Source organism: Balaenoptera acutorostrata, chromosome 2 (genome assembly GCF_949987535.1).
Source record: "Balaenoptera acutorostrata chromosome 2, mBalAcu1.1, whole genome shotgun sequence".
NCBI classification, from domain to species: Eukaryota; Metazoa; Chordata; class Mammalia; order Artiodactyla; family Balaenopteridae; genus Balaenoptera; species Balaenoptera acutorostrata.
Genome location: NC_080065.1, coordinates 167,771,223 through 167,900,901, shown reverse-complemented (window position 1 = coordinate 167,900,901; position 129,679 = coordinate 167,771,223). Strand labels below are relative to the sequence as shown.

Here is a 129,679-nt window from a genome sequence, read left to right as displayed (position 1 = left end):
CGGCAATTAGTTCCCTACAGGAACCGTGCCGGGCTCTGGGTTGTGATGAGGTGTCCCTAGCCTATTATCCACAGTCCTAGCTGACCTGAAAGTACAAGCGCTCCCCTCCCTCGCGCCGCCTATACTCCTTTTCTCCCTAGAGCCATCCCGTGACAAACTGGGGGCTACGGGACTGCATACTTCCTGCACCCGAAGCCACCCCCGCGGCGCCGGGAGCATGTCCAAGTCCTTCGTGCCGCCACTGCCCCTTACCTGCCGCCGTTGGGCCTGGGGCCCGGACCCCAGTCCCGTACCCCGCTTTTGCCCTAACGAACTCCCACCCTGCGACCCCCGCTGCCTCGCCCCGGGGTCGGCCGGCTGGGTGCTCGCACGAGAAGGGGGCGCCGGATGCGCGTCCCGTCGCGCCTCGTGAGCGCAGGGTGAGCCGCCGGTGCACGACGGACTTCGCTCTCCCGAGCAGGTTCCCCCTTAATTCTCCCAAAGCTAAGTAGATACCGTATGTCCATTCCCCAGGTGGAGGCGTTCAGTTCGGCAAGACTCCAGGGTCACCCCATGTGCGCCTATGGCCCGAGACTAGTGATGTTCGTGATTTCCGGCAGCACTGCGGAAACTGGGACCATTCCCGTAGCCTTCCAGTCCTCCCCTTGTGTGATGCCGGCTGTCCTCCCCACCTCGGCCTGGTGGACACATGCAATAAACACAGGGGTACCACAGCGAAGGCCTCTCTGAGTGCCACCACGGGAAGATGCAAGTAAAGCACTTGTTTTCGCCCCTACAATGGTCTGGAGGTCGTATCCGGTTTAACAGGTTTGAGAAAACTGGAGAGGACATCAATGGAACAGGGAGAAGATGATCCAAGATAAGGTCCCAGAGGTAGGCGAGGCCCAATCCTGAAAGGCCATTTAGGCCTTGGCAAGGGTGATAACTCCAAGCACACGAGAAGGCTTTGGCAGGTCTTCAGCAGGGCGCGATAGGACCTGTTTGAAAAGGAAAACTCTGTTGCTGGGTGTGAAGGGGACTCAGACGGGTCAAGCATGGTAATGATGCTCCTTGCTCTCAATTGCAAAAAGAGCTAGAGGAAATAGAGGGCATTTCGGCTGAAGTCACCAAGATGTGGGATTCCCAAGTCTTCCAGATTGAAGGTCTATCTCTGAGTGATTCAAAAGCAAGAACAGTTTTTGCTCTTGGGTGCTATCTCTCCAGGACATCACTAGGATATCTCTCAAGGTTTCTTAATAGGTTACAGCATTTGAGAGCTCTGGTCTAATTAAATGACTTAAGAAGGAAGTTCCCTGGCGGTCCAGTGGTTGGGACGCCACGCCGAGGGCCTGGGTTCCATCCCTGTTTAGGGAACTAGGATTCCGGAAACCGCAGGGCAAGGGCAAAAAAAAAAAAATGACCTAAGAACACTAGTTTCTGATTAGATGAGGGAAAAGCCCTGATCCCCTTGGTAGTGCATTATAAAATCATGTTTTCGGGAATTCCCTTGTAGTCCAGTGGTTAGGACTTGGCGCTTTCGCTGCCGTGGCCTGGGTTGAATCCCTGGTCCTGGAACTAAGATCCCGCAAGCTGCGCGGCCAAAAAAAACCCTAAAAAGATACACAGTATATCATGTTTTCGCCTTTTAACAACACGGCTACACTTCTAAGATTTGTTTGTTTGTTTTTTGGCAGCCTGGCTTGCGGGATCTTAGTTCCCCGACCAGGGATCGAACCCGTGCCCTCAGCAGTGAAAGCGCAGAGTCCTAACCACTGGACCGCCAGGGAAGTACCTAAGATGTTTATTTTTCCTAAAGTTTTCTAGGATTTTCTTCCATAATAAGTAGATGTAATGTATAATCATCATAGAAATATTAGATCATTTCCTCAGGATAGATTTCTAGGAGTAAAATTATTAAATGAAAGAATCTGAATATTTTTAGGGCTACTTATAGTAAAAGGTTATCGCACTTGACAACACTCTCAGCAGCAGGTGAGGGCTCCGTATCCCTTTGTTTTGCTGGCATTGAAATTTTCCTTTCCTCTAATCTTTGCTAATTTAATACTGAGAAAAACCATATCTCTAACTTGCATGTTTGATTATTAGTAAAATAGAATAAATTATATACAATTAATGCTGATTCCCTCATATAAATTGTCAGTTCAGCTTCTTTCTCCAGTGCTCTTTTGGTCTTTATTAAGACTATTACCTTGGCCATAATTGCCCCAAACATTTTTCTGTTTGATTACCTTTTAATTGTTGTTGTTTTTAATGTTTAGACATGCAGAGGTTTTTCATTTTGGTGAAGTCAAAGCCATGGATACTTTGAGTTTGTCTTTAAGCTTAGCAAGCCCTTTCCTATACAGAGATGAAGCACATTTATTCATTGTCTTTTTCACCAATTATAAAGCACATTTTTTTCAGTTTAACCTCTCAAAATAGGGATGTGCCTTAAGAACCAGTGGCGCGTCCTAGTTTAATTGGCAGAATTTTTTTATAAGTGGTACATAAATCATGGTGTGTCTTAAAATTGATGACCTCGGGACATCCCTGGTGGTGCAGTGGTAAGGAATCCGCCTTCCAATGCAGGGGACGCGGGTTTGATCCCTGGTCAGGGAACTAAGGTCCCACATGCCACGGGGCAGCTAAGCCTGCACACCACAAGTAGGGAACAAAGATCCAACAAGCCACGTGGCTCTGCCACAAAAAAAGTAATGACCACTAAAAAGAGTCATAATAGAGCTGGAAAGAATGCAGGGAAGTGCCATGCCCATTGGACTGTAAATCGGTACCCTAGAGGGCTACTGGCAATGTATATTCAGGGCCTTAAAAATATGCATTACCTTGGACCCATACATTCCACATCTACTTTTGCACAGATTTAAATTTGTAAGAATGTTCATCACAGCGTGAAATAGGTAAATTTTAAAAGCAACTTAGGGCTTCCCTGGTGGCGCAGTGGTTGAGAATCTGCCTGCCAATGCAGGGGACACGGGTTCGAGCCCTGGTCTGGGAAGATCCCACATGCCGCGGAGCAACTGGGCCCGTGAGCCACAATTACTGAGCCTGCGCGTCTGGAGCCTGTGCTCCGCAACAAGAGAGGCCGCGATAGTGAGAGGCCCGCGCACCGCGATGAAGAGTGGCCCCCGCTTGCCGCAACTAGAGAAAGCCCTTGCACAGAAACAAAGACCCAACACAGCCAAAAATAAATAAATAAATAAATAAATAATAAAAATAAAGGAATTCCTTTAAAAAAAAAAAAAAAAAAGCAACTTAAATGTCTACTGGTGTATTGAATAAATTATAGTACAACTTTATCATGCATTGTCACCGGGGTCTTCCCAAAGAGGCAAAATTGGTTCTTGATTGTGGGGAGAAGAGTGAATACATCTAGGCTATTACAATGGTTTTTAGCCACAGTACCTAAAAAGATATACAGTATATCTATGCTATTAACATTTCACATGGGGGAGAATTAGGAAAAAAATTGTCTGAAAAGGTTCCTTTGGGTGACAATCATAGGAAAAAAAAGTTGAGAAAAACTGATCTATATAATGCAATACTTTGCAGTTTTTAAAAATGGTGACTAGAATTATATTTTTGGAAAGATGTTTACAATATTTGTTGAGTAAAAAAAAAACAATGAAACAGTAATTATTATGCGTTATTATGAAGCAATAATACAGTATGGCTCAACTTCCTGGAAATATAATTACACACATGCATAAAGAAAAATACATATATGGAAAAGATATATGTATAATCTTATACATATATAAAAAAATTTTTTTTTCTTCTCTGTATTTTCTTTCTTCTTTTTTTTTTGGCCATACACCACTCGCGGGATCTTAGTTCCCCAGCCAGGGATTGGGCTCCTGTGCCCTGCAGTGGAAGCGCGGGTTCTTAAGCCCTGGACTGCCAGGGAACTCACTCTTCTCTGTATTTTAAATTGTTTTAATGCTGAACACATTACTTGTAGCTATAAAACTTTAAAATTTTCTGAGTAGTAAGGATTGAGAACGTTTGAATGTGAGTTTCCTCCCATCATCCTAGCACCGCTGCATCAGCTGCCTCCGGATCGTGCTGAGGACCGGGGAACCCCACTTTGAAGCTGGAGACTGGAAGCATAGCGACGGTGGCTCAGTGGTTAGAACCTGGGTACAGAGTCCCAAAGCCATCCCAACCCGGTGCAGCATGGCTCGGCCCTTTCAGCTACATAATCATGGTTGTCTTAAATAAGAGCTCCTCCGACGCCTGGTGAGGGCTCCGAAACCATTTAAACCGCTCAGTGTGAATTCTGATATGTACTTTTCCTAAGTGCGATAGAAAAACAAAGGCGTCCCCACAGCCAGCCCAGCGTCGCAGCTGAGGGGAGGGGCTGGCGCTCCTGATGGAGTGAGGTCAGCTGCTGGGGTGGCCTGGAAAGGGGATCCTAACACGCCCTCTTCTGTTCTCTCAGCGCATCTCCTTTAGGCAGAATGTGAGAACCATTGGTTTTGAACCTTCAAGGTTACTGGCCCTGATTTCCCAAAGCTTCAGCTGGGACACTCACTGTGGTTGAATCCTTCGGCCATGTGTTCAAAATGTACTGATGACTAATGTCATTACTTACCTTATAAAATGTTTTATTTATTTATTTTTGGATCTGTTGGGTCTTCGTTGCTGCGCGTGGGCTTTCTCTAGTTGCGTCGAGCGGGGGCTACTCTTTGTTGAGGTGCGTGGGCTTCTCATTGCAGTGGCTTTTCTTGTTGAGGAGCATGGGCTCTAGGCGCGCGGGCTTCAGTAGTTGTGACATGTGGGTTCAGTAGTTGTGGCACGCGGGCTTAGTTGCTCCGCGGCATGTGGGATCTTTCTGGAGGAGGGATCAAACCCGTGTCCCCGGCATTGGCAGGCAGATTCTTAACCACTGCGCCACTAGGGAAGCCCCATTTTGACCATTTTTAAGCATACAGTTCAGTGGTATTAAGTACATTTACAATGTTGTGCAAATATTTCCACTCTCCATCTCTAGAACTTTTTCATCTTCCCCAACTGAAATTCTGTACCATTTAAACACTTAAATCCCCAGTCCTGCTCCCCCAGACCCTGGTAACCTCTATTCTACTATCTGTCTCTAGGAATTTGCCTATTCTAGTACCTGATATAAGTGGACTCATACAATAATTGTCCTTTTGTGTATGGTTTATTTAACATAATGTTTTCAAGGTCTATCCACGTCCTCAGTTTCCTTCCTTTTAAAGCTGAATAACATTCTGTTGTATGTATATAATACATTTTGCTTACCCATTAACTCATTAATGGGTTGGTTCCACCTTTTAGCTATTGTAAATAGTGCTGCTTTGAACTTTGGTGTGCAACTATCTGTTTGATTTCCTGCTTTCCATTCTTTCAGCCTGTATGGAAAACATTTTGGCAGTTCTTCAAAAAGTTAAACATAGAATTACCATATGATTTAGCAATTCCATTCCTAGATATGTACCTTAACTATTTTACATTCCTCCCAGCAATTCACGCGGCTTCCAAGTCTTTCCTCATCATCACCAACACTTGCTATTTTCTGGCTTTGTTTTTGTTTTTTGACAGTAGCTGTCCTAAAAAGTGTGAAGCAGTATCTCACTGTGGTTTTGATTTGCATTTCCCTAATGATTAGAGACATTGAGCATTTTTTTCATGTGCTTATTGGCCATTTGTATATCTCATTTGGAGAATGTCTATTCATGTCCTTTGTCTATATTTGAATTGGGTTGTTTGTTTTTTTGTTGTTGAGTTTTAGGGGTTCTTTATATACTCTGGATATTAATCCCCTATCAGATATATGATTTGCAAATATTTTCTCTCACTCTGTGGGTTGCCTCTTACATTTTTGAGTCTTTGTAATTTCATTCTCCTTTTGGAAGCTTCCTTTACCCACTGCTTACTAGCTTTCACATATGCATTCTATTCATGAATTCACTCACCCAACAAATGTTCCAGTACAATTCCTACGCCATGCTCTGGGATGAGCCCTAGAGGCATGATCACAGGAGAAAATATCCCTGCCCTAGGAACTTCCAATCTAGAGGGGGAGATGAACAAAAAATTAAGAAATATGCAGTTCAGTCCATGACTACAGATTTTGGCAAGTGCTGTGCAGGAGCCCCTAATGTAATTTGGGGGATGAGAAAGTTTCTGGAAAGTGGCACTTAAACTGGGATTTGACAGGTGACAGGGCCTGGTTAGAAGAGAGTGATTTGGCAAAGGGGAGGCTTTGAGGCTGGGAGACTCCAAGGCAGGAGTGGCAGCCCCAAGGCCAGATGGGCAGGGAGGGGTTGCTTCTACCTGCAGAAGGAAACCACTGAAGGGTCAAGGTGCACAGTGGCACGACCCAATTTATATCCTTCAAAGATTATTCTTGCTTCTGTGCTGGGAATAGTTTCATAAGGAATCCTCCTTCCTTTCCCCACCCCATATGACATTCACCACACCCTGCCTTGTACTCATGGGCACCACTCTGGCCCAGGTTCCATCATCCCTCTGTCATCTGATGAATGTAGTTGATCTCCCTGGCTATACTCTTGGCATTTGTCTGGTCACCCTCACCACAGTCAGAATGATTTTTTTTCCTGCCAACAGCTTTTCTGAGATATAATTCACATACCATACAATTTTTTTTTAGTATATTCACAGAGTTGTCCAACCATCACATTCTAAGTTTAGAACATTTTCATCACCCCATAAAGAAACCCCATAACCATTATCCAGAGTCATCTTTCAAAACTGCAAATCATATCATGTAACTCCCTTGCTTTAAATCCTCGGTGGCTCTCACTGCACTTCAAGTTAAGTCCTTTCTTTGCTGTGGTCTTCAGGGTCCTGCATGATGTGATGCTGTGTACCTCTCCAGAACCTCATTACTTTTCCACCCCCTTTTTTACTCCCCAGCCACACTGACCTCCTTTCTGCTCTTTTCCACCTGTAGACCTTTGCAGATGGTGTCTCCTCTGCCTGGAGCTCTCTCCCCAAATGCTCATCCTCACTAGCTCCTTCAGGTCTTTCTCTATCAAATTCCTCTATTCATTTCCTTCACAGTGTTTCTGCACTCTGTGATTATCTTATTTATTTATGTAATTACTTTTTATTGCCTGTTCCCCACACTAGAATGTTGGTTATATTGCTAACACTGGATGGAGTGCCTGGCGTGTAGTAAGCATGAACAAGTAAGTGTTGGATGAGAGATGGATTAGGGAGAGGAGGCAGAAGGACATGTGAAGGTCAGTGCACTGGAGCAGGTGAAGATGGGGAGAGCTGCAGGCAGGCAGAAAGGAAGGGGCATGTCAGTAGATCCATTTTAAACATGTTAAATTTGAAATGCCTCCAAGATATCCAAGTGGAGATGTCATATAAGCAGCTGGCGTTTTTTGAGTTTAAAGCTAAAAAGAGTAATCTAAGCCGGATATAAAATCTGGATGTCACAGGATACAGATGATATTTAAAACCTTAGGAATGAATAAAGGGGCTAACCTTTGAGAAGAGGCTCTTATAGATTCCAACACAAGGTATCACAGACATTACAGATTGGAAGTTTGTGACAATGAAAGAATGAGTGAATGAATGGGAGAAAACAGCAAAGGAGGCTGAAAGGGAGTGGCCAGAAAGATGGGCAAACCTAGGAGTCATTAGGGTAACAAAGGAAAAAAAGGACAGGGTTTCAGGTGAAACAGTGTGGTCAACAGCATCAAATTATGGTGAGAGGACTCAGAAGATAGAGGAACCGAGGCCCCAGAATTTAGGTCTCTGGTGCCTTTAGCAAGAGCAGTTTAGGTTGAGCAGAAAGGGTGGAAGCAAGACTAGAAATGCAGAGAAGATTGAGGGCAAATGCAATACCAGCCTACACTTCTTAGAACCTAATATAATAAACGTGTGTTGATTTAAGCCACTAAATTTGTGGTAATTTTTTATAGCACTATCAGGAAACTAATACAGGGTTTAGTCCAGGAAATAAAAAGGATCGTTCATTTTCTTGCAAATTAAGAAGAAAAATCATATGATTACCAATATCCATAAACACTCACTAGATAGAATTGATGGATAGATCTCTATCCCTAATAAAATCATAAGTTAAATAGGAATAGAAGTGGGCTTCCCTGGTGGCGCAGTGGTTAGGAATCCGCCTGCCAATGCAGGGGACACGGGTTCGTGCCCCGGTCCGGGAAGATCCCACATGCCGCGGAGCGGCTAGGCCCGTGAGCCGCAACTACTGAGCCTGCGCGTCTGGAGCCTGTGCTCCACAACGGGAGAGGCCACGACAGTGAGAGGCCCGTGCACCGCGATGAAGAGTGGCCCCCGCTCGCCGCAACTGGAGAAAGCCCTTGCACAGAAACGAAGACCCAACACAGCCAAAAATAAATAAATAAATTTATTAAAAAAAAAAAAAAATAGGAATAGAAGTAAAATACTTAAATATGAAAATACTATTTATCAAAACCCAAAAGTATAAAGCAAAGTAAATGGAAATATCAAAGTCGTTTCCACTAAAATCCAGATCAAGACAAGGATGCCCACTACTTCTTAAGACTGTGTTGGAGAGTCTAGCTATACCATGCAATTAGAGCTGGTTTAAATGATTTTAAAGTTCAATTGGAAGAACAAATGCCTGAGTAGATCCCAGAATACCGTGAATAGAAGAATGGTAGTGGAGTGGAACTGGCCAAGAAACGGACAAGAAGAATTCAGAAATAGCTGCAGATATATGTTGGAAATTAACATATGGCTAAGACGGCATTACTGTTGAATGGAAAAAGAGGTGATTAATTTGATGACTGGTGCTGACATCATTGGCCATGATTATGGGGAAAAGAAACAAAAGCTGGGCTCCAACCCAGTCTTTCTCAACTAGGGGGGACTTTACCCCCAACAGACATTTGGCAATGTCTGGTGACATTTTGGTTGTCACAACTGGAGGGTGCTATTGCATGTAGTGAGTAGAGGCCAGGGATGCTGTTAAACATCCTACAATGCACAGGATAGTCCCCACACCAAAGAATTATCTGACTCCAAATGTCAGTAGTGCCGTGGTTTAGAAACCTTGCTCTGAAATAACACAAAACACCAAAATACTTTTCTAACGTGTTAAAGATTTCATACTAAATATTTAAATATAAAACCAGATAGCAGAAGAAAAAAACAAGCATATTTATAAAATTTTGGGGTGGAAAATCCTCCCTAAGTCTGGAAACCAAAAAGCCAAAAAAAAAGATACATTTGACTGCACGCAAATTTTTAGTTTTCCTAGTAGAAGATAAAATATATAAACAAATGATAGGCTGAGAAAATATTTCTAAAATATGTGAAAGACAAAAATTCAAAAGCCCTAAGTCAAAAGTACCTACAATTTCTAACAGACCAATAGGAAAACAGGATATGTAAATGGTCTAAAGCTTACGAATAGGGGTTCAACCTAACAAGTGGTCAGAGAAATGCAAAGTAAAGCAGCAGCAGGATTGGCTAAAATTAAAGAGCGATTTGTGTCCACAATCCCTTATCCCCAATCCAAAATTCATAAAGTCCTGGAAACCAGAAAGATGGTAAATTTGAGGCCAGTTCATTTAGCAGCAAGATTTAACCTGAGCTAATATGAGGAGGCTCTTTGCAGCATTGACTCGTCTTGCTTGGTGAGAATATTTCTTATATTCTACTACAAAACCATTAATTAATGAGTTTGATTAGGAGATACTGATTCAGAGCCTGCTGGGAGTGTCATAGAATTTCCTAAAATCCAAAAAATTCTGCATTCTGAAACATATGTGAGGATTTTGAATAAGAGCTTATAGATCTGTAATCTCCAGGGCTGGCAAGGATGCAGAGTAAGAGAAGCATGTACTGACTGATTTTCAAATATTAAAACAAGCTTGCATCCCTGGGATAAATCCTACTTGGTCATAATGTGTTATATTTTTATATAATGTTGGATTTGATTTGCTAATATTTTATAAGGATATTTAAGTCTGTATTCATGAGGGCTATTGGTCTGCAATTTTCTCTTTGTAATGACTTCATAGGTTTCTGTCCTAGGGAATGCTGGCCTCAGAAAAAGAGTTTCTTCAGTGTTCCTCACTACTCTATTTTCTGCAAGTGTTTGTATGAGATTGGTGTTTATTTCTACTTTAATAAAATTGACCAGTGAAATCATCTGAGCCTGGATTTTTCTTTGGGAGAATGTTTGGATAACAAAATCAGTTTCTTAACCTGTGTCTCTTTTTAAAAACAAGCCCCAAGGCAAATACCTCCCCTGTCTCTCTCCATAGTCAGAACTTGGTCACATTCTCAGCCCCAAACAACCAAGGGCGGGAAAATGGCTCTGCCATAATTGGCTTAGACAAGTCAGGATTTATCCCTGAACCAGGATAAGGGGCACCTTCTCCAAGGGTGGAACCCAAACCGTCACAATTCTGTAGGCAAAGAAGCAGGGAATAGAGATAATGCAGGCAACCCAGTGTCTGCTACAGAATGAGAAGGGGGAAAGGAAGAAAAATTGAACGACTGAGGAATTACCCCAAAGACTAAATTAAATCCAGAGAGACTGTCACCATTAAAGAGCAAGTTTGCTCGGTTTCCCTCTAGTAGGAATGGGGCTCAGAAAAAGATGTGCTTGGATTTGAGGATACTTTGACCTGCCATCCATTGTTCAAGAATGAATTCTGTATTCTCAGGACTCACAATCTCAAGGGAAATAATCTGCTGGCTTTCTAGTTTGTACTGTTTTGTCTCAGAATGGATTTAGAATGCCTTAGTCGAGACGTGCTAGGTTATCCTGCAGTAACAACCCAAAATATCAGTGGCTCAACACAGAAAAGTTGATTTCTCATTGCTCATACTACATGTCCATCTTAGATCGGGGGTTCTGCTCCATTTTGCCTCTTTCAAGGACTTAGGCTGAGGGAGCCTCCACCATCCAGAACCACCACTCTGGCCCTTAGAGGCTTCTGCCCAGAAATGACACGTATACTTCTACCAACAGTTCATTAACCAAATAAGTCACATGGACAAACCTTTCCTCAGGAGGCCAATGTAAACATAAAAGAACAAAGAGTCTTGCCCAACATCCAGTTATAAAAAGGGTTAAGTCACAACCCACTGCAGTCGCCCACCAACAGTGTGCACTGAGGAGAATTCAGGATGGAGAAAAATAGGGTGAAGAATTCTGTGTCTTGGATATATGGCTCCTAGACAGTTAAGATGCATATCTAAGGAGGAATTTCAATGACCCCGGATTCTTGCATCTTCCCATACATAGAAAAGCACTAAAATTCTTAACTTGAGAACTTCCCTGGTTGTCCAGTGGTTAAGACTCCCCCACTCCCAAAGCAGGGGGCCCGGGTTCAATCCCTGGTCAAGGAACTAGATCCCACATGCATGCCACAACTAAGAGTTCAAATGCCACAACTAAGAGCCCGCATGATGCAACTAAATATCCCATGTGCCACAACTAAGACCTGGTGCAGCCAAATAAATAAATAAATAAGTTTTTTAAAAAAAGATGTATGCATGACTATATTTCCCAGTCAAAAATCTCATATATATACTAGTTCCTCCCCTACCTCTTCTGAGAAGTTCCTCAGAGCTGTCTGAGAGGCTATCTCCCAGGCTATAGTCCTCAGTAAGGGTCCCTAAATAAAACTGAAACTCACTGTTTTTGTATGGTGGGGTTTTTTTTTTTTTTCCCAGTTGACACCAGGAATGAAATCTTATGAGCCTGGAAAGAGAAGAACCAGAACTATCAGTGAACAATTAGTATGACCACCCTAGGTGGGGTGTCTGTGTTTATAAACACGCATGGAAGAGGAAATGCCTCTTGCAGTAAAAACAGAGCATGTGCTTGGTGGCATTGCTAAGTTTCATTTAGCCTTTGAACCATTCACCTCAGTCAATACCCTGTCCCAATCAATCAATCAGTCAGGAGACAAGGCAGCATCCCCAGAGAGCATGGCCTTGTCAATAACAGCCACATTACACTAAAGCCCTTGTATTTCTCACTTTCCATACCCTCCCCGCTGGGTTTTCCCCATTCAGGGCTAAGTCTCCCAACTGATAAGACTCTAGTATTTTGGCCTAGAATTTGATAAATAATTATTTTAGTGTTGAGTTACTTCTGAGTCACATGAGTCTGAGAAATGTAAGACTCCCCTATGACCCTGGGCTACTATAAAAGAAAAGCGAAGCCCATGGTCAGGCCCAAGGGCTACGCAAAGTCACTTGGAGTGGTATGACAGGGAGTGGGTCAGGCGTTTCCAGTTGAGCAGAGGAACCAATGTTTGAGGGCTAGTCACAAGCTGGGGGGCCACGGTTGGGAAAGACTAGAGGGAGGTTATGAAAGTTCAGGCAGTTGGGTTCAATGACTATCTCAGGGCCAGATCTCATTGCTGGGTACTTCACCATCTCTGTCTCGTTGGGGCCTCTCAACAATCCCAAGTCTCCAAGAAACAGGCTCAGAGATGTGCCTAGTCAGAGATCCAGTGAGTGGGTGGAGTGGAACTAGACTCCAGGACACGTCCAAAGCCTGTGCCCCTTCCTCCACTCCAAGCAGTGGGAGAGCCAAGGGCACCTGGCCAAAAGGAACACTTGAGGAGTTGTGAGCTCCTGTGAAGAAGGTGCGACTACACTCCAGGACTGCTGTGAGGGAGAAGTCTCGGGCCTCTGGTGGACCCCAGGAAGAGGAGTCGCCCAGAATCTCAAAGAAGTTTCAGGAGCAGCAACGTGCAAACCAATCCAGAGCCCTACCCAGAGCCGGAAAGGTGCCGCCCCTCTAGGAGGCCGAAGCCACTCCAGACTCCATGTAACCAGCAGGGGGTGCCCCATCCCCACGCTCCCACCCAAGCCTGAAGCTAGGCTGGGCCTGGGGACTTGATTCAGCCCAGGGAAGTCCTTTCCCTGTTAGTGCATTGAAAATGGTTGGAAACTATTATCCCTGGTTACCATTGTGGAATTGCACTGGGTTAGGATAAGGACCCCTGCTCCTTAAATACTAAACATACTGTTTGACACATTTATAAGCTTGTATCATTTTGATAGAGTGTATGTTCTATATCTGACTTGGCCTGGGTGCCCCTGAAAGCAGAGCCTATGGGGTATTGATTTAGCAGGTGACCATAAGGAATGTGAGCAGTAGAGGAGAAAGCACCAAAATAACCCCTCATTACCAAACTGGTCTCTGCACTCAGTCCTCCAGGACATTCTGGGGCACACCATGAAATGTCTCCATACCATCCTGCTGGGAAGGAGAAAAGGAATTTATCCATTGGCTCCTGACCCCCTCTTCCAGCACAGGTCTAAAGGGAGCTTCTGTCCAGCTGTACCTGTGTAAAGCCTGCCCAGGAAGTTCTCCCAGTGGGGGCTGGAATAAAGGTGAGCGAGGGTAAGAGAGTCTGAAGAGATGCACATGCGCTCAGAACCCCACCTGAGAAAGGGACCTAAAGGAAGCAAGAAGACCCTAAGGGAACCACTCACAATAACTACCAAGCTCTTCATCTCAGGGCCCTTTATACTAGGGGGAAGTTGGTGTGAGTTTGGAATAGATTCCGGGAAGTGGGATTGCCTGGCTAAAGGGTAAAGGCACATGCAATCTTACTACATGTCAAATCTTTTTTTTTTTTTTTTTTTAATATTTTATTTATTTATTTATTTATTTATGGCTGTGTTGGGTCTTGGTTTCTGTGTGAGGGCTTTCTCCAGTTGCGGCAAGTGGGGGCCATTCTTCATCGCAGTGCGCGGGCCTCTCACTATCGCGGCCTCTCTTGTTGCGGAGCACAGGCTCCAGACGCGCAGGCTCAGTAATTGTGGCTCACGGGCCCAGTCGCTCTGCGGCATGTGGGATCTTCCCAGACCAGGGCTCGAACCCGTGTCCCCTGCATTGGCAGGCAGATTCTCAACCACTGCGCCACCAGGGAAGCCCCTACATGTCAAATCTTCATACCCAGCAGGTTGTACCATTTTTGCATTTTCCCCAACAATTCACGTGAGTGCCAGCTTCCCCACAGCCTTGCCAACGAAATATGTTGGAAAAATTTGGGTTTTTGCTGATCTGACAGGTGAGAAATGACATCTTAGTACACTTTCATTTTGTATTTCTGTTATTATGAGCAAGATTGAGCACCCAGCTTATGCATAAGGATTTTCATGGCACTAGGCTCTTCATTGCAATATTAATTATATTAGCTAATTACAGGAAATACAAAACCACAATGAGAGATCACCTCACACCCATTAAGATAATGACTATTAAACAAAGCAAAAACAGAAAATAGCAAGTATTGGTGAGGATGTGGAGAAATTGGAGCCCTTGTACAGTGTTGGTGGGAATGTAAAATCATACAACCACTGTGAAAAACAGTATGGTGGTTCCTTTAAAAATTTAGCATGGGGGCTTCCCTGGTGGTGCAGTGGTTGAGAATCTGCCTGCCAATGCAGGGGATACGGGTTCGAGCCCTGGCCTGGGAAGATCCCACATGCCACGGAGCAACTGGGCCCGTGAGCCACAATTACTGAGCCTGTGTGTCTGGAGCCTGTGCTCCGCAACAAGAGAGGCCGCGATAGTGAGAGGCCCGCGCACAGTGATGAAGAGTGGCCCCCACTTGCCACAACTAGAGAAAGCCCTCGCACAGAAACGAAGACCCAACACAGCCATAAATTATAAATAAATAAATAAATTTTTTTTAAAAAAGGAAAGCATTAAAAAAAAAAAAAATTTAGCATGGGATTACCATATGATCCAGCAATTCCACTGGGTGTGCACCCTAAAGAATTAGAAGCAGAGTTTCAAAGAGATATTTGCACACCCATGTTCACAGCAGCATTATTCACAATAGCCGAAAGGTGGAAGCAACCCACATATCCATTGACAGATGAATGGGTAAACAAAATGTGGTGCAACCATGCAATGGAATATTATTCAACCTTAAAAAGCAAGGAAATTCTTACACATGCTACAACATAGACAAATCTTGAGGATATCGTGCTGCGTGAAATCAGCCAGTCACGAAAGGACAAATACTATATATGAGGTACTTAGTCAAATTCATAGAAACAGAAAGTAGAATTACCAAGGGCTGGGGATCGGTGGGAGGGAGAAATGGAAAGTCGTCTAATGGGTACAGAATTTCAGTTTTGCAAGATGAAAAGGGTTCTGGAAATGGATGGTGGTTACGGTTGCACAAGAAGGTGAATGTACTTCATGCCACTGAATTGTACACTTAAAATTGGTTAAGATGATAAATTTTACATGTATTTCATCACAATTTTAAAAGGGACAAGAAACAATCCAAACATTGAATACATAGTGAAATAGATTGTGCTACACTCACCCAGTGAGATCCATTGCAGCTATAAAAAGGAATAAGGAGTATCTCTATGTCCTGCTGAGGTGCGACCTGCAGGATATGTCTGTCATTCAGTGAAGAAAGTAAGGGTGTTGGACTGTAACCCACAGAACTGCAAGCCTTGTAATTGCCCAGCTGTGAGACTAAAGAAAGAGCCCAGAGACATCAACAATTTATTGGATAGGGAATCTTACAAGTCTGAAGCAGAGTCCAGGAGTGGCACCCCACTGTGGGTGGCAGATGGCAGGCAAGACAGGGCAGCAATCTTCACTCCTGGCCGGGGGAAGGAGGATACCATTTATAAGGGGGAGTTGACGTTAGGTTGGCTCATCAGTTACCAGGGAAACCAGTGGATGGGGCAAGGGGCAAGCGGCAAGCACTAGGCAGTTACTAATGAAGCCCTATGATTAAGCGGATTGGATAGTCACGTGAGTAGGATGTATGCGAAGCAGGGACTGGTCGAGGAGGGAATGTACAGAGAGCAAGAGAACAGCCATCTTGAGTGGCCTGACCATGCAAAAGGGTTTACAGGTTTTACTGTATGCTGCAGTAACCAAGAAAGGGAGGAAATGCAAATATATGTGCTTTATATTTTTCAATAGAAACAATTTAAATTTAAAAATTTAATATAAACGTTTACCTAGGTGGGGAGGAATGATCAGGGTAGAAGGCACAGGGGTGAAGCTAGACACATCTGTACACACCTTGCTTCATGGTTTTTTCTCTGGAAACACGTAAATGTGTGCACAATTTTTTTTTTTTTAGAAGTTTATTTATTTATTTATTTATTTATTTATTTTTATATTTGGCTGTGTTGGGTCTTCGTTTCTGTGTGAGGGCTTTCTCTAGTTGCGGCAAGCGGGGGCCACTCTTCATCGCAGTGCTCAGGCCTCTCACTATCGCGGCCTCTCCTGTTGCGGAGCACAGGCTCCAGACAGGCAGGCTCAATAGCTGTGGCTCACGGGCTTAGTCGCTCCGCGGCATGTGGGATCTTCCCAGACCAGGGCTCGAACCCGTGTCCCCTGCATTGGCAGGCAGATTCTCAACCACTGCACCACCAGGGAAGCCCCCACAATTTTTTTTTTAATTTAATCAATATAGAGTTAGTTGAATTGATTTCTCTGCAGTCTTAGTAAGCATAGCGTGAGAGGGGTATGGATGGTAATTTTTGAGATTTCTTCCACTAGGGTGGGTATAAAAAAAAACACAGAAAATAACAAGTATTGATGAGAATGTGGAGAAATTGGAGCTCATACACTACTGGTGGGAATGTAAAATGACTGCTTTGGAAAATAGCCTGACTTCCTCAAAAATGTAAACACAGAATTAGCATATCCAAGAGAAATGAAAACACACGTCCACACAAAGGCTTGTACACAAATGTTCATAGCAGCTTTATTTATAATAGCCAAAAACTAGGAACAACCCAAATTTCTACCAAAAGGTGAGTAGATAAACAAATTGTGGTGTTTCCATACAATGGAAATGATGTATACAAAAACATAGATGAATCTCAAAATAATAATGCAGAGCAAAAGAAACTAGGGTTTTGTTTTTGTTTTTGTTTTTTAGTACATACTGAATAATTCCATTTGCAGAAATTTCTAAAAAAATGAAAACTAATCTATAATGACAAAAAGTAGATCAGTGTTGTCCTGGGGCAGGGGTCGGAGGGAAGAATTACTAAGGAACACAAGGAACTTTTGGGGGTGATGAATATGTTCATTACTTGATTGTGTTGTTGGTTTCATGGGTATATACGTAAGTCAAAACTCATCCAATTATACATTTTAAATATATGCAATTAATTGTTTACAAAAAATGGATGAGATAATAAACAATACTTAAAAATTTAAAAACAATGGATGTTGTAAGTTTTGGGAGGACATCTATCTAATTAGAAATTTCTTTCCTTTTTTAAAATTTATTTATTTATTTTATTTATTTTTGGCGGCGTTGGGCCTTTGTTGCTGCGCACGGGCTTTCTCTAAGTTGCGGCGAGCGGGGGCTACTCTTCGTTGCGGTGTGCGGGCTTCTCATTGCAGTGGTTTCTCTTGTCTCGGAGCACAGGCTCTTAGGCGCGCGGGCTTCAGTAGTTGTGGCACACAGGCTTAGTTGTCCCGCGGCATGTGGTATCTTCCTGGGCCAGGGCTCGAACCCGTGTCCCCTGCATTGGCAGGCGGATTCTTAACCACTACACCACCAGGAAAGTCCTGTTGTTGTTTTGTCTGTAGTTTGTTTGCTTGAAAATCAGGAGCCAAATAATGTCCATGCATTGTAACTAGCTGATATATCTCTTAAGTCTCTTTATAGGTCTGCTCACGGCTCGAGGGTTAGGATCCACTCTCCCACCTGCCTTTCACTTCTTAGGCTACACACAGGCCGCACCCCAAGCCATTGACTGGCCTTGTGCTTTCTCTCTGGAGAGCTGTGGGACCGCTGGTATGACCCCAGGACATGGATCTCAAGAGTCCAAACCCATCCCCAGCCCCTGTTGAATGCACAGAGGCCCCATGACCCTGCTTCCCTTACTTCATGTCGGCTCTGGCTGATTAGAGCTAGGTTGGACATAGACCAGTTAAAACAGACTGAGTATTTGAAGATATTGATACTACAGTTTTATTAAACTTTTGTAGGTGCAATATATTAGGAGAGGACAGAAAGCAGCAGACACACCACTGGCGTTGGCTCTCAAGGGGGCAGAAGCCAAAGCTCCTGAACTGTGCTCCAGAGGCAGCTGGTGCTGGTCCCAGCCCTAGGCCACTCCTGCTCCCAGGATCCCAGGCAAGGCCCCCTTCCTCCCTGTCAGCACTGTTCCTGGTGACCAAGCAGGCTCTGTGGACCTTTGGTCCTTGCCCATCCTCTCTGGTCGCCACGGACTTCTGTGGTAATCCCATCCCACACGTGTGCAGATTCACATGAACACCATGGGCACAGGCTTCTGAGTGATCTGGCCCCTGTGCTAGACACGTCTGAGAATCGAAGGCGGGCAAGGCCATGCACAGACAGCCTCCCAGACTGACCAGGTGAGGAGGTCGGTCCTGGTAGGAGTGGCCCCAGGAGTACGAGGGAGGAGACACACATGTGTTGGAACTGGCGGGTGAGGCAGGAGCAATGGTAAGTGACAAGAGGAAGCTGTTCAGAGCTAAGCTAGATGGGGACAGGAAAAGTAGAGAAATGGGGCGAGGCTGTGAACACTTTCCTCCTGGCCAGACACAGGGGAAGCAGGTGATTTTCTGGGAGACACCCCACATCAGCTACCACCAGACAGCTGGGTCCCCTACAAAAGGCAGGAGGGCACAGCCCCAACCTAACCAACGCAAGGCCAATGCATTGGCTCTCCTGGACACATGACCATTGTCTACACCCGCTAGGCAGTCACATCCTGTTCCTCTCCCCTTTTATCCTACATGTATTTTCAAAAGCACCTCTGTCCTGGGATTTGCAGGTTGTTTTGTGGACACATACTGTTTTTCAGATACAGTCTGTTTTTCCTCTTAAGAGCTGTGCTGCTTCTTATGCTCCTCTGGCTAATATTCTATTCTAGACCCCAATCTCTACACAGTCACCACTAACCATTTTTTTCTTTTTTCTTTTATTATGGTAGAATACACGACATAAAATTTACTATCTTAATCATTTTTCAGTGTACTGTTTAGTGGTATTAAACACATTCACATTGTTGTACAATCATCACCACCATCCATCCCCATAACTCTCTTCATCTTGCAAAAGCGAAACCACTGACCATTTTCACTGGCCCATGTTACTGTCCCAGCTGCCATTTATCACCTGGACTGGTGGGGTGAGTTAAGTGCAGAGCACTGTGGCCACAGGTAGAGGTCCTGGTCTCATCCCTGCTGCCAGCTGAGCCTGATTCCAGTGCTGGGATTTGCCTCCTGTCATGGACTGAATGTGTCCATAACATATGTCAAAACCCTACCCTGCAATGTGATGGTATTAGAAGGTGGGGCCTTGGGAGATGATTAGGATTAGATGAGATCATGACGTGGAGCCCTCACGATGGGGTTAGTGCCTTTATAAGAGTCACAAGAGAGCTGGCTTCCCACCTCTGCTCTCTGCCATGTGAGGACACGAGAAGTTAGCCATCGGCAGGAGGGCCCTGACTTGACCATGCTGGCACGCTGACCTAAGATTTCCACCCTCTAAAACTGTGAGGAACTAATTCCGGTTGTTTACAAGTCCTCCAGTCTATGATGTTTTGTTACAGCAGCCTGAACTAAGACATCCACAAATGGTCTGAATTTGGTTAGTCACTGTCACATTCATTTCTCTGCATGCCATACATCAGCATCTCACACTGCCTTGTCTCCTTGTTGGTATTTGTGGCTGGTACATATGTTGCTCCACGTTCTTGGGTGTTCAAGAAACATGGTTTTTAACTGCTTTTCAATAACTCAATTTGTATGTCAAACCTGCCACTCTGCTGCAGTGGTGGAAACTTAACTTCAGTCTATTTGGAGCATTCCTCACCTACCTTTCCTAGGATGTATCTAAATACTGACCTAATACTAAGTAAGGCATTTTAATAGCAAGACTGTCTTTGCTGGCATGTCTCTCATCCTTGTTCCCCAACACTTTCTATCACTTATTCTCTGCCTCCATTGGCTGCCCATTTATTTTGCCCCTAAGAACACTGTAGCCTATTATCATCATTACCACAGGTCTCTGAGAAGCAAGGCCCCCCAAGTTGCCATTCCACTCTTGCTGCAAAGTAACGATAAGAATGCCCTCCTGGCTTCTGATCTGTAAATGTCACCATCCAGAATGGTTAAGTGCCATTCCCGAATCCCATCATCCCCGAAGACACTAGGGAGCCCAGGTCCATGGCAGCATCTCCTGCTGTCAACCCTGGCCTACCGGGGACAGCCATCAACACCTTCTCCATGATGCAATGCCCCCCCTCACTGTCATAGTCCCTACTGCTTTAGCCAAAGGAGCGTCCTCTGGGCAGCTCCCAGAGAACAGAGTCCAATGACGAATCTTCTGGTCTCATGTAATAAACCCATTCTAACATTCCCACTTCCCTGTAGCCTTCAGACCCTTCTTTAAACTCAGCCAAGGCAATTCTGGCGTCTCCACCTCATTGACCTTAGGCCACCATCGTGTCCAATTTTCCAGAGTCATCTGGTAGCACATTAGGAGAAGCTCCGGGTGCTCTTGGCAGAACTCTAGTCTTGAGTCATGGGAAATGTTCCATTGCAATCAACTTCCTACCCAGTCTTATATACCCCCCCCCCACCCTCTAGATCCACTCCCACGTCTGTTCCCCCAGAGGTCCTGCGGTTAGACATGTCCTGCAGCCTTTTGGACGATCAAGCTATTTCCTTCTAGAGTAGGGACTGTGCTTCACTGCTTGGGCTATGCTGAGACTCGATCCTAGTTATTGGTCTAGAGGCAATGAGAGGTGGAGCTTCAGAAGGATTAGCATCATTTTATGACGTCTACCTCAGGTGAGATCGTTGCATTGTCTCCAGGAAAAATAAAGCTGTTCTTCTCTATCAAGGGAAGGAGCAGCTGCTGCTGGCCAGAAGGGTTCAGGGGCTCTGGGGGCTCAAGGTTCTTAGGTATATCCACCCAAACATCCCCATGCCAGGCCTTAAGGTCCCATTCCTTCCCCTTAAAACGCTTGACTTTAGTACAGGAAAATTGTTAAGGATGCACGGGTCTTCTCTGCAGCTCTACTGCCCTTGATTAAATGTTGAGCCTTATTTTCAGCACACTCTGCTTCCTGGCCACAGAAGTGAGCAGTTCTTTACATGTTGCCTTGGGAGACTTTCCAGCTTTCACATCATGCCCTGAGTTGAGTGGGCTAAGAAGAGCCTTTCATTCTTTCTTCAAAGCTTCTAAGACAGTTTAGAAAAGTTAACCACCTCCATAATCCTTGTAATTACAGCTGCCTCCGTATCTTTCAAGTGCCAAAGCTACTACATAAGCCAAACTTTCCCTTCAATTTCTATCTCATTCCAATCCACCAAAGGTAAGAGTCTTATGCTTCAGGACACTAGGGGTTACTACCATCCTTCTCACCAACAGTGGTGAGAGGTCTTTGTTGCCTTCTGAATGGGGGGTGATCTAGTTCTAGATTCCTTTCCCTATGGCCTGCCTTCTAGTGCTACTTCCTACTAACTGCCTTAGCTTGAATCCCCATAAAAGCAGAGCCTGAGCTTAGAACTTGGGTGCAGGTTATCTGGTAGATGATTCCACGAACTGAGAGAGGGGGAGTGAGGAAAATGGTAGAAGGAAAATTCAACAAAGTGTGTTTTGGTTTCTGTCCTCTACTGGAGGTTGCCCCAGAAGGCATTAACTCTCCTGCACTCCCAGGCTATGTCTGTGGGTTGAGAGAGCTCCTGAGGCTTAGGAGAAAGCCCTGAAGCAGAAAGGCAGAGAAACCCACAGTAGACACTTGAAATGAGGCACTGACAGTATACGCAGAGCCATCCACCATAGTTGCGGCAAAAATCAGAGGTGGACTTATCAGATGCAACCAAAAGTTCCAAAAGCATCTGGTACACCTTCCCTGCCTCCTAGAGGATTAGATACCTATGACAATACCAAAGGCCAAACACCATCTGCTCCTGGGATTCAGGTGCCTGTCTCTTATAGACCTTTGTTCATTCTAGAAATATCTGGAGAGAGCCTAGTAAGTGTTAAGCACTTTTCTAACTAAGATACAGAAAAAAAAAAAAAAAAACCCTATGGAACTTACACTCTAGTTGGGGCGGAGGGGGTGGAGGGAGACTGACAAAATACATAGCATGTCAAATGGTGACAGATGCTAGAAAACAAAGCAGGAAAGGAGGATAAGTTGTGCTGGTTTGGTTGGGTGTGGAGAGAATGCATGCTCTTTTAAATAAAGTCATTAGGGAAAACTTCACTGAAAAGGTGACATTTAAGTAGACACCTGAAGGAAGTAAAATCAGCAAGACACTGAGAAGGAGCAACTGTGAGGTAGGAGAGAAATCAGAAGAGTGTAGTGTCCTAGAAGACAAGTGAAGATGAGGAGGCGTCAACTGCATGAAATGCTGCTGATGGGCCAAGATGAGGATGGAGAATTAGCCAAAGGACTTAACACTGGAGTCAATTTCATCCTTGACAAGAGCAGGCTGGGGAGACTCGGAGGTGAGAAATCCAAAGCTGAGGGGAACTAAGAGCAAAGAGGGAGGGGAGGAATTGAAGACAGTGAATATAAGCAACTTTTTGGAGCTTAGTTATACAGGGAAGCAGAGAAATGGGGCAGTAGCTGGAAAGTAATGTAGGGTCAAGAAAGGACTTTTTTCCAAGATGGAAGACCTACCAGGATCTCTACTTCCATTTCTCTTCATCTTTCCTCTTGCTGTAGACAAATCTACAGCCTTTTTGACCTCCCTCCTCAAGCCCAAAAAAATATTTTTTCAAAGCTCTGTTCCCCAGAGGGTTCTGAGCTGTAGAAGATGAAAGCCACAAAGAGTTCTTTGTTCCTACTTTCTGCTCTGTCACACACACACACACAGCCCCACCCCCACCCCAGGAGCAATGAGCTTGCTGCCTCAGTCAGGGGGTGAAATTCCAGAGCAGAAAGAACAAAGTCAGATATCTTAAAATATCATTCTGCCCCATTTGATCTGAGTCCTTTATCCATTTGGATACCCATCCCTAAACATGGGGCTCCCCATCTGCTGCTGATCTGGCAGGGCAGATACTTTTCTCTGTTCCAGAAAATAAACTATTTGTTTGCAAGTGCTCTGGCCAAAGCAATATTCCCTGAACTTTAGGCACTCTTGGATCACCTTTATGATTTTTGCTATTTCCCCATACCACATAGTTTTTATCTCATGTTTTAATGTAAAGCACTTTCCTCCTTAAAAAAAAAACTTTTTATTGTGGTAAAATTCACACAAAACTCACTCTTTTAAAGTGTACAATTCAGTGGTTTTTAGAACATTCACAATGTTGTACAACCATTACCACTATAGCTCCAAAACATTTTTCATCAAACCAAAAGGAAACCCTGCTCCTGTTAAGTAGTCACTCCTTCCTCCCCACATCCCCCAGCTGTGGATTTGTCTATTCTGGATATTTTATATAAACAAAATCATACAATATGTGGTCCTTGGCATCTGGCTTCTTTCACTTATTCTCCATCAGTGCCTTATTTTGTGTTTTTTTCTAGGTATTGTTTTGATTCCCTTCTCATTTCCTTTTCTGTATATTTTTTATTTTCTAAGTTATTCTAAAAGGAAATTATATTTTACAACTATTTAAAAATATTTTAATCCATGTTAATATAAATATAGAATTATTAAAATACAAAAGAGCACTGCTCAAAAGAAATGTTTTTAAGCATAGTGTCTAATGACATGTTTTGTGTTGTTTTGCTGATTTAATTAGGCCACATTTTTATACAAAGTAGTGGTTTAGTAATCCCTAGTCTTTCTCCTGAAAGCAAGTTAGGCTGAAGAAGGACACCCAACTTCTCTCAAAGTTTTCACATGGCTCTAGGAAAATGTGTTGGAATCCTACCGGACTTAAGTTTCACTGGGTGCTGAAAGGGCCTGTCTACATTCCAAGGAAAGGTTGCAGATTGCAAGGACCAGTGTCATCACCTTTGTTATGCAGACACATCACTCACAACACCCTCACCAAAAGCACTTTATATGATACCTTGGGCACAGGGCTCCCCATGCCCCAGGAGAGAACATCGATCTAGAACGGATATAGAAGGAGATCCAAAATCAGACACCTATAGGAGGAAAGGAGTGAAGCTGAGCAGGAGCTGACAGCCACAATTCAGGCAACTGCTGCTGGGCAAAACCAAGGTCCAGCATGGCTGAGTCTTCCGGGTTTTCAGGAGAAGACGGGAAATCTGGATTTTTAATGTGAAATCTCCAAATTCTTAAATGTTGGCAACTCATGCAAAATTGTAAAATAAAGTGGGTCGAGCAAATCCTATCTGTGCGCTGGATTAGCTCCGGACAGTGCTTGTTTGTATCCCCGACCCATAATTCTAGAGAGAGGAAAAGGAAACCCGTAACGAAGAAGCGACTCGCCAAAAGCCACACAGCCAGGAGGGGGAGGCAGAGCTCAAAGTTTCGAGAGATTCTTTCGGGAAACAGTTTCCAGGTCGTAAAATACACTTTTATCCTGGACTCAGGCTGAAACCCCTCCCGGGAGCGCCTCAGGGAGGGAAAGGCCAACTGTAAGGTCACCGACCCCGCCCGCCCAACCGCACCCTCCATCCCTGGGCCCAGGTTTCTCTGTCTCTCGGACTTTGCCCTCCGTCCCTTGGACCAAGAAAGCCATTGCTGCCACTACCTCTCATCGCCTGCCATCCCCGCCCCCTGCTGCACTGTTGCAAGCCTGGCTTCTACTCCGCGTTCCCAACGGGCTGCAAACATCTTCCTCCACCGCCCTATCGCACCCTCCCGAGACGGGCTGCTGGCTGAGTCTCCCCTCCACACCAGGCCCGGAGTGATGGTCCCTGAAGGCGCGCAGCGAGCCGCCGCGCACCCGTAGCCCAGTCCTGGCCGGGCCCTCGAGGGGCCACAGGAACGCGCCCGAGCCTAAGGTGAGGAGCGAGGCGCGCATGCGCCGCACGGGTTTTATTGCGTCACCGCGACTCTGGAGCCCGCGGCTCGATCAGGAGCACGCCGCCCGCGCCTTCGCGCTTGCGCATCTTCCTCTGCCAGGCGCGCGCCGCAGCGGCAGTGCTTGCTTCGTGGTCTATCTTCTTTTCCAACAGGTGCACGCGCGCTGTGGTCTCCGTCAGCATGTCCATGAGCAGTTCCTGCTGCAGCTTCAGGTAGTTGTTCTCCTCCAGCAGCACCTGGCTCTTGATCCGCTGCACCTGCGCCTTCCAGCCCGAGGTGGTCGGCGAGGGCAGCTGCGGCTGCGACCGCACCGGCTGGCGCTCCGCGGTCCACCGGCCGCCGCGGAACACGAAGGCCTCGTCGCTGAGGCGCGTGCGCGGCGTGCCGTAGCTGAGGCCTAGCTCTGCCTGGCGCGTCTGGTGGTCCAGCAGGTAGAAGGTGGACATGGAGGAGATGCGGCGCAGCGGAGGGCGCCGCGGCGAGAAGCGCCGCGAGAAATGGTGGGCCCAGAACTGCCGCAGCTGCTCCCACAAGCGGCTCGCGTGGCCCGAGGCCGGGCACCCGAAGGCCTCCAGGGCAAGGGCCGGGCGGGCCTCGTCGGGCGCACGGATACCCGGAGCAGAGCCTCGAGGACGCGGGCGACCCAGGCTGCTCCCTTGCCTCGCAAGCCTCGATGTCCAGAATGATAAAGGCGAGCCAGGGGCACTGCTGGGGAGCAAGAATCTGGGTGAGCAACCTGCTTGGACCAGCTGCCTCCTCAAACCGCGAGGCCTGGTGGGCAGGGCTCAGGCTCGCAGCTGGCGCTCAGGGTTAACCAGCTGCTGGCCACTGGGGAGTCCATCCCTGCACACTCGCACTAGCAGCAGTCTCCCCGAAACCCCCTTCCCCAAAGACTACTCTGTCAGGCTTTGGGGATAGATAGGCAGGTGAAGGACCAGAACCTTGCTCTCTGAGTGCTGGGTGGCTGCTGGAAGGGGTTAATAGGCCCTTAAGGGAGGAAGGAATGATAGCAGAGACAAGTAGGTACTTAAAAGATGCACAGGAATTTGACAGGTAGATTGGAGGTGGATAAGGGAGAGCCTCTAGGCAGAGTGAAGAGCTAGGCAAGGCTCGAATGTTGCACATGTGAGGAAGAGCTTGGGGTAGGATTGGTGTAGGGTATTGAGCTGGAAATAGCAGAAGCTGGAAAGGGGGACCAGGGCACTATATGAGGGTGCTGTACAGGCAGGCTTAAAAGTTTAGACTTCCTTCTGTGGGTTAGAGGGCGCTACTGAAGCATTGCAAAGCCAGCGCTGGATCTACATTCTGAAAAGTATCTGGTGGATGTCTAGCATACCCAACAGCATTACTGCCCTCGTCAGTCAGTTATTTTACAACCTTGAACTGACTGGCACCTGCTTTGTGCCAGGCCCTGGTCTGGGTGGAGGGTCCCAGCACAGCCTATGCCTGCCCTCAAGATGCTCCTGGTCCAGCTGGGAACCAGTTGTGTGCGTGTAGATCACAGTCTGGTGTGGTCAGTCCAGTAGGGGCATGTGCCATGGGCTAGGACCTATGCTTAGGGCTTGAGCCAACAGGGGTTGCGCAGACTGGACGTGACTTTTATCCCAAGCAGACTACATGCTCAAGGAAGCTAAAGTCCAGATAACAGACATGTCTCGTACTCCCTCTCCCCTGATTCCTGTACGTGCTGATTCTGTTGTGTGAGAAAGAAGACTGTATGCTTTCTTTTGAATTTCTCTTCTTTCTATGGAGAGTGAAAAGAGAAGGAACCCTGGGGCAGGGTTCCCTCTGTCATGCCTTCATTAATTCAACACACACATACTCCTCACACATAGCTGGGCAGTACTATCCCCTAGATCTGGCTCAGGGACATGTCTCTTGGAAGCCCAAGGCTAGAACCCGGCCCACCCTTGAGGTTGCATCTTTCCAGAGGATCCTTCCCCGATAATCCTCACATGTTGTACCTCACCTGGAGGATGTGTTGGAGGTGCCAAGCTGCTGTCCCAGGCCTGGCCCCATCTTTGAACCACTCAGTTGCTGTCTACTGGCTATGACTCACAATGCCTCTAGGCCAGATCAGCTGAGCTATAAAACAGACCCCTGGGCTCTCCCCTGTATTCATTCAGCACATTTATTGAGTGCCTTCTGTGTTCCAGACACTGTTCTTCCAACGTGACGAAGATCTTCTGTCATCAAGCTATCATTCTTAGGGGAGAGAAGGTCATAAGCAGAGCCTAAGATAGGAATTTGTTCTAGGGGATTGAAGAAAATAGTCCCTCATGAAGCTTACCAAGGGTGTCATGGGTCAGGTTTCCTAGAAGCAGAGCCTCAGATGAGAATTTTTGAGGGATTTACTGGGAAAGTGTTCTCGGGAGAAGGGAGTAAGGGAAGCAGGACAGGGCAGGGAAAAGAGCTAAAGCTAAGCAGGAATGTGGCCTCAAGTGGAGACTAGCTCTAGCCAGAGCCCACGGGGAACTGTAGAAATTGTGCCACAGAGTTAGGTCTCCTTACTGCAAGGGAGCCAATCTTTTGTGCCCTCCTTCTCCCCAACCCAGCCTTCATTTCAGTCAGTCACTGTCAGGGGCAACTGTGAGTTGTCAGCCAACACTTAAGGCACCTATGGGGTGGGTGCAACCCCAGTAAAGGGATTTGTAGGATGTCAACAGCATAAAAGAGGGAGGAAGAGAATAGATAATAAAAATGAAAGGAAATGCGGCTTCCCTGGTGGCACAGTGGTTGAGAATCCGCCTGCCAATGCAGGGGGCACGGGTTCAATCCCTGGTCCAGGAACATCCCACATCCTGCAGAGCAACTAAGCCCGTGCGCCACAACTACTGAGCCTGTGCTCCTGAGCCCGCGAGCCACAACTGCTGAGCCCGCGCGCCTAGAGCCCATGCTCTGCAACAAACGAAGCCACCGCAACGAGAAGGCTGCGCACACCGCAACGAAGAGTAGCCCCCACTTCCTGCAATTAGAGAAAGCCCGCGCACAGCAACGAAGACCCAATGCAGCCAATAAAAAAATAAGTTTATTAAAAAAAATTTTAGTTATTCTAGTGGGTGTGTCTAAATTGTGATTTTGATTTCATTTCTCTGTTGGCTAATAATGTTGAGTGTCTTTTCATGTGCTTATTTGTTACCCTTGTTGCTGAAGTTCTTGTCTTTTGACCTTTTTTTTTTAAAACTGGATTGTTTGTCTTGTTGAGTGTAAGTTCTTTAATGCTAGATAAAAGTCCTTTGTCAGATATGTTTTGCAAATATTTTTTTCCCAGTCTATGGCTTGCCTATTAAAGCAGAAGTTTTTAATAAAGTCCAATTTATCAATTTTTACTTTGACCCTCAAAAGGTCATGCTTTTCATGCCATATTAAAGAACGCTTTGCCAAACTAAAAGTTTCACCATTTTAGCTTTACATTTTGTGTTCTATTTTGAGTCAATTTTTGTTGATAGTGTTCTTTTCATATGGATGTCAAGTTGACCCAGCACCATTTATAAAGACTAGCCTTTCCTCACTATTTGCGGTTGTGTCTTTATTGTTCATCATGTGACTGTGTATGTATGACTGTTTCTGGGCTCTCTATTCTCTTTATTGTTCTTTTTATTCTTGTACCAATACCATATTTTCTTAATTATTGTAGCTTACAGTAAGTCTTTATCTGGTAATGTAAATCTTCAAACAATTTTTTTAAGAGTGCTTTGGTTTTCTAGGTCCTTGGAATTTTCATATAATTTCAATTCCATGTAATTGAATTTCTATCCTAATTTTAGAATTAGAATGTCAGTTTCCGCAAATAAACCTTTATGCTCACTGTTCAAAGCTCTCTCTTATCATCAGGATAAGCTTGAATCAGCCCTCAGAAGGTTGTCTAATGGACATGGAATCAGAGCCCAGGAATATTTTAACCCAGCCAATCACACATTCGCCTTCTCTCCCTCACTCCCTCTTCCACCACCCCCCCCCCCAATTGTGTCTGTGTTATTAAAGCTACTTTTCATTAACACTCATGACATTTCAGGAAGGTCCTGAGTGATCATCAGGAATGGTATTCAGCAACTTTCAATTTCCCTATTTCCATGGTCTACAAAAGAGGAAAAACTACAAAAACCAAGGAAGTCTTTTTTGATGATTTGAAAAGGAAAAGTTTAGAGGAGGAATAATTCCCACTTAACATGTTAACTCCTTTCACAAACAGACCTTGATTTTGAGGAAATTTAATGAAAACTGTAGTTTGTTTTTTTTTTTTTGCTGCACGGTGCAGCATGTGGGATCCCAGTTCCCCTAACAGTGATCAAACCCACGACCCCTGAAGTGGAAGCGCGGAGTCCCAACCACTGGACTGCCAGGGAAGTCCCGAAAACTGTAGAATTTAAAAATGCACAGTCAATAACAATGGTTCCTGGCTCCTTTGAGGGTCTCCGTTTAAATGTCACTGAAAAGACCAGATTTGGAGCCTGTGAGGAAAGGAGTACCCGGTCCCAACAGGTCTGAGTTTAAGGACATAAAGCTCATTCTGATGGCACAGAGGAAAGGAGAGAGGACTTAAAAAAGAATTTTCATTTCTTCACAGCCATAGTGGCTGTAAATGTCAGTGGATCTCTTCTCTTGGCAACCAAGAGGAATAGTTCCGAAACCAAGGAAGCAAAATCTTGTTTACCCTCATGACCATTTCAATCCCGCTTCTAAAATGATAATCTGTTAGTGATATTTACCCTTCCCTGAAACAGTGAGGGGTTCTCTGTGCTAATATAGTTTTTTAAAAAAGCCAAATATTTGCATTTGTATAAGACCTGATAAAAACAGTAATTCAAGTAGTACGGAACACAAGAAGAACATAGTTACACAAAATGCACACGCTTCACCCGGTACTTCCATTTTCTGCACGGTGCCTTTTTAGGATGCGTGAAAGGATGCCCATCCCCTATGTGGTTCATCCTTCCCTTGGGCTTTTTCTTCTTTAGCTTCTCCTTCAGCCTTCCTCTTGGGCTTGGTGGTTTCAGCAGGGGTGGGATGCAGCATGAGGGGTGACCACAGTGGTGGTCTAAGGGTTGCTGTTGCTTCCACTCATACCCATGCTGCTCCCAAGCCATTTTGCCTTAAAATTAGTTATATGCATGTTCTTTGGAATCTGCAATACTCTATAGAAAATGTTTAAGTTTTGTTTTAAAAAATAACTGAAAAAAAGTGTTGATGATGTTCTGTCTGCTCTAGATAACCACCAGGAAGCGCCCTGGAACCTAAGAGTCTGCACCTGGGTTTGAGTGGTGGTGGCTAACCAGAGGGGAAGGTACGCAGACAGGCATGAGAGCACTGAGTTCCCCTGAGAATGGAAGATTTCAAAGTCTTCTGAAGAGTGAAAAGTGGACTTAGAATGTGCATCATGGTACAGTACACAGTTTGTGCCAGCTGAATTTGGAAACATCTGCCTCAGGGCACTGGGAGCAGGTCACAGGTCAAATAGCACTTATTTTCAGCAGAAAAACATTTTTTGTTGTCCTACTGAAATGTTAATTTAAATGCTGTATAGGTAATTTATAAATTTATTGTGGTTTTATATTTGTATAACAGCTGTAAATAAATGAATGTATGGTAGGCTTATGTTTATAGACATTTAAACAAGAATGTGTGGTGGGTTAATATTTTGATTAGCCCATATATAGTTGTCCTGAATCTTCCTTTTTATACAGGTACCTTTTATCATTTAAATGAAAATCTGAGGCTTTCTGCAGAAAACAGAATTATTTGGGGGCTTCTGACTTCCAAAATAGGCTCTGTAGGATCTGAACAACTCTGAACAATTGTCTTGAATTGTGAGAGCCTGACCTTTTTTTTTTTTTTTTTTTGCCACGCTCGCTGCGTGGCTTGCAGGATCTCAGTTCAGTTCCCCGACCAGGGATTGAACCCTGGCCACAGCAGTGAAAGCACCGAATCCTAACTACTAGACCACCAGGGAACTCCCCTGGCTTTTTTTTTTTTTTTAAGTTGTAAATTTAAAAATTGTGCAAGGAAAAATAATTTGTTTTTTAATAAAAATTGTTCAAGGAACACCAGTATACCCTTTAGCTAGATTCCCCTACACTCAACATTTTACCCTATTTCCTTGATCATTTCTGAACCTTTTACATACATCATAGTCCTTTGCCCTAAATACTTCAATGTGTATTCTCTTACGTAACCACAGTACAGTTATCAACCTTATGAATTTACGTTGATATAATACAACCATCCATATTTCAGTTTTGTCAGTTTACTAAGAATGTCCTTTATAGCATTTTTTCCCTCTAGTACAGGATCCCATCTAGGGATAGGTATTGCATGTAAGTGTTGCAAAGGAACCTTCCCTACTGTGGGCAGACACTTTAAAGACCATTTAAATGTCCTGTTCCTCAAAATTCCCCCTAAAGTTAGCATCCACTGGTGACTCTTGCCTGATCCAATCTTTATGATTGCCAAATTATGCTTTTCCAACACTAGCACTCACTTTATACTTATCAGTCGGCCCTCAGCATTCTACTCTAAGCAAGAGATCTTCTTTCTCCTCTGCTGGTATGGTGAGATAATAGAGAAAAAAAAATTATATATATATATATATATATATATATATATATATATATATATATATATATATATCCGCCCCCAGTTCCTGGCACAGAGTTCCTAAAACCCTTGTAATTTCCTAGGTGTTAAGAGCACTAGGCACATCTTTTGTTCTAATATTTGGTCTTTGACCCCTGTTCCTGACAGTTTCTAAATCCCTCAGAATTTCCTGAGTTATAGCAGTGTCTTTTGGTCTAATGAAGTGACTCATGGTGGGCTCCTGGATAGGAGCTGTTCACCAGAAAGACAGAGCCATGATTGGACACTTGGGACTTTCAGCCCCTCCTCCCCTCCCCCATTCTCCAAAGGCGAGAGGGGTTGGAAATGGAGTTAATGATTGATCCTGCTTCCATAAAAATCCCCTAAGTACTGGGTTCAGAAAGTTTCCAGATCGATGAACACAGCCATGTACTGGGAGAGTGACACATCCAGCTCCACGGGGACAGAAGTTTGTGCTTGGGACCCTCCCGGACCTCGCCTTGTGTATCTCTTCATCTCGATGCTCATCAGTATCCTTTAGTAAACTGATACATGTAAGTGTTTCTCTGAATTCCGTGAGCTGTTCTAGCAAATAATCGAAGCCAAGGGGGAGGAAGTCATGGAAACCTCTGATTTATAGCCAAGTCGGACAGAAATTGCGGGTAAGCTGAGGATCCAATTCTTGCGATTAGCATCTGAAGTGGGGTCAGTCTTACAGAACTAAGCCCTTAACCTGTGGGATCTGACACTAGCTATCTCCAGGTAGCTAGTGTCAGAATCAAGTTGTAGGACACCCAGCTGGTGTCACAGAATTGCTTGGCATGGGGAAAACTCCCACACATCTGGTGTAGGAAGTGATGTGAATGTGGTAGTAGTGTGACAGTAAAGAAGGAACACAGGAGGGGGACTTCCCTGGTGGTGCAGTGGTTAAGAATCCGCCTGTCAATACAAGGCACACAGGTTCGAGCCCTGGTCCGGGAAGAGCCCACATGCCGCAGAGCAACGAAGCCCGTGCACCACAACTACTGAGCCTGCGCTCTAGAGCCTGCGAGCCACAACTACTGAAGCCCACGTGCCTAGAGCCCGTGCTCTGCAACAAGAGAAGCCACCGCAATGAGAAGCCTGCGCACCGCAACCAAGAGTAGCCCCCACTCGCTGCAACTAAAGAAAAGCCCACGCGCAACAACAAAGACCCAATGCAGCCAAAAATAAATAAATAAAAAATAAATAAATTTATTAAAAAAAAGAAACACAGGAGGAGTGTAAGTTTTTTCTTTACAGGTATAGACTTATTAATTCTATTTTTCTTTTCCTTTTTAAAATTTGTTTACAGTTCTCTTTTTTAGTGGTTTATAGTTCATTTAATTATTTTGATTCTCAGATGGCTGGGCCCTCCCCCAGAGATTCTGATGTAATGTTCTGGGGGTACAGCTTGGGCACTAGGATTTTAAAAGCTTTCCAGGTAATTCCAATGTACAGACAAGGCAAAAAACAAAAACAAAACAAAACAAAAAAACCCTTGCAATGTAAAACATAGAGACCAAGGCAAGCAAACAGAAAACAGCAGACGGGAAATAGAGAAAACATACAGAGAAAAAAATCTTCAACCAAAGGTAGTCAGCAAATTTTCTCCCCAGAAAACAATTATGAAACTGGAAAAAAAGATTTTTTTAAAGAGTTAAGGCTCTGGAAATTGACCAAAAGTAAATGAGAAATTGAGAAGCATTTATCCATGAAAAACTTCTGAACTCTGGTTAGAACAGTGAGAGTCTGTGGCATTCTCGTCTGAGGCTGCTAACATTCCCCCAGCTTGGTCAGCAAGCTAGCTGTCCCAGAAATGGGGAGGCTGCACAAACCAACAGCTTCACTGCCAGAGGGGGCTCACTGAATCTGAAGCAAACCACAGTGAGATACTACTCTATATCTACTAAAATGGCTATTGGCGAAGATGTGGAGAAACTGAAATCCTCCTACATGGGAAATGTAAAATCAGCAGCCAATTTGTAAAACAATTTAGTAGTGTCAAACAGTTAAACATAAACTTAGCATACAAGTCAGCAATTCTATTCCTATGTACTACTCAAATGGAAACATGTCCATATGAAGACTTGTATACAGGGAGTTCCCTGATGGTCCAGTAGTTAGGATTCGGCTCTTTCACTGCCCTGGCCTGGGTTCAGTCCCTGGAAGCTGCACGGCGTGGCCATGGATAAACAAAATGTATATCTATGCAATGTAATATTATTCAATAATGGAAAAAGAATCAATTCTTGATACATGCTACAACATGAATGAAGTGCAAAAACATTACGCTAAGTGAAAGAAGTCAGATAATGATTCCATTTATGTGAAATAGCTAGAAAAGGGAGATCAATAGCGGGAGAAAGCAGTTCTATGGTTGCCTTGGGTTGGTTGGGAGTTGACTACAAATAGGCACAAAGGAACTGTTTGGTGGTGGAGTTATTCTTTTTTAAAAAATAATTAATTAATTAATTAATTTGGCTGCATAGGGTATTCATTGCTGCGCGCAGGCTTTCTCTAGTTACGGCAAGCGGGGGCTACTTTTCATTGCCGTGCACGGGCTTCTCATTGTAGTGGCTTCTCTTGTTGCGGAGCACGGGCTCTAGGCGCGTGGGCTTCAGTAGTTGTGGCTCACGGGCTCTAGAGCACAGGCTCAGTAGTTGTGGCCCATGGGCTTAGTTGCTCCGTGGCATGTGGGATCTTCCCAGACCAGGGCTCCAACCCATGTCCCCTGCATTGGCAGGCGGATTCTTAACCACTGCGCCACCAGGGAAGTCCGGTGGTGGAGTTATTCTAAAACTGGATTGTGGTAATGGTTGCACAATTCTATAAATTTACTAAAAATCAACGAATCATTCACTTACAGTGGGAAAACTTTATAGTATGTAAATTATATTTCAATAAAGTTAAAAAAACTATGTGAGGGTAGAATAAAGACACTTTTAGATGTGCAAGATTTCAAAAAAAATTACTACACAGTCTTTCTTGGGATAGATGTAACTATTAATTGAGGTAGTAAACCAAGAAAAAGTGAAAATGTTGGGTTTTAAGGGAAAAATAAAATATATGTCTAGACAAAGAGTGGTATACCATGTCCATAGCAGTTTTATATCATATAGCCAAAAATGGGGAACAGCCCAGTTGTCTTATTACCTGGTTAATGGATAAACAAACTGTGGCATACTTGTACAATAGACTACTACTCAGCAATTAAAAGCAACAAATTACTGATACATTTTACAACACAGATGAGGATCTCAAAACAATATGAGTTAAATAAGCCAGATACAAAACACTATATACTATATAATTACATTTATATTAAGCTCTAGAAATGACGAGTCTTTTCTATAGTAACAGAAAGCAGATCAATTTTTTGCCTGTTGCTGGTGGTGGGGACGGAATGGGAATGGATATGAGGAAACTGTAGTATAATAAAAAATACATTTGGTCTTTATTCTGGGTTCCTGGCACAGAGCTTCTAAAACCCTTGGCATTTCCTGAGTGATGAGTGCCTTTTGTTATTCATATCATTATGAATATCCTATCATCATTCATATCATTATGATGATGTCCCCTTCCAACAACACCTGAGTTTATGCTAATCAGGTGATTATTGCTGGGCTCCTTGATCAATTCAGGATAAGGGTGCTAGAGAAACCAAACCAAGTGATTTAGAGGAGTAGGATTTTCAGCTCCACTTCCGACCTTTAGGAAGGGGAGAGGGACTGGAGATTGAGTACAATCACCAATGGTCGGGGCTTCCCTGGTGGCGCAGTGGTTAAGAATCCACCTGCCAATGCAGGGGACGTGGGTTCGAGCCCTGGTCCGGGAAGATCCCACATGCCGCGGAGCAGCTAAGCCCGTGCGCCACAACTACTGAAGCTGTGCTCTAAACCCCGTGAGCCACAACTACTGGAGCCCGCGCGCCTAGAGCCCGTGCTCCACAACAAGAGAAGCCACTGCAACGAGAAGCCTGCGCACCGCAACGAAGAGTAGCCCCTGCTCTCTGCAACTAGAGAAAGCCGTGTGCAGCAATGAAGACCCAACGCAGCCAAAAATAAATAAATAAATAAATAAATAAATAAATAAATCACCAATGGTCAACGATTTATCAGTCATGCCTACTAATGGAACCTCCATAAAACCCCCTAAATAATGGTGTTCAGAGAGCTTGCAGCTTGGTCAACACATGCAGGTGCTGGGAGGTTGCATGCCCAGAGAGGGTACAGAAGCTCTGCACATTCACACACATATACACCCATACCTTGCCCTATGCATTTTTCCATTTGTTCCTGAGTTGTAGCTTTTTTAGTAAACCTGTGATAGCAAGTAAAGCACTTTCCTGAGTTCTGTGAGTTATTCTCTTGAATTACTGAACCTGAAGTGGGGGGTCTTGGGAACCCCCAAATTTGTAGCTGGTCAAGCAGACATGTGGGTAACCTGTGCACGTCATTTGCAGCTGGGCATCCGATGTGGGGGCAGTCTTAGCCTCTAAACCTGTGGTGTCTGAGACTAACCGGGTAGTTAGTGTCAAAATTGAATTGAACTGACAGAAGTGGTGTCAGAAGAGAACACATATTTGGTGTAGGGGGAAAAGAAAGAACTTCAGAGGAAACTTATGGGGTAATGGAAATGTTCTATATCTTCATTATGTAGTGGTTACATGGTATGTGCTGTACCTTACCAAAATCAGTGAACTGTACAATAAGGTTGAATTTTTAGAATGTGGGGTCTAGGAGTTGAGGAAACAGGAGATCTGAACCCAGGAGGAGGTACAAGGAGGTCCAGCGACAGTGGCTGAAGAGCAGTCTGTTGACTGAAAAAAAAAAATTGCACAACCTAAAAGTTGAGAATTATGTTTTATTTGGTGGACTTGCTGAGGACTTAAGCCCAGGGGATAGCCTCTCAGATAGCTCGGAGGGACTGCTCCAAAGAGGTAAGGTAGGAGTCAAGATATACAGGGGGTTTTGCAACAAAAACCAGGTAGTCGGAACATCAAAAGATTACTATTTTTTAAAAAATTTATTTAATTTATTTATTTTTGGCTGTGTCGGGTCTTCATTGCTGCGCACGGGCTTTCTCTAGTCGCAGTGAGTGGGGGCTACTCTTCGTTGCGGTGCTCGGGCTTCTCACTGCGGTGGCCTCTCTTGTTGCGGAGAATGGGTTCTAGGCTCGTGGGCTCAGTAGTTGTGGCACGTGGGCTCAGTAGTTGTGGCTCGCAGGCTCTAGAGCACAGGCTCAGTAGTCGTGGTGCACGGGCTTAGTTGCTCTGTGGCATGTGGGATCTTCCTAGACCAGGGCTCGAACCCGTGTCCCCTGCATTGGCAGGTGGATTCTTAACCACTGCGCCACCAGGGAAGCCCTATGGTGGGTTTTTAATATATATTCTATCTTTTTTGAAAATCTAAGCACAAAAGCAGAAATTTGATTACTTATTGAAAAAATAACATACACATTATAAAAATATCTCCTTTCCATTTCCAAAGTCTTAGCCACCTCTTGGGCATCAACCACTCTTAGCAGTTTCTCATGCATCTTTCCAGAAAGCTTGTTTGTCCAAGCTTATATCCATGAGAATATAGCTCCCTTTGCAACATGAAAGGAAACATACTTTTCTCAGTGCTTTTTCACATAACACTAAATCTTGGCAATCATATCTATACACATAGATGTTCACTGAATGCTTTCCAATGCAGAACCATTATATGGATGAGCTATATTTTACTTAACCAGTTCTCTATGATGGTGGTTAGGTTGTTTCTAGGATTTGGATACTACAAACAATGCTGCAATGCACATCGTTGTGTATATTTTTAAACACAAGTACATCATGTGAATATTCTATCAAACCTAGATATAGATACAGATATATTCCCAGGAGTAGAATTGCTGGGCCAAAGCATATGTGCATTTTTATTTTATTTTATTTTTTTTAAAGTTTTTAAAAAAATTTATTCATTTTGGTTGCTCTGGGTCTTAGTTGCAGCATGCAGGATCTTTAGTTGTGGCATGCGGGCTTCTCAGTTGCAGCATTTGAACTCTTAGTTGCAGCACACAAACTCTTAGTTGTGGCATGCATGCATGCGGGATCTAGTTCCCTGGTCAGGGATCAAACCCAGGCCCCCTGCATTGGGAGCGCAGAGTCTTACTCACTGGACCACCAGGGAAGTCCCCATATGTGCATTTTTTAAAAAAATAAATTTATTTATTTATTTAATTTTGGGGTGTGTTGGGTCTTCGTTTCTGTGCGAGGGCTTTCTCTAGTTGCGGCAAGCGGGGGCCACTCTTCATCGCGGTGCGCGGGCCTCTCACTATCGCGGCCTCTCTTGCTGCGGAGCACAGGCTCCAGACGCGCAGGCTCAGTAGTTGTGGCTCACGGGCCCATTTGCTCCGCGGCATGTGGGATCTTCCCAGACCAGGGCTCGAACCCGTGTCCCCTGCATTGGCAGGCAGACTCTCAACCACTGTGCCACCAGGGAAGCCCCCATATGTGCATTTTTAAATGAATATAAATAATTTATTTTGAAAATCATCTTGCAGATTATAAGGTCAAAATACATTCAACCCAATCTCCCACACATTCAACATCTAAGAATTATAAAATGATTATTTCTTTTAAAGAAATACTCCAATACCTCAAAGTACCTTTTGCATTATCAAGAAAAGATCTTATGCCTTTTTCCAGCTGGAACCATGGTGGGTGTAGAAGAGAAGGAAAAGCCTTAAGAAACAAGTGGAGGGATTTTATAGAGCCTGAGATCGAGTACCTGAGAAAGAAGTTTGCCCAAAAGATGCTTCAAAAGGCAAGGAAGAAGCTTATCTATGAAAAAGCTAATCACTGTCACAAGGAATATAGGCAGATAGAACTGAGATTCAGATGGCAAGGCTGACAAGAAAAGCGGCAAGTTTGGTGTACCTGCTGGACCCAAATGGGCATTCCTCATCAGGATCACAGGTATCAACGTTGTGAGCCCAGAGATCTGAAAGATGTTACAGCTTCTTCGTTTTCGCTGGATCATCAACGGCACCTTTGTTAAGCTCAGCAAGGCTTCAGTTAACACTTGAGGATTGTGGAACCACATATTTCATGGGAGTACCTGAACCTGAAGTCAGAAAATGAATGCATCTACAATTATTGTTATGGCAAAATCAACAAGAAGAGAATTGCCCTGACAGATAACACTTTGCTCCATCCCTTGGTAAATATGGCATCATCTACATGGAGGATCTTATTCATGAGATCCATACTGTTGGAAAATACAGCTTCCTGTGGCCCTTCAAATTATCTTCTCCAGGAGGGCCCAGATCAGCAGATCTAACAGGCTTATTAGATGGATGAACTGAGGTGTGTCTACCATGATTATTTTTGTAATCTGGTCAGTTAATAAACAGTGACTGATTTCAGACTATAAAAAAACAAAAACTCATTCTGCAGGGATTTGTCCTCAACTTCTTCTTAAGAACATTATGCTTTAGCAGAAAAACCCCTAGCAAGATTCTTGGCAGGACAAGTCTACAGTCCTGCTCTGTCTTGGGCCCAGACCCAGGATTCCCAGGATCAGCTAAACCTGAATTCCCTTTTTTTTTAGGGGCTCTATACTTTACCACCAGTCACTCAGGCTCATACTCTCATCGTTGCCTTTGGTTCTTCTCTTTCCCTAGCCTCCTGAATTCAGTGGAGCATTCTTCAGCATCAACATTTAATGCTTTTGTTTCTATACACCCTGTCATTCCCTAATTCTGCCCTTTAATCAACTTCAAGAAGTGGCTTCCTAACCAGCCTCATAGTGGTGGTGTGCAGGCTTCTCCACGCGGTGGCTTCTCTTGTTGCAGAGCACGGGCTGTAGGCACGCGGGCTTCAGTAGTTGTGGTGCGCAGGCTTAGTTGCTCCTCGGCATATGGGATCTTCCCGGACCAGGGATCAAACCTGTGTCCCCTGCATTGGCAGGCGGATTCTTATCCACTGCGCCCTGGAATAATATTAAAATGATGCTTCCCTAGGGAATTCCCTGGTGGTCCAGTGGTTAGGACTCGGCTTTTTCACTGCCAGGCCGGGTTTGATCCCTGATTGGGGAACTAGGATCCTGCATACCACGTGGTGCGGCCAAAAAAAAAAAAAAAGCTTCTCTAAATATCTAAATCATAACCCAAACCTAGAATTTAAACTATCTCCCTACAGACTCCTTGGCTTGGTCCTAACCCAACTCTGGAGCTGACCGATCTCCTGTTACTTTCTTGAACACCTTTCTCCAGCCAAAATACTCTCGTACATGGTGTCCCCAAACACAATACCCATTTTCCTGCCTTTGCGTATGCCATTCCCTCATCCAAAGAAACCTTTCTCCAAGTCTCCACCTATAGAAATCCTGCATATCCTACCAGGCCCAGCTCAAGTCTTACCTATTTCCCAGTCCATTCTAGATGAAAGCAGTTCTTCCCAACTCAAAATCCCATTAAATTCTCTTTAGTACCACCATCTTTTAGCAGTTACCTTTGCTGCAGTAGCTCTTTTGCTCACATACAGTTCCTGTAACTACATTTTAAGCTCATTGTTTGGAACCTGTGACATCCAGAACATCATTTTGCCTCGAATATCCACTTCCCCACGTAAAAAGGAAGCAAATGCTCTTAACACAAATTTGGGGGATGAGAGTTGGAGAATACGAAACTCATGCAAACACCAAACTCTTGACTTTTCATTTTCCCTTCCAGATGGCAGGAGGGAATAAAGCTGGCTCCTGGGGTAGTTGATACACCTACTGATTCTAGTTTTTCCCAGCCTAGCATTCAGCCTTTGGGTATCCAAACAAATGGAAGACAGAGACCAGGACCTTTTATAAAGGTCTAGAAAAACCATAAACCACTTCCATTTTCTGATGTTCTCAGTATACTGAAAACTGAAGATGTGCTAAAAGTGAGTTACAAAAATTGTGGTGTGTTTGAAATTTTTCCATTGCACCATCCTTTTCTTTCAATCCTGTTGTCAGTGTATTTTTGTGCCCTCTATGTCTAATGTTACTTAAGGAAACATGACAAATTGAAAGTTGAAATAACCTTGGAGGGTAGTGTTCTGGACTGTATTTGATGTTGGGTAACAGGGTGGCCTCAGGCTGCTGGGCCCAGAGCAGTGACTCTGCAGGAACGGTGGCGCCTGGTTACACAGCGTGGTGCAGTCGACCTCAGGCCAGACTTACGGAGCCGTGACGGGTTCCGTCAGCGCCGCGCACTCGCTGCATTGGGGACCAGGCCCTTCCCGATATCTCACCGGACTTCCCACTCCTTCTTGCCAGCTATCATTTGCCCCTCCAGAGAAGGAAACGGGATACCAGACCCCGAGACCCGGGTCCAGGCCCAGGAGGGGTCGAAACCACAGCGACCAGGATGCAACGCAGGGCAGCGGGCCCAGTAAGGAACGAGGGCAACAGGGCGCGGGAACGCCGGCCCGGCCGGCCCCGCCTCAGGGCGCGCGCCCCGGGCGGTACTCCAGTCTGCCGCAGCCCGACCCCTTCCCTCCCGCCCAACCAACGGCCACTTCCTGCCTCACTCCCAGCCAATCCCCACACTCCACGAAGAATAGCCCTAGGGGGCGTATGGGAAAGTGCAGAGAGCGATGGTCTCATCAACCAACCGAATCCCGGAGCTTGCGCGGGGGGGCGGGATTTAGCGCTGGCCGCAGCTACTCAGGAGCGAGGGGCGGACGCAGGGCCGGGCTTCGTGCAGTGAGGCTCGCTCGCGCGGCGGTCGCGGCAGTCAAGGCCTCTTGGTTTTGCAGCACGTGACGGTTGTGCTGCCTCAGCCGCTGTCTTTACTGCAGCGCGGGGCCAGGTGTGCGGGCGGGAGGAGGCGCGGGTGCCGCCGGCGGTCCCCCTGAGGCTCGAGGTGAGACGGGAGGCCTGATCATGTTCTCGGGCCTGTGAGGACCCCTGGGGGCCTGGGTACGCGGCGCCGCGGCCGAGGGCCCGAGGAGCCGGGCGTGGCCGGGGCCGAGGGGTCCGGCTGGGTTTCGAGAGCTCAGGCCCAGGCGGACGCTCGGGCCGTGAGGGGCGAGCCCCGAACCTGGGCCGCCTGAGTTGGGGAGCCAGGCCCAAGCCGCGCCGGCGGGGTCGGGAGGCGTGGCAGGTGCCCTAGAGCCTCTCTTGATCTCTGGGAAAGCTAACTGCCCCTTCTGGCTTTGCTTCTGGGGCTTTCTTAAACCTGTTGTTGGCTGCTTGTGAACCTGCGAGGTGTTCTGGTGTAACCGGGTAAAGGTCTGGAATAGGACCGGGCCTAGTCGGTATCCCTAGTAGTGGGGAAGGATGATAGTGGGCCGAGAGGGAATGTTTAGGATTAGCATTACAGCTTCAGTATTTGAAAATTAAAACCACAAAGTGAAGACTGGACTCTGGTAGCCTGACGAGTATGGAGAATGTGCTAGAACACGCAGTGGTTGAAAAATTTCAGTCCTAACGTTTACATCTATTCGGGGATGGGGTGTAAGTAAGCTAGTAAATTCACAGTATTTTTAAAGTAGGAAAGCTCCCAAAAGCTCTCTGTGGGCAGGTTGTTTTACAGTGGAGGAAACTGAGGCCCAGAGCTCTGAATGATTGGCTCAAGGTCATGCGATTAATTTTATGATCACGTTGGAATTACTGTTGAGGCAGATTTGGTGTAGTTGTTAAGGCTAAGCCCTGATTCAAGTCCTTCATCAGCCATTTGTTGCTACGTGAACTTGGACAATTTACTTCCCCTTTGTGCCCCAGTTCTCTCAAATAATGGATATAATACCTGGTGGAGTTGTTAGAATTAAATTGTGTATAAAAAAGGACTTTAACTGCTTGATAAACGATTGAAATAAATTGTTATCGTCTGAATGATGTTGGTCCACTACACCAGCATCCTACTTTTTGAGTTGGTTAAGTCCTGGGACCTAAAGTCACATTTATGGAGATAGGAGGAAGAAACTGATTTAGTGGATTAACTGCTGGGCATGACACAAGTGAATGCTGGCTGAAGGAAGTTAAACTGAGCTGAATATTAAAAGGTTGGGAGGACAAAGGTGAGCCACAGTTAGGCTCTTTACGTCTAATTTAGGAAATGGAACATTTTGCTTAATGTATTAATAAGTAGAGTTGGTGGGTTGGGGGGAGGATTTTATTTTTTTTGGTTTAGTTTTTTTTAAGGGAGGAACTGTATTGATCTTAAAATCATTCTGTATCTCAGTCTTTTGACAGTGCTGTTCAAGGGCCATGAATAAAATCACTGCTGAATTGTACATTTGCTATAGTTAGAGCAGAGGTAAAAGATGGTGTGGGGAGTTCTGTGCACCACCCAGGGTACACAAGCAAATAAGCGGGGGAACTGATTGTGAGATGGCCAGAATGAACTTTGTATTGGAGTAAATGTGTCGCACAACAAATTTTCTGACCTATCTGATAATGGGTGTTAGCATCCCTTCCTACCTTACTATCTTAACTCAGCAGTTTCAACTAGCACATTATCTTTCAAGGACCTCGAGGGGTAAACGTTTTGACGGAAGTTGTTGCTGCAGTTTTGGCAATCATGCTCTTGCATCCTTTCAGTTACAGAGTTCACTTTGCCCTGAGAGATAGCTTAAGGGGATGAAGTGACAGTTGGTAAGCATAAATGCAGGCTCAAGAGACTTGAATTGCAGGCCCAGCATGGTAACTAGCTTAATGAACTACGTCGGTTTTCACCTCTTTAAAATGGGAATGAAGAGAGCCCTGGATACCTTACCAGGAGGGACAAATAAGATGGTGAACATGAAATTACTTTGAATGGCATAATGAACTGTGCAAATAGAATTGGCAGCTCATAACAACTCCTAGGAAATAATAAAAGTGCGTGAACATAGTTATAACCTATATAGCTTACCGTAGGACTTTGTCAGTAAAGTGTAGGTTGAATGCTTTGTTAACTAACACAGATGTGCCTTTAAATTAAGCTTAACTGTGAGCTGTGAAAATTATTTGGAGAATTTTGTTTTTTAAATAACTTAGAATCTTCAGCAATGTTTTGCGTATCCACATCTTAAACCTACTTAGTTTATAGGAGAAAAGAAAGTGCTATGGAAAAATAGATTTTAATGTTCCTGTCAGTGAAAAGCAAAATTCAGAACTGTAAACTAGGCAGTAGTATATATCTGTTTTTAAGTGGATGATCATTTACAATAAAGACCACTTTGAATTTTATGTACTTTTTTTCCCCCTTTAAGTGCTTCTATATTTTGACTAGATGCACATGTAGTAATATCAGAGGGACAGAAAGTAGTAGTATTAAAATGGTTATCTGTGACTGGAATCAAATTCCTTTTAAGTGGTTCCTTTTCAATGTTAAGACTTCAAATTTCTTATTGCCTTAAAACTCAGGGTTTTAGAACCATCAAAACTTAAATGGTGTCACTGGGCAATACCTAGTAATAGTAGGTATCACTGCTAATGTTGCATTTACTGTAAGCCAAGTACTGACATAAACACTTAACATGCATTTTGTTTATATAGCAATCCTAAGAAGTACATAGTGTTGTTATTCTCATTTTAGAGATGAAGAAACTGAGACCCTGAAGTTATTAAGTAGCCGATTAGGGATTGTGACTTCTGAGTTCCTGCTCATAACACTATTCTATGTCTAACTGTGACCTTGGACAGCTTATGTAACTTCTCTTAGCCTTAGTTTTGTCGTGTGTCACATGGTGATGATAGAACTTCCCGGGGTTCTTCTGAGGGTTAAATTAGACAATCTAAGGTAAGACTTAACATTTTTTAAAGGGTATATTGGGACTTCCGTGGTGGTCCAGTGGTTAAGACTCTGTGCTCCCAATGCAGGGAGCCCGGGTTTGATCCCTGGTCAGGGAACTAGATCCCACATGCATGCCGCAACTAAAAGATCCCGCATGCCGCAGTGAAGATTCTGCGTGCTGCAACTAAGACCTGGCGCAGCCAAAATAAATAAATAAATAAATAAATATTTTAAAAATAAAAGGGTATATTAACAGATGAATGGATAGCCTACATGAAAGAAAGACTGCCTAATTTTTTATTACACACTGCCTTTTTAAAAAAATCAATTTTGGGAATTCCCTGGCAGTCCAGTGGTTAAGACTCAGCACTTCCACTGCAGGGGGCCGGGGTTCGATCCCTGGTTGGGGAACTAAGATCCCACAAGCTGTGCGGCGTGGCCAAAAAAAAAAAATTCCCCCCAGAAACCTAGAACACCAGCTAGGTCACTTCTCCTGTTCTTCTTTCTAATTTCTCATGATCAAAGGAATTAGAGGTGAAATTTCCTAACTTCTTTTAAGAGGTAAAATTCCACAAAGGAAAGCCCCGAACCAAATGGTTTTAACACCAATCCTTCACAAACTCTTCTAAAAAATAGAAGAGGGAACACTTCCCAACTCATTCTATGAAGCCAATCTTACCATGATACCAAAACCAGACAGACTTCACAGGAAAAGAAAAACATAGAACAGTATCCCTTAAGAAAATAGATGCAGAAATCCTCAAAATGCTAGCAAATGGGATCCAGCAACATATAGAATTATAGGGCTTCCCTGGTGGCGCAGTGGTTAAGAATCTGCCTGCCAATGCAGGGGACACGGGTTTGAGCCCTGGTCTGGGAGGATCCCACATGCCGCGGAGCAACTAAGCCCGTGCGCCACAACTACTGAGCCTGAGTGCCACAACTGCTGAAGCCCGAGCACCTAGAGCCTGTGCTCTGCAACGAGAAGCCACTGCAATGAGAAGCCTGCGCACTGCAACAAAGAGTAGCCTCCACTTGCTGCAACTAGAGAAAGCCCGCGTGCAGCAACGAAGACCCAATGCAGCCAAAAGTAAATAAAATTTAAAAAATAAAAAAAAAGAATTATACACCACCACCAAGTGGGATTTATCCCAGAAATGTAAGGTTGGTTCACCAAACTATAATAAAGAATGTAATATACTGCATTAATAAAGGACAAAAACCGCATGATCATTGCAGTTGATAAAGTGCAACGCCCTTTCATGATAGAAGCACTCAATAAACTAGGAATAGAAAGGAACTTCCTCAGCCCTCTTAAGAGACAAATAATCCCTTCTGTGGGATTCCTTCTGTTCCTCTTTCTAATTTCTCATGGATTAAAGGAATTAGAGGTGAAATTTCCTAACTACTTTTAAGGAACAAAGTCTCACAAAGAAAAGCCCAGAACCAAATGGCTTCACTGGTGAATTCTACCAAATACTTAGGGAAGAATTAACACTAGTCCTTCACAAACTCTTCCAAAAATACAAGAGAGAACACTTTCCAACTCATTCTATGAGGCCAATATTACCCTGATACCAAACCAGACAAAGACTTCATAAAACCGTAGACCGGTATCTTTTAAGAAAATAGATGCAAAACTAGACAAACTTGAAAATATTAAAGTTTAAATTTAATTTAAAAATAATTTGAGCCTCCCTTTGTTTTAAAGATTTTTCTTTCTGAATGGACCCTTACTGAGCATAAAGATTCTGCCAATGAGAGGTGACAAATGTAATATTTCTTTAGCATTTGCCCATTCCTAAAGTTGATCAATTTTGGATTTGTTAAAATTCAATGCAGAATGTGTCTGTTTCCGTTAAAGAGAATATTTTGTGTTCAGTTGAAGTCTCGTACATTATTGAATGTGTATAGTAAAATAATATGGAGTGTTTTTAGAATGTGTGCTGAGAACAGAATTATTAACCAAAAATAAGTTAAATTTGGGAGAATTCATAAAGAAAATTGGTGGCAGAGCAGGAAAAAATAAAATCACAGATAAACAGGGATATTTCCCTGTCCAAATGCTGTAATTGTATATACACCCGTTGCAAGGAAGAGTTAAAGATGAAATCATAGAATATAATCAGAGGAAAGCTAGTTTTTCTTGTTACATAAAAGCATTCAGCTTTGTTGAAATACAGGAGGTGTACAGGCACAGTTACACCTTTTGGCCCATTCTGGGAATTGAAAATGTATTCACTGTGGTTGTACTAATTTTGTGTCAAAGAACAAACCATTTGGGAACTCCTATGAGGTACTGGACTCTGATAGACTTTGTATTATCTTTTTATATTTTCACAGCAAGCCTTTGAGCCACTAATACTACTAGCTACATTATAAAATAGGGAAAAAAGACTCATGGAAATTCAATAAGCTGACCAAGGCCACAAAGAGGATCAGGAAAGTCTAGAACCCAGCTTTCTCTGACTTGACAGTTCACACCATCACATACACCATACTGCCTTTTGTATAAGGAGTTCATTTTCTGAATCATCAGTTTTTAAAATAGAAAACTTCCATCTCTAGAATTCAAGATAAATTCACTCTTTGAAAAGTTAACAGAGTGAACTGAAACATTAAAGGTGAGTACATTAGTTTCTCTTGAAGAATCCTGACTCAGATTTTGAGAACTGGGCTTTTTGCTCTGTCCTTGGCAAACTGAGAAGCAAGTCAGAAGTCATTTGTATTATTTATAAATGTATATTACAAATGTGCATATGTTTAGCTTCTGTTTTCTTGGCTTTGTGTACATTTGTCTATGTGATCCCAGGGGGTAGAGCTTCTCTGACTTGGATATAGGTTGATAATTATATTTTATTATTAAAAACAAAACACTTATTAACTGGAAGGAAGGGAGTAAGAGGTTCACATTTCTAATCCAACTCATTTCTGAGTCTTCCTTTGTACTTCTATGCTTTAGAATTTAAAGTTGGTTTCTAGACAACTTTGATCAAGTCTAAAGAACCATCTATACTGATCCAGTAATAAATTTTTTAAAAGAAGCTTTTAATTTTGAGATAATTATAGGCCCGCAGAAAGTTGCAAAATAGTACAGAGAGGTCTCTTGTGCCCATCACCCAGCTTCCCCCAATAGTAGTATAGATAGATAACTATTGTAAAATATCAGAACTAGGAAAAAATTGCACTGGTACAGTCTACAGACCTTATTCAGATGTCTCCAGGTTTTATATGCCCTTGTGTGTACATAGTTATGTGCAATTTTATCATGACACTAATTCATTTTTGAAATTTTTACTTTTTTGACACTTTTTTAATAGAAGGAAAATACTCAAGCTAGAGCGTTAAGTGGTACTAACATACCTATGCACATTTTTTTCTTAGTTAGATAAAAGGTTATGAGTTTATTTTGATATTATCCTCCCAAAACCCCCAACATTTGATTAATAGAACTAATACTACAGAATATTCATAAACTCTGAAAACATGGGCAAATACTTTTTATGTTTCCAGACTTTTTTTTAATAGATTTTTTTTTAAAGTATTTATTTATGTCTGTGTTGGGTCTTCGTTTCTGTGCGAGGGCTTTCTGTAGTTGTGGCAAGCGGGGGCCACTCTTCATCACGGTGCGCGGGCTTCTCACTATTGCGGCCTCTCTTGTTGCGGAGCACAGGCTCCAGACACGCAGGCTCAGTAATTGTGGCTCACGGGCCCAGCTGCTCCGCGGCACGTGGGATCTTCCCAGACCAGGGCTCGAACCTGTGTCCCCTGCATTGGCAGGCAGATTCTCAACCACTGCACCACCAGGGAAGCCCAATGTTTCCAGACTTTAAGGACACCCTATATAGATCGATCCTGAAGGTTAGAGACTTTTTTTTTTTTCTTTTAAATCCTTGGTAACTAGTTGACACTCATGGAATTGACCACTATCAGCAAACATTCATTTAGTTTCTGACATGTGCTGGGTTTTCTGATGGGCATCAGATATATTCTGCTTTAACCCTTTGTAACGTAGAATTCCGACAGTTTAGTCGTGACTGCCAGAAAACAATCTTGAACTCTGCCACCCAGCATTTATTAAAAGTCCAGTTGCGAGAATTCACTGGTGGTCCAGTGGTTAGGACTCGGCACTTTCACTGCTGGGGCCTGGGTTCGATCCCTGGTGGGGGAACAAAGGTCCTGCAAGCTGTGCAGTGGGGCCAAAAAAAATAAGTCCAGTTGAGAGATTTATTGATGAGTATTTGAAGGAAGTGCAGTCTGTTCACTTCTCTAGAACGTAGAAATTGTAAGTTGTATTTGTAGATCAAGTTCTGGATCAACAGAAATCAGAACTTGGACTGTATAGTGTTGGCCCTCATAGTATTGGTTTTATTGACTTAGCCTTTGCTCTAGTTAAGGGATATCGTAAGATAAAGCCACACAAAACTCACATTTACATATAACTTAAGGGTATTTTTAAGGAAAGTTCACTTCAGTAGACTCATAAATATTAAAAGATTTTCTTGTTCATGGTTTTGATTTTTAATTGCTGGCTCTCCTGGAGGTCTGTGCCTGTAAGTAATTTGTAATTTGGCCAAGACAGGAATTTAAATGGGCCTACTGTGAGACGGTTTGTGGCACTAAGTAGCTTAGTCATGAGTTAGACATCCACCCAGCATTTGCACCCTAGCTCAAAGGGGCACTGCTGTAGAGTAACAGTCTTGCAGTGATAAAAAAAATTAGAGCGAGAAAATGGCTCTTGGAAGAAAACCAGGAAATGAAGTGCACCAAGAAAATGATGGCTTTCAAGTAGAAAGTAAAAGTATGGGAGAAACTGCTATAATGGCATTCAGGAATATGAGAAATCTTGTACTAGAAGAGCTAATGTAGCTTAGTGAGCATGAACTGTGAAGTAGAAGGGACTTAGAAAATGTGGTAAATGTTTATTTACTGCTGGAAAGTTACTTGGTTTAAAGGTACCTAATTTCTTTATTCACTTTTATTCCTGAGCATTCTAGATCTAGGAATCACTTGCTCTGTGGCCTTGGGCAAGTTGGGGGTGGGGGAGATGTGCTCTTTGTTTTTTAAAAGCATTATTGGTTTGTTGTTGAGCTACTTGTTACGTATTTCCTATTGATAATCTTAGAAATAGTGGGTGACAACAGAGAAATACGCTCCCTGCTTAGGAGTCTGTAAATGTTAAGACAAATGAAGAGGTTTGTTTGGTTTTTTTTTAATATTAATTTATTTTTATTTGGTTGTGCCGGGTCTTATGTGCAGCAGGTGGGCTCCTTAGTTGTGGCATGTGAACTCTTAGTTGTGGCATACATGTGGGATCTAGTTCCCTGACCAGGGATCGAACCTGGGCCCCCTGCATTGGGAGCATGGAGTCTTAACCAATGTGCCACCAAGGAAGTCCTCAAATGAAGGGTTTTAAAGGGAGAAAAAAGCTTCTGAAATCTTTTTAGACACTAAAATGTGAAAAATCATTTTGTGTTTCTAAGACAAAAGCAGTATAGAATTACCAAGTAAGGTATTGGGAGACAGGAAACTTGGCCTCTGATCCTGATTCTGCCAGTAACTGGTTTTTGGCAAATCAATCACATTTGGTGCATAATAATGGAACATCTTTTAAAACAAAATAAACTAATTTTTACAGAATAGTTTTGGATCTACAAGAAGATTGTAAAGATAGTACAGGGCTTCCCTGGTGGCGCAGTGGTTGAGAGTCTGCCTGCCAGTGCAGGGGACACGGGTTCGGGCCCTGGTCTGGGAGGATCCCACATGCCGCGGAGCAACTGGGCCCGTGAGCCACAACTACTGAGCCTGAGCATCTGGAGCCTCTGCTCCGCAACAAGAGAGGCCGCGATAGTGACAGGCCCGCGAACCGCGAGGAAGAGTGGCCCCCACTCGCCGCAACTGGAGAAAGCCCTCACACAAAAACGAAGACCCAACACAGCCAAAAATAAACATAATAAATAAATAATAAATAAAAATTAAAAAAAAAAAAAGATAGTACAGAGTATTCCCATATAACCCATAACCAGTTTCTGCCATTATTAACAACTTAACATTAGTATAGTACATTTATTATAATTAATGAACCAATATTGATAAATAATTACCAACTAAAGCCCATATTTAATTCAGATTTCCTTTGTTTTTACTTGCTGCCCTTTTTCTGTTCCATGATACCACATTACATTTAGTCATCATGTCTCCTTAAGCTCCTCTTGGCTGTGACAGTTTTTTAGATTTTCTTTGTTTTTTGATGACCTTGACATATTTTGAGGACTACTGGTCAGATTATTTTGTAGCATGTCCCTCTATTGGGATTTCTTTGATATTTTTCTCATGATGAGAGGGAATATGGATTTTTGGGAAGAAGACCACAGAGGTTAAAGTACTGTTTTCATCACATTGTATCAAGGGTACATACTATCAACATGACCTATTACTTTGGATGTTGACCTTGATCACCTGGCTGAGGTAGTGTTTGCTAGGTTTCTCCACTGTAAAGTTCTTGTTTTTCCCCCTTTCCATACTGTGCTCTTTGGAAGGATATCAGTATCACTATGTGTAGCCCACACGTAAGGAGTGGGGGGTTATGTTCCACCTCCTTGACAATGGAGTATCTACATCCATTACTTGGAATATTTCTTCATGGGAAATTTGTCTCTTCCTCATTTATTTATTTACTCAGTAATATATTTGTATTGTATAGATTCATGGGCATTTATTTTATACTTTGAGGTATAATCCAGTACCACTTACTTTGTTGCTTGTATTGTTCCAGCTTTGGCCATTGCTTTTTCTTGTGTTCCTTTGACATAGCCCCCATCAGTGTGGGTGTTTTGTTTTTGTTTTGAACACTTCCCTTTCTGGCACTACAAGATGCTCCAGGCTCGTCTTGTATATTTCCTGCCTAATCCTAGAATCAGCCAAGGAACACTGTTTCCTTTTATTGGAGATGATATTGGAAACCAAGATCCTTGCTACTAGGTGTATTTATTGCTACTGGGGTGTAGCAGTTTCTTGTATGCCCTCTTAGCTGGCAGAGCAAGGAAATATATATGTGTATACTAACTGGTATATATGCACATATCTATAAATACTTCTCTGTGTAACCCTCTGTATATTAAGATAAACATGAATTCATACTATAGTCTCTCTCACCCATTACAATGAGGATTATTTTAGTCTCTTTCCCTTGCTTATCTGTAAAATTCACACACCCAACACTGAAAGTGGCTCCCACAATCCATTCATTTAGTTGTTCACTTCTGATATACATATATAGCAGTGTCCGAATTGTTAACCTGTGTATTCATGTGAAACAACTTACTCAACTTGAACAGTGCTTTTGTACAGTCTGGTTTTACAGACTCCACTCACTTTCCTGCGTTACTTAGGTTAACATCTTTTCCCTTCACCCCGTTCAGTGAGGTTGTTTTGTATATTTGTAATACAGTTAGATTGTTTTGTCACATCCTGTGTGCTATCCTTGGATCACTCAACCTCTTCAATGATTTTTTAAAATTTTCATACATGGGGCTTCCCCGGTGGCGCAGTGGTTAAGGATCCACCTGCCAATGCAGGGGACACAGGTTCGAGCCCTGGTCTGGGAAGATCCCACATGCCACGGAGCAACTAAGCCCGTGTGCCACAACTGCTGAGCCTGTGCTCTAGAGCCCGCAAGCCACAACTACTGAGCCTGCATGCCACAATTACTGAAGCCCGCACACCTAGGGCCCATGCTCCACACAAGAGAAGCCACCACAGTGAGAAGCCTGCACACTGCAACAAAGAGTAACCTCCTTCACTGCAACTAGAGAAAGCCTGCACGCAGCAACGAAGACCCAATGTAGCCAAAAATAAATAAATAAGTTTAAAAAAACATTAAAAAAAATTTTTTTTCATACATGAAGATTCATTCTTTGTGCTATAAAGTTTTTTATGGGATTTGAAAGATGGATAGTGTCATGTATCCATAATTATAGCATCATATAGAATGGTTTCACTGCCTAAGAAAGTCCCCTGTGCTTATCTATTCAACCTGACCCCCTCCCCTGAACCTCTGACAACCACTGACTTTTTTTTTGTTTGTTTTTAGTATCTAGAGTTTTGCCTTTTTCAGAATATGATCTAATTGGAATTCTATAGCATGTCGCCTTTTCAGACTGGCTTCTTTCAGTTAGCAGTAGGCATTAAAGATTCATCCAAGTCTTTTTTTGGCTTGATAGCTCTTTTTTTTTTTAATTGAAGTATAGTTTATAGTTTATTTACAATGTTGTGTTAATTTCTGCTGTATGGCAAAGTGATTCATTTTAGATAGCTCATCTTTTAATTTCTGAACAATGTTCCATCGTATGGGTGTACTACAGTTTGTTTATTCATTCCCCTACTGAAGAACATTTTGGTTTCTTCAAGTTTTGGGTGCTTATGGATAAAGCTGCTAATTGCGAGTGCGAGTTTTTGTGCATTCGTAAGCTTTCAGATCAGTTGGGCGAGTACCTGTGAGCATGATTGCTGAATCCTGTGGTAAGTCTATAGTTAGCTTTGTAAGAAATTGCCAAACTATGTTCCAGAGTGGCTGTACTATTTTGGATTTTCACCAGCAGTGAAATGAGAGTTGCCGTTACTTCACATCCTTGCCAGTTTTCTTAATCATAGCCATGCTAATAGGTGTATATTAGTATCTCATTGTTTTGTTTTATTTTATTTATTTTTTAAAATTTATTTATCTTTGGTTGTGTTGGGTCTTCGTTGCTGCATGCAGGCTTTCTGTAGTTGCGGCGAGTGGGGGTTATTCTTCGTTGCGGTGTCCGGGCTTCTCATTGCGGTGGCTTCTCTTGTTGCAGAGCATGGGCTCTAGGCTCGCGGGCTTCAGTAGTTGTGGCTCAGGGGCTCTAGAGCACAGGCTCAGTAGTTGTGGTGCATGGGCTTAGTTGCTCTGCAGGATGTGGGATCTTCCTGGACCAGGGATTGAACCCCTGTCCCCTGCATGGGCAGGCAAACTCTTAACCACTGCGCCACCAGGGAAGGCCCTCGTTGTTTTAATTTGCAGTTACTTAATGGCAAATGATGTTTGATCTTTTCATATGCCATCTGAATATCTTCTTTGGTGAGGTATCTGTTCAGATCTTTTGCCCATTTTATAATTGAGGGGTTTGTTTTCTGATTTTTAAAAAATATTTATTTTTAAATTTATTTGGCTGTGCTGGGTCTTAGTTGTGACATGCGGGATCTTTAGTTGCGGCATGTGGACTCCTAGTTGTGGTGTGTGGGATCTAGTCCCCTGACCAGGGATCGAACCCGGGCCCCCTGTGTTGGGAGCACGGGGTCTTTTTTTTTTTTTTTTTTTGGCTGAGTTGGATCTTTGTTACTGCACGTGGGCTTTCTCTAGTTGCAGTGAGTGGGGGCTACTCTTTGTTGTGGCGCACAGCCTTCTCTTTGCGGTAGCTTCTCTTGTTGAGGAGCACGGGCTCTAAGTGTGTGGGCTTCAGTATTTGTGGCTTGCGGGCTCTAGAGTGCAGGCTCAGTAGTTGTGGCGCACTGGCTTAGTTGCTCTGCGGCATGTGGGATCTTCCCGGACCAGGACTCAAACCTGTGTCCCCTGCATTGGCAGGCGGATCCTTAACCACTGCGCCACCAGGGAAGTCCGGGAGCGCGGAGTCTTAACCGCTGGACCACCAGGGAAGTCCCTGTTTTCTTATTGTTGAGTTGTGTTCTTTGTACATTTTGGAAACCAGTTCATTATTAGATATGTATTTTGCAAATATTTTTTCCTACCTTGTTTTGTTTTTTAATTCTCTTAAGTTTCTTTCATAGAGTTGAAGTTTTAAATTTTAATGAAGTTCAATTTAACTAATTTTTTCTTTCACGTATCTTGCTTTTTTTTAATTTTTAAAAATTTATTAAAAAAACAAAACAATGGTAAAAAAAGGTTGAAAGTAAAAGAGTTGGAAAAGATATACTGTGCAAATAATGTACCTTGCTTTTGATGTTGTATTGAAAACTCATTGTCAAGCCCAAGATCACTTAAAATTTCTCCTATGTTTTCATCTAGAAAGCGTAATAGCGCAACATCCTTTTTGGACTCCATTTGATATAAGGAGTGTGGGTAAGAGGATTGAAATGAGGGCGGATTTTGTTTCTTGGTAATATTGGATTTTCATTAATGAAGCAGAGAATTAAGATCACCTTAAAATATATTGTCTTGAATTATTTTAAGTATGACCAGGTATTTAACAAAACTTGAAATGTTTGGGCTGGCTTCATAGTGGCTCTTGGAACTAGGCCTGTTTGCTGTAGCGGTTTCTCGGGAGTATTGGCGAATTACAAATGTTGGAATAGCATATGTAAAACTAGCAGTGGCTTAGGATCATCAGTGCACAGCTATGAGAATCGGTTTACCATGGTTTGGCAGTAATGGTTCCTCCACAGCTTTAACAATCCTCTGGATAATGCGAAAGTTAACAGATATGTGCCTTAGACTTCTGAAAAACTGGGTCCTGCAACTCAGGGTGTAGGGGAAATGGTGGTGGAGAGAAGTGCATTTCCTGAAGTTTGCTGGAGACTCCCTATCCCTTTGTTGTTCCTGACAGGGATGGTAGCCTTCTGCTACCTGAAAACTGTTTTCCTTTCATTGGGTCATTCTGCCTCCCCCACACAGATGCCTCCTTTCCCAGGATCTTTGGTCCACCAACCAGGGCTAGCTGTTCTGCAGTTGCACTTTCCCTCACTAAACCCTACCTGAATCCCCTATTCCAGACCACTCCCTTTAGTACCCTTACTGACTAGTCTTCCTGTCCTGTCTCTGTCACACCTCTTCAGTATTCAACTACATTTTGTCTAGCGTAATAGAAATATGGGATATGAATTCTTTGACTCTTTTTGGTTGTGATAATGAGTAAATGATTGGGTTATTTTCATTTTACTAAGTCTTAGTTATTAATATGTAAAGTAAAATGAGAGTAATACCTCAAGGGAGGTTTATACGAAACAGTGTGCCTATGTGAAAGTGCTTTTATTAACTGGAAAACAAAGCACAAATTGATTATTCATAAACCTTAATCATTGGTTCTCAAAGTGTGATTCCTGAGCTTAGCAGCCTTTGCATCCCCTGGAACTTGTTAGAAATGTGAAGTCCCAGCCCACATCTACTGAATCAGCAATTTTTAAAATTTATTTTTAATTTTAAAAATAAATTTATTTATTGCATTTATTTTTGGTGGTGTTGGGTCTTTGTCGCTGCGTGCAGGCTTTCTCTAATTGTAGCGAGCAGGGGCTACTCTTCGTTGCGGTGCACAGGCTTCTCATTGCGGTGGCTTCTCTTGTTGCGGAGCAAGGGCTCTAGGCGCGCAAGCTTCAGTAGTTGTGGTATACTGGCTCAGTAGTTGTGACTCGCGGGCTCTAGGGCACAGGCTCAGTAGTTGTGGCGCACGGGCTTAGTTGCTCCGCGGCATGTGGGATCTTCCTGGACCAAGGCTCAAACCCGTGTCCCCTGCATTGGCAGGCGGATTTTTTTTTTTGAATTTTATTTATTTTTTTATACAGCAGGTTCTTATTAGTTATCCATTTTATACATATTAGTGTATATATGTCAATCCCAATCTCCCAATTCATCCCACCACCCCCCCCCCACTACCCCACCCCCAGCAGGCAGATTCTTAACCACTACGCCACCAGGGAAGCCCGTGATTTGTTTTAAAAAGCCCCCTGATGCATGCTCAAGTTTGAGAAGCACTGCCTTATATAAAATTATGCTTAACCTAAGGACAGTTGTATTAGTCTGCTTGGACTGCCGTAACAGTACCACAGGCTGGGTGGCTTAAACAACAGAAATTTATTTTCTCAGAGTCTGGAGTCTGGAAGTCCATGATCAGGGCATTGGCAGAGTTGGTTTCTGGTGTGGACTTTCTCCTCGGCTTGCAGAGGGCCACCATCTTGTTGTGTCCTCTCACATGGACTTATTACCTCTGTGCACACGGACTCCTGGTTCTCTTCATCTTATATAGATTCCAGGCCTATCAGATTAGGGCCCCAGCCTTATGACCTCTTCTAACCTTTATTACTTCCCTAAAGGTCCTATCTCCAAATATTACATTGGGAGTTATGGCTTCAACATGTGAATTGGGGGAGGGGGGCACAGTTAAGCCCACAACAGCAATATATCAACAAATTAAAAATTATTGAGGGGCTTCCCTGGTGGCGCGGTGGTTGGGAGTCTGCCTGCTAGTGCAGGGGACACGGGTTCGAGCCCTGGTCTGGGAGGATCCCACATGCCGCGGAGCGGCTGGGCCCGTGAGCCACAGCTGCTGAGCCTGTGCGTCTGGAGCCTGTGCTCCACAACGGGAGAGGCCGCAGCGGTGGGAGGCCCGCGCACTGCGATGAGGAGTGGCCCCCACTTGCCGCGGCTGGAAAGGGCCCTCGCACAGAGGCGAAGACCCAACACAGCCATAAATAAATAAATAAATAAATAAATAAACCCAATTAAAAAAAAAAGTTTATAAAGCTGCTTTAAAAAAAAAAATTATTGAGAAAAAAAAATCAGTCTTACCTTTTTAAAAGGTAAGTAGTTAGCTCATCTCCCTGGTTAGCTTTTCCTTGAGCAGCGGTGTTCCAGCATCAGTACTTAGTCCGGATTAATCCACTGGTTTTGTGCTTCATTTAATTACTACTAGGCTTACCACATTTTGTCTTTTTAAAAGTTTTAACAATTGTATGCATATATTGTTTTAGCTATGTTTTGGGCTAATTTGGTTTTGTAGCTTATCCCTGGGAACCCAGCTACCATTTATAGCATTGTTTCTGTGAGGACTTGGGAGTTGTATAGAGTTGATTTAGATGAAAGTGTTGAATCAACCTGTTTAGTTTTAGAGAATCCCTTGTTGTTGTAAATCAAAGCAATGTTGCTGTGCCATTGTATATTATTTTGATAGTAGAGAATAGAGGCCTTTCCAGTGAATAAATGAAATTACTGATATTCCTAATATATTAGAAACTAGAGCAGAATGTTGACATTGAGAGTTTCTCCTAAAAACTAATACCAGTCCTAGGAAATGTTATCAGTGATTTTATTTAGCACTTTTTTTTTTAGCACTTTTACTTTCTGCACTGCCTAAATGCTAAGCATTTAGGAATCCAGTGAACTTTACCTTCTTTCATTTTGTGAAAACAGTACCCAAGATATGTAAATAAAAGAAATACCACCAAATGATATGTGAAAATCTAGTTCTACATATTGTTACTCACTTTAAAGGATTATAGAGTTTATAAGGAATTAGGCATCAAATTCAGCATTGGAATAAGTTGATTTACAAGACACCAAAAAAAAAAAATTAAGCTATTTTCTTTTTAAAATTTTTTTTAAAATTTATTTATTTTATTTATTTATTTTTGGCTGTGTTGGGTCTTCGTTGCTGCGCGCGGGCTTTCTCTAGTTGCGGCAAGCAGGGGCTACTCTTCGTTGTGGTGCGTGGGCTTCTCATTGCAGTGGCTTCTCTTGTTGCAGAACACGGGCTCTAGGCGCGTGGGCTTCAGTAGTTGTGGCACACAGGCTCAGTAGTTGTGGCTCACGGGCTCTAGAGTGCAGGCTCAGTAGTTGTGGCGCACAGGCTTAGTTACTCCGCGGCATGTGGGATCTTCCTAGACCAGGGCTCAAACCCATGTCCCCTGCATTGGCAGGCGGATTCTTAACCACTGAGCCACCAGGGAAGCCCCTAAAATCTTTTTTATTGTAGTAAAAATGCTTATCATAAGACTTACCATCGGGGCTTCCCTGGTGGTGCAGTGGTTAAGAATCCACCTGCCAATGCAGGGGACACGGGTTCGAGCCCTGATCTTGGAAGATCTCACATGCCGCGGAGCAACTAAGCCTGTGAGCCACAACTACTGAGCCTGCGCGTCTGGAGCCTGTGCTCCGCAATGGGACAGGCCACGACAGTGAGAGGCCCGCGCACTGTGATGAAGAGTGGCCCCCGCTCGCCGCAACTGGAGAAAGCCCTCGCACAGAAACGAAGACCCAACACAGCCAAAAATAAATAAATAAAATTTAAAAAAGAAGACTTACCATCTTAACCATTATTAGGTTCAGTGGCATTAAGTACATTCTCATTGTTGTGCAGCTTTCACCTCCATCCATCTCCAGAGAGAACTCTTTTCGTCTTGGAGAATTGAAACTCTATACTACCTACTACCAAATATTTTTGTGCATCCACGTGGCTCAGTTTTTATATCTTTAGATCTGCGGTTTTGGGAAAAGGACCGACTACCATTCATGACAGTCTAATACAATACATAAGGCACTTACAGGCTTAGAAAATAAGAGGTAAAGATAGCTGGTCCGTGGTTTAATATATTTTTTTGTTGAGCCTTAAAACACTAATTTAAAACCATATCTACACTTGATGGTCTTTGGACAAGAGCAGCAGCATCTAAATTAAGTGTTTAATGTGAGACTAGTTAGCTCCTCTGTTACTTCATTGTAATGTTTTAACTCATTTAAACTAACCTGTAAAAGGGGCTTTGTCCATTATAGAGCTCTTTACAAATGCAGGAAGTTAGTTTGAAATTGTATCTGAACACCCTAAATTTGTGTAGCCAACATGATATTCTATATGGGGACACCTGTTTATGTTTGAGTTTTATTTTGAAATTTTTATTGAAATTGAATCTTTTAACTAACTGATTTTAGGAAAACTGCTTTATCATTCTGGGTTCACTTTCTTTATCTGTAAAATGAAATACAATAAAGTTCTGATTTGAAAGCCTTAATTTTAAATAAGAGAGGGGTTAGTGGTCTTACAAAATTTTTAAAAGGAGGTGATACATTTAACTGTACCCTTTTTTATATTTAGATCATGGAAGGGAAGTGGTTGCTGTGTGTGTTACTGGTCCTTGGAACTGCTCTTGTTCAGGCTCATGATGGACATGACGATGATGTGATTGACATTGAGGATGACCTTGATGATGTCATTGAAGAGGTAGAAGACTCAAAACCGAAAGCAGATACCAGCACTCCTCCATCTCCAAAGGTTTGAAGTGGTCTTTGAATCTATTCATTTTGCCTCTTGAGATAATCAGAGAATGAAGGTAAATTTTGGATCCTTATCACAGGGAAAGCAAAATTTGCTAAAATTTTTATTGATCTCTCTGTCAGCCTTTGTTATATTGTCCCAAAGATAAGTTATATGGATTGAATTCAAAGGCCAGCTATGAAAGTTTGAAAGCAAACCAAGAGAATAGATCCTACTGAGAAAGGAGTGTTGCTGAATATTTCAATTCTTAATTCATTTTTATATTTAACACAGGTCACCTACAAAGCTCCAGTTCCAACAGGGGAAGTGTATTTTGCTGATTGCTTTGACAGAGGAACTCTGTCAGGGTAAGTGTTTCTTAGGGGAAAAAAATCTTAGAGGCAGACATCATATAAATATGATGGAATAGTGTATTCCTTTTTGGATATTATTATTATTATTTTTATTTTTAATAACATTATTTATTTATTTATTTATTTATTTTTGACTGTGTTGGGTCTTCGTTTCTGTGTGAGGGCTTTCTCTAGTTGTGGCAAGCGGCGGCAACTCTTCATCGCGGTGCGCGGGCCTCTCAATGTCTCGGCCTCTCTTGTTGCGGAGCACAGGCTCCAGACGCGCAGGCTCAGTAATTGTGGCTCACGGGCCTAGTTGCTCTGCGGCATGTGGGATCTTCCCAGACCAGGGCTCGAACCCGTGTCCCCTGCATTGGCAGGCAGACTCTCAACCACTGCGCCACCAGGGAAGCCCTGGATATTATTTTATATAGTGAAATGTCTAACTATTTTATATGTTTGTCCCATTTAGGAAAATAGTGTTTTAGAACATGTGGTTCTTGCTTCCATTTCTTTTCCCTTCACCCTGTGTTTTGTTCTTTGAGAAAATTGTTTTCTCTTGAGTCTTAAAAGGTGAAATTATTTCATGGGTTTGGTACTTTTTCTTACAGGTTTTTGAGTTGAGTACAATATATTATCACTACTTGAATGACACATTTAAAAGTTGAAAGTAGAGTGGTTAGGTAGGCTAAGAAGAGCTGATAGTTCCTGTTTTTATTATTGTTTACATTGTTTCTTTTTACAGGCCAACTATAATTTGAATCTTAATTTACGGGTATGTCTTAATTACAGGTGGATTTTATCCAAAGCCAAGAAAGATGACACTGATGACGAAATTGCCAAATACGATGGTGAGAGTTGCATTTGATTTAGATATAATAGCAGATTGAGGTTTGATGTATTTCCATAGTATCTCCCAAGACTAGTTTAAAAGGAGTATGTATACATTTTAAGATTTTTCATTGGAAGTTTGCTCTCTTTGTGTGTTCCATTATATTTTATAGGGTTAGACCTGTTTAATGTTTATTTTTACACCATAAAATGGAAAGAAAATTTATTACCCATGGTGCTGTATTTTGGAAATGGAAGGTCTTTTCTAGGCATTGGTAGAATGAATGTGGTATAGGTTTTTAAAAACCATATCCTAATATTTGTCAATTATGTGTGTTTAATATTAATAGACCAGCTCTCAGAGGTAAATGGAACATGTTAAACATTTGTCAGTATGATGGATTTGCACAACTTGGAGTTTTGTTTGTTACGATTTCAGGATCTTCAGAGGTGTAATTAGGGAGTGGGACCTTTTTTGTTGTCTTGCAGGAAAATGGGAGGTAGATGAAATGAAGGAAACAAAACTACCAGGCGATAAAGGACTTGTATTGATGTCTCGAGCCAAGCATCATGCTATCTCTGCTAAACTGAACAAGCCCTTCATCTTTGATACCAAGCCTCTCATTGTTCAGTGAGTGAAACACTTTCTTGATAGACCCTTTCTAGGAAGAGTGAAGACATTATAAAACTATTACTCTATGTAAAAAAAAATTATGAGAATAATTACATGCTACAGTAGGAATTTTAGGATGTATTTAAGCATCCTGTAATATAACATTTTTTTCATGCCCAGTAAATTATTTTGAAATAAATCAGCTATTTTTCCTACTGATAGCAAATGAACTTCTGGATTTTGCAAACAGTATTTACTGGGAATCTGCATTAAGATTTAATTTTCTTTTACTTATTTAATTTTGGGGGATTGGTTAAGTATAACAGTAGAAGATGGAATCTTCACATATGACCTGTGATAAAACATGTGACCAAAGTGGGGGAAAGGGAAATAAATTAAGAAATTTGATCTTTCAAATGCCATATGGTCTCTGCCTTTCTCTCTGAAATTAGGTATGAGGTTAATTTCCAAAATGGAATAGAATGTGGCGGTGCCTATGTGAAACTACTTTCCAAAACCCCAGAGCTCAACCTGGTAGGTACTTCCTATTTCTTTATGTGGCCACCCACAGTTACCTTTTACGAATCTCAGAGAAAAGGAAAGAAAATTTTCTAAGACCTGTGAAAATAAGGCCGTTTCTCCTGCTGTTGAAATATTTTGGAGGTTGGAAATACTGACTTTGACATTTCTGTGCTTTTTATTTGAAATGTAAATTTCAAAGCTGTTTTGTTTTATCCTTGGTTTCTGTCCTGTGTAATTTTTAGTTTTAGCAAACTTATTTCTTTGTTTTATGAAAGAAGCAGTAACTATCTAGGTATATGCATTATTTTGTGTTTTTAAGCACTTTCATACATTCTCATGTAAAATTTTCCAGTAATTTCTGGTTATTCCTTTTCACTGGTATCTATACAAACCTCATAAATGAATAAACTTTTCCTTTAATAGGACATTATTTGGGATTTTATAAGAGGACATATCACACTTTTGAAAGGTTGCTTTTCAACACTTTGAGTTACTTAATCCATTTTTGTTTCTGAAGGATCAGTTCCACGACAAGACCCCTTACACGATTATGTTTGGTCCAGATAAATGTGGAGAGGACTATAAATTGCACTTCATCTTTCGCCACAAAAACCCCAAAACGGGTGTATATGAAGAAAAGCATGCTAAGAGGCCAGATGCAGATCTGAAGACCTATTTTACTGATAAGAAAACACATCTTTATACATTAAGTAAGAAAAACTACTAATAAATTTTGGGTTTTATGGCACTACACATTTATCATCCATTTAATTTAAAGATTGTAAGGCTGCAAGTAAGAATCTCTGTTGACTTAGTATCTTAGTAGTGAGAAGAACTTAATTTCTCAGCACTAAAACATCTCTTCCTTAGGTTGAATTGAGAGCTAGGGTTTGAAACAATTTTAAGAATAAGCTTGTATGTCCCATAAAGAGCTTCTTTGCTTGATCCTCACCCTTCATTTCCTCCCTTTGTTTATTGTTGATGGGATGTTAAGTTATAGGACATACAGTAGAAATATGTGTACAGTTTTTTTCAAAGTATCTTCTAGTTGAACTTGTTTGGATGCTCCAACACCTAGACAGTTGAGTTTCATCATTTGGACATTGGAATGGGTCTTTTTATTTAATGAAGTTTTTCCTGCTGCTTTGAGATCACATATAGACATGCCTCTGTTCCTAAAGAATGCAATAACCTTTCTTCTTTATAACAAAAGTAATATATATTCAGCATAGGAATTTAAAAGGAAAAAATAAGCAAAAAGAAGACATTTAAAATTATCTGAAATATCAACACTGTGATATGTATTTGACTATATGTGAATAAACATGTATATATGTATAGACACACATGTAATTTTTATTAAAAGTTAAGTGTGCTATATTTCACTTTTTCTCTTCACAAAAGCATGAGAATCTTTCTGTGAGAGTACATACCATTGATAACCTTCATTGTCATTGAGGATAGCAGCATAGTACTCTGTCATCTTCGATAGTATTCTGGATGTGCTGTGACCTAGTCAGTTGCCTATTAGGCATTTAGATGTAGGATCCAGGCTTTAGCATAATTCACACTTAAGATACCTTTATGGATTTAAAATTATGTTTGCATTTTTCACTGGATTCCAGAAGTACAACCTGAGTAGACACGTGGTTTAATAAACCACATGTAATTGAAATTTTGTGTAATTTGAAATTTTGGCAACATAGTGGTAATACCAACTCAAAAAATGAGGAAATGGGCCTTTTCTGTTGGGGGACAGTTATAATAAATAAACTTATTTGCCTGTTGACTGGTGTGTAACCATTTGTGTCAAACCAATATTGCATTAGTTTATGTACTTTTGGGTTTTTTTGATGTTTTTCATGTTCATACATGGAATCTTTTGGTGTGTAAAAATTTTACCTGTCATTTGTTTTAATTCCTAAAAACCTGAAGAACTAACATTTACGACTTACAGATAAGGAAAAAGCTTGCTAACTTGGTTAAGGCTCTATGACCATGTTCTAATGCCCAAGGTCTTTACTCCATGCTCTGCTATCTGTTAGAAATATGATTGTTTGTGTTGTGGTAAAGAGAGCTTGGGAATGAGTGGCTAATTAACTTTTTTAAATTGCATTTAATTTTTTCAGTCTTGAATCCAGATAATAGTTTTGAAATATTAGTGGACCAGTCTGTTGTAAACAGTGGGAATCTGTTAAATGACATGACTCCTCCTGTAAATCCTTCACGTGAAATTGAGGACCCAGAAGACCAGAAGCCTGAAGATTGGGATGAAAGACCAAAAATACCAGATCCTGATGCTGTCAAACCAGATGACTGGTGAGTCTTTGGGACCTGTCTTTGAATGCAGTGGAGCATTTCATACATTCCATTTGGCTTGAACAATTGAATGGTGGTTGAAATCTGATAATTTGGATAATCTGTGATGCAGTCTAAATGTTAGGAAAAATGTAGACTACTATAGCTGTAAATAGTAGTGACCACCTAGTGATCACTAGGGCCATCGTGATCATCTGGGCTGCCTCATACCATTTTACAAGCCACCAAATGCTGAAACTGATGATAAGAGTTTGCCTGTGGTGACACGGTTGGTTTGTGGCAGAACCTCGGGTCTTTTGGCCTGGCCTTTCCAATGCTTCTGTGAATTCACATTTAAAGCTGGAGTCCTAAAATTTTAAATTTTAATTTGAAAAATAACCCTTTTCCTATTTAAACAATACTCATGAGATCTCTGCTCTGTGTTGGGCACTGGAATACAAAACCACAAGCACACCAGCTGCCTACACAACTCCCAGTCTAGTTGTGAGACAGGCACTTGAAGTTGGCATGCATGGGGTGAATGGTCTAATATGTGTTACTTGTGACCAGAGCACCAGGTATACCTAACTTCAGTAGTTTCTTGGAGTTGGGCAAATCAAATTGAGAACTGAAAGTGGGCAAGAGTTAACTAACTGGTGAAGATGGGAAATGGTATTCCCTGGTTGAAGGAGAATATCATGTGCAAAAGTAGAGGAATAGGAGTGAGCTTAACACGTGTGAGGGAAATTGAGTAGCCTTTTACATAGGGTGCAAATTGGAGAGTGGTAAGAAAAGAAAACAGGTGGGTTGTACTCTTGTATGTGACCATCTTTGAACTCTGGTATGGTGACTTTTGGAAATGTCAGGAAGTGAACAAAGAGAAGTGATAAAACTGATCTTCCACTTGTAAGTATCCTCTTAGGTTTCACAGTTAAATTCTAGTTGATACTTTTATGCTGCACTGGTGTAATGGGTGAGTTTATTTGTATATTTGGTGAACATTAGATTTGGACTCAGCCTTGTTCAGTATTGTATTCCTTAACTAGCTGTTTTATTTTGGGGGTGGAGAAGTGAATGTTCAGCTTGAAAGATCAGCTGAATGATACACAAGTTTAAGTTCTCACACAATTTTAAACTAGCAAAGTTCAAAAACAAGCATAATCCTGACCAAGAATAGAAGATGTCTCTGCTTACCAGCTAAAGTGGCTCTAGCAGTAACTGCATAAAGGTTTGAAATTAGGTACTTCTTGATGAACTTTTAAGAGTAACTGTTTGAGTCATAATTCACATGCTAAAATCCACCCTTTAAAGTGTACAGTTCAGTGGTTTTACAGTATGTTCGCAGTGTTCTGCAACCATCACCACTGTCTAATTCCAGAACATTTTTATCACCCAAAAAGAAGCCCATACCCATGAAGCAGTTACTCCCTATTTCTCCCTTCCACCAGCCCCTGGCAACCACTAATCTGCCTTCTGTCTCTGGATTTGCCCATTCTGGATATAGAATAATATAATATGTGGTCTTTTGTGTCTAGCTTCTTTTGCTCAGCATAATGTTTTTAAGACTCATCCATGTTGAAGCATGGATCAGTACTTCATTCCTTTTTATGACTGAAGACTGTTCCATTGTGTGGATAATACCACATTTTATTTATCCATTCCTTATTTGATTGATATTTAGGGTGTTTCCCTTTTTTGGCTATGGTTATGAATAATGCTGCTATGAACATTCATGTATAGGTTTTTGGGTGAATATACATTTTCATTTCTCTTGGGTATATTCCTAGGAGTGGAATTGCTGGGTCATATGGTAATGATGTTTAACTTTTTGAGGGACTGCCAAACTGTTTTCCAAAGTGGCTGTACCATTTTGCTTTCTCACAATCAGTGTATGAGGGTTTCATTTTCTCCACATCCTTGCCAATACTTAGTTTTTTTATTATAGCCATCCTACTGGGTATGAAGTGGTATCTTATTGTGGTTTTGATTTGCATTTCCCTGATGGCTAATGATGTTGAACATATTTTCATGTGCTTATTGGGCATTTCTATGTCTGAAGAAATGTCTATTCAAATCCTTTGCTGGTTTTTAAATTGAGTTGTCTTTTTATTATTAGGTTGTAAGAGTTCTTTATATATTCTGCATACTAGGCCCTTGTATATGATTTTAGATATTTCTAGGAGGAACTATTTTAAGTATTTTGATTAAGTAAGGCCTGCATATTTTTAGATTGCCCTGTTTAAGATTCACAAAGTGGGACCACATTGTGATTCTCTGGCCAATGTTGTCAGTAATTGGCTTTTTCTTTTGTGTTTAAGGGATGAAGATGCCCCTGCTAAGATTCCAGATGAAGAAGCCACAAAGCCTGAAGGCTGGTTAGATGATGAGCCTGAATATGTACCTGATCCAGATGCAGAGAAGCCAGAGGATTGGTATGAACTTTAGTTAACTTTTGAAATTGCCTGCTTTTTTATTGAAGTAAAAGTTAATACTTAAATACAGCTAACTGCTCAAACTTAAGTGTAGAGCTCAACAAACTAAATTGATTACATTTTCATCTCTTTTTTTAAACGCATCTGTCATGAAAAACCCTTACTATTGGAAATGTGGAAATAAGATGATGCTCCGTAGTACGACATTGTGAAAGTATTTCTGCAGGATTTCAGGGAAGCCCTGGGGCAGCTTTTCACAGTCCTGCATCACAGAACCCATTTGTAGTTTGTTTGTATCTCCACAGGGATGAAGATATGGATGGAGAATGGGAGGCTCCTCAGATTGCCAACCCTAAGTGTGAGTCGGCTCCTGGGTGTGGTGTCTGGCAGCGACCTATGATTGACAACCCTAATTATAAGGGCAAATGGAAGCCGCCCATGATTGACAATCCTAACTACCAGGTTTGTACCTCTCTGTGGTTTCATAGATCTCTTTGTGTTCAGATAGAAGTTTTGTCTGTAGTGAGGCTGCCAGGTTGATCCTCTGTATTCAACCTATTGAATTGAAAACAAAGTAAACTTCAAAATTGAGAGAGAACTTATATGTTAAGTGTTGAAAAGGTAAACCTAGAAACTAGAAAGAACTTTCATAATTGCTTTGTAACTTGTGTTTAAAAGCAAACAAAAAATGGAAAACTTGTGGTTTGGGCACCCTGCTGCCATGTGGATCCAACTTGGCAATCTCTGTGGTAGGGTGGATAGAGGATTATGATGGGAGTTGGTTCCCTGACCACAAGTCAGGGAACACAAGTCAGCTCATTGCTTGACCTCAGTATCTTCAACTATAAAAAGACTGTGAGGCTCAAATGAGATGGTAATACAGGTGGTGATATTTTAAAGCTTCAAGTTTACTATGGACATGTAACAACTCAGACCCTGGTCTCACTTCTGTTTCTGTTCTAGTCAAATTATTTAAAATCATCAATTTCTACTTTGTCACACTTCAAAATGTAAGGTGTAGGTCTGTATCTCTACGTATCCACTATGTATATACTTTTCTGTTTTTAAATGTACTTGTGCAGTCAATAAGGTAAGTTAAAAATTGCCCTTTAGCTGTTTTGTTGATGGCCATTTAGGTGAATTGCCATTTTTGCTTTTAGAGTCCTTGCTGCAGTAATTTTCCTTGTAAGTGTCTGAGTATATGTGTTAACTGTTTCTCTAGGTAGTTATCTGAGGTGAAATACCTGTTTGAAGATTGTGTACATTTTAAATCACCACTGAAGGAGTCTGTACTGATTTATGCTCCCAGTCAGTTAGTTGATAAGAGTGGAGGCTGTTCGTTGATAAGAGTGGAGGCTGTTGGAATGTGCCAGGTAGAGCAAGGTGTTTGGATCAAGGTCATGGATGAAATTGAAAGTAGATGGAGTCCAGATGTCTTAGAGACATCAGTAGCATTTATTGTTTTCTTCCTGTTACTTAAGTTTTACAAAGTCAGCACTTAACTCGCAGGTAATGCAGAATTCATCTTAATTCTTACTTAGGTTCACCATAAATTTGTGGTGATCATTATCTGAAATGATTTTTTAAAATATTTTTCTCTAGGGAATCTGGAAACCCCGGAAAATACCAAATCCAGATTTCTTTGAAGATCTGGAGCCTTTCAAGATGACTCCTTTTAGTGCTGTTGGTTTAGAACTGTGGTCTATGACCTCAGACATTTTTTTTGACAACTTTATTATTTCTGGTGATCGAAGAGTAGTTGACGATTGGGCCAGTGATGGATGGGGTCTGAAGAAAGCTGCGGACGGGGCTGCTGAGGTTTGTGCTTGCTTGTTTCTTGTGCATTTATGTCTTTTATTACAGGTAACTAATTGCTTCTGTTGTGAAAAGCTGTCTTCCAAGATTTGTCTTTTCCCTTATTTGGGGATGTTGGGATAGAAAGTGTGACCTTTGTCTGCTAAAGACAAAATACTGGGGCTTTGGACATGATTTCATTAGGCTAATATAATGGCTTTAGATAGAGTCTGTATTTGTGGTACGTGTAGGGTTTTTTCTTTTTTAAACTGTGTTAAGATACATTTAACAGGGATTGACATATACACACCACTATGTATAAAATAGATATCTAATAAGAACCTACTGTATTGCACAGGGAACTCTATTCAATTCTATTCTGTAATGACCTATATGGGAATAGACTCTAAAAAGAGTGGATATATGTATAATTAACTCACTTTGTTGTACAGCAGACACTAACACAACATTGTAAATCAACTATACTCCAATTTAAAAAAATTTTTTTTAAAGATATTTAACAAAATTTGCCATTTAGGATATATGTTAATGCACTCTTAAATACTGAATCTTGGTTTACCCAATAAATGGAATTTTCAAATAATTGGTCGTAAGGCCAAGATGGAAATTGGAGAGACATTGAGATCAAGAAATTCTCCATTCACTGGTCCCTGAGGTTAAGGAAACCTTTGTAGGTGATTAAGAAGCCAGCTTTCACACCTAGGAAGGGGAAATCCCCTTGATGATAAAGAGAGCAGGAAAATTGAAGTTTTTCTCTTACTTCCTTTTTACATTGTGTGAACATCTAGGCTTGAATCCTCTGAAAAAGGTGCCTGAGTAGTGAGTGCCATGCGGTAATTGAACAGTGGGACAGTACAGCCTATATTTAGTGTCAAAAGCCAAAACTTGAAATGAGTCCTGTCTTGTTTTTCAGCCAGGTGTAGTGGGGCAGATGATTGAGGCAGCCGAGGAGCGCCCATGGCTCTGGGTGGTCTACGTTTTGACTGTAGCTCTGCCCGTATTTCTTGTCATTCTCTTCTGCTGTTCTGGAAAGGTATGAGTTGTTGTTGGTTTGTTTTTGTTTTGTTTTTTTATTTTGATTCACTCTTATATTGTTAAAAATATCTAAGATACGTTGCCTGAGGTTCTTCTTTGTAGCAGCTCAGTAGTGACTGGGCCACATTTGGTGTTGACTTCTGAAACCCTGTTCACTACTTTCAGTGGCCATTTATTGTGCCCAGATGGAAGTAGGATTGTTAGCCTCTCGGTTTCTAATAGTATTAGCCTACTGTATTACTCTCCTTCACATTTGGCAGAGGCTTTCTGAAAGAAAAGAAAAAAACAACTTAGAGATATAAAACCGAGCCATCTGGGCACGAACTAGCTTTTCCTTCTGGCATAGCTGTTTCTATTCATATACTTTATAATTCAGTCTTTGATTTCTCATTATCCATTTCTCCCTCAGCATCCCTACCCTCCCTTCCCCCGCAAAACACATGTAGGGCTGATACAGCCTTATTCTTTAGCCTTTGTTACATGCAATCAAAAGAAAGATCATTTTGTTTAGGCCCTCTACTGCTACTAAATGAGGATTATGCTTCACGTTGCGTTCAAGATGTTTTGTAACCTGATCCCCAATCTTCCTTTCCAGCCTTATCCCCCACCACTATTCTGCATATCTGTACCTCAGTCACCTTTGACTAGTTAGACTTGCACATTCCTGCCTGACCCCTTTGCTTCTACTGTTCCTTCTACCTTGAACCATACACTGAAGAGGAAGCTCTCAAGCAGGAATTCCACCTTACTCATTTCTTTGTATCTACCCCAGCATATATAGCCTTTGTACAGAACTTTGCTCATGGGCCTTCGGTAATTATATGGTAACGTAATACATAAAATGTGAACAAAACTGTCATGCTTTGGGGGAATATTTCAGAAACAGGCCAGTCCTGTGGAGTACAAGAAGACTGATGCTCCTCAACCAGATATGAAGGAGGATGAAGAAGAAAAGGAAGAGGAAAAGGAAAAGGGAGAGGAGGAGGAGGAAGGTGAAGAGAAACTTGGTAAGAAGTAGACCCCAAAATATCTGCTTTAAACCAACATCCTAAGACGACGTTTCAAACCCTTATAAGCAAGTTACTGTCAAGATTGTTTCAGACTCTAGAGGTGTGTTCTAATGCTGATTTTCTAGTTACCAAAAACAAGTATAAGATTTTGCTCAGTTGTTTTACTTTGTCTTCTGTCTTAGAAGAGAAGCAAAAAAGTGATGTTGAAGAAGATGGTGGCACTGTCAGTCAAGAAGAGGAAGATAGGAAACCTAAAGCAGAGGTAATAGAAAGGGGGAGAGTATATCTTAATGTTTCAAGCAACTCAGTGAAGGTACATTTAAGTAGAGAGTATTTTCATAGGGTAATTTTCAATGGCTGTGGCAGTAAAAATTCCATTACAGCCAATTTTGTAAAAGTGGAATTCTTAGCACTAGAAAATTAAATTTTTAAATTTCAAATTACATCTGAATCTCAAAAGTATTTTCTGTGCTGAAAATGGTTTTCTGTAATAAACAGAAGATAAGGAAAGACTAACAAAATGCTTTCTAAGATGGCAACTTCAGGTTATTATTTTACAGTTCTGTCTCATCATCTACCTCTCCTCACTGTGCCCTTAAAAATATTTATTGGACAAATCACTGCATTCTAAAATTTTTGTCCCTCTTGCTGATGGAGTCATTCTTTCGTTCATTCAATAAACATTTGTGGAGTACCCATTGTGTGCCAGGCATTGTTAATGAACAAGACAGACAAAGATACGCTACCTCTGGGGAACTTAAATTCTAGTGGAAGGAAACAGACAGTAAGCAGTAGACGTTACAACGAAGTAAATGAACAGTATGTTAAAAAGCAATGGGCTATGAAAAATAAAAGTTGTACAGGAAAAGGTATTGGAAATGCTGGAGGCGGGGTGGGTTGTATGTAATGTTAAAGATGGTAGGTAGGCCTCAGTGGAGAGGTGACATTTGAGCAAAGACTTGAAAGAGATGAAGGACTTTGCCATGGAGATGTCCATGGGAAGAGCATTCCTGGCAGAGAGAACAGCAGGTACAAGGGCCTGAAGTGGTAGCCTAGATGGCCAGTACGGTCAGTAGATTAAGAGGGTGGAGAAAAGGAACATGGGAAGGCTCCAGATTAGGTGAGGCCTCCTAGGCTGTTGTAGGGGCTTGGCTTTTCCTCCTAGTGAAATGGGCAGCCATTGCAGGCTTTGGGGCAAAGGAGTGATCAGATCTGATTACTCTGGCTGCTGTGTTTTTCACAGACCAGGGAGAATCAAGGAGCCTAGTTAGGAGATTACTGTAATAATCCAGGCAAGATATGGTGGCTCAGAGCAAGGTGATAGGAGAGAAGGATGTGAGCTTCTGATCTGGATTTTCTGGTGGATTGGATATGAGGTATGAGGGAAAGAGAATAGTTCACACCTTTCTTACCAAGGTCCCTTTTCTAAGCACTGCTGTTTCATTCTGATCCTTTCTGGAAACTACCCAGTTTCCATTTACAGCTACCACAACTCTGCCCTTCTATTGATAAAGGTCAATGCTGTTTATATTTTCAGTGGATGTATTCTGTCCCAACTAGAATGCAGAGTTCTTTCAGGTAGGGACCAATCTATTTTTATATTCCCCAAACTTCCTCACACAATAAGTGTGTGTAGAGTAGAAAGAGCACTGGGCTTGTAGTCTTGAGTTTTATATGGGACTTAGCTTTGATAGCCTTTAGTCCTCATGAATCTTTGCTTTCTCAGCCTCAAAGTGGGACTAATGTGTCCACAGGCCAGTAGATTATTCAGGATTAAGCAGGATAACATGTGAAAGCCTGGTGTCTGATCCTTTTTAAAGAAAATGCTTATAGGTTAGATTTAGAAAACAAAGACTGAATTAGAGCATATACAATCCCACCACCTTTGAGCCAACATTGTTTTTGATGCATTTCCTTCTAATCATTTTTCTTTTTCTGTTTTTCCTCAGATGGGTTATACTCAGCCTGGCTCATTTGAAAACTTGGTGAACTTTTACTTTTTTAAAAAATATGCTAATTATAGAGAATTTCTTGTTTTTTCAACCAACAGGAGGATGAAATTTTGAACAGATCACCAAGAAACAGAAAGCCGCGACGAGAGTGAAACAATCTTAAGAACTTGATCTGTGATTTCCTCTCCCTGCCCTTCCCCTGCCGAGTGTGGGTCCTAGGAGAGGAGCTGGCACATCTTAGGCTGAAACTCAGAAAACCTTCAGAGTCACCATCAGCAGGTTCCAGTTGAACACTAGCCCGTGTAATTTTAAACATCTAGCAGTAAATAATTGCAGTTGTGACATAAAGGACCCTGTTTCTGTAGAAAGAAAGCATTTAACATAATGGTTGTGAAATGTAACATGAAGCAACTAACTTGTATTTTTTTGTTTTTAAACATCTTTGTCTTTTAAAATAGAGTGGTAGAACTTTGTCAGTCTTGAAAAATCTTGGCTTAATTTAATATATTAATCTGTCCATGCAGAAATAACACCAACCTTTAAAAATGCTAGGGGGCTGAATTTGAAGTAACTGATTTTGTTTCTTAAGTTTGGTATTACAAAACATTCACGTGTCTTTGTCCCTTAAAATTGATAATCATGTTTAAAGTGCAGTCATTTGTGGTTATAATCTTGTTTTGCTTGCTTCCATTATTCAATTCCTCCTAAGGAAATTGAGGAGATTGGATGGAAGCCCAAATTTATATAAAGGTTCTGTTAAAATTGTATTAAAAATAGACATACAAAAAGAAAAAAATTTTTCACTTGATGTTGGTTAGGCCATTAAGTATATGTGTTCTTTTGCCTTTGGAACAGTTCAGTTCCCAGACAGCTTTGCAGTTAGTGGAGGAGGTGGCATAATGTGGCGCTCGGGCATTCATTCGTCACACCCTGGGAGTGTCTGGGCTCCAGCCTTCTCAAGCAGGTGGCTTCTTAAGGAACGCTACCAGAGTAGATGCAGATGTTTTCATCACATCTTCCACTGTGTTGACACTGTTTTTACCTTCTCAATTTCCCCAAATTCCCAGCTTTCTCCTCTGCTATGCATTGTCTTCACAGCGCAGCTTGCAGTCCGTTGCTGAAAATGCTTATGAGCTCTGCATAGTGTTAAGCTTTACTGTGATTATGTGTATGTTTCTTTTTCCTTTATTAAGCAGACCCACACCTTTCCAGGGTCAAAGTACACGATAGAATAGTGTCCTTCATCTTTACCATTTCTTTTACTCCGTGTAAAGACTTTAGAAGTCTAATCCAGAGGCGAGCCAATTCAGAATTGACTGTAATTGAACACAGGCTAAACGTATTTATGGAGGAGTGACTTTTAGCATGAGTTTTCTGATTTTTGTAGCTGCTAAATCTTTTAAGTCTTTATTTGCAGTTCATGTAACTGTTCTGTCTTAGATTACATGATAAAGCAGTCCTGTTCACATTTTTTTTTTAAGTATGTGGCTTGTAGAATTTTTAAGAAATGATATTAGGTTTGTTTTTTCATGTGGAATGCAGATGGGTGCTATCAGAGCCTCTCCCCCATCACTATAGTGTAATAACATCATTATTACACCACACTGAAATGTATTCAGAATTAGATTTCTTTTTTTAGCTTTATTGTTTCTTCAGAGGTGTTTCAAATGTACCGATGATACTGTTCCTTGCACTGAATATATAAACACTCCAGAGTGTTTATATTGGGGAGATATTGGGGAGGAAGTATATTCATAAAAGATGAAGGCTGTATCTGTTTATTTTGTTTATCTTCAGTTTTTTACTGGTTCACTTAAATTCTTATGAGGGTGGGATGCATTTTTCTTACTGTTCAGTGCTTTATCCTTTTCATCTGTTGTTCTGTGGTCACAGTGACCTTAGCTATGTAGCAGACTTTCCCAAATGTATTGAGTGCAAATAAACAGTTACTTAGCAAGACCTGAAAATATGTCTGCAGGTTTCTCCTTGAAGCAAGTGTGTGGGATCATTGCATTTCCAGAAATCTGCCTTCTTCACCCTCCATTGACATTACGGTTTCTTCCAGCTGAGCTGTGGAATAACAAGTATAAATCAGTAGACTGTTCATTTGCCTTTCCAAGGGTAATTTAGCAACGTTTGTCCAAAAAAAGACAGACAAAACAAAAAGTCATTTCTTGGTTTTCTTTTCACTCTTTGTTGAAGGTGCAGCCTTCTGATTAGAAGTCTGACACATTAATGAATGACCAGCAGCAGTATTCAGCTCTTTAAAAGGCACTTACATTATGATTTTACATGCTGGTTATTTGTCCCACTGTTGTAAAATGCCCACTCCATCAGATGTGTTCCTCAGTTTCTCTCATCCATAAAATACTCTTCACTTTTCTCAAATTGTTGCGTTACTAAATGGTATTACATTAAAGCCCTGTGTGAAGCATCTGCTTTTGACTGACCTTCTTTCATAATAACCTTCAATTTGTGTTTTACTGGTTCAATAGTGGGTTGCTCTTCCTTTAATTGACTACTACATGAAATTTGCTAATATGCAGAAACTATTATGGACGGTGAAATAATTACTACGTCTCACCACGTGGATTTGAATATAATTCAAAGTAGGCTTTGCATCCTTTTCCTTCTGGATTGGGGTTCAGTATGTTTCAGTTCTATAATAGGTATAGCAGCTCAGAAAGGGAAGGGTAATTTGTAGATTATTTGCGATTTATGGGAACCATTTGACTTTTAAACATTTATTAGAAAATAAATCTTTGTTCAGAATCAGACTCCATCTTTTATATATTCCTACATATTTCAGGGATATTTTTGAACATTAGGCCATAACTATTTTTTATGCAGTATTATTAGGCTTTTGAATTGCTTACTGAAGAGTACACAAAATGTACTGCTCCTAGTTACGATTATTTCCCATTAGAAAAGAAATTAATTCTGGTGTAAAATTTATGTTTGAAGAATGGTAAAAGCAAGACTATGTTATGGCGTTCATGAGCCCTAAGCACTTTTGCCTTGGTGGGCCACTTGTATTTTTTTTACTGCATTTGTATAAAAAGTACTATTTGAATAAGGACTCAATTTTTTCTTCTGATTTTAAAATAAAACATTTTCATTGGCCTAGTAATAAGTTACTGTACCAAAGTTTGAGCTGTTTATGGTGTCTCATTGTGCAGCCTTTTGGCACCTCCTGTTTAACTTTCTAGCAGTTAGGGTGCCAATACCTGTCTCTAGTTTCTCTTGGCCCAACAGAGACGGTCTGTAGTTTCATTGCTCCTGTTTTTTTCCCCTACAGTCTCCCACTCCCTTTGCGTACTAGGTATAATACTAGAGTGTAATTGTCTTTAGTTGTATTTTGTTGAGGCTCAGTTTTACCTAACAGACCATCTTTTAAATGTAAAGCTTGCAGGCCAGGCTCCCTGTTTTTTTTACTGAGGCATCATCCTTTGCAGTTCTACCCCCCGCCCCGCCCGAAAAGGAGCTAGGCTCCTTCCCATCCTCTTCTTCATGTCTGCTAGGGCTTTTGTTGTTGTAGTAATTGAACTTCTGAAATTTGTTCAAACTTTTATATAAGGGAAGATTATACAGTCTCGATGATTCAGAACAGCGCAAGAGGAAACCTTCCTTCACCTCACCCGTGTACAATTCTTACCAATTGTGAGGCTGAATGTGAGCCGTGAGGTCGAATGAAAACAGCTGACACTGAAAACCCGTGGATACTTTTTAGCTTATCAAAGCCACATTTAAGAGGCTACAGGAGGAATCAAATGATGAAGCGCGATGGTGCCAGGCGAGCGTCTGGATCTGGCGGGTTACGCCGCGCCGACTGCCCGTCTTTCCGCGGCGGACCCGGAAGGGCCTGTCCGCGTGAGGCGGCGTTTAGAGCCGGCTCTTGTCGGTCACTTAACATGGGTGAGGAGGACTGAAGCCCGCCCACCTGCTTCCCTCCGCCTCACTTGAGAATTCCTTTTAAACTGCGCACGGGAGCAGCCCCAGCGCGCCTCTTGCGTGCTAGGCCCCGCCCCTCGGGCGGCCCGCTCTTCCTTCTCTGATTGGCTGCAGTCCCTGTTCATCAGCTGTGACGCCGCTTTCGCCTGCCGGAGCCCCGCCCTTTTCCGAGAGCCCTGAAAACAATTTTAAGATGGCGGCGGCGGCGGCGGCGCGGAAAACAATGGGGCCGGGGCGGCGGGGACAGGCCGAGGCCTGAGGTGGGCAGCGAGCGACTGCCTGGGTTGGGCCGAGCGGGGCCAGAGGAAGACCCCCGCCGCGCGCGAGCCCGCTCCGCAGCTCGCGGGGCCATGGCGTGGCCGTGAGGCAGCCGGGCAGCCGGCGGGGAGCGGAGCCTGCCGTGCCAGCCGACCCCGAGAGGCCCGCCTCGGGCCCGACCCGTGCAGCCCGCGGCTCATGGTGCTGCCCACCTGCCCCATGGCGGAGTTCGCGCTGCCGCGACACAGCGCGGTCATGGAGCGCCTCCGCCGGCGCATCGAGCTGTGCCGGCGCCACCACAGCACCTGCGAGGCCCGCTATGAGGCCGTATCGCCCGAGCGCCTGGAGCTCGAGCGCCAGCACACCTTCGCCCTCCACCAGCGCTGCATCCAGGCCAAGGCCAAGCGCGCCGGCAAGCACCGGCAGCCGCCCGCCCCGGCCCCAGCTCAGGCCCCGGCCCCGGCGCCCGCCCCGGCCCCCCGCCTCGACGCCGCCGATGGCCCAGAGCACGGCCTCCCGGTCGCGGTGAGTAGGGCTCGGGGAGCAGCCTCTTCCCGAGAGATGCTGCCCCTGACGCCGCCCAGGGCCCTTTGAGACTTCCCCAGTGCCCGCAACTTCTCTGGTCTGGCTTGGGGGAGGCTAACATGGCAGGGACTGAGCGGTTGTCATCTGCGGGAAATGGCACTGTGGCGTTACTTTGGGAAAACATGACCCTAAGGACCTTACATTAAGGTCCCGGGTGGGAAGGCTGGCCAACTGTCGGTGAAAGGTTTTTCTTCCAGACTGCATTCCGAAATTTTGAGATCTTTATTTTGGAACAGACTGGCATTAAAGTCGCCTGTGATAGTGGCTTCATTTATTCTGCAAATGTTCATTGGGTCCTTGCTCTTTGCAGGGTCAGGGCTTAAATATGGAAATAAAACGGCCTTTAGTTGACCAAACTGTTCTTCATGGAAAATCAAGAATCTTTGGAAATCTTAGTAAAGACATAGTACTGCTCATTGAGGTGTACAAAGGTATTCTTTATTTAGGCAACCCTGAAATTTGTGAATTTGTGATTCCAGCAATACTGTTGACAAAGCCAGTTTTCATTATAAGCCTGTTTAAAACCTCTGATGATATTAGAGTTTGTTGGTAAATTATTATGCCCTTTGGGTTTTCAGTAGATATTCGGGAAATTTGTTGGTTAGAGGTTTTCCGTCCTGAGACTGATTATAAGGTTCCTTGCTGTTGTTTTCTTGGTAATTTAAAGTTTAGAACAAATGTTACCAATTTAATTTCTGTGTGTTTTTAAATTCATGCCTTTGTTACGTTCTCACCTGGGCTGTTGCAGTACTCTTCCCTAATTAGTCTCCAGGTGTTCAGTCTCTTTCACCCTTGAAGTGCTAGGTCTGTCACAGCCCCTATGCTCTGGTTGAATTATTTTCCTTATTCTCTCCCACACTAGCTTGGGCTGCTGGACCTCTCATTGCTTATTGTTATCAAGTCTAATATAGTCAAGTCTTCTCATCCTCACTTTTCTTGTCTGTAAACCGAGGATGTGTTTGGTTTCCTCTAGGATTTTTATAAGACTCAAAAGAAATGAGTGTTGATGTGAAAAATATTTCATAAATGGAAAGGCTGCCTGCAGGACCCTCCCCCATCACCTTTCAGAATCCTGACATCCTTCAGGTCTATCTCATCTTCCACTTTAAAACCAGTTTCCAGCCTACCCCACAGCAGTTAGAATCTCCTTTGTCAAAACATTTAGGAAATGTATTGTCTATGCTATTTATTTTAAGCACATTGTCACATACTAGTTTAGGACATGTCTTGCAAACAAACTGTAAGCCCTGGGAGACAGGGAGGAGTGCAGCTCACAGTCAAAGGAAAGACTTTTAAGAGTTATGGGGGTGGGCTTCCCTGGTGGCGCAGTGGTTAAGAATCCGCCTGCTAATGCAGGGGACACGGGTTGGAGCACTGGTCCGGGAAGATCCCACATGCCGCGGAGCAACTAAGCCCGTGTGCCACAACTACTGAGCCTGAGCTCTAGAGCCTGCGAGCCACAACTACTGAGCCCACGTGCCACAACTACTGAAGCCTGTGCGCCTAGAGCCCGTGCTCCGCAACAAGAGAAGCCACCACAATGAGAAGCCCGCACACTGCAACTAGAGAAAGCCCATGCGCAGCAACAAGACCCAACACAGCCAGAAATTAATTAATTAATTAATTAATTAATTTTAAAAAAGAGTTGTCGGTGGTAATTCCGTGTAAGTAAATAGTGAAAGCTCATAAAAATCTCAATTTTACACACACATAGTTACCTTGAACACCCCCTAGAATGTATATTAGTAGTGATTCAATTTGTTTAAAGAGACTACGAATTTAGATCCCCTATGATATTTTTAGACCTAAACTACTAGAGAGAAATTGGACATGCTGTTTGAAGAGAAATTAATTCTGAGTGTGTTAGAACTTGAGTCTGGCCTGTCAGCCATTCTTTTGGGTGATTAGGTGTGCCCTGTTATGTTGATGTCTTATCACATTAAACCTTGACCCATGGATTTCATGAGTTAAACTTTAGAATGGAATTGCTCTTCAGCCTCCTTACTAGGAAGAGGGACCCTTTTCACTTCAGTCTCCAAGTGACTCTAGGTGAGCTCTTTGGCCTTGGAGTGGGGTTTTAGGCATGGAAGATCAGTGTCACTAAGAACACAGTGGCTTGTTCCGTTTTAGTGGCTCCTTCAGTTCAGAGAGGGGGAGAGTCCTTGCCTTGGTAGGATTTTGGCTTGGAGAGAGAGCACAGCTTTGCCAGAGAAATGGAGGGGAGAACGTGCCTCTTAGTCATTGTTATTTTTGACAATTCTGTGTATGTATATGATCTAATTAATATTCCTTACATAAGGAATATTATTCCTATTTTTTTCCAAATGTCCTGTAGTACTCTTAGGCAGTCGTTTCATAGCAAAGTTACCATCGGTAAACCATTTGTACAAGTGAAAAGGAATCAAGTCAGATTATAGTAGAGTACACCTTCTGCTTATGTTTTTCCCCTTCTTAGGATATTCCACCACAACAAAACCTTGACCACTATCTTCCTACTGTAGATACTGTGAGAGATGGATCAGAAACAGTGCTTCAGACTTTTTCCTACTCTAATTGTCAAGGAATTACCTCATTAGGTTTTCTTCATACTGTGTGTGCTCATTAAAAACCAAATACTAGTTTTCTAATGACAGGATTGACTTTTTTTTTAATTTATTTATTTAATTTATTTATTTTTGGCTGCGTTGGGTCTTCATTGCTGCATGGGGGCTTTCTCTAGTTGCGGCGAGTGGGAGCTACTCTTCATTGTGGTGCGTGGGCTTCTCGTTGCAGTGGCTTCTCTTGTTGCGGAGCACGGGTTCTAGGCATGCGGGCTTCAGTAGTTGTGACACGTGGGCTCAGTAGTTGTGGCACACAGGCTTAGTTGCTCCGCGGCATGTGGGATCTTCCTGGACCAGGGATCGAACCCATGTCCCCTGCATTGGCAGGCGGATTCTTAACCACTGTGCCACCAGGGAAGTCCAGATTGGCTTCTTTGTATTAAGGATGCCAGATAATAGAGAATTATCCACTCACTTTATACATTCATTCTGTCATGAAAATAGTGTTCTACAATAGCTTGAACATTTTCTTTTAGTAAAATTTTTTTTTTTAATATTTATTTATTTTGGCTGCGCCGGGTCTTAGTTGCAGCACACGGGATCCTCGCCATGACACGTGGACTTCTTAGTTGCAGCATGCATGTGGGGTCTAGTTCCCTGACCAGGGCTCGAACCCGGGCCCCCCTGAATTGGGAGCGCAGAGCCTCAGCCACTGGACCACCAGGGAAGTCCCTCTTTTAGTAAAATGTTGTAAAGGTTTATGCCACATCCCCTTATCCACCATTGTCACACTTTTGCTGCTTACTCCTTAAGTCATTGCGATAGTCTACCAAGAAATTTGACGGTTGCATGCCAACCATTCATGGAAGTTGCCTTTCCTGCTTAGTTTAGGCATGCAGTATTTCTCTCTCTCTGTCTCTCTCTTTTTTTTTTTTCTTTTTCTTTTTATCCTTTTAATAAGATCTTTCACAGGACAGAAAAATTTAATTTTGATAAAATCCAGTTTATAATCATTTATTTTATGAATTGTGTTTTGGTGTTATGTTTAAGAACTCTTTTTATACATCTGTAGATTCAAAATGTTCATATTTTATCGAGAATTTTTTGCATTTAAGTTAATGAAAAATGTTAATCTGTAATTTCCTTCCTTTCTCTCTTCTTTCCTCTCTTTCTTTCTTCTCTCTGTTTTTAACTTTTATCTGTACATAACTACACAAATAGTACAAAGAACATCTGCATACCCTCCTCTTAGATTCTACCCATTGTCATCATCATGCCCCATTTGCTTTATCATTTGCATACATACCTCTTTCTCTCCTCTCTTTCTCCCTAAAACTTTGGTTCTCTGAACCACCTGTGAGAGCACTGCACACATGGCTGTCTACTCCAGACACCCCAGTGTGTACCTTCTAAGAGTTAAGAAAGATGTGCGAAATTTTAATGATTTTGTAGACCGAACTTGTGTAGGAATTATGTAAATAACAAATTATTTTCAGGGAGTAGATGTTCTGAACATAAAACAGACATTGTTCTATAATCACGTGGGATAATTTTAGAGAAAAGATGACTAATGTGGCTTTAGGATCCCATTTCTTCCTGTAACATTTGCTACCTTGTCATAGTACCATATTTCCTTTTTTATCTTCAGTATCCCCTTTCCCACTGGGTCCTTCCCTGTAGCTTGAAACAGGAGCACATATTCTCCTTTCTTTTGTCTTTTCTCACCCTCAAAATAGTATTCTATCTCCTTCCTTCCCTTTGCACTTTCCACTGCACTTCCCATTTACTCATTGCCCCATTGTAATCTGCCTTCTACCTCTTCTACTTTTCCGAAGCTGCCCCCTTAAAGGACACCAAAGATGGAATTACCAAATTCAGTGGCTTCTTAGTCATCATTCTTTTTGACTTCCTCCTTCCTAAGACTCTTCTCTTAGCTTCTACTCTCTTCTGATTTTCTTTCCAGCTTTCTGACTTTTTTTCTGTCTCCTTCCTGCTTTCCCTTATTAATTCATGCAACAGATATTTGAGTGCCTACTATGGGCCAGAGCATATTTTAGTTGCTAGGGATACAGCAGTGAACAAGACAGATTGAAACTCTGCTCTCATGGAGAGAGATCAATAATTTTTTAAATTAATTTTAAGTTATAATAAATGCTAAGAAAAAATTTAGAGTTATATGATACTGAGTGATTTGTAGCAGCAGCTTTAAATATGGTAGTAGCAGCTCTGTCTTAATTTGGCCTGAATGACAGGAGGTTATGAATCAGCTGAAAGTTTCAGAAAAGAACATTCCAGTTAGAGAGAACCACCAGCACAAAGTCTCTGAGGCAGGAACCTTCTGAGCTTGTATGAAGAACAGAAAGGAAGTCAGTGTGGCCAGAGCAGCAGGTATGCAGCTGGTATGAGTAAGCAAGGATCAGATCAGGTGCAGTGAGAAGCAATAGCAGAATTTTAAGCAAAAACATTACATGATCTAACATTTTTTAAAGGCCATTCTGGTGCTAGATGGAGGATGTCTGGGATTGGTCTGGGCAAGAGTGGATGCAGTTAAAGCTTTTGCAATGTCTAAGCTGGGGCTAGTGGTAGTAGTGCAGATGGACAGGAGGAGATGGATTCTGGACAGCTTCTGAAGGCAGAGGTGACAGGTTGCTGATGGACTAAATGGATTGGATGGGGGCAAACGGGAGGAGTTGAAGGGAATTCCAATTTTTTTGGCTTGAGAAACTTTCTTTGCACACTTTTTAAACATTCATGGTCCCCAACCAACTATATTCTCTACTTTTTTCACTCAGTTTTCTTTTCCTGGGTTAATGTCATTGATTTTTTTTTTAATATTTATTTATTTGGCTGCGTCAGGTCTTAGTTGTGGCACGTGGGATATTCGTTGCGGCATGCGGGATCTTTCATTGTGGCGCTCGGGTTCTTCGTTGCAGTGCGCAGGCTTCTCTCTAGTTGTGGTGTGCGGACTCCAGGGCGCCCAAGCTCAGTAGTTGTGGCACGTGGGCTCTCTAGCTGTGGCTTGCGGGCTTAGTTGCCCCGCAGCATATGGGATCTTAGTTTCCCGATCAGTGATCGAACCCGCATCCCCTGCATTGGAAGGCGGATTCTTAACCGCTGGACCACCAGGGAAGTCCCTGTCATTGATTCTTTCATGGCTTCGTCTATCACCTATAATAATGAGATTCTCCAGATAGCTCTACCAAGGTTCAGATCCAGCTGTCTACCGGACATTTCCACTTTGATTTCCCACATGTCCAAAAGGGACTCTCCCTTTTTCTTGCCAGTCTTGTTTCTTCAGAGTATTTTCCCTAGTCCAGTCATTCAAAGTAGAAACTTGGGAATTATCCACTCCTTTTCTTCATTTCCTGTTTTTTTGGTTTTTGTGGGGTTTTTTTTTTTTTTTTTTTTTCGGCCACGCTCTGCAACGGAATCTTAGTTCCCCGACCAGGGATTGAACCAGTGCCCTCTGCATTGGGAGAGCAGAGTCTTAAACACTTGGACTGCCAGGGAAGTCTCTATTTCTGTCTTTAAGTTGGTTATTTGTTCAACCAACATTGAGCTCCTGCTGGGAGCCACAAATTGTGGTGGTGCCAGACCTGTGTGTCATGCAGTCTGTTGGGGAGTCGATGGTAAACAGTTCGTTGCAAAGCCCTGTCGAGGGCTGAAAAGCCTGTGGGAATACTAGGAAAGGGATGCCCCTTGGGTGAAGTTTGGAAAGCTGTAAAGACTTGACTTTTTTTTTTTTTTTAAGGTTTTTATTTATTTATTTATTTATTTATTTATTTAATTTATGGCTGTGTTGGGTCTTCGTTTCTGTGCGAGGGCTTTCTCTAGTTGCGGCAAGTGGGGGCCAATCTTCATCGCGGTGCGCGGGCCTCTCATTATCGCGGCCTCTCTTGTTGCGGAGCACAGACTCCAGATGCGCAGGCTCAGTAATTGTGGCTCACGGGCCTAGTTGCTCCGCGGCATGTGGGATCTTCCCAGACCAGGGCTCGAACCCGTGTCCCCTGCATTGGCAGGCAGATTCTCAACCACTGCGCCACCAGGGAAGCCCAAAGACTTGACTTTTAAAATGGGTCTTAATATTTTGCCAGATGTTTTCCCAAAGGGTGTTACATGAAACGCTAATTTCATGGGCTGTTATAAGAGTTCTAGAGTTGAGCAAATTTGGGTGACACTGGGATAAACAGATTTAAAGTTTCCTTTATTTAGGACATTTCCAAACATTTAATAGGCTAATATGCATGTGGACTTGAGCTCTTATCTGGGGGCATCTAATAGGATTTTGATTCCTTTGGAAAACTAAGCAAAAGCACAAAATTATGACAGTGAGTAGATCTTTGAATTTAAGGCTTAAAGTGCCAGAGAGGCTGGAAGATAAAACTGGAAAGGTAGGAGTCATATCACGAAAAGCTTTGTGTTTGATACTGGGTGTTTGGACTAAATAATTTTGAAACATTGTGAACCCCGCCTCACATATTTTTATGTTGACATTTTGAACTTTTCATCCTAAGTTTTTAAGCTTATGAAAAATTATAATGCATTTGTTGTTAATCAATTGTATATTAAATTACTGTAACTCAGTTTATTAAGTGAAATATATGAAATAAGAAACTTATGTAACACATAAGTGCTACATATGTTTAATGTGAATCAACTATTTTAAAAAGAGAAAAGAAAAAGGGCAAAATGCTCTTTATAGTTGCAGAGGATATAACTTCCAGAGAATTATAAATATTAACATTTAAAAATAAAATGGTTATCATTTTTTAAAATGTCGCCAGTGGAATCTGAATACCTTAGTGATATGCTTTCATCAACCATTTAAAGAATGCTTTTCCTTAACAGAAATTTTATTTATTTATTTTAAGAAGGTTTATTTATTTATTTATTTATTAATTAATTAATTTATTTTACTGCTCATGGGCTTTTCTCTAGTTGTGGCAAGCGGGGACTACTCTTCGTTGCGGTGCGTGGGCTTCTCATTGTGGTGGCTTCTCTTGTTGCGGAGCACTGGCTCTGGGCGCGTGGGCTCAGTAGTTGTGGCACGCAGGCTCAGTAGTTGTGGCTCGCGGGCTCAGTAGTTGTGGCTCGCGGGCTCTAGAGTGCAGGCTCAGTAGTTGTGGCACACGGGCTTAGTTGCTCCGTGGCATGTGGGACCTTCCCAGACCAGGGCTCGAACCTGTGTCCCCTGCGTTGGCAGGCGGTTTCTTAACCACTGCACCACCAGGGAAGTCCCTATTTTTTAAATTTATTATTTTTGGCTGCGTTGGGTCTTCGTTGCTGCGCGTGAGGGCTTTCTCTAGTTGCAGCGAGCGGGGGCTACTCTTCGTTGTGGTGCACAGGCTTCTCATTGCAGTGGCTTCTCTTGTTGCGGAGCATGGGCTCTAGGCTTGCAGGCTTCACTAGTTGTGGCACGCGGGCTCAGTAGTTGTGGCGCACAGGCTTAGTTGCTCTGTGGCATGTGGGATCTTCCCGGACCAGGGCTCGAACTCATGTCCCCTGCATTGGCAGGCAGATTCTTAACCACTGTGCCGCCAGGGAAGTCCTAACAGAAATGTTAAATCATTCCTTTTTCTTGGAATTTGCATTTCTTTTTTTTTTTAATTATTTATTTATTTTTGGCTGTGTTGGGTCTTCGTTGCTACGCGTGGGCTTTCTCTAGTTGCAGTGAGCGGGGGCTACTCTTCATTGTGGTGCGCGGGCTTCTCGTTGCAGTGGCTTCTCTTGTTGCGGAGCACGGGGTCTAGGCACGTGGGCTTCAGTAGTTGTGGCACACGGGTTCAGTAGTTGTGGCTTGCAGGCTCTAGATCGCAGGCTCAGTAGTTGTGGCACACGGGCTTAGTTGCTCCGCGGCATGTGGGATCTTCCCGGAGCAGGGCTCGAACCCGTGTCCCCTGCATTGGCAGGCAGATTCTTAACCACTCTGCCACCAGGGAAGTCCCGGAACTTGCATTTCTTTTTCCTTTTTTTTTTTTTTTTTTAAATTGGAGTATAGTTGATTTACAATGCTATGCTAGTTTCAGGCACACAGCAAAGTGATTCAGCCATACACACATATATATCCTTTTTCAGATTCTTTTCTCTTATAGGTTATTACTATACAGTAAATTCCCTTTTTGCCCTTTTTTTTTTTTTTTAAAGAAGGCAGCACTTCATATATATATATATTTTTTTTTTTAGAAGGAGGGAGCTAGTATTTTTTTTTAATAAAGTCTCTTTATTCTTTTTTTTTTTTAATTAATTTATGGTTGTGTTGGGTCTTCGTTTCTGTGCGAGGGCTTCCTCCAGTTGTGGCAAGTGGGGTCCACTCTTCATCGCGGTGCGCAGGCCTCTCACTATCGCGGCCTCTCTTGTTGGGGAGCACAGGCTCCAGACGCGCAGGCTCAGCAATTGTGGCTCACGGGCCTAGTCGCTCCACGGCATGTGGGATCTTCCCAGACCAGGGCTCGAACCCATGTCCCCTGCATTGGCAGGCAGATTCTCAACCACTGCGCCACCAGGGAAGCCCCCCTTTTTGCTCTTTTTAAAGTTGATTTATAGGGAATTCCCTGGCAGTCCAGTGGTTGGGACTCCACGCTTTCACTGCTGAGGGCCCGGGTTTGATCCCTGGTCATGGAACTAGGATCCCACAAGCCACATAGCGTGGCCAAAAAAAAAGTCGATTTATACAAAAGAATGTATGTAGCATTTATAGGGTTCTGTGTGTTATATATATTTCTTATTTCAGTAAGTGGAATTACAGTAAATTAGTATATAACAAACACATTATAAATTTTTATAAATAATTAAGCAAAAAAAGTACAGGTTTATTATACATGCCTCCCTTAATGAGATGGATGAGGCTTTTCCCACCTCAATTTGTTCACATAACTGTGGATGAATATTACTTGTTGACAAAATGACAGTTCTTAATTCTTTTCCTGTTTTTTGTTTGTTTTTATACATTTAAGTTCCAGTAATCCTTGTTCACATAAGTATAAAAGAAAGGAAGAAATTTAATTATACAATGTTAATCAAGTTTTTGAAATTTGAGTTGGTATGCCAAAAATCACACAGTGATATGTATCATCAAAATTCATTTACCAATTAGATGACAGCTTGGTTAGGTACAGTTTCAACTTTAATGAAAGCAGAGAATTAGAAACCATTTGACTTATAAAAGGATAATCTAGTCATCAGTCATTCACTTTCTCAGTTACAGAGAAGTGAAACACAAAGGCTTTACCAAATCTTTATCAATTGATTGTTGATTATACCTGTTATTCTTTCACTTAGAAGGGCCTTGTTTAACCGAATATACTCAAAATTGGTTGGGAAAATCAAAATACTGTTCATTTCAATACACCTTTGCCAATACAGTATTTTTTGATAAAATATTTTTATCTGCTTTAGATATATTTTCATCGAAACCTTAGAGCTGTGACTGTAGCTTGTTTAATGTATGAAAAATGTCTACCTAATTGGCAAAATCAGTCTTCATTTTCAAGTTAATCAGCTTTCTGTCAGAAAAAGTTTGACTTCATTTTTCAAATACAAATAATACTGTGCAACCCCGTGAGTACCATCTCACTTCTGAATTCTAAGGGAGAGTTCAAGAGCATGGAGCCTTGTCATGAGTTTTGTTGCCTGCATCAAATACTGTGCATTGCCTGCATGTATTTTGTTCATATTAAGCATTCTTTTGAAGAGCTATACGTTATTTGGTTAGTTGAGGATGGAAGAATGATGTCTTTAAATGAAAAATATCACCACTCCTGCTGCCCACTCTATGGTAGTCTTAATTCACAGCATCCCAACTCGCAGACCAAACTTTGGCAATTTAAGTGCTCAAGGCCCTTAAGTCAGTGAAGAACTATTGTGCCTAGCAGAGCAACAGAAGAGACTGTGGTATACGGTGAACATTTGGAGCAGCATGTCATTGGGGTGGCATCTGGCACCATGGGAATGAAACCCACGTGCAGCACTCCAGGGTCCCTAAAATACTTTGAATGCAGTTCTTTGAAAATGGCCTTATTTCTCTAGGTGTCTTTACACGTATGCCCTTCCCTAGTCTCACAATGCCTGACACCTGCTCACCATTCAGAACTCTGCTCATGTGCCATCTCCTCTAGGACCTCTTTCCTAAGTCCCTCCTCTAGCCAGGCTAGGTACTTAAACCTCTGCCAGAACAACCACAGTGAGCTTTAATTAGCATGTTTGCCGCTCTCCATTAGACTGTGAGCAATCTGAGAGCAAGACCAGTAGTTTAGCACCATACCTCCCACATATTTGGCAGTCAGCAAGCATCTGTTAATGATATTAATGTTAATGATATTGTGGAAGGAGCTCTGAATTGGGAGTCAGAAGCTGTATGTTTTTAGGCTGGGATCATTTCAGAGGTGGAGTTGACAGCGGTAAGACAGTAGGCCCTGATTTGTACTGCCATGTTCATTGCAGCCTTGTTCATAATAGCCAAGTGGTGGAAGCAATCTGAGTTTCCATCAACAGATATGAATGGATGAAGAAAATGTGGTGTATACATACAGTGGACTATTATTAAGCCTTAAAAAGGAAGGAAATCTTGTCATATGTTGAAACATGGATGAACCTTGTGGACATTATGCTAAATGAAATAAGTCAATTGCAGAAAGAGAAATACTGCATGATTCCACTTATCTGAGATATCTAAAATAGTGAAACTCTTAGAAACACAAAGTAGAATGGTAGTTGCCAGGGGCTGGAGGGAAGGGGAGAGTGGGAGTTGTTCAGTGGACGTAGAGTTTCAGTTTTGCCAGATGAAAAGTTCTAGAGATTTGTTGCACAACAGTGTGCATATAGTTAACACTACTGTACTGTACACATAAAAAAGATGGTAACTTTTATGATATGGTTTTTGACCACAAATTATTTCTGAAGTGTAGTTGAATTAGTGTGTTACTTATTGCTGTACTGCACAGTGACTCAGTTGTACATAGATATATACATTCTTTTTCATATTCTTTTCCATTATGGTTTATCACAGGATACTGAATATAGTTCCCAGTGCTGTACAGTAGGACCTTGTTGTTTATCCATTCTAGATATATCAGTTTGCATCTGCTAATCCCAAACTCCCCATCCAACCCTCTCCCCCCAACCCCTTGGCAACCACCAGTCTATTCCCTATGTTTCTGATTCTACTTCTGTTTCATAGATAGGTTCATTTGTGACCACAATTTTTTAAAAATTAATTACAAGACAAAAACTATGATTTTCCAAACCATATGCCTGGAAAATTTTTAGCAATTATAAGGGCTTTAGTTATTTATTTATTTGCCACACCTTGCTGGCATGCGGGATCTTAGTTCCATGACCAGGGATCGAACCAGTGCCCCCTGCATTGGAAGCACAGAGTCTTAACCACTCGATCACCAGGGAAGTCCCTAATAAGGGCTTCTTAATAAAGGCATATCGGGACATCCCTGGAGGCTCAGTGGTTAAGAATCCGCCTGCCAGTGAAGGGGACACGGGTTTGAGCCCTGGTCCAGGAAGATCCCACATGCTGTGGAGCAACTAAGCCCATGTGCCACAACTACTGAGCCTGAGCTCAAGAGCCCGTGAGCCACAACTACTGAGCACGTGTGCCACAACTACTGAAACCTGCGCGCCTGGAGCCCGTGCTCCACAACAAGAGAAGCCACCACAATGAGAAGCCTATGCACCACAACGAAGAGTAGCCCCCACTCGCCACAACTAGAGAAAGCCTGTGCGCAGCAATGAAGACCCAACACAGCCAAAAATAAATAAACAAACAAATAAATAAATAAATTTATTTATTTAAAAAAAGATACTCTGTGGCAGAGTGTCATGTATATCAGAATTAGAGCAGTCCCCACTTATCTGCAGTTTTGCTTTCCACTGTTCCAGTTACCTGAGGTCAACCATTGTCCGAAAATATTAAATGGAAAATTTTAGAAATAATTCGTAAGTTTTAAATTAGGTGCCATTCTGAGTAGTGTGATGAAATCTTGTGCTCTGTCCCCCTGGGGACATGAATCATCCCTTTGTCTAGCACATCTACGCTGTATACCCTACACACCCTTTAGTCACTTAGTAGCCATCTGGGTTATCAGATTGATAGTCACGGTATTTAAGTGCATCTAATTCTCATTTTACTTAATAATGGCCCCAAAACACAGGAGTGGTGATGCCAGAAATTCAGAGATGCCAAAGAGAAAGTGTAAAGTGCTTCCATTAAGTGAAATGTATAGATTTCAGTACTATGCCCGGTTTCAGGCGTCCACTGGGGGTGCAACCCCATGGATAAGGGGGAACTACTGTACTTGGGGCACTTTTTTTTTTAATTTATTTATTTATTTTTGCTGTGTTGGGTCTTCGTTTCTGTGCAAGGGCTTTCTCTAGTTGCAGCGAGCGGGGGCCACTCTTCTTCGCGGTGCGTGGGCCCCTCACTATCGCTCCCTCTGTTGTTGCGGAGCACAGGCTCTAGACGCGCAGGCTCAGTAGTTGTGGCTCACGGGCCCAGTCGCTCCGTGGCATGTGGGATCTTCCCAGACCAGGGCTCGAACCCGTGTCCCCTGCATTGGCAGGCAGACTCTCAACAACTGCGCCACCAGGGAAGCCCCTTGGGGCACTTTTTAACTATATATCTTCTTGCCTACTGATGCCCTCCCTTTTCCACCTCTCCCCTGACTTTCATCCCTTATCACTGCTAAAATGAGTCACTGTTATTCATGGGAATATGTCATATGCCTTAGTTGTGTGGAGGTAGGTTAAATGTTTGGTCTCAATTCTTCACTCTTTGGGTCATATTATATATACACCTACACCCTTGCCATAGTTTCAGAGCAGTCAGAGTATATACGTCCCCATTCCTTGCTTTGGAGCTTGGACATATGACTTGCTTTGGCCAATGAGATTTTAATGAGAGGGATAAGAGGATATATTGTATTTATGAAACAATCATTTTTTAATTCAGAAAACAAAATCTTGGAAATATTATAAAAATACGAAATATATGTGTGAACTATACATATGAAATATGAGTAATTTTCCCAAAAAGTAAAGAAAAAGAAGACAAAACCAAACATAGAGAAGAAAATTAGAGGACCAGTGTAGGAGGTTGAACATCTGAAAAATAGAAGTTACTAGAAGAAAGAAATGATTTAAAAAATAATTTGAGGGACTTCCCTGGTTGTCCAGTGGTAAAGAATCCACCTTCCAATGCAGGGGACGTGGATTCCATCCCTGGTCAGGGAACTAAGGTCCCACATGCTGTGGGGCAACTAAGCCCGCACACCACAATATTGAGCTCGCGTGCCTCAACGAGAGAGCCTGAATGCTGCAAACTACAGAGCCCACGTGCTCTGGAGCCCGTGTACCACAACTACAGAGTCCATGTGCCCAGGAGCCTGCACGTCACAACTAGAGAGAGAAAACCTGCACACCACAGCTAGAAAGTAACCTGAGCGCCACAACTAGAGAGAAGCCCGAGCCCTGCAATGAAGAGCCTGCGCACCGTAACAAAAGATCCCACATGCCTCAACGAAGATCTCGTGTGCCGCAACTAAGACCTGACGCAGCCAAAAAAAATAAGGAAAATAAATAAATAAATATTTTAAAAATAATAATAATTTGAGAATTTAAAGGCATGAGTTGCCATATTAAAAGGGCACACTGTGCCCAGCACTGGGGAAGAAAATAGACGCACGCCAGTTATAAATTCTGAACATTCAGTTTAAAGAAGAGATACAAACTTCCAGCATGGGGAGAGTAGGGTACTAGGTCATATATCAAGAATCAGAGTATCTTTGGACTTCTTGGCAGCACCATAGGAATCAAGAAGACAACAGTACAATGCTGAAATTCTGAAGTAAAATGATTACCAACCTAGAATTCTATACCTAGGCAAAGTATACAACAAGAACGAGTATAGAATAAAGTCATTTTCAGAAATTAAGGATTTAAAAAATTTTAACTGTCACCCTTTTTAAGAAGCTACTGCAAGAAATACTCCATCAATATTGAAAGAATAAATCAAGAAAGAGTAAGACATTAGATACAGAAAACAGGAGACCCAACAACAACAAAAAAATGACAAGGATTCACTTGGAGGAGGATGATAAGTGATACCAGGATGGCTTGTCTTGATCATGTCTCTCCTTTCATGCTTTGCCAAGGACACTCATGCAAGTTTTCAGCTTTTCCCTGAGAGTGGGAGGTAGGCCATGTTGGGCTCAGAAGCAGAAGTACAGAGCAGCCCACTCTCACTGACCAGACTTCTGCTGCATGTCCAGTGCCTGGTCTACATGCTGCATGTCTTGCCATGTGCCCAACTGTGGAGAAACCTGTGTTTCCCAAGACTCACTCATGACCTCGCTTGCAACTTCCTCAGAGAGGACCTTGTCAGCTTTCATAGAAGTGGAAGTCAGACCATGACCCAAGAATGCTCTGCTCACCTCATTCTGGAACCTCTGTCCGGTGAGATCAGTGCTGCCTGCTCCTTGCATGGCTGGTGTTTGCTTGCCCTCCCTTTTCAAGACTAGGTGGTTATGTTGTTTGGGGATAGATTAAATGAGGGTGGTAGAACTATTATTAAACTCAATTAACACAAAATCAAGATATTAGATATCTGTGTCAGGGGTTGAAGAGAAGGGATACAGGGGCTTCTAAGGAGAGCTTCTCAGACTTAATGTGCATGTGAATCACTTGGAGACCCTGTTAAATGCAGATTCTAAGCCAGAGCAGGGGGAGGCTGAGATTCAGCATTTTTTAAACCTTCTAGGTGATGCTAGTTCTGTCCTGGGACCATACTTTGAGTGCCAACGTTCTAAAGTGCTGGTACTGTTGTTTCTTAATTTGAGCAGTTGATGCACAGTGTTCATTTTATTGTTACTCTTGATGTATGCATGTATGTGTGATACCTTTCACAACAAAAAGGTTTTAATTACAAAGGAAAAATATGAGAAGGATGTATTGAGCAAAAATCCTGGGGATGTAAATATGTCAAATCATAAAAGCCTTGCATGCTTTATTATATTAGTCAGTGTTCTCCAGAGAAACAGAACCATTAGGAGACATATACATATGGAGGGGAGGGGAGTATTGATTGGTTTTATTGTAATGAATTGGCTCACACAGTGACAGAGGCTGACAAGTCCCAAGATCTGCAGTCGGCAAGCTGGAGACCCAGGAGAACCAATGCTATAGTTCCATAGTCAGAATGTTGGCATGCTCCAGACCCCATGAAGAGCCAGTGTTCCAGTTTGAGTTCACAGGCAGGAAAAAAAAAAAATGATGTCTCAGCTCAAGGCAATCAGGCAGGAGGAGTTCCTTCTTGCTTAGCCTTTTTATTCTGTTCAGGATCCCACTTGATTGGATCCATCCAAATCAGGAGGGCAATCTGCTTTATTCAGTCTACTGATGCAAGTATTAATTTCATCCAGAAGCACCTTCATAGCCACACCCACAATAATGTTTGACCAAATATCTGGGCACCCCATGGCCCAGTCAGGTTGATGAACAAATGTTAAGAAATTGAATGACTTAGAATTTCTCAACAGCAACACAGGGAGCTAAAAGACAATGGTGCAGTTCCTTCCAAATTCTGAAGAATGATCTCCATACTGGACTTATCTATCCAGACAAAATACGAGTCAAGGGCATGTGTAGAAGGAAGACATCTTCAGACGTATGAAAAATTAATCTACATGCTTTTTCTTAGGAAACTATGGGAGAGTGTGTTTCATAAAACAAAGGAATGAACCAAGAAGGAAGAAGAAATGAGATAAGAGGGACCATAGGAAGACAGTAGCCAGTCCACACAAGAGCTTGTCAGAGGACTCCTGGACAGACTCCGCCAGAAGATGAAGAGACAATGTCTTATGTGAATGCACATCTCGAGAGACATCTAGAACACTGGCATAGAATCAGGGGTTGACAAATGTATGGAAAACCAAAGATATAAGCAAAAAGAATATAACCTTTTTACACTTTTGTCCTAAACATTTTTATTAGAAAGTCTACAATCTGTGTCATTAATTGGATTCTGTTGTACAGCTTGAGCACACATGTGCCGTCTGTATAAGTTGTTGTGTGGAGAGTTAAGAATTTGTGTGTTCTGTGTACTGTATGGTACCAGCCTCTAGTATGGCAGTCAGTGAGCCATGTCTGGGAGTTATGAAGCTGCAGGTGGATGTTTGCAGCTCATGTTCCCCAGTGTTCTCTATTGTGCCTTCAAGGATTATTAAGATGTGAGCAGGGGACTTCCCTGGTGGTGCAGTGGTTAAGAATCCGCCTGCCAATGCAGGGGACACGGGTTTGAGCCCTGGTCCGGGAAGATCCCACATGCCGTGGAGCAACTAAGCCCGTGCGCTACAGCTACTGAGCCTGCGCTCTACAGCCAGCGAGCCACAACTACTGAGCCCGCCTGCCACAACTACTGAAGATCGCGCACCTAGAGCCCATGCTCTGCAACAAGAGAAGCCACCACAAGGAGAAGCCTGCGCTCCACAACGAAGAGTAAATAGCCCCCGCTTGCCGCAACTAGAGAAAGCCCGCGCACAGCAACGAAGACCCAACGCAGCCAAAATCAAACTAATTAATTAATTAATTTTAAAAAAAAGATGTGAGCAGCTGTCACTCCCATGTTCACTCCACACACGCTCTGATACTGCTTCTGAGCTACAATTACTGCTGATCTTCTTCCTCTTTGCTCTCTTTACCCTCTCCGAACCTTAGTTCCCTTCCCTGTGAAATGGTGGTAACACCTGCTTTGCAGAGTTGCTCTGCCTAGCACAGAATAGATGCTTAATAAATGGTAGCTCTTACTGGTTTAGGAGATTTCTTTTTAAATGTTTTTTTTTTTTTAATAAACTTATTTATTTATTTATTTATGGCTGTGTTGGGTCTTCGTTTCTGTGCGAGGGCTTTCTCTAGTTGGCGGCAAGCGGGGGCCACTCTTCATGGCGGTGCGCGGGCCTCTCACTATCGCGGCCTCTCTTGTTGCAGAGCACAGGCTCAGTAGTTGTGGCTCACGGGCTTAGTTGCTCCGCGGCATGTGGGATCTTCCCAGACCAGGGCTCGAACCCGTGTCCCCTGCATTGGCAGGCAGATTCTCAACCACAGCGCCACCAGGGAAGCCCTAAATGTTTGTTTTTATTTCGTTGTTTTTGATGTCCTGCCTACCTCTTTTCATCAAATCAGGTATGAGCTGGTTTGGCAAACTAGCCAATCCCAACTTACAGACAAAATTTAGGGGTCTGTTTACTGAGCGGTGTTAATGAGTCAGGTCCCGTTCTGGTGCTGAAAAGACAGAGGTGGATGAGGGAGTGACCCTGCCTTTGGAGCTGACAGAGACAGATGCGGGATTGGACTGGACATCACTGTGCTGTGTTACGTGTGCCACATTAGAGGGTAGCACGAAAAGCCAGTGGCAAACTCTGCAGTCGCCTCTGGGAATTGAGGAAGACTTTAAGGTGGGCACTAGGTGCCCTTTACTGTTGAGTGCAGGGGGATGCCCACACAGCTCCCTGTGCTCCTGGCACATCCACTTTTCTGCCTGCTCACCTCCATCCTTATCGCCACACACCCATGACCTCTCCCCACTGCCAGCCTGAGAGTCCATCAGAATAGCACCAGTGAACCTGACCTCTCTGCTGCCACCTGTCATCACTCACTGTGCTCTAGCCACACACGAGCCTGCCAGGGACACTCTTTTCCCAGAGACCCTTGGGCAAAACCCTATCAGCAAACCTCAACAGCTCCGCCTTCAGCATACATTCAGAATTGGCCACATCTCACCACCTCTGCTACTACCACCCCAGTCTAAGCCATTGTTTCTTTTACCTGGATTATTGCCTCCTAATCAGTCTTCCTGTTTGCCCTAATCTTCCTATGATCTGGTCTCTGCCCAGCAGCCAGAATGATCTTGTTCCCCTGCTGGACCCTGCCACAGGTTCTCCATCTCACCTGAGGATAAAACCAACCCTTAACCAGGGCCCACAGACCCTGTGCAGTCTGGTACCCCCCTCCTTCCTGCCTTCTCTCGCTCACTCTCCTCCCCCTGGATCCCCTCTGGCACCATCACTTCAGGCCCCCCATCACCGCCACCACTAGGCACGCTCCCACTCGGCCCCTGCATCACTGTTCCCTAGGCCTGGACCCTCTTGCAGAGGTGGCACCTCTCACTCATCTCTCACAGATTTTGGCTCAGACTTCTCACCCTCAGTGAGGCCTTTACTGAGCACATTTTAAAAATCATAAGCCCCCACAAACTCCCTTTCTGTGCTTTATTTCCTTGGGAGCACAAGTTGGTAGGAATGTAGGCTCCAGGAGAGCAAGGGATTTGTCTGTTTCCTTCCCTGCTATATCCCCAAGGCCCAGACAGTTGCTGGCTTGATGAGCTCTAAGTAGATTTTGGTTGAATACCCCGAATGAGATAATGAGAAGCAGTTTGGGAGAAAGTGAGAAGGGGCAAGGTTGAGGCTTCCCAGCCAGGAAGTCACGCATGCAGAGGCACAAAGGGTCCTGGTATGTTGAAGTTCAGCTTTCCTGACACAGGAGGGCAGGCTGTGACGAGCAGCCTGGTGTGCAGTAAGGAGCCTGCTGCCAGAAGCAGGCAGCAGGTTTAGGGGCGCTCCCTTTCGTCTTAGTGCTGTCCTGAAAACTTAGGTTCACAGCTAATTTCTAGAGCTGCGTTGTCCAGTACTGTAGTCACCAGCCACGAAGGGCTGTTAAGTGCTTGAAGTGTGTCTAGTCCAAATTGAATTGTGCCGAAAGTGTAAAATACGTACTGGATTTTGAAACTGAGTACCAAAAAAGAATGCAAAATCTTTTTTTAATATTACATTTGAAATGGAATATATTGGGTTAAATAAATTATTAAAATTAGCTTCACCTGTTTATTTTTGAGGTGACTACGCCTGGAGGGCTTGTTAAAACTGTTTCCTTGGCCGAACCCCAAGTTTCTCACTCAGTGGGTCTCATTAACCCAAGTTGATGCCTGAGAATTTGCATTTCTAATAGGTTCCCAGGTGATGCTGATGCCACTGGTCTGGGACTACACTTTGAGAACCACTGCGCTAGAACCAAACAGGTTGAAGTTATTTTTTGAGGTGGGGAGGGGAGGAATTTGAAGGGGAAAAGTCTCAGATGAGGCAGGTCCGGAGGGAATAAGAAGGTGCAGCTGAAGGGAGTTAATCTTTGCAAGGAGAGATGTTTCCCTCTCAGAGAAGAGGGAAAGAAGAGAGTTGAGAAGTAAAGACATTAAGTTTTGAGGTGAAAAAGAGGTACATTTGAAGGAATCACAGAAGTTGAACTTTGGGAATTGACTCTGAATCAAATATATCTGTGTTCAAATCCTGGTTCAGCACTTACTTTCCATTCACTGTAAGCCCACCCCATAGGTAGTTGTGGAGATTAGGTGAACCAGTACTGCCTCCACTATTGGGCAGAGATCCCACAAAACTGAAGGACAAATACCCACGGGGCTAAAGAACAGTAGAGTGACTGTGAAAGGGAGTGATGGGAAAGGTGGGAGGGTTAATTCTAGAAATGTTCATTGGGTGCTTGTAACTTGCTGAGCATTGGACTTGGTACTGGGGGTGAAAAGGGCAGGGCTCTTGCCCTCCACGGATGGAGGGAGATGCAGAGAAATAGATCAGTGAGTATTTACAGTATGACTTTGGTCATGGAATACAAGTACAAAGGTTTGTTAGAGCACTAAGGGATGGAATAAGGAACTTGACCAGGTTTGGGGTAAGTGGCCAGGGAAAAAATGCTATAGAGGAGTTGATGTTTGAGCTAAATCTTAAAAGATTAGTAGGAGGTCGCCAGGCCAGAGGTATATTCTCAGTCCTGAAAGGAGTTCATTTAAGTCTAGGCTTCAAGGGAACAGCAGAGGATTGAGCAGAGTTTATTGAGGTCAGATCAAACAGGCCTGTACATGCCAGGTTAAGGAATTGGAACTTCATGTGTAAGTGATGGGGAAGTAAGTAATTTTAAATGGTTCAAATATGTGTGTGTTTTAGAGATCATGTTGAAAGCATTATAAAGAGTGGGTTAGAACAGAGTGAGAATAGATCAGCATGAAGTTACTTCAGTAATCTAGGTTAAAAAAATAATAATAATGAAGAGTTGAACTAAGATGGAGGTGGTGTGGAGGGATCTTAATGGAGAGTGATTAAAAAGGTAGAATCAGCAGAAATCAATGCCTGATCATCCAAGAGGTCAAGGATTGAGCCATGCACCGAGTCAGGGAGAAAGGGGAAGGAACGGATTTGGGGAGGAAGGCAAAGAGCTGAGTTTGGAGGATATCCTGTCTGATATCCACTTAGAGATTACCAGTTTACAGTTGTCTAGAGCACAGGACAGAGGACTGGGCCCAAAGGTGGTGATTTGGGAAATGTTCACTTAGTAAATATTTGAGTGCGTGCCTGTGCCAGGTTGTCAGGCCGTGGATGGGGTTGCCTGGTGAGGTGACAGCAGTGAAGAGGGACGAATGCCCTGCAGGTGTCATCACTGAAGGAGCAGGCATGAGAAGGAGCAGCCTGCAAAGAGTGGCCTTGGAAGCAGGAGCAGGTCCAGTGTGGTTGCATGGGCCTTAAGGGAGGAAGACGTTTGGAGACGGTCAGAGCTCAGTGCCTGAAAAAGGTCAAGTAGATACAGTTTGAAACGAGTTCCTTGGATTTAAGAACCAGGAGATCGCCTTGGTGAGTATGACAAAGTAGAGACTGCTCTTTGAAGAAGCTCTGAAGCGAAGGAAGAGGATTAGCTGAACGGTAAGAACGTTAGCTGCTCAGTAAGTGGTAGTGATGCGCCTCACAGCCCCTCCTCCCCACCCCCTGGAAGTGGTTCTTCTTACCACCGCCACGCCTTATTTTTGAGATGAGGAGCCAGAGCTTCTGTAGATGTTTAGCAATTTCTCTGCGAGCACACAGCAGTTAAGCAACTGAACCAGGATTCAAACCCAGCCTAGCTGTGCTCTTAACACTGTGCTAAATGGTATGGAGAGTAGGATGGAGGTTAAAAGATGGGAGGTACTGAGCATGTGTCAGTGCTCAGGGGAGGAAGGAACTGGTAAAGAGGGAGATGAATGGGAAATAGAGAAAAAGGTGGTAATTGAATGAGCAAGAACCTTGAGGAGGCCAAATGGGGTAGAGAACCCAGGTGGAGGAGGGCTTGGCTTCGGAAGGGCATAGCATTGCTTTTATATACACAGTCCCTAATTAAGTCAGAATTTCCCCATAAACAGGAAGATCATGGTGTTTATGCTTTAGGTAGTTGTTATGATACATTTTTCATATTCATATTGCTATGCCTGATTGCATTCATAGAAGAAGAGAATTCCAGAGGATTTCAGAGAGATCTAATCTAATCAATAAGTAATTATCTGCTGTTCTTTAAGTGAGCTCATGTATCATTCCAAAATAACCCTCCTTTAACCCTCTCTGGCTACCAACTGGTCCCCTCCACTTTTTAAAAACAAATTTATGAGATACAATTTACATACCATAAATTTCACCCATTTAAAGTGTACAATTCAGTCATTTTTAGTATATTCAGAGTTGTGTGGCCATCAGCACAATTAATTTTAGAATATTTTATCACCCCAGAAAGAAACCTGTACATCCCTTATCCTATCAATCCCCCCACTCCCTTCCTTTCCAGCCCTAGGCAGCCACTAATCTACTTTGTCTCTATATCTCCCTTTTTTTTAAAATAAATTTATTTGTTTTATTTATTTATTTTTGTCTGTGTTGGGTCTCTGTTGCTGCCCACGGGCTTTGTCTAATTGCGGCAGTTGGGGGCTACTCTTTGTTGTGGTGCGCAGGCTTCTCACTGTGGTGGCTTCTCTTGTTGCAGAGCACAGGCTCTAGGCGCGCTGGCTTCAGTAGTTGCAGCACGCGGGCTCAGTAGTTGTGGCTCGCGGGCTTAGTTGCTCCACGGCATATGGGATCTTCCCGGACCAGGGCTCGAACCCGTGTCCCCTGCATTGGCAGGCAGATTCTCAACCACTGCGCCACCAGGGAAGTCCTCTATATCTCCCTTTTTAAACTAAACTTGGAAGAGAACAATCCGTATTCTCTCTACTTACTCACGTCTCAAGTCAAGGGTTTTTACTCCAGTCATTCTTCTGGAACTGTTCTGGGCAACAAAATCGGTGATCGTTTAGTGACCAGACCCAATGTACTTTTCGGATACATTTAACCCATCACTCTCCCTTGTCTTCAGTATGGGCTCTTCATCTGCCCCTTGGCTGGCTTCTCACTCTTTCTGAGTGAATGGATCTGCTCTTGGTTTTAGCTGCATGTGTTGCTGATGACCGTCTTTCCATGGAACTCATAGTCAATATTATTCACTGCCTCATGGACATTACCTGGATGGTCCAGTCATTTCTTCGTGGCTGAAACTGAACAAACCCCCCCTCCCCCAAAAAACCCTGCTTTTCCTTTGTTCTCTATCTTACCCATGTATGCAGACTAGATAGAAACTCCTTTCTCCCTCACCTTCAATATGAAATAAGTTTCCAGTATCTGCTGACTTTTCTTCCATCCTAAATTTGAAATCATTTCTTTTTTCCCATACTCATGGTCAGATCCTCATCTCTTTCATGAACTATTTCTGCAATTACCTACTTGTTTACTCTGGCTTGTAGCCTCCCTCCCTGAAATCCGTTCACCACACAGTCATTATAGAGAGCTTATAAAAAGACAAATCTGACCTCATCTGCTAAGGTCCTATTAAAATGACATGCAACACATCACCTATAAGTATTTATGCCCCACCCACCCCCCAATCTGAATCTGATCGAGCTTCTAACTGCCAGTTTATAGAAAATACAGAGGATAGAACTTGTAAAGGGCACCGTGGGGCCACAGTCAGCCAACTATGGAAGTGGAAAATTTTACAGGACAAGTGACTAAGCATCTTGGACAAATAAACGACAAAGGGAAGAAAGGGAGAGAGAACTGTTACATTTTGAAAGTCTTAAGAGCATGTCAACCAAGTGCAACGTGTTGGATACTGATTTGAATAAACCAACTGTAGCAACAATTTTTTTTTTTTAACATTCAGTAATGGTGTTATGGTTATCTTTTTTTTTTGTCTCTAACTTTTCATTGGAGAATTTAATTCATTTACATTTATATAATCACTGACATTTAAAATTATTTCTGTTCTTTCAGTACTTGTTGGTTTATTGTCTCCTTTCTTTGATTCTTCCTTTTTTCTTTCCTACTTTTGGATAGATTGATAGTGTTTTCTGTGATCCCTTTTGTTCTATTGCTGGTTCTAAAGCTAAAAACCATATTTCTATTTTTTTGGTAGTTAGCCATAAATTTTAAGGTAAGTACTTAACCATAATTTTTTTCTAACATACTTTATTTTTCACAAGTCTGTGGAATGGGTATTATTAGTCCCTGCATATAAATGAAAGAAGTGAGTTTCAAAAGGTAAAGCATATTGCCCAAGATCGTATAGCTTGTTAGTGACCGAGGTGGATTTTAAATGAGGTCTATATTATTTGAAAGCCTGTATTTTTAAAAAATCTAACACCATGCTGCTTACAAGTGATTAAGGTTCAGTTAACTAGAATCATCCTTGTGTGGACCATATTTTTTTGAAACATCAGGCAGTCCAGATCTTCCATTAATTTTGCTGTGCAACCTTCAGCAACATACATTCTCTCTCCAAGTCTTAATATCCCCAGCTGTAAAGTGGCTTGATTATCCCTAATAACGTTTTTATTTTTATTATTTTTTTAAGATTTTTATTATTTATTTTACTTACTTACTTTTGGCTGCGTTGCGTCTTAGTTGTGGCACACGGGATCTTTCGTTGTGGTGTGTGGGCCTCTCTCTAGTTGTGGTGTGTGGGGTTTTTTTCCCTCTTCTCTAGTTGTGACGCACAGGCTCCAGGGTGCGTGGGCTCTGTAGTTGTGGCACGCGGGTTCCAGAGTGTGTGGGCTCTGTAGTTGGCAGCACGGGGGCTCTAGTTGAGGCGTGGGAGCTCAGTAGTTGCGGCGTGTGGGCTTAGTTTCCCCAAGACATGTGGGATCTTAGTTCTCTGACCAGGGATCAAACCCACGTCCCCTGCACTGGAAGGCGGATTCTTTACCACTGCACCACCAGGGAAGTCCCAACATTTTTTAGATCATATTTTTAAAGTGCTTGGAGAGTTCTTTGGTGATTGTCTTTTAAAAAGCTTTTATATTTTAGCAATACATGCTGAAGTATTTAAGGAGAAATGGTGTGATTCCTAGGTTATCCCAGGGAGCATGGGTAGGGTGTGAATAAGACAAGACGGGCTATGTGTTGTTTCAGCTGGACAATGGATACATGGGGGTCATTGTACTTTCTTTCTACTGTAGTGTATGTTTGAAATTTTCCATAATTTATTATGCTTAATTTTGTTTTATGTGTTTTATTTGCAAAAGATATTGATGAGACAGGGAAATGAGAGCACTGATGGGATATAGGATAATAATAAAGAATTAAAATTTTTAAATTGTGGTAAAATACATGTAACATAAAAATTTACCATCTTAACCATTTTTAAGTGTACAGTTCAGTGGCATGAGGTATGTTCACATTGTCTACAACCACACAGCCATCCATCCTCTTCAGAACTCTTTTATCTTGCAAAACTGAAAACACTATACCCATTAAACAATAAGTCCCCGTTTTCTCCTCTCTCCAACCTCTGGTAACCACCATTCTACTTTCTGTCTTTAATGAATTTGCTTCAGATATCTCATATGAGTAGAATCATATAGTATTTGTCCTTTTGTGGCTTACTTATTTCACTTAACAGTGTCCTCAGGCTTCATCCATGTTATAGCATGTATCCAAGTTTCCTTCCTTTTTAAGGCTTCTGTGGGTATACCACATTTTGTTTATCCATTCATCCATTTATGGACCCTTGGGCTGCTTCTACCTTTTGGCTATTGTGGATAACGCTACTATGAACATGGATGTACAAATCCTTGGTTTCAGTTCTTTTGGAAATGGAATTCTTTTAGAAATTAAATTGCTGGCTAATACAGTAAGTCTTTTTTTTTTTTTTTGAGGAACCGCCATACTGTTTTCATAGTGGCTGCACCATTTTACATTCCCACCAGTAGTGCACAAGGGTTCCAGTTTCTCTGTATCCTTGCCAACACTTTTTACTTTCTGACTTTTTGATGGTAGCCATCCTAATGGGTTTGAGGTGGTGATGATAAAGAATTATTAATGTTGTAGGTGTGATAATGACATCGTGTTGTTATACACATGCATATATGTTTAAGAGTTCTTACTTTTTAGAGATATATAGTGAAGTATTTGTGGATTAAATGATGTTATGCCTAGGATTTGTTTTTTAAAGTATCCAGTTTTTGGGGGGGGTGGGTGGGGAAGATAAGGAGATAGAAATGAAACAAAATGCCCAAATACTAATAATGGTTGTTTAAGTTGAGTGATGGGCATTTTGGGATTCATTATACTGTTCTCTCTAGTTTTGCGTATTTTTTAACATTTTCCATTAAATCACATTTGGGACAGTCATAGTCCATTCCAGCCTTTCCCTTTCAGCACTCCCTGTTGTGCCCTTTACGCTTCATCAACATTAAACAACTCATTTTATCTGCTTGCCTCCCTCCATCTACTGCCATTCAGTGCTCATTTGTATATCCTTGCCTTTGCCTCTCAGCCGAAGTGCCTTCCCCCTCTTCTGGATGACTTCTCTGCATCCCCTTCTCCAGAAAGTCTAGCATGCCATCCCCACACTGTTCTGTTCTCTTTCTTCCCATAACACTCGGGCTTGCCTTCATTGATTCTCCATCAGATTCTGGGGGTGGAGCCGGAACTATGTCTTGTCCTTTTTTTTTTTTAAGTGAAAATATTTTTATTTTTTAATTTTTTGGCTGCACCTTGCTGCATGTGGAACCTTAGTTCCCCAATCAGGGGTGGAACCTGTGCCCCCTGCAGTGGAAGCACGGAGTCTTAACCACTGGACAGCCAGGGAAGTCCCATGTCTTGTTTATCTTTTTATCCCCAGTGCCTAGTGCTCTGCCTAGCATATAGTGAAAACCTAGTGAATATCTGAATTCACCGTTACTTTCTGCACAGCCTGTATAAGGCATTATCTGTCACATAGTAGGATCTCGGTGATCGAGCACTGCATGAACCCGTGAGGGTATCTCCCTCTACAGGGCATTGCTCGATATTAACAGGACAGCAGTGTGGACCTTTAAAGCTGAGTGGAACTATAGGTCATTTTACCCAGGATCTTAATTTTATAGGGCATGAAAGCAGATCCTAGAAGAATTGCATCTTAACTAAGATCACACAGCCAGTTAGCAGTAGCCTGCTTTGTTTTCATGTACACCATGCAACCTTCTGAGCCTCACGTGGCTTCCCAAATAGGTTTTTCTGTAGCAAAGAGAATGTGCGGACTGCTTGCCAAGCATGAGAACCAATCTGTTTATCAATTTTGATTCTCAGTATACAGTGTGAATTTTAACTTTCTGCTTTATAACCATTGCAGGAAGAGATTACATTGTGTTAAATACATAGTCTTGCTTTCTTAAATAGCTTTTTATAAAAAAGCTTTTTAAAAGTTTTCTTATCAAAAAAGGTGATAGTCTAAACGGGAAAAGAATTTTAAAAAGAATAGATACATGTATATGTATAACGGAATCACTTTGCTGTACACCTGAAACTAACACAACGTTGTTAATCAACTATGCTCCAATGTAAAATAAAAATTTTTTAAAAAGGTGATAGTCATTTGCTAAAATGACATAGAACTGTATACCCACATTCTACCCATATCTTCTTCCTGGTTGATATTTTGCTATAATTATGTAAAATACAACTGTTGAGGGAAACTGGGTGAAGGGTACACAGGACCCTCTGTACTCTTTGCAACTTCCTATGAATCTATAATTGTTTCAAAATTTAAAAAAAAATTTTTTTAAGGTGATGATAAAAATGTCTAGGCACGAAACTATAAAGTTTTCTGGAAAATACATTTCTCAGAACTTGCCATTTTCAGTATATCCTTGTAGGCAGATTTAGTGGCAAGGAGTGGTGCTTACAGATCTCCTTAGTACTCAGTGTGCTTCTAATCAGTGATGATACCAAACTATTAAGACATAATGTCTTAAGAGTGGGAATCTTTAGTAGCAAATTATAGAAGGTTCTGTAACATTTTTTTCTTTAAATATTTTACAAAGAATCTTTTGTAGCCTTGGTGTGTGAGATTTTTTTCAGCACAGCCCATTTTTCTGGTAAGGTCTTAACAGGGCTCTTTGTGCTTGGTCTCAGGGAGGTTCTCCTTACAGTTTGAAACTCTGACTCACTCCCTGCTGCTTGTTTTTTACCAAACTCTTTTAGCTTCACAGGCGGAGGTGGGATTAATTTGGGACCGATCTCAGATTGATCAGGGAAGGGGCAGGGCTGTGGGGATCTGCTGCAGATCCTTCCCAAGACCTCTGAATGCTCAAACTTTAGGAAACCTCATGTAATCTGACTTTCATCTGCTATAAAACAGAAACAGTGATACTCATCTTCAGGGTACCTTTGAAGATTGAGTGAGATTCTGAATCAGTGGGGAATAGTAAGTGCAGATGCTGAGTGGTCTTCGAGGCACACTAAGGAAGTAATGACTTGTCCTTGCAGCATTTGGCTCAAATTAGTGCCTTATCAAAGTTGCTACTTTGGACCTCACTGATTTTTCCTCAAATCATTGAAACCTTTAATGTTGCATGAAAATAGATCCACTTTACCTTTAGAGGATCTTTTCCAACAACAGTCGGGGTTCCTGAGGGTCCTCACTGTATATACAGGGTACTAGAAGAGCTCATGGGAAAAAGAAAGGTGAGCGTGGTATTAGGTTGAAATTACCAATATTTAACTACTATTACCTTAAAGAGTTAAATGATTTTATATGTTTCAACCTATACTCTTTTTTTTTGAAGTATAGTTGATTTACAATGTTGTGTTAATTTCTGCTGTACAGCCGTGATTCAGTTATACATATATATTACGTTTTTTTATAAAATCCTTTTTGGACTTCCCTGGTGGTCCAGTGGTTAAGACTCCACACTTCCAATGCAGGGGGCACAGGTTCGATCCCTGGTCGGAGAAGTTCTGCATGCTGTGTGCTGTGGCAAAAAAAAAAAAAAAATTCTTTTCCATTATTGTTTATCATAGGATATTGAATGTAGTTCCCTGTGCTATACAGTAGGGCCTTGTTGTTTATCCATTCTATATATAATAGTTTGCACCTGCTAACCCCAAACTTCCAATCCATCCCTCCCCGACCCCCCACCCACCTTGGCAACCATGAGTCTGTTCTCTATGTCTGTGAATCTGTTTCTGTTTTGTAGATAGGTACATTTGTGTCATATTTTAGATTCCACATATAAGTGATATCATATGGTATTTGTCTTTCTCTTTCTGAATTACTTTACTTAGTATGATAATCTCTAGTTGCATCCACGTTGCTGCAAATGGCATTATTTCCTTCTTTTTTACGGCTGAGTAGTATTCCATTGTATAAACGTACCACATCTTCATTATCCATTCATCTGTTGATGGACATTTAGATTGTGAATAGTGCTGCTGTGAACATAGGGGTGCATGTATCTTTTTTAATTTTGTTTTGTTTTATTTTTTAGAAATTTATTTTTTATTTAATTTTGGCTGCGTTGGGTCTTCGTTGCTGTGCGCAGGCTTTCTTTAGTTGCAGCAAGTGGGGGCTACTGTTTGTTGCGGTACGTGGGCTTCTCATTGCGGTGGCTTCTCTTGTTACAGAGCATGGGCTCTAGGGCACATGGGCTTCAGTAGTTGTGGCTTGCGGGCTCTAGAGCGCCGGCTCAGTAATTGTGGCTCACGGGCTTAGTTGCTCTGCGGCATGTGGGATCTTCCTGGACCAGGGCTCGAACCCATGTCCCCTGCGTTGGCAGGTGGATTCTTAACCACTGCACCACCAGGGAAGTCCCTGTCTTTTTGAATTATAGTATTGTCTGGATATATGCCCAGGAGTGGGATTGCTGGAACATATGACAACTCTATTTTTAGTTTTCTGAGGAACCTCTATATTGTCAACCTATACTATTTTTTTTTTCCTTCTTCTTTTGGCCGCGCCACACAGCATGCGGATCTTAGTTCCCTGACCAGGGATTGAACCTGTGCCCCCTGCAGTGGAAGTGCAGAGTCCCAACCACTGGACCGCCAGGGAAATCCCTGTCAACCTGTACTTTCATCTACATGTCAGTGCATAAGGAACATTGATGAGAGAGCCACCCCTGTCTTGAACAGCCACATCTGTTTGTTAACTCAGAGTGGGAGAACTCTCATTTGGGGGAGTTTTACCACAAAGCACACTGGAATTTCATTGGTGGGTGGTGGAAGAGGGTGGAAGTAGAGACTAGGTGAGGGACTGTTCTCACTAAGTGAGGACTAGTGGGTGGGTGGGGACAGGATACTGATTTGGTGTCCATAAGGTGTGGCAACTCCAGCTTGACTCACCGTTGATATCCTGGGGCCCCTCTCCCAGAGTAGAAGATGATGGGTGGCACAGGCTAGGGTAGGAGTCAAGACTGACTGGGTGAGCATGCAGGGCCTCCAGTTTACCATCAAGCATGAAGTATTCTTCAACAAAACCCCCTTGTGGAGGAAATGAGCACCAGATCACATTATCCCAGAACTGAATCCTCCTGAAACCCTGTGCATCGGGAGACCATTAGGTAGTTACAACAGAAACCTCTGAGCTGAGTACCCAGAAGTACCAGATACACTGAGGGCAAGCACAAGGGCAGCCAGTCTTGTATGCTTTATAGCTCTTACTGTGTTTGTTCTTAAATAATTTATAATCAGTTCAGACCATTTTTCCCATCTCTGTTTTAAATTCCTAGAGATCAGGCTCCATGGTTTACTCATCTTTGTCTTCCTCTACAGTGCCCTGCACATATCAGGCACTCCTGCAAATGCTCAAGACTCAGAAATCTGCCAGAGCCACCATATTCCACACTTCCCAAACCCACCTACATCATTCCAGTTAAATTTTGTGCACAGTTGAGAAAATGACCTGGCGTTTCCTTTGGCTAAAAGCAGTTGGTATTGCAAAATTAAGTTGTTGCTTTGGAACTTGTCTGTAGCTGTTTACATGTGGATATTGAAAGAGGACATGGTAGCTTTTATAACTGTTATAGCAAAGAAGGATTCTGTTTCTAATCTGGGACAATCAGCTGACTCACCAGGTGCATTGACCTCTTAGGTGTCCATCTTCCCCCTTAGGAAAATAGAAAACTGAGCTCCCAGGTTTACAGAGAGCCCAAACCTGACACTGAGGAACAAATGATTTTCCAAAAAAAAGAAATAATAGAAAGAATAACCCCCCCGAAAATTAGCAACTCATTTTTATTTCCTTCTGACCGATTAAATGGGTATGAATTTACCTTCCCAGAAGGAAACTTTTAAAACAAAGGATCTTATAAAGGGTCCATTTTAGGATTATGGTTCCTTTCCCCCTCTCACCCCTAGGTGGCAGCAGGAAGCAGAAAAACCTACATGAAAGTAAAGCACACATGTCCTTGTGTTGTAGGGGCTGTGTTCTTAGTTTTGTTTTGTTTTAATATTTATTTATTTATTTATTTGGCTGTGCCAGGTCTTAGTTGAAGCACGTGGGATCTTTGTTGCGGCAAGCGGGATCTTTAGTTGTGGCACACGAACTCTTAGTTGTGGCATGTGGGATCTAGTTCCCTGACCAGGGATCCAACCTGGGCCCCCTGCATTGGGAGCATGGTGTCTTAGCCATTGGACCACCGGGGAAGTCCCAGTATTTTTTTTTTAATTGAAGTGTAGTTGATTTACAATGTTGTGTTAATTACTGCTGTACAGCAAAGTGATTCAGTTATACATATATATATACATTCTTTTTTTTATATTCTTTTCCATTATGGTTTATCATAAGATAGTAAATATAGTTCTCTGCGCTATACAGTAACACCTTGCTTATCCATTCTGTATATAAAAACTTACATCTGCTAACCCCAACCTCCCACTCCAACCCCTCCCCACTGGCAACCACCAGTCTGTTCTCTATGTCCGTGATTCTATTTATTTCATAGATAAGTTCATTTGTGTCGTATTTTAGATTCCACATATAAGTGATATATCATGGTATTTGTCTTTCTCTTTCTGGCTTACATTACTTAGTATGATAATCTCTAGTTTCATCCATGTTGCTGCTAATGGCATTATTTCCTTCTTTTCTATGGCTGAGTAGTATTCCATTGTATATATGTACCACATCTTCTTTATCCATTCATCTGTCGATGGACATTTAGGTCGTTTTCAGGTCTTGGCTGTTGTGAATAGTGCTGCTGTGAACATAGCAATGCATGTATCTTTCTGAATTATAGTTTTGTCTGGATATATACCCAGGAGTGGGATTGCTGGATCATATGGTAATTCTATTTTTAGTTTCTTGAGGAACCTCCATACTGTTTTCCACAGTGGCTGCACTAACTGACATCCCCACCAACAGCATGGGAGGGTTCCCTTTTCTCCACACCCTCTCCAACATTTATTTTATTTTATTTTTTAAAGGGTTTTTTTTAATATAAATTTATTTATTTTATTTTTGGCTGCGTTGGGTCTAAGTTGCTGCACACGGGCTTTCTCTAGTTGCAGCGAGTGGGGGCTGCTGTTCATTGCGGTGCGTGAGTCTCTCATTGCAGTGGCCTCTCTTTGTTTTGGAGCATGGGCTCTAGGCACAGGGACTTAAGTAGTTGTGGCGTGTGGGCCCAGTACTTGTGGCTTGCAGGCTCTGGAGTGCAGGCTCAGTAGTTGTGCACAGGCTTAGTTGCTCCACAGCATGTGGGATCTTCCCGGACCAGAGCTCGAACCCATGTCCCCTGCATTGGCAGGTGGATTCCCAGCCATTGCACCACCAGGGAAGCCCTCCAGCATTCATTGTTTGTAGATTTTTTGATGATGGCCATTCTGACTGGTGTAAGGTGATAGATAGACCTCATTGTAGTTTTGATTTGCATTTGTCTGATAATTAGCCATGTTGAGCATCTTTTCATATGCCTATTGGCCATCTGTATGTCTTCTTTGGAGAAATGTCTATTTAGAGGTCTTCTGCCCATTTTTTTTTTTTTTTAAACATCTTTATTGAAGTATAATTGCCTTACAATAGTGTGTTAGCTTCTGCTTTATAACAAAGTGAATCAGTTATACATATACAATATGTTCCCATTTCTCTTCCCTCTTGCATCTCCCTCCCTCCCACCCTCCCCATCCCACCCCTCTAGGTGGTCACAAAGCACCGAGCTGATCTCCCTGTGCTGTGCGGCTGCTTCCCACTAGTTATCTATTTTACATTTGGTAGTGTATATATGTCCATGACACTCTCTTACCCTGTCACATCTCACCCCACCCCCTCCCCATATCCTCAAGTCCATTCTCTAGTAGGTCTGTGTCTTTATTCCCGTCTTGCCACTAGGTTCTTCATGGCCTTTTTTTTTTTTTTTTTTCCCTTAGATTCCGTATATATGTGTTAGCATACTGTATTTGTTTTTCTCTTTCTGACTTACTTCACTCTGTATGACAGACTCTAACTCCATCCACCTCATTACAAATACCTCCATTTCATTTCTTTTTATGGCTGAGTAATATTCCATTGTATATATGTGCCACATCTTCTTCATCCATTCATCTGTCGATGGACATTTAGGTTGCTTCCATGTCCTGGCTATTGTAAATAGAGCTGCAATGAACATTTTGGTACATGACTCTTTTTGACCTATGGTTTTCTCAGGGTATATGCCCAGTAGTGGGATTGCTGGGTCGTATGGTAGTTCTATTTGTAGTTTTTTAAGGAACCTCCATACTGTTCTCCATAGTGGCTGTATCAATTTACATTCCCACCAACAGTGCAAGAGTGTTCCCTTTCCTCCACACCCTCTCCAGCATTTATTGTTTCTAGATTTTTTGATGATGGCCATTCTGACCGGTGTGAGATGATATCTCATTGTAGTTTTGATTTGCATTTCTCTAATGATTAATGATGTTGAGCATTCTTTCATGTGTCTGTAGGCCATCTGTATATCTTCTTTGGAGAAATGTCTATTTAGGTCTTCTGCCCATTTTTTGATTGGGTTGTTTGATTTTTTGTTGTCGAGTTATATGAGCTGTCTGTATATTTTGGAAATTAAGCCCTTGTCAGTCTCATCATTTGCAAATATTTTCTCGCATTCCATAGGTTGTCTTTACATTTTGTCTATGGTTTCCTTTGCTGTGCAAGAGCTTTTAAGTTTCATTAGGTCCTATTTGGTTTTTTTGTTTGGTTTGGTTTATATTTCTATTACCTTGGGAGACTGACCTAAGAAAACATTGGTACAATTCATGTCAGAGAATGTTTTGCCTATGATCTCTTCTAGGATTTTTATGGTGTCATGTCTTACATTTAAGTCTTTAAGCCATTTTGAGTTTATTTTTGTGTATGGTGAGAGGGTGTGTTCTAACTTCATTGATTTACATGCAGCTGTCCAACTTTCCCAACACCAGTTGCTGAAGAGACTGTCTTTTTCCCATTGTATATTCTTACCTCCTTTGTTGAAGATTAATTGATTGTAGGTGTGTAGGTTTATTTCTGGACCCTCTGTTCCATTGATCCATATGTCTGTTTTTGTGCCAATACCACACTGTTTTGATTACTATAGCTAGCTTTGTAGTATTGTCTGAAGTCTGGAAGGGTTATGCCTCCAGCTTTGTTCTTTTTCCTCAGGGTTGCTTTCACAATTCTGGGTCTTTTATGGTTCCATATGAATTTTAAGATTATTTGTTCTAGGGACTTCGCTGGTGGTCCAGTGGTAAAGCATCTGCATTACAATGCAGGGGACACGGGTTTGATCCCTGGTCAGGGAACTGAGATGCCACATGCTGCGGGGCAACTAAGCCCATGTGCCACAACTACTGAGCTCACACGCCTCAACTAGAGAGCCTGCATGCTGCAAACTACAGAGCCCACACGCCCTGGAACCCACGTGCCACAACTAGAGAAGAGAAAACCCACGTGCCACAACTAGATAGAAGCTCACTTGCTGCAACGAAGAGTCCATGTGCTGCCATGAAGATCCCACGTGCCGCAACCAAGACCCAACACAAGCCAAAAATAAATTAAATAAATAAATAAATCTTTTAAAACATGTTTTAAAAAAAGATTATTCTAGTTCTGTGGAAAATGTCATGGGTAATTTGAGAGGGATTGCATTAAATCTGTCAATTGCTTTGGGTAGTATGGCCATTTTAACGTATTAATAAGTATTCCAATCCAAGAGCATGGGATATCTTTCCATTTCTTTGAATCATCTTCAGTTTCCTTTATTAATGTTTGATAGTTCTCAGTGTCTAAGCCTTTCACCTCCTTGGTCAGGTTTATTCCTAAGTATTTTATTTTGGGGGGTGCGATTTTAAAAGGTATTCTTTTTTTTTTTTTACATTCCTTTTCTGATATTTCATTGTTGGTGTATAGAAATGCAACTGATTTCTGTATGTTAATCTTGTATCCTGCTACCTTGCTGAATTCGTTTATCAGTTCTAGTAGTTTTTGTGTGGAGTATTTAGGGTTTTCTGTGTATGGTATCATATCATCTGCATATAATGACAATTTTACCTTTTCTCTTGCAATTTGAATACCTTTTATTTCTTTTCTTGTCTGATTTCTGTGGCTAGGACTTCCAGTACTGTGTTGAATAGAAGAGGTGAGAGTGAGCATCCTTGTCTTGTTCCAGAATTTAGCAGGAAGGCTTTCAGCTTTTCACCACAGAATATTATATTGGCTGTGGGTTTGTCATAAATTTATTATCTTGAGATATGTTCCCTCTATACGTAGGGGCTGTGTTCTTGAGTCCTAGGATCATGTTTTGCTTATACCTCTGCCCTACAGTTCCATTTATTGAGCATTCCTAACCTTTTCTGAGCTAACTTAAGTACCCAGATATGCATTTAAAGAAATACTTAGCCAGGATTTATAGAACACTGTGCAGTCAGCTTTAACAGTTAAGAAATAGGGGCTTCCCTGGTGGCGCAGTGGTTAAGAATCTGCCTGCCAATGCAGGGGACACGGGTTCAAGCCCTGGTCTGGGAAGATCCCACATGCTGCGGAGCGACTAAGCCCGTGAGCCACAACTACTGGAGCCTGTGCTCCGCAACGGGAGAGGCCGCGACGGTGAGAGGCCCACGCACCGCGATGAAGAGTGGCCCCCGCTCGCTGCAACTGGAGAAAGCCCTTGCACAGAAACGAAGACCCAACACAGCCAAAAATAAAAAATATATATATAAATTTAAAAAAAAAGAAATAAAATCTTGAAGGAGAGGGAATGGAACATTAAAATTGGAACTCAGAGACTGATAAATTGCCCTCCTTGTTTTCTTGCTCATTGCACATTTGTGTCTACAGGTAGTTTGCTGCTGAGAGCTGGTGCCCTTGGCCCCCTCCTTCCCTCCACCCCCCACCCAGGGGGTCAGGTACTTCTGTGCTCAGCCTCCTGGGGTGGATGTGGTGGGTCACTGTGGCCCTTCTCTGCAGCAGAAGAAAGCAGCACAGAGTGTCCTGTGCTACTCTCTGACTCCTCTGAAATCTGCTTGAAGAAAATAATGAAAGCTATTAATTGGAATGTTGTAAATAGCACAGTATAAATGCTTAGGGCCAGTGGTTGGGGAGGAGGTTGGAATTGAGAGTGGGGGATAAAGGACAAAAATGTAACAGAAGTAAACATGGGAAAGGAGCAGACATGTATAGAGGCTAAGTGCAGGTGCCTCTTTAGTGGAAGAGTTGTGTCCTGGTAGCTGAAAACGAGGCTGGGAAATAATGGAAAGATACCACCTCTTCTCTTCCCTGTCATATTCTCTCCATGAAGCTCCTGCCCTTGAACTCTCAGGGTGCTTATTGCTCTATGGCTTGCATATGGTGTTTGTCTTATTCTGTAGCCATGTCCATGTATGTCCCATGTCCTAGAAGATTGGAAGCCCATGAAGAGCAGGGACCACCTCATTTGTCTTGATATCCCCACAGCACTTGTCCCTGACACACGGTAGACTCTTAATAAGGTTAGTTGAACAAATCCAATTGAGGAGAACATGGGGAAGTAAGTAACTGCCAGACAGACCTGACTGTGTTCAAATTAATGGTCTTGTTAAGAAGTGGTAGGGTTTGGGAGGGCTGGTGACTGGGTGCAGGGGATTAGAAGATGCTCACGGTTGGTGGGGAGCAGAGTGGGACAAAAGCCAAAAGGCAGAGGCCTGTAAGGCATATGAGGAAGCAGCCTAGCCTGGAGAGAAGGGGTGGAGCTGGGCAAGGGCAACTAGAAAGATGAGGAAGGGCATGAAAATGCCTGTGCACCAAGATGGAGGCCTGGAGCTTGTGATCAGTCCCCAACAAGGCCTGAAAAAGAGCCTGTACTAGCCAAGTCGCCTTTAGCTAAAAGCAACAGAAATCCAGGTTAAACCAGCTTAAACACAAGGAGGAATTTATTGGTTCCCATAAGTGAAAAGTCCAGGGGGATGGCTGGTCTCGTGTATAACCTAGATCTGGGATGCAAATGATGTCCTCAAGAATATATATGTATCCTTTGGCTCTTTCTCATTAGCTCCATTCTCAGTCACACCCTCAGATTAGATGACTGTGGGCTGCGTCAGGCTTGTGTCCTACAAAAAGAGCTGCAAGAGTCCAGGGACTGACGCATTGACTGCAGCCGGATTACTTTCCCACAGCTGAGCTAGTCTTCACTCAGGCAAGGCCACAGGAGAGGAAGAGGCAGAGACAACCCTGGAGGGGGAATGGGGGGGTGTTCCCAGAAGTGAGGGTTGTAAACTGGGCAAGCTAAATCGGCAGGAGAGCACTGCAGGGATACAGGCCCCTGGTTTAAGTCACCATTAGAAGCAGACGGGCCTCATACGTGGTGTATATATAAGTCACTCTTTTTCTTGTTTTTCAGCATCTCCATGATACAGTGAAGAGGAATCTCGATAGTGCCACATCCCCTCAGAATGGTGATCAACAGAATGGCTATGGAGACTTCTTTCCTGGGCATAAGAAGACCCGCCGGGAGGCCCCTCTGGGAGTTGCCGTCTCTTCCAATGGCCTGCCTCCAGCCTCCCCCCTTGGTCAGCCTGACAAGCCTGGCACAGAGGCCCTACAGGCCAGCGGGAAGCACTCCCTGGGGCTGGACTCCATCAACAAGAAGTGTCTGGCAGACTCGAGCCTCCACTTGAATGGAGGCAGCAACCCCAGTGAGTCGTTTCCCCTGAGCCTGAATAAAGAACTGAAGCAGGAGCCCGTGGATGACCTGCCTTGCATGATCGCAGGGGCCGGAGGCTCCATATCTCAAAGCAACCTCATGCCTGACCTCAACCTGAATGAGCAGGAGTGGAAGGAGCTCATCGAGGAGCTGAACAGGTCAGTGCCTGATGAAGACATGAAGGATCTATTTAATGAGGACTTTGAAGAGAAGAAGGATCCAGAGTCTTCTGGTTCTGCCACACAGACCCCCTTGGCACAGGACATTAATATTAAAACAGAATTCTCTCCAGCAGCCTTTGAACAAGAACAGTTAGGCTCTCCTCAAGTGAGGGCTGGGTCTGCAGGACAGACCTTTATGGGGCCTTCATCTGGCCCTGTGAGCACAGATTCACCCAGCCTAGGGGGCTCTCAGCCCCTGTTCCACACCTCTGGTCAGCCTGGGGTGGACAATCCCAGTCCCAACCTGATGTCGGCATCAGCCCAGGCCCAGAATGCACAAAGAGCCCTCTCCAGTGTGGTGTTGCCTAGCCAGGGCCCAGGCGGGAGCTCAGAGCTGTCCTCTGCCCACCAACTCCAGCAGATCGCTGCCAAGCAGAAGCGTGAGCAGATGCTCCAGAACCCACAGCAGGCTGCCCCAGCACCAGCTCCAGGCCAGATATCCACGTGGCAGCAGACAGGCCCCTCCCACAGTCCCTTAAATGTCCCTTATTCCATGGAAAAACCTGCCAGCCCTCCCGGTTACAAGCAAGACTTCACTAGCTCCAAACTGCTCATGATGCCCAGTGTGAACAAGAGCTCCCCTCGGCCCGGAGGCCCCTACCTCCAGCCCAGCCATGTGAACCTGCTGAGTCACCAGCCACCAAGTAACTTGAATCAGAATCCCGTGGCTAACCAAGGATCAGTGCTGGACTACGGCAACACCAAACCCCTTTCTCACTACAAAGCAGACTGTGGGCAAGGCGGCCCTGGGGCTGGCCAGAGCAAGCCGACCCTGATGGCTTATCTTCCCCAGCAGCTGTCTCATCTGAACAACGAGCAGAACTCCTTATTTCTAATGAAACCAAAGCCAGGAAGTTTGCCCTTCCGATCACTGGTTCCACCTAGCCAGGTGAGCACAGGGCTTTACTCTGTTACTCTGCATCCACATCCATCCTGGTGTGGTTACCAGATCCCAGGTAGTTGCGGAACAAAGGGAGGGAGGGAGCTGGTACTTTCGTCCTTTGACTCCCTTGGGAGTGAAAATTGACCAAGCAAATGAGGATTGATTCTTAATAAACAAAAATAGGGTAAAATTCCCTAGTGTAACTTGGTTTTAACTGTATACCCGTTTGAGGAATCCCCTGCACTTGGTCTGGTGTCTCTTTCACGCCATACAACTTAAGTCATTTGTGGCAAGATCACATTTAATGTCCTTAGAGGCTCTGCTTTTTTTTTTTATATACCACTTTTCAGACATGTGTGTTCAAAATACCATAAGTTTTAGTAAGCTTATAACATTTAGGTGAGTGCTGATTCCTAACAGGTTATTTGGTCAAGACATTCAAGCCTGGCAGAATCACATGGCTTTGTAGGGTGGAGAATGGTCAAGTACCATTCTATGATGATCATTATTTGCACTTCTACTCACATTCAAATATGTTCTAAAATGTCTTCCCACTGTAAGCCTTCTCATGGCTAGGGCTTGTATAGTAAACAAACACAGAGTGTTCCCGGACTTCCTCAAAGTTAGCACTTGTTTTTCTTACTCCACAGTGTGTCCTGGATTGTCTTCTATATCTATAGAAGACATATATATATAGATCCATTGATACTTTTTAACACTTGTGTGACAATAGTTGTGTCACATGCAGTTGGGTGTATTGCATTGCCTCCTTTCTTTCACTGCTGTAAGCCTGCAGTCTATTTGTAGCACACTCTAAAATTTTAAAAATTAAAAATTAAAAAACTCAATGCTAGTAATACTATGAGGAAATTGACATGTTCAGATAGTAGTGAGGGTGTGTAAATGGGCACAATGCTTTTGGAAAGTAATTTGACATTTCGGATCTTTCATAAGCCATAAAAATGTTCGTAAGCATTGACACATTATATACCCCTGCAAGAAATAATCCAAAAAAAAGAAGAAAGTTACATACAAGATATTCATTGCATGATTATTTCTCATAGCCAAAAACTGGAGGCAGTCTAAGCATCTGTCAGCAGAAGAATGCATGTGTAAACGTTTATACTTCTAATTATTTCAGCCACTAAACTGCTACACAGCCACTGAGAGCATCCTAAAAAAAGAGCTGCACAGTGATGTCTGCCATTTCAGTAGTACTTTGCACCTCACAAGACACTCTTGTAGTCCATAAGCTTCTGGTGATTGGGGTGAGGCGATTACTTCAGAATCTGTCTGCTCAAAGATTAGAATCTTGTAAAAAGATTAAATATACAAATGAGGGACTTCCCTGGTAGTCCAGTGGTTAAGACTCCACGCTCCCAATGCAGGGGGCCCAGGTTCAATCCCTGGTCAGGGAACTAGATCCCACATGCCGCAACTAAGACCCGGTGCAGCCAAATATATACATACATACATACATACAAATAAATAAGGACTGGGGAGAAGCTCAAAAAGTTGAATTTGTTTAAATGATAATTGCTTTTTGCCTTTTTCCTGTATGAGTTAAAATTTCTCCTTTTCTTTTAAAGGTAAGTAATGATGTTGGGGTAATATTGTGGTAACCTTTGACATGACTCTCACTTTAGGTCCAGGTATTAATAGAGAATATCCATTAAAGTTCTCATTGGTACTCAGTATTTTTTGATCATGAGTATCTGACAAAAGTCAAGCAGTCTCTTCCCAGGAAAATGCTGTACACAGGTGGACAAACCATATAATTTCAGGAGGTTCAGGGACAGCCCTGCCACCAGGGGCCCAAGGTTTGCACACTCAGAATGTAGCATCTCCATCGACCAGAGCCCCTCAGAAGTTCCTCCTCTGGGGACCTGTCCACACCCATGCATTCCAGTAAGGGAGCATTTATAAGCTACAGTAGCCACTGGAACTATGTATACAAATATACGAGTTTAAATGTAAAATCACACCTTTGCCACTGGTGAATCATAGGAAACAAACCTAACATGCAGCTAGTGACTGTTCATTGCCATGCCTGGATACTCAGGTGTTAGTGCTATTGGTCTGCAGCCCCACCCTAGAGGGTGGTTTCACTGGAGTCACCTGCAGGGAAGAAGAGGCTTCAAGAGAGAGCCTTGAGCCAGGCTTTCACTGGATGCAGCTCATCTTCTCTGATCAGGGCTTACAGTCTTCAGTGTGTCCCACCTGACTTGAGACCCCCTTTCTGTGTTGACAGGACCAGAACCCTCCCAGCGTCCCTGTACCAACCCAGGCTGCCAGTGTGGGGACTCAGCCACCCACCGTGTCCGTGGCCAGCACTCACAGTAGCACCTCCTTTCTCAGTAACCAGCAGCAGGCAGCTGTAATGAAGCAGCATCAGTTGCTTTTGGACCAACAGAAACAGAGGGAGCAGCAACAAAAGCATTTGCAACAACAGCAGTTTTTGCAAAGGCAACAGCACCTTCTGGCAGAACAGGTAAAGAGAAAGGTGGAAGAAAACCCCACCATCCCTTCCCATGTTTGGCTGCCTCCCAAGTCACTGCAGTGGCTAAAAGCTCCAGTGTGTATGTATGTGGATTTGTGATTGTATGCCCGGTATTAGAGTACTCCTGGAAACAGGAGTGTGGTATTTCTCAGACAGTGGTAGCCTGTGTCAGAGCAGCTTTATGTCACTCAGTGGGGATCAATGAAGGCCGAACCTGTGGCTAAAACTGTATGTGTTAGGAACATTTTTCCATGTCCCTTGTCAGCAGCTACCAAAGCACTGAGCTCACTGGTCCACCAGTTTGCTATGGGATCCACCTTTTTTGTAAAGGTAGAGATTGCTATAAGGGAGAACATAAAGCAGGGAAATGAAGACATCCCTGAGGTCCTGGGGTTCAAGAATCAGGACTGACAAGCCCCCTCCCAGTCCTGCAGTTCACCCACTTGGTCACCAAATGTAGTGTTCAGGTACCAAGGTTACAGGAGTTCTCAGGATTTTAAATTACATCCTTAAGACATAAGAGAACTAGCTACCCAGAGGATAAAGTTGATTGAGGATGACTTTAAAACCCACATTACTGCCTCATTTCTGCCATTTTTTAAATAACAGCTTTATTGGGATGTAATTCACATGACATACAATCCACCCATTTAAAGTGTATAATTCAAATAGTTTTTAGTTTATTCACAGAGTTATACAAACCATCACCACAGCCACTTTTAGAACATTACCTAAAAGAAACCCTGTACCCATTAAAAGTTGTTCCCCCATCTTCCCAAGCTTAGGGAACCACTAATCTACTTTTTATCTCTATAGATTTACCTATTCTGGACATTTCATATAAATGCATTCAAGATTCAACCATATTGTAGCATGTATCCGTACTTCACTCCTTTCTGTGGCTGAATAATATTCCATTATATGAATATGCTGCATTTTATTTATCTGTTCATCAGTTTATAGACGTTTGGGTTATTTCCCCTTTTTGTGGACATAGGTTTTCAGTCCTCTTGAGTATACACCCAGGGATGGAATTGTTGGGTCATATGGTAACTCTTTAGTTTAACCTTTTGAGAAACTGCCAGACTGTTTTCCAAAGCAGCTGCACCATTTTGCGTTCCCACAGCAGTGTGTGAGGGGGCCAGTTTCTCCACATCCGTGACACACTTACCTGTCTTTTTGATTCTAGCCATCCTAGTAGATGTGAAGTGGTATCTATCTCATTGTGGCTTTGATTTGCATTTCCCTGGTCTGCCATTCTTTTTTCTTTTAACTGATATATCACCTTTTTTTTTTATTTTTAAATCATTGCCCCATCCTTCTGTCTTATACTGCAATTTATTGAGTCCCCCAAATGAGATTACGAGCATTATCTCCATAGGAGTCCCTCTGAGTAACAAATTTGGACAGTTTACTTTTCTCTAATCGCTTTGTTTTTGTTTTATGTGGGTCTTGTTGTTTTCTGTTGTTATTGGCATTTTCTAGGAGAAGCAACAATTTCAGCGCCATCTGACCCGCCCGCCACCCCAGTACCAAGACCCAACACAGAGCACCTTCCCACAACAGGTTGGACAGTTCACAGGTGAGGAGTGTCTGAGGCAGTGGAGTGGGGCAGGGGAAGGCAGGCACTGGACAGAGCTGGTAGGCTGTTGCACTCATGCTGAGTTCCTGCTGTCCGCCCAGCTTTATGCTGTAGATGCTAAATGGATGTATATGCTCCTGTAACTCCATTCTGCATAAGGAGCCTAGCGTTCTGGTTACCCTACAGGTCAGGAGAAGAAAGTCATAGAGGCAGACTACTTTGGCTAAGTGCTTTGGCTGGGTCCCTGGCTGTATAATCTTTTGAGGCAAAATCATCTGTAGTTGGAAGATATCTTATCAATAGGAAGTGGCTTCTGTAATTCTTAAGAAAGTTCTTTGCTTCTACCATTATGTGTCTGTTCAAAAAATGACCCTCTCCTATTTTCCAGATAAGGAGAGACTTAATGCACTTGTATGGCCTTTTGCTTCTTTTCTTTCTTCCTGTCTGCTCATATTGGTGTCACGGATGGCAGTATCAGCAGCAGACAGTTGACGAGAAAGGGGCAGGAAGCATTCTGAGGTCTCAGCTGTCATGTCTCAGATATGTGAGGGAACCTGACCGCCATTGCTCAGGCTGTTGCTCCAGAAATATAGAGAGATTTCAGTTGACAGATGCAGTAAAATCTAGGCCATACCTGCCTTCCTAGCTCTTGGAATATCTTCGAAACCTGTGCTTCTCTTGGTCAGTGATTCTCGCTATAAAGTGTCCCAGAGAAGTTGACCACAGCTGTGCATTCCAGAGGAGACTTAAGTGGGGTTTTATGCTTGTGCTAACAGGGACCAGGGGTTGAAGTCTGTGGGCATCTCAGAAGCCTGGGTCTTGGCCAGCTTTCCTGCCTTCATCCCGTCTGATATTGTTGTGGGCTATCAGTGGGAGAGAAGTGGACTGTTTCAGCATTTCCCTTTTGTCTTCAGCTCAGTTTTTAGTTAGGTGCTGATGGAGAGAGGAAGAGGAGAAACAAAGTGTACTCAGTTATGGCCAACCCCTGAACAATCGCTCCCCTACCCACAAAAAAACATCTCAGTCAGGGCTGTCACCATGCATCCACTGCTTAAGACAGAGTCCCAAATAGCAAGTTCCCTGAGGACAGGACCCCTCTGTCCCATTCCGTGCTGTCTCCCCAGCACAGAACCCACCACAGAGCAGGTGCTCAGTAAATACCTTCTGATCTCAGTCCAGACTCCTTCCTGCCTTCACCACCCTGCAGTGCCACACTATGTGGGCTCATCTAAGTGATCCTGACAGTCCCTGCCGAGCTAGGTCTAAACCAGAGTCACAATCCAGCTCCCCTTTGGCTTTGCAACCCTGTCCCCTCCTGTGATGGCTGCAGCTCTTCTGAATCTGGCCGGGACCATCTCTTCCTTTTATCTCTAGACACTCTCCCCACATTCTAGCCATAGAGTTTGCCCCTTCCTCTGTGCCTGTCTTATAAATTATTTATTTATTTATTTTTGCTGTGTTGGGTCTTCGTCTCTGTGCGAGGGCCTCCTCTAGCTGCGGCGAGCTGGGGCCACTCCTCATCGCGGTGCGCGGGCCTCCCACCACCGCGGCCTCTCTTGTTGCGGAGCACAGGCTCCAGACGTGCAGGCTCAGCAATTGTGGCTCACGGACCCAGCTGCTCCGCGGCACGTGGGATCCTCCCAGACCAGGACTCGAACCCGTGTCCCCTGCATTGGCAGGCAGACTCCCAACCACTGCACCACCAGGGAAGCCCCTGTGCCTGTCTTAATCTGCTTTTTGCTGCAGACCGGCCTCCATTCCACCCTGTGGGAAACCTTTGCCCCCAGGGCTCTCTTTGAGGTTCCACTGATCATGAGGTATCTGATGTTCTGATTTTGCCTTTCAGGCCTGTGGGATAGCAGCTGCAGCTTGGGTCTTGGAGGTATCTCCATAGTGGTGGTGAAGAAATGCTAGCTTAGTTGACAGAATTTTCTCTGTCTTCTAGGGTCCTCTTCTGCCATGCCTGGCATGAACAACTTGGGTCCATCTAACTCCAGCTGTCCTCGAGTGTTCCCTCAGGCAGGGAATCTGATGCCAATGGGCCCTGGACACACTTCGGTTTCCTCTCTCCCTTCAAGCTCAGGCCAGCAGGACCGGGGTGTGGCTCAGTTCACTGGCTCGCAAAGCATGCCACAGGGCAGCCTCTATGGCATGGCTTCTGGTATGACCCAGAGAGTTGCCCAGCCCCCGCCACAGGCCACCAATGGACATGCCCACATTCCACGGCAGACCGGTGTGGGCCCGAACACCTCGGTTTCAGCTGCCTATGGGCAGAACTCTCTGGGGAACTCGGGTCTCTCCCAACAGCACAATAAGGGGACCCTGAACTCTGGTTTAACTAAGCCACAGGTCCCAAGGGTATCGGCAACCATGGGAGGCCAGAATTCCACATGGCAACATCAGGGAATGCCGAACCTGAGTGGCCAAACCCCAGGGAACAACTCCGTAAGCCCCTTCACTGCAGCTTCCAGTTTCCACATGCAGCAGGCCCACCTGAAGATGTCCAGCCCGCAGTTCTCCCAGGCGATGCCCAGCAGGCCCATGGCCCCCATGAGCTCAGCAGCTGCAGTGGGGTCCATGCTGCCCCCTGTGAGCACACAGCAGAGGACCAGTGCCCCTGCCCCAGCACCTCCCCAGGGAGCCCCACAGCAGGCCTTGCCGGGCCTGAGCCCAGCTGGGCCTGAGCTGGGGGCCTTCAGCCAGAGCCCCGCCCCAACAGTGAGTGGCCGGGCAGGGCTACACTGTGCCCAAGCCTACCCTGTGCGGACCGCAGGCCAAGAACTGCCCTTTGCCTACAGTGGGCAGCCGGGTAGCAGCGGGCTGGCCAGTATGGCCGGAGATGCCGACCTGATCGACTCCCTGCTGAAGAACAGGACTTCGGAGGAGTGGATGAATGATTTGGACGACCTTCTAGGACCTCAGTAACAGGAGGATTTGTGGTGTTTTCAGTGTTCATACAGCCTATATTTTTGTTCTCAAATTCAAGAAAGAGCAACTACTTTGGACCAAAAGCCCACAGCCCAGGGAGCTGGGCAGGTAGAGCTAGAGCCATGGGGTTGAGGCCTGGTCCTCCCAGGCTCTTTGGGACCCAGGGCTCCCAGCCAGCAGTTGTGGTATGTTGGGCTGGCCCCACCCCATCTGCTGGCATCGTTATCTGGTGTTGGGACAGCAGGACAGGGTTCTGCAGGTGGTTTTCTATCCAAATGACCAAATAACCAACAGTGAAACCCCACGATGTCAGGCTTATAAAAATCTGTGCTATCATGTTGACTTAATCCAAAATTTCTCCACTTGCCCCAGTTTGGGGACAAATTTTTGTTGAAACTTTATAGCAGAACTATTTGCAATTTGTAGCATAGAAAAGATTTTAAATTTTTTTTAAGGTTTTAAAGCAGATTAGGGTAGGTGGTGGTTTAAATTGATAAGTGGCATTGGGAACTTAGGGTTTCCTTTTGATTAAGAGCCTTTTTTATTCCTGCTCTTTGTCAGCTTTCAGGGCAAAGGGAGGCGCACTGGGAAATCATTTCCGTAAGTGCAGGCTGTGACTGCACGTGCCAAAAGGAGCAGGATGCCATGAGACAGCAGAGTTAGTGACGCAGATCTGGTCTTTCCAGCAGCTGCTCCTCCTCCCAGAGTGCTGGTCTTCCAGGCTGGACGTGGGCTGAGGAATCCCTTCCTCCCATGTGTTGGTAGCAAGACCCCAGGCAGCCCCCAGGCCAAATGCTGAAATGAAATAATTGGGATTCCTGTGTCCTCTTTTGTTTCTCCTTTTGCAGTTTCTCCGAAAACTCATATTTAATATGTTAGGAAGGTGATCATTGTTGAGTTATGCACAGATGTCTTTCCTGCACCCTGTTTTCATTTCCCATAACCTTTCTTTCTGCCTCCCCTTCTTTCTCCAGCCCAAATGGAAAAACTCCTTAAGCCACTGATTTACTAGATTGGAGAGGGAAAGGAAGAGTCATTAGAATTCCCTAGGGAAGCCTAGCATAGTAAGGAGCTGGGTATCCCTTCCCCAGAAAGCAAAGGTTTGTGGGAAGGAGAAAAATAGGTGTGCCCTGTTTGGCAGGGAGGACGCAGGCCGGGCCAGAGGAAGGAATTCCACTTTGTTTTACTACTTCTGCCACTCCCTTGTCAGATGACTTGCACTTTTTAAAGAGAATTGCTTTGTAACACTAATACATCCTTTCTAACGATTCAAGTGGATTTCTCTTTTAAGGTCTATGACTTTTTAGGTCTTGACTAAGCTAAGAGTCCACAACAACCTGTGGGCTGTTTGTGGGAAATGAAGACAGCACTTCGATGTAACGAAAGCAACATGGTAAGCACAAGGTGAGACCCTTTTAAATGGGATGTCAGAGAGAAAATAGTACACTGAAAAGAGTGGCGTATATGCAGAGTGGTCTCTGGCAAAACCGCAACCCCATTTTTATTTCCCTGGAGCCTCAAAATGGATAATTCAAGGAGTATCATATGTAAAGAATTGAGCCAAGGAAAATATTCACACAACCAGCTTGAGTGGCTTTGAGGGGACAAAGGGTTGTACACACATTGGTAATTATTTTGCACCAGCAGTGCCTTTCATGGGGGTACTTGGACCCTCAGATCTTCTTCTCTAATAGCCATTTGCCACCACGGGTGGTGTTTGGGCCATTTCCCCTTTAAACACCCTCCCTGCCTTCCCCAGTTACTGAATATAACTCTCAAAGAAGGGAATGAATCATAAAGCCAGTGAAGACTCCACCCTCTGAGTGAGTTCCCCGATCTGAAGGGGAAGAGGGTGACTTCAGCGGGTTTTCTACCAAAAATAGCAGGCCGAAGGCTGGTGGTGGGTCCTTGTTCCTCTCCTGGTCTCCCTCTGGCTGCTGCTCACCTCTATCCCCGGGTGCTCGCACCTCTGCCTCCCCCTTGTGGGGAGGGCTGCCCCTGCCTTAGTCCTGGGGCCACCTAGACGGACAGCAGGCTTCTCACTTGCTGCAGTGTCAGAGCAATAAAATGTGATGCTTGGAGTCCCCCCAGGGAGCTGCCTGTGGCTTTATTTATGAATCTGGTTTTTGGGTAGTCAGGGAAGGAGACAACTCCACTTCAGTGCAAATCCCCATCTTCCAGGAGCCATGACTCAAAAGGGTGCTTGGACTTTTGTTATACACACTTGCTTTGTGTAAATAAATGTTTACAATTTTATATTAAAGGTGGAATAAGCGTTAGAGCTTCTGACTGTATATTTTTTACTTTTATAGATTTTAAAACTATGATCCTTTATATATGTGTTTTGGGGGCTATAAGTTTTATGTCAAACAGTTGGTATTGTTAACTTTTTACTGTCATCAGAGTACATAAAAGTCCTATTAATTCCCTTATTCTTCTACTTCCCTTAACTCTGGTATACACCAAAAAGAAATCTTTACTTTCCTGTTTTATCATTATAAAATAATAAAAGTATTTTGCTAGTATGGAAACGGCCCATGTATTTCACTTCACACGGCTGTGCCACAAGGTAGGAGGTGGACCAGTACACAGCTGCTTTGTTTGGTAGTTGATTTCCTTTTGTGATTTAGCTGCTTTCTTAATGCACATTGGTGGGGGGGGGGGGTCGTTGGTTTGTTTTTTGGTGATAGATAGGAAATTAGCACTGACATAGCCCAGGGCCACCGGTGTCGCCCCTCTCTAGACCTCATCCATGCCCTTATGTCTAATGTGAGGGAAGTTGGACTTCAGGGATACTTTAGATCCTTAGCAGTTCAGATGTTTTACTTAAACCCTTAGGTTTACCGTTCTCTAGGTCTTGTTTAGTTTTCTTTTTTATTGTAAGAAAGTGTGTGCTCTGGCATGTTCACCCACCCACTCCTGTCAGTGTCACACTGTGAAGGGGCATCAAATGATGACAGAAGCCACACTGGGAGCCTGGAAGGCAAATCTTTTCAGTGACCTCTCACCTCAGCCATAGGCTGGAAGCAGGTCAGACCTAGAGAAGCTGGAGCTCTTAGAAGGGCAGGAAAGAGCGTTCAGGGAGGAAGCCTGTCATGTGATGGAATTAGAAGGTTTAATTGCTCTAATGAAGCCTAACATAGCCATGTATATAAGGCACAGTAAAAGAAAGAACACAAGACTCATGAAGTCTTGGCTGAGAATGCACAGAATGTGTGTGTTGTTTGGGGTGGGGTGGGGGGCTCGCTCTCATTAGTGGTGAAGGAAGTACAAAACAGAACCAAAGGGAGATGATTCTGCTTGTCAGATTGCCTCAGTCATCCTTAGTGCTGACTGCAGTGTGATGAGGCAGGCTGCTGTACAACTTTTTTGTGGGAAGAAATTTTGAAAAAGGTAGCAAGCGCCTTAAAATATTCGTGCCGTCTGTCCACCCCAGAAATTCCAATTCTGAGAAGCCATCCTTGAAAATAATTCTGAGTGCAGAAAAAGGTTATATAGCACAGTGGTGTTCCTAGTAGCACTATTTATAACTGCAGAAAACTAGGAGAATCTAAAGAGCTGTCAGAGGGGATTGGTTAAGTAAACTGCAGTACTTCCTCTTGATGAGATACAATATAGTTACTTTAAATATTTAGGAAGGTTTTGAACATTGGAACTTGGAATGCTGGTTTTGTTGGGCTTCTGTTGGGAGCCAACAGAAAAACTGGCTAATAAAACCCTGAACATTCCCTGCCCCCAGTCTGTATTTTAGGTTACCAGCTAATTCCCAGAATCAGAGGAGGTGTTTAACAAGCCAGGCCTCAGGAGTGCCAAGGGTCAGGCAGTTCCAGTCTCTGCTGCCTGGCCACCTTCCCGAGTCAGTCGAGAGTTACAAGCCAGACTCGTGTGGTGACGGAGGCCGGCTTCTTGAGGCACAGCTCCCTCAGCTCATGTTTATAGAGCACCCACTATGTCCAGGCATTGTATTAGGAGCAGGGAAAGTAGCAGCAGTATAGGAGAGCAGGGCCCTGCTCCGTGGACCTTCAGTCTCATGTGAAGGGGGTGTCATAAACAGGTGACAGATGATTTCAGAACGGTGTCAGGAAGAAACTAAAGCAGTGCATAAGGTAGAGGCTGCCGTGGGGGAGGGGAGGCCTGAGAGACTTTAGACGTGGTGGGCAGAGCAGGCCCCTCTACGGAGACACCTAAGTGAAGCCGGGTGCAGGAAGGGAGCCGGCCAGAGCTCTGGGGAAGAGCAGTTCACAGCCACATGGAGCAGGAGAGGGAATTACCCAGAGGAAGAGGGTGCTGTTAACGGGAGGAGAGGAACGCTGAGAAGGTAAAATCAACAGATGCCCAACACATGTTCAGTTAAAAGCACAAAGGACATATATTGCATATAGGAGGAGAGCGGGCCCTTGCCTCTCTGCCAGGTGACCCCAGCACTGCAGCATCCGCAGTGCAGGCCTGCGCTACTCTGGGGCCTCTGCCAGCCCAGCCCAAGGAGATGCTGAAGGTAAGATGGGGTCCCACGTTCATCGCTGGGGTTGGACTGCTCCTGCCATCATTAGCAGCTTTATCAATTAGTCAACCTTAAGGCCAGTCAGCTGATGAGGGCATGGAAGTGGCAACGTGGAAGTGGTAACGGTGTTGAAAGATGCAAAATGGTGGTCGCCTATGAACTTGGTCCAAGGCTAGTCAACTAAAAGTTCCAGGTACTCCAGGACCAGCACAAAGAATGGTAGGTGATGTCTTGGAACCAGGTCAGCTCTTCTGCACATGGCATCAATTTGCCTTACTGGACCTTTCCTTCTTGTTCTTCAAGCTGGTGATGCACTGGCCACTTTTCAGATAGGCTTTGCTTATGTGTCAAAGATAATTTGCCTTCTGAATGGTTGCAGTAAGCTGGGCTGCAGACCCTAGTCAGTACCTGCAGACCATTTCATGGAAATTGGAAAAAATAGCTTCAGACCCTCACTCAAAGTGGAATCCAGCATGGCAAAGACAGAACACACGGCTCCACCTCGATATCAATGTCCTGGAATGCAAACTTTGAGAGAGGTAACCTGTGCAAGAAAAAGATAGGAAGGTATCTGAGAAAAAGATACCTGCTGCAAAAACAGATACGGCAACGAATACAACAGCTGCCCGAGGGTGGGGTGAGGGGGTTCAAGATTCCCTCTCCTGTCTAGTGGGGCTGGGTGGGAAGAGTCCTCTGCTGCAGGTGACACGGTGGGTCCTGGCCGGACAGGCACACCGTGCACTCCGGGGCTGTTAGGTGGTCGGTGCCGGGAGTCCAAGCAGAAGTCTCCATTTGTCTTTGTATCTGGAGAGCAGAATTTTCCAAGGTTACGGGGAAAAAAAGCTGGAGTTACATATTCTTAATAAGTTGTGAAGGATCTAGCTCCACTTGACGCAGCTGAGGTGAGTGCTTGCTGCCCTACCTTTGTATTTATCACTACTGACACCACCACCATCTCTCATCTTGAGTTTTAAGGCTCTAGATAGGTTGTATACTGTAAGTACCCACTTCTTTAACGCAGGGCGAAGCCCAACCACATACAGTCATCTTCAAAGTCCAGAGCTGCAAATGTTGCCGTCCTTCCTACTATGTCATGTTACCCTTGGAGTTGGAGGCCCAAGAGAATCCTTGCACCCAAGTAGTAAAAAAAAAATCCAAATCTGCTTTATTAGTTATATCTCCCCCCATGCCATTTCTTCTTTTTGATACTTGCTTGTGCAGTAAAAGACACTTAAACTCTGCTGCTGCCTCTCATTCTTTCTGTTGAACCTATCCAACCTCCTCTGTTGGCTCCTCTCTCCATCCATCCAACTTTTTAGCCCTGCCATAGTGTTATAGAAAGACTAGAACAAGAGAACAGGCTTGTCTGAGCCCAATCCTGCCACTACAGACAGGGTGTGAGCCCAGCTGCCTCTTCAGGACCGAGGGGCTCCTTCCACCAAATGCCAGGAATGTTGGCTGCTGCCAGCTCTCAGCTGAGTCTGGGAATTGCCTTCAGTGGAAAGGAGCTGCCTTGCCTGTGGCTATGCCCCCTACTCAGGGGCAGCCCACATCTGGAGCCTGGCCAATATGGGGGTACAAAGGCCCAGCCCCTTTCCTCAATTTGGGACATGAAAGGGCCGCCCAGATCCACGGTGCCAGTGGGACCATCTGAGGCCTCAGTTGTGACTGCATCTCGGTTCAACACCCCTCTGCCCAGTCCAGCTGCCCTTGCCTACTCACCAAAATCTGCTTTTGGGGAAGCCAACCTGAGCCAGTAGGAGTGGGGAGTGCTCTGAGAGCTGGCTGGAGCGGGCTTACTGCCAGCTGCCCGGCCATGAGAGCCCCATCACTGGTGACCATGGGGCAGGAAAAGCCACTAGCATGCTGAAGTCAACAGGCTTTCAGCATGGTGATACTAGGATAGGCTACTGGGGAAGGGAATGCAATATCCTACGCCTCTGAGAAGTTTAAGGGAAGGAGTCATTATAAGAACTGTGGAACAAAAGCCAAAAGAAGTTGTTAGTAAGGATGTGGAGAAGGTGGGAATGCAAAATAGTGCAGCAGCTATGGAAAACAGTATGAGTGTTCCTCAAACAATTAGAACTACCACGTGATGAGGCAATCCCAGTTCTGGCCATTTATTTATCCAAAAGTACAGAAATCAGCAGATATTAGCACAACCATGTTCATTGCAGCACTATTCACAGTAGCCAAGATGTGGAAACAATCTAAATGTCCGCGCATAGATGAATGGATAAAGAAGAGTGCAGTACATACATACAATGGAATATTCTCGGCCTTTAGCAAAAGAAATTCCTCCATATGCAACAACAGGGATGAATTTTGAGGACATTTTGCTAAG

At 43.2% G+C, this 129,679-nt stretch overlaps 3 protein-coding genes and 1 non-coding gene across 4 annotated transcripts; 3 read left to right on the top strand and 1 right to left on the bottom strand.

The window, feature by feature from the left end:
- Positions 1-24,582: 24,582 nt before the first annotated feature.
- CBY3 (chibby family member 3) lies at positions 24,583-39,932 on the bottom strand. The gene is made up of 3 exons (XM_057540418.1): positions 39,917-39,932; positions 38,433-38,496; positions 24,583-25,627 (listed from the first exon to the last, which is right to left on the bottom strand). Exons 1-3 carry the CDS (start codon positions 39,930-39,932, stop codon positions 24,940-24,942), a joined length of 768 nt encoding a protein of 255 aa, XP_057396401.1. The 3' UTR covers positions 24,583-24,939.
- A 1,287-nt stretch (positions 39,933-41,219) lies between these two features.
- CANX (calnexin) lies at positions 41,220-74,545 on the top strand. The gene is made up of 15 exons (XM_007169862.2): positions 41,220-41,395; positions 59,092-59,268; positions 59,545-59,618; positions 60,396-60,454; positions 60,924-61,065; positions 61,500-61,581; positions 62,087-62,279; positions 63,699-63,888; positions 66,186-66,299; positions 66,605-66,761; positions 67,902-68,117; positions 69,028-69,147; positions 70,030-70,156; positions 70,342-70,421; positions 72,210-74,545. Exons 2-15 carry the CDS (start codon positions 59,095-59,097, stop codon positions 72,261-72,263), a joined length of 1,782 nt encoding a protein of 593 aa, XP_007169924.1. The 5' UTR covers positions 41,220-41,395; positions 59,092-59,094; the 3' UTR covers positions 72,264-74,545.
- A 1,703-nt stretch (positions 74,546-76,248) lies between these two features.
- Positions 76,249-125,365, top strand: MAML1 (mastermind like transcriptional coactivator 1). The gene is made up of 5 exons (XM_007169937.2): positions 76,249-76,845; positions 114,418-115,830; positions 118,076-118,315; positions 119,810-119,906; positions 121,852-125,365. Exons 1-5 carry the CDS (start codon positions 76,519-76,521, stop codon positions 122,829-122,831), a joined length of 3,057 nt encoding a protein of 1,018 aa, XP_007169999.2. The 5' UTR covers positions 76,249-76,518; the 3' UTR covers positions 122,832-125,365.
- TRNAW-CCA (transfer RNA tryptophan (anticodon CCA)) lies at positions 117,170-117,242 on the top strand. The gene has a single exon. It is a non-coding gene; the product is annotated as a tRNA-Trp (tRNA).
- Positions 125,366-129,679: the final 4,314 nt, after the last annotated feature.

What these genes read in the sequence shown, in the direction of transcription:
- CBY3 (XM_057540418.1), bottom strand. An exon ending in TGCCCATTTGGGTCCAGCAG is followed by an intron (nt 25,628 to 38,432) that starts GTACACCAAACT and finishes CTTGCTCCCCAG; the next exon opens with CAGTGCCCCTGGCTCGCCTT.
- CANX (XM_007169862.2), top strand. Translation starts at nt 59,095, where the DNA reads ATGGAAGGGAAGTGGTTGCTGTGTGTGTTACTGGTCCTTGGAACTGCT. An exon ending in AAACCCCAGAGCTCAACCTG is followed by an intron (nt 61,582 to 62,086) that starts GTAGGTACTTCC and finishes TTGTTTCTGAAG; the next exon opens with GATCAGTTCCACGACAAGAC. An exon ending in TTGACAATCCTAACTACCAG is followed by an intron (nt 66,762 to 67,901) that starts GTTTGTACCTCT and finishes ATTTTTCTCTAG; the next exon opens with GGAATCTGGAAACCCCGGAA.
- MAML1 (XM_007169937.2), top strand. Translation starts at nt 76,519, where the DNA reads ATGGTGCTGCCCACCTGCCCCATGGCGGAGTTCGCGCTGCCGCGACAC. An exon ending in CACTGGTTCCACCTAGCCAG is followed by an intron (nt 115,831 to 118,075) that starts GTGAGCACAGGG and finishes CTGTGTTGACAG; the next exon opens with GACCAGAACCCTCCCAGCGT. An exon ending in AGCACCTTCTGGCAGAACAG is followed by an intron (nt 118,316 to 119,809) that starts GTAAAGAGAAAG and finishes GGCATTTTCTAG; the next exon opens with GAGAAGCAACAATTTCAGCG.